This window comes from Papilio machaon, chromosome W, assembly GCF_912999745.1.
Source record: "Papilio machaon chromosome W, ilPapMach1.1, whole genome shotgun sequence".
Classification (NCBI taxonomy): Eukaryota; Metazoa; Arthropoda; class Insecta; order Lepidoptera; family Papilionidae; genus Papilio; species Papilio machaon.
In genome coordinates, this window is record NC_060015.1 from 928,950 (window position 1) to 1,073,128 (window position 144,179).

The window sequence follows — 144,179 nt, forward strand, 5'->3', positions numbered from 1 at the left end:
CTTAAGCGCAGTAAAAAAATAGCCTAAGTTCTATTGAAAGTCTCGACAAAATCGGTCCATACGATTCGGGGATTATTCATATGTCCATTTCCCGCTTGCGCCTTCTACTCGTAATATTAGGTCCTTACATATGAAATTGGCGTTTTTCGTACTGGCCACTTTAATCACGAATTTCTCCTCTTTGGTAAGGAATTCCAAATTCAAATTTGTACAGCTATAGACTCATGTATTTGTGGTTCGATGACCGTCATTCATTTGTTTTTTTTCTTCTGTTTTTTTCTGTTTGCGTCACTCATTTTACAAAATGGAAAACTTAAAATATCGCATTATTTACGAGTACGAGTTCCGCCGTGGCACTAGTGCTGCGGAAACGACTCGAAGGGTGAATGATGTGTATGGCGGTCGTGTTGCAAAAGAAAACACAGTTCGTTTTTGGTGCCAACGTTGCCACTGCAGAACAAGCCCCGTGAACGGCCTGAGACTCAAGTTGATAATGAAGAGTTGAAGGCTATTGTGGAAGCGGATCCATCGCAAACCACGTCCGAGTTAGCTGCAGGCTGCGATGTTAGTGATAAAACTGTTTTGATTCACTTGAAGCAAATTGGGAAGATTAAAAAGCTTGAAAGGTGGGTACCTCACGAATTGACTGAAGCAAACCGGCAAACGCGCGTCGACTGTTGCGTTACATTACTAAACCGGCACAATAATGAAGGTATTTTAAACCGAATCATTACCTGTGATGAAAAATGGGTTCTTTACGATAATCGGAAGCGCTCAGCGCAATGGTTGGATCCTGGCCGGCCAGCCAAATCCTTTTTTTTTTTTTTTTTTTTTTTTTTTTTATGAGGGGAAATGCAGTTGCGCACCCCTGCGCCGGGCAGTGCAATGGCGCAGGGAGTGTGGGACTCGCCTAAAGACGTTCGGCCATACCCACTAAAACCCCTCGGGCCCTCCACGTCGCCTTGTCGGGAGCGCCTAGCATCTAAAAAGGTATGCGGCGGACGATGGGGCAATGGGCCGTCCATCGCCCGGAGCTCTCCGCTAAGGAGGTAGACGGCGGGTGTGCGCCTGCCGCCTGCGTCCATCGCGACGTCGGCGAAGAGGGTCCGCGGCTGCGTCCTCCTCTCGCCGTCGTTCTGCCGCCTCCTTCAGCGCCATCACCTCCTCGCAAAAGGAGGCCACAGCGTTCCAGGAACTCTCGCTACCCACCATCGCGTTGACGACAGCGGGCAGCGAGAGGTCCCTCCCTATTTCTGCCGCGAGTGCGGCGCGCTGGTCCGACCATTTCCCACAGAACTCCAGCGTGTGCTGGGCCGTGTCCTCAGCATGGCCACACTCGTGGCACCTCGCACTGGGCTCTCGCCGCGCAATCCGGCACAGGTACGCCCCGAAACAACCGTGCCCCGAGAGTACCTGCACCATACGGAACGTGAGAACCCCGTGCTTCCGACCCATCCAGAGCTCGAGGACGGGCCGGATCGCCTCAATCGTGCGTTGGCCTGCGGACGCCGTGAGCAGCCGCTCCCGCCAGACAGCGATGAGCTGCGCCTCCGCCGCCCGCCGCCACGCACCCTCCTCGACCGCGGGAGGAGGCTCCCCCCGGGATCGGGCTTCCGCCCTCCGCCAGTAGGCGCCGGAGAGCACCTCCGCGACGAGGTCCCATGGCGGCGTCCCCGCCAGCACACAGGCCGCGTCGCACGACACTGTGCGATATCCACGGGTCACTCTAACCGCCATGACCCTTTGCGGCTTGCGCAGCAGGGCCCGAGTCCGGGCGGTCAGAGTGTCTGCCCAGATGGGCGCACCGTACAGCGCCATGGATCGCACGACGCCTGTGTACAGGCGACGACACCGCGAGCCCGGGCCGCCAAGGTTCGGCAGAAGCCGGCTAAGGCCCCCGGCCGCCCCCAGGAGCTTCGGTACCAGTCGCCGGAAGTGCTCTTCAAATTTCCATCGGCTGTCAAGGACGAGTCCAAGGTACTTCATCGTACCTCCGACGCCGATGAAAGTCCCGCCCACCATAATCGCAGACTGGGTCGGAGGTGCTCGTCGAGGCCCGTAAAAATACATGGCCTCAGACTTGTGCAATGCAACCTCCAAACCCAGACGGCGGATTCTGGCCACCATAATGGCCAAGCCAGCCGTAGCCCTGCATCGGGCCTCCCTGTGAGTGCTGCCCCGCGCCGTCACCAAGGTGTCGTCAGCGTAACACACGACTTCAACGCCACCCGGGAGGGGCAGGCGCAGCACCCAGTCGTACCCGATGTTCCATAGGAGCGGCCCGAGAACCGACCCCTGCGGAACACCACACGACGTTGCCCGCTGCGACCAGCCGACGCTGGTTGGGTACGCGACCGAGCGTTCGGAGAGGTAGGCCGCGACAATCCTCCGAAGGTACGGCGGGAAACCGTGGTATCCCAGCGCCTCCCTGATGGTTTCCCAGGGCAAGGTGTTGAAGGCGTTGGAGATGTCCAAAGACACCACCAACAGCACTTCGCCCCGGGACTCCGCATCTTCCGCAAGGTCCCTCACCCGCGCTATGGCGTCCAGGGTGGACCTGCCAGTGCGGAAGCCGAACTGGTTGGCGCTGAGATTCGGCCCCACACTCTCCAGGTGCTGGACGAGACGAGCGGCAATCACCCGCTCAAAGAGCTTGCTGATCTCGTCCAGCAGAACTATCGGTCGGTACGCCGACGGCTCGAGGGTCGGACGGCCGTCCTTTTTGAGAAGGACCAGTTTCCCTCTCTTCCACTCACTCGGGAACTGGCCCCGCTCCAAACAGGCCTGGAATAATGCCCGTATCCACGGTCCGAGCGGCTCCAGCGCTAGGACCCAGGCGCGGCCGGGCACACCGTCAGGGCCGGGAGCAGTGTTTTTGGCGCGCATGCGCAACACCGCCGCCCTCAGCTCATCCTCCGTTACCGGCGGTGCTCCTGGATCTCCTCCCTCCCCAGTGGATTCAGCCATATCAGGCGCCTTGAAACCGGCAGCTGCCGGCGGGAACAGGCCGGCGACCACCGCGTCGACGTCATGTGGCTGAAGACTCTGGGTGATGGGAGGGCCCCTAGATCGGAGCTTTCGTCGTACGGCCTTGTAGGGCCTCCCGAATGGATCACTATCCAGAGCCCTCAGCATCTCATCGTCCGCCTGGTCCTTCGCCGCGCCGATAGCCACCCGAAGGGTCTTGACCGCACTCCTGTAGAGGGAGTAGAGCCGCTCTTCCTCCGTAGCGTCCCGGCGCCTCCGCCGACGGCAGCGGGTATACCGGCGTCTCGCCGCCACGCAAGTACTGCGCAGCAGCGTGAGCTCGGCTGTCCACCAGTACACCGGCCGTCTGGAGGGGACGGATCGGACCCTGGGCATAGCCCCGTCACAAACCCGCGCCATGGCCGCACCCAATCGCGCCGCCTCTTCACCGACCTCGTCGACACGCTCCCGGGGAGCAGAAAACCACGCCTCGACGAGTGCGGCCTCGACCAAAAAGTCCCGGTCCATCCGTGACAAAGACCACCGTGGACCCTCCCCGCTCAGGGGCCGATCTGGGCCACTCAGGTTGGACGGGGACGCGGATATGCCGAACCTCACGTAACGGTGGTCCGAAAGCGTCTCCACGTCCTCGACCACGTGCCAGCCACAAACACGGCGTGCCAGGACGGCATCGGCGAAGGCGACATCAACAATGGAGCCGCCTTGACGCCGCACGCACGTGTTGACCGACCCCCGGTTGAGGACCATGAGTCCGGTCTCCGTCGCCCAATCTTCCAACTCCCGGCCCCGCGGATCCGTCGTCGGGCATCCCCAAGCCGAGGATTTGGCGTTGAGGTCCCCCGCGACGAGCACTCGGGTGGATCGACTTCTGCCTATCAGGACGCCGATCTCAGAGATAAATGCCTCGAAGTCGGCGAGACTCCGATTCGGCGAGAAGTACACCCCGACCACCAAGATGTCGCCGACGAGGGCCGCCACGTATCCCTGACCTCGGACTACGTCCGCGAAGGCCGGAGAGCCTGTGACGGACCGGGACGTTAAGGCCACCAGCCCGTCTGTGTCCCCCACCCAATCGTCCCCAGACGGGACCCGGTAGGGCTCGGCCACCACCGCCACATGTATTCTCCACTCCGCCATGCTCTGGAACAGAAGGTCCTGAGCTCTGGCGGAGTGATTGATATTGGCCTGGAGGAGGTTGAGGGCCATTATTCGACGACCATAGCTGCCTCCTCAGCCCCCGGCGCCGCTGCCTGTTGGGATGAGTCCGAAGACTGACCGGCCGTCGGGCTCGGACCTTCCTCTCCTCCCTTCTTTTTCCTCCTCCCATTGGATGGGGGGATGCACGCCTTGCTCCCGACATGGTGCTCCGCAGGGGCGCCAGCCGCGGCGCAGACGACGCAGTGAAGCGCGGCCGTGCATCCGCGGGCCTTGTGACCTGGTTGACCGCACCGGAAACAGAGCCCGGAGCGGTCTACTCCCTCTTGGCACTGGCAAGATATGTGCCCTGGAGCCAGGCACCTGAAGCACCTGATGGGGCGGGCATCTAGCAACCTGGCCTGGGCGGACACCCAACCCACCAGTAGGCGGCCGACGGTCGCAATCTTCTTTGCAGCCGCGACGGGACACTGGACCACGACTGATCCCAGTCCGTCGCGGCCGGTCGACATTGCGCCGGCCCGTAGCTGCTCGGCGGGGCACCCTCCCGCTGCAGCTATGGCGGCAACCACCTCGGCACTGGTGGTGGCGTCGTCCAAGCCTGCCACCCGTAGGGCCACGGACTTAATAGGCCGGGAGACGCGGACGACACCACCATCCAGGACCTCCCGGAGCCTTTGGGCCAGGGAGTCCGCCTTCTCGCCGCTAGAGGCGCCCGGGAACTCGAAGACACGTCCCCCATTGGCAGCCTTCCGAAGGCGAACGCCCTGGGCTCCGAACTCGGCTGGGTTTATTTTCTCCTTCGCCGAGGCAATGACGCTGGCGTAGGTGGCACCCTGCTCCGCAGCGCCCGGCTGCAGCGTAATAACAACTGCCGACGACCGAGGCACATGCAGCTTTGCAGCACCACTCTTCACCTGAGGCCGCCTTTTAGGGCCCACCTTTGTCCACTCGCCAACCGCGGGCTGCGACGGCTGCTGCCCGGGTGGTGGGTCTTTCTTCTTCTTCTTCTTCCTTTTTCTCCTCCTCTTTCTCTTCTCTTTTTCCCCGCTAGCGGGTAAGGAGGTCTGGGCAGGACCCGACGGGCGCTGGTGTGGCGCCGATGGGGCTTTCCTTTGAGTGCCGCTGGGGCCGGGTTGAGCCGCCACTTTGGGTGCCGTCTGTTGCCGCGCAAGTTTGTCGGCGTATGTGCTCCCGTCCTTCCTCGTATCGGCCGCGAGAGGCGGCCGCAGGTTCTTCTCCGGGAGAAGTCTGTCCTCTAGCGAGGCCAGGCGGGCGTTCATCATCCCCCCGACCTGAACCATCACTGCACGACAGATCTCCTCCACGGAGGGCGTCTCGCTCGGTGTTTGTGTTTGTGGGGGCCGTGATGCGGGGGCGGCCTCCATTGTCACATCAGGGTCGGAATGGCCAGCGGAACCCCGTGTCCGCAGGTCCTCCTTGATGGTAGCAAGCTCCTTACGGAGTGCGTCCATCTCGGCGCGCAGGCGGGCATTGTCTGCCTGCAGCTGCTGTGTTTCTTCCGTTTGTGTGCGAGCCCCGAGGACTTCCACAGCTTCCTTGATGGATGCCGCAGCGTCCTTCAAGGTCCGCACAAAGGTACCCTTTAGGTTGGACGACTTGGTCGCCACCTTCATTATAATCTCCAGGTCCTCCTGCACCTGCTCATGAAGCTGAGCGGCGCATCTCTCTCCCGTTACTTCCGCAGGTCGAGAAAACAGCGCAGACCTTGTCTCGCGCCGGAAACGAGCGATCTTAGCTTCCTTCTCGAGGTCTTCCTCCTTATTCTTGGCCCGAGCTCTGGCCGCAGCCCTCTTTTCTTGCTGGCGCCACCTTGCCATCGCTAGGGACACCGCCCGGTCTTCGTCCTCGGATCCCTCGCTGAGACGGGGCCGCTTCGCGCCGAACATCGCTGCGGCCGCCTCCGAAATCTGGGACCTCTCGGAAATGACGACGTGGCTGCAGTCGGAATCCGACGCTGCCCTACCATCGCACTCCATGGTGTCATCATTGGTATGACCTGGGGCCGCCTCACGGCACTCTACAGGTCTCCCGTTCCCAACACCAACCTCTTTTTCCTTCCTTAAAACCAAATCGCATGCTTCAGAATCCAAATTTCTCGCCAAGGTCGTTTTTTGGGTGACAGTAAGGCAGCCCTTGCCCCCCCCAGAATACGAGGGGCAGCCTGCAGCCGTAGCCACAGGGAGGGATTCTCCCTCAGCCGAACTGAGGGTACCCTCCTGGGGTAGTTTCTTTTTTCGAGATGCCATTACATAGTTCTCCAGTGTTATCGGACACCGGAAACCGCCTTTAGATACAGGGTGAGGTCCCTGACCACGATGCGCGGCCTAGAAGGCCACCGTCCCACGACCGAAGTCCTCTGCAGTTAAATGTGCTGCCGCACACCGACGTATTTGCCCGACAGGGTGGCCGAGTTGACCATACCTGCCGCGCCGAGGACCTTGAAGGCCCCCCATCCTACGACCCCTAAGGATCCACTGGTGTTTTCCGCGGGCCTGTCCGGTATGGGAGGCCCTGTCCGGCATAGCCCCGCGGAAAAACACCCCAACACGCCGCACGGCAGCACCTCGGTGCTCGCCGTACCCAACACCGCCCAATGAGCGTGCTTGAGCCCCATCCTTCATCCTGTGATGATCACAGGAGGTGGAGGGGCTCCTCCTCCTCCGGGGATTTTTTATAGAGGTTCCCTTCCTCGCGGCCCAACGCTCAGTGCGCAAGGCCCCCGGTCCGCTCAGTGCGGATTACGGTTTGCTTGGCGTCCACCGATCATAAAGACCAGCGGACGGCCAAGTGTGGTGTTGCCACCGGGTAATTTTTTAGAGAGGTTTTCTTCCTCGCAGCCCCACGCTCAGTGCGCAGGGCCCCCGGTTCCGCTCAGTGCGGATTACGGGTTGTCCGACGGTGGCCGAAGCCATCGCCCACCGGCCAAAGACCGGCAGGCCCGCCGCACGGGTGGTCGCCACCCGAACTGTCCCAGAACCAGAACAGTCCGAGCAACAACCCATCGGGATAGCGCATCGCTGCGCTCCACCCGTCTAGTGTTTGGTTCACGGGGCTTTCGCCCTACCCCGACAAAAATGCCGGGGCGTTCCCCTATCCACCACCCGGGGACGCGCCACGTCGGAGTTCACCTCTCCGCCCACTCGGACAACCGAGCAGGTCCGTGGAGCCAGCCAAATCCTGCCCCAAGCGAAAATTAACCCCAAAAAAGTTACTTGTTAGCGTTTGGTGGACTAGTGCCGGTATTGTTCATTACAGTTTTCTCAAATCTGGCCAGACTATTACGGCTGATGTCTATTGTCAGCAATTGCAAACCATGATGGAAAAGCTAGCGGCTAAACAACCTAGGCTGGTCAATCGCTCCACGCCACTGCTGCTTCACGACAACGCTAGACCACACACTGCGCAACAGACGGCTACTAAATTAGAAGAGCTTCAATTGGAAAGTCTAAGACATCCTCCGTACTCCCCGGACCTTGCTCCAACAGATTACCATTTTTTTCGAAATTTGGATAACTTCTTGCAAGGGAAAAAATTCAACTCCGATGGGGCAGTCCAAATCGCCTTCAAAGATTTTATTGATTCCCGTCCGACTGGTTTTTTTAGTAAAGGGATCAATGAACTACCTATGAGATGGCAAAAGTGCATAGAAAATAATGCTTCATACTTTGATTAATTAAATATATTATATTAAAAAATATTCGACTTTTTGTTCGTCCCATACAAAACGCCAATTTCATATGTAAGGACCTAATATAAACAAAAATTAACTTTAACTGTTAACTTTAACTTGCGTTAAATTTTCGTAAATTAAACGCTTTAACGATTAACGAAGTTAAATTTTTATTTAACGAATTAACGATTAACGGAGTTAACTTTTTGATTAACTGTGCCCACCTATGGTCATTCTTCTGTCTTCCAAAACCAGATTCTCAACCTTTTTGACATTTTCTTCTGTAACGGAGGTTGAAGGCCGCCCATAACGCGGGTCATCTTTACAGCTTGATCTACCTCTTTTAAATTCAGCCACCCAGTACGCAACCGTAGAATAGGGTACAGCATCACCCCCTAATGTCTGCTGGATGTCCAAAAAAAAAAATTTCCTTCGTAGACATTTTTTTCAAACTGAGATATTTTATCACCGCACGTAACTCACTTTTATCCATAATTTTGACTTTTTAGCCGACTTCAAAAAGAAGGAGGTTATCAATTCGACTGTATTTTTTTTTTTTTATGTGTGTTACCGCGAAACTCGGCCCCTGGTGGTCCGATTTTGATAAAAATTATTTTAATCGAAAGGAAGTGCTTGCAGGTGGGTCCCATTTTTTTGTTTTTTTTTAAAATAACTAGAAGACTAGTAGATTTTGAATATAGCTCCAAAATTTGTTGCGGAAATTAGGGACATTTTTGCTTTCAGCGCTTACGTAGGCTAAACTATAGGACCTACATAAAAATGATTTATGGCGAATTGTAGCTCTTTAAATGTGCTAAATAAAAGTCCGCGATAGCATATATCTATCTTTTATAGTTTTCTCACAATAACCATTTTTTTCTTTAGAAACATTAATTAAATTCATGCCCTATTTCCGACGCTATTATTCAAGTTCAGTATTAACCCTTATGTAAATAAATATGTTCATTATCAAGAGAATTAAATGTAGATTATATTTGCAATTGAAACTATATCATTCTGTCTAATAGTTTAGGAGATATCGTAAGAATAAAATTACGCGGAAACGAAAAATGCTACATCGCGTTACAATGAATAGCACAAATTTGCTTTCTGGGCTTACGTAGGTCAAACTATATGACCTACATTAAAATGATGTATCGAGTAATTATAGATCCTTAAATTTGCTAAATAAAAGTCTCAGGTGGCATATATCTATCATCTATGGATGTCTCACAAAAACCATGTTATTATGAACAAACTTCGATTAAATTGCACACGAAAAACAGCGTCGTAAGCTTACGGCGCTATTATATTATATTCGATATGAATCCTTATCCAAATAAATATGTTTGATGGCTAGAGTATTAAATGCAGATTACATTAGCCTTTAAACTATGTAATTCTGATCAATAGTTTGGAAGATATTAAATTATTAAAAACTACGCGCATTCGAAAAATGCTACTGCGACGCGCGGCTGGACAAAATTAAAGGCACGCTACGATGTATTAGTTCGTTTATTTTCAATTTGTATACCGATTTTGATAATTATTTCATTGTTTAAAGGATAAGTGGTTATCTGGTGTATTCTAAATTAGTTTTTGAATTGAAGTACACACATATTAAATAGGAAAGTCCTTTTCTTTATTTGTCTTATTTATGTCCTTATACGTATTAAGGAAATTTGTAGTTAAACTTCAAATTCACTAAAAATTGAGAAATAAAACAAACATTTTAAGAAAAAAAAATAGCCGACTTCAAAACAAACAAAACTATCTCAAACAAAATGCGCTCAAAAGTAACTTCAAAAATACAATTTCAAACAAAATGCACTCAAAAGTAACGTAAAAAAACAATTTCAAACAAAATTCACTCAAAAGTAACATAAAAAAACAATTTCAAACAAAATGCATTCAAAAGTACCATAAAAAACAATCTCAAACAAAATACACTAAAAAGAAACAAAATAATGTCATGAAAACTTCTTTCTTTCTTTCTTCTCTCTTTCAAAAACCCTCTAAACTCTAAAGAAAGTTCTCTTCTTTCTTGTAACATGTCTATATTGTATAATTATTGTTATTTTGGAGTCGGTTTCGGCCTAAGTAGGGACATAAACGTAAGTATGTCTAATACATCTCAAATATAAAATGTCACCTATTTACTTCGGCCGACACCGACTGCGAAATAACAATAATTATACAATATAGACATGTTACAAGAAAGAAGAGAACTTTCTTTAGAGTTTAGAGGGTTTTTGAAAGAGAGAAGAAAGAAAGAAAGAAGTTTTCATGACATTATTTTGTTTCTTTTTAGTGTATTTTGTTTGAGATTGTTTTTTATGGTACTTTTGAATGCATTTTGTTTGAAATTGTTTTTTTTTTTACTTTTGAGTGAATTTTGTTTGAAATTGTTTTTAGCAACTCGTTGCACAAAAAAATTTATTACATGCGAACGAACTGACAAAAACAAGTGACAGTCTGCATAAATATAGTGTGATAGACACTCTTTAATTTGAATATCGAACTTGATCCAAAAAGGTTTCATATATATGCACTTCTAAGAACTTTTTGATTCACCCTCGTACTCTGTCTTACATTTGAAATTCACGATAACAGATGCATCCTGCTCACACACAAATCCATACAGATTACGGAAGTTTTCAAGTTTCATAAAAAATTAAAATTAACCAAATTATCAGTCGAAACTTTTTTAATATATATAAATCTATGTAAATATTGTTTCTTTTCCGTATTGTATACAGTATAGGCAAGTTAGAGGCTTTGTATATACCAAACTATAATAATTAAAATTGAAAATTATCATGCAATTCTCAGCATTTGTTGAGTGCGTCTTTAAAACTGAGTTTGCACTGTCGAAACTCTTTTATAAAGACACTAGTCGCCGGCGACTCTGTCCGCGCGGAATTTAAAAAAAACTTTGTAAGTAGCGTATGTGTTCTTCCAGACTATGTTCTACAACCGTGCAAAATTTCACCATGATCTGTTGAGTCGTTCTGAAGATACCATCAAACAAACATCCATCCATCCATTTAAACATTCGCATTTATAATCGTCTCTCTGATTCGCATCGAATACACAGGAAAAATTATCTCATTTTAACGTTCCGACCAAAACTCTAATGAAGGTTCAAATATAATTTTCGTCCAAAAAATCTGGCACTCAGTTTGGTTGTAGTCGAGGAATCAAAACTGACACAATTCTATCAAATACTTGAAAGTAACAAGACATGTCCAAGAATTATAACAAATAGTAGCCGTAAAACAATTTTAGTTTTTAAAATTATTCTTTTTGTCATTACATACGACAAAAGTAAACATAACTTGTATTCACACATGTCATCTTTCACATTCTGTATGAAAAAAACAGAGACAATATGTTTCAAAACATGTGACACAGCATTTCAAACCAGATAACAAGAATCGCGTACTCATCCCATCTCACGGAACATCTGCAGATAACCAACAAAACTAAATGCAAATGCTCCAGAGATTTATCTAAATATACAATAGATCTGCCCCACATTTTTTAGATATTAATTAAGAGCGCGAACATATATTTATTTTATTAACGCAACAATGAACTGTTATAAATATACTCTATGTAAAGCGTTTTCAATGGATTCTCTATATTTGATGGTCAAAGTTGACGTTATAAAAATACTTTAACTAATGGAATGATTTAATCATTTCACAACTATTAAAATATTAGTGAATTATCATTCCACGAGTATTACAACTTGTCCGGAATAACTTTATTGTTCGCGCCTCAAACCTTTCACATATCTATTACAGGGTATTGTGCCATACAAACTTTATGACGGTTTGAAATTGAAGATATTGGCGGGAAGTTCCCTTCCACACACAGAGGGCTGAGCAGCTTTACACTGCCACAAGCATTCAGAGTGTGAATGTTTTAATTCAGATATTAAAGCACGAAAACTGATGATATCGGTATAGTCTCCACTTGTACAAGAACCTTGTCATATCTTTCTTTCAAAGAGAACGAGTGAGACGTGAATATCTTCTGTAACGGTGTCAGTGAAAATCCTCGGTTATTCTCACCGACAATTACAAGGATAACAAGATAAACCTTCTACATTTTTTGTATTATTTCATCTAAATACTCGTAGTCCAGAAGGTTTTAGAAATACCTTTATATATCTTTTATTACTTAACAGTTCAAGTCTGACAAGTCTAAGTAAAATTCTTTATTAAAAAATCAGAAATAATATTCTAAAGGTGAATATACACTAGGGCATTTCCTTAAGCATTTTTAAGTAAACGTTCTTACGAATGGTATAATACAGGTGAAAGTTTCCAAAACACGTCTGATTCGTGAAAGGGTTATTACCCTTTCACGAATCAGACGTGTTTATATATCTACTAGAATATATGATAGAGCGGCTCGTTGTTCTGTTACAAGTAAATGTTCTAGTCTATACGCACCTTTATTTCACGCATTGAGTTAGTAACTGACTTGTAAAATATATATTATCAAATATTCCTTGAGATTTTTTTTACAACTATTGTATTAAAAATTAGCTAAAATATGTTAACAATATACAATACGTAATACAATTAATTGTTAACATATACATCTGTTAAAACAGTTGGTTTCCATTGTCGAAACACTTGTTTCACAACAAAATGTTTTAATACATGTATTACGGCAGTGGAAATGGACACATATATGAAATAAAAAAATACCTAGATTGTATTAAAAATAATGAAATGGACGAGGATTATAAAACATAATTTAGACAAAATCAGTTCCGGGAATTTTCTAAACGTATTTCTATTGTTTCAAATACAAAATACATAATTATATATGATTTTAGATTTTTTTTGTGTTGACTATTTAATTTTGAATCATTGTGAAAATTGATAGAAATACATATAAGATATATATAAAACGGATTATCATAGACGCAAACTCTGCAACATAAAAACACACAAACTGACAAACATATTCTACCTCAACTCTATATATGTAAGATTTATACATTAATTATATTAACTCTGAGCACATAACAATTTATATTTTATTTATTTTTATTTTTATTTTTATTTATTTAGGGTTGCCAACAAAATATGTTACACACAGTTATACATAATCTAAAACATAAGTTTCATCTAAGCGTAATCTTAAACATATTTCAATTACAGGCAAACACAGCATTCATGTAATCAAAGAGAGTACCACAAAAACAAAACTATAAATAACATTATACTTATACACATCTAAAGAGATCCAAAACAAAGTGCAGTGACAATCAAAAAAAAAATATAATTCAGTAACATGTAATAAAATATAAGAAAACAGAATAAAATGTATATATTACTTAACCGGTTTTAAGGAAACAGTTGCATTAAGTTTTTTAAGAAAAGATGACATTGAATCAAAGAAAATGTCTATATCCGATAACTTATTAATCGTTTCATTAAATTCACGTGAAATTCTATTGATAGGTGCATTCTTGCCTACATTCGAGCGATAACGGCGAATCATCAACATATCTCTTTTTCTACTACATCTTTTAGACGCATGTCGAGGGACTAGCAACACAATCTTGCTGATTAAATCTGGAGCTATAGCCATACCATTTATAATTTTATATAATAATAATATATCTGTTACAGTCCTACGATGATTTAAAGACGTCATTTTAAAACGATCTAACCTGTTTACATAATCGAGCTCGCGCGAGCAGGTCTTATCTTTATAGACTAAATACCTCGTGAAACTTTTTTGGACTCGTTCTATTCTATCAATGTGACACTGATACATTGGATTCCAGACAGGAGAGGCGTATTCGAGCACGCTCCTTACATACGCGTTATAGAGTATTTTTAGAGGCAAAATAGTTTTGAAGTCCCTGCAGCACCTTTTAATAAATCCTAGAGTTCTGTTTGCTTTACCGACCATGTTGTCGATATGGTCTATAAATGAGAGCTTAGAATCTAAATGAACGCCCAGGTCACGTATACTGGAAACTTCGTGCATTACCACATTATTTACCGAATAGGATGTAGGAAGAGGCCGAGTTTTTTTCGTGAATTTTATATGAAAGCATTTTTTGACGTTTAAGACCATCCTGTTTGATTCGCACCATCTCTCAATAGCGTTTATGTCGTCCTGCAATAATTGAGCGTCAGCTAAACTTTGTACACATTTATAAATTTTAATGTCATCAGCAAACATTGAGCAGTTGCTATTCTTTATAACATTAACGATGTCATTTACAAAGGCTAAAAATAATATAGGACCTAAGTGTGAACCTTGAGGCACGCCAGATGCAACAACAATGGCCTCTGATTTAAACCCACCTGTGACTACATACTGTCTCCTATTACTAAGGTAAGAATGAAACCAATTTAAGATCACCCCATGCACACCATAGCTAGATAACTTCTTTGCTAAAATATTGTGGTCCACCTTGTCAAATGCGCTGCTGAAGTCAGTATAGATTGCATCTACTTGTAATTTAGAGTCTATGGACGTAGATATATCATTAACGTATGATACCAGATTGGTTATAGTCGATTTCTTTTTACTAAAGCCATGTTGTTGGTGTTTTAATACAACGTTCAAGTGCGATGAGAGAACCGGAGTTACTAAAGATTCAAAGAGTTTAGCCAATGTACAGAGTAATGACACAGGACGATAGTCTTTTATATTTTTTCGATCCCCTTTTTTAAATATAGGAACAATATTCGCACCTTTCCAAAGTTCGGGAAAGGTGCCAGAGGATAAAGATGCATTGAATATAATTTTTAACGGAAGGACAAGGTATTGAGCACATCTTACAATGAAAAAAGGCGGTATCCCATCGGGTCCGCATGCTTTATTAATGTTAAGTTTTTTCATAGCTTTTATGATGTCTGCTTCTGTTAATTCCAAGTGAGTTAGTGTGTTTTGTGGAAATACACATTCGCTTAATGAAAAATCTTGAATTGGGCTATCGGTTGATGGTGTAAAATTAGAAGAGAAATGTTGAGCAAATAATTCACAGATATCAAATCCCGAGGACGCAGTGACATTGTTCAGCTCCATTTCAGAGGGTAAGACAGATGTAGTAGACTTACATGACTTCAAATAAGACCAAAAGCACTTGGGATTAACACGGATGTTTTGTTCTAATTGTGATATATAATTTTTGTAGCACCTTTTAACGAGGGAATGTACCCTTTTACTTAATAGCCTAAATTCAGACTCATCCCGCGGGTTTTTGTACGTCTGTAGACGGCGTCTGAGTTTTTCTTTTTCTTTTATCGATCTTATAACAGATTTAGTGAACCAAGGAGGGTATTTAGTATTACGAGGAATACGAGTGGGAACTGTTGAATCTATTATTGAATTTAATGTAACATAAAACAAAGAAAGCATGAGATTTACATCTGAGCCACAAGATTTAAAAATATCTAACCAGTCAATTGCTTTAAATTTTTCAATGACTTTATCGTAATCAGCTTTAAAAAAGTTGAACTTAGAGGTACTCTTAGGCTTTAATGTAGAGTATTTAATGGATTGAAAAGCAATTTCGACAGGCGGATGATATTCATCAACTTTGGAGATAGGATCTAGACATTTTCTCACGATACAGCCACCTACATTACTGCTGCATAAGACTAAATCTAATATTTTATTATTACAGTTAGTAATGCTATTAAATTGTTTGAGACCATTTAAGGAAAAAAAAATCCATAAAGGCATAACCTAGGTTGTTTTGGTAATTATAGGGCAACAGACCATTCATCGCAGTACACGAATCATTCCTCCATTCTATAAACCCTAAATTGAAGTCACCAATGATAATTGTAGGATTGGCTGTTTCTTCCATAATACTTGAGACTTTACGTAGAAAGTTGTCTAAAGTTAACTGGAGCACGGGAGGAGGCAAGTAGACAACTCCAATATTAATATTTCTGAATTCCTTATTATGACAGAAGCTTAGACGGATCCACAAATCTTCCACCTCGCTTTCCCATTTAGTCATTCTCACTGAGTTTATGTTTGAAGATACCGCAAGAAGTACACCACCGCCCTCTTTACCTACTAGCGTAGACGTACTTCTGTCTCTCCGGTATATGCAATATTGAGAATCAAAAATTTCACTGTCACCCACTCCCGAATTGAGCCATGTCTCCGTGGCTGCTATTACATTATAGGATTTCATTGATGCTGACAAATTTATATCTCGTAACTTAGTTCGCATACCTCTAAAGTTCTGATAGTATACTGTAAGAACATCGTGCGAAGAACTATTATCGACACATTGATTTTGTGGATGCTTATCGTATTTTAATGTCATCAAAACTTCTATTAAATTAAGGTTAAAGCAGTTTCAACGAATCCAAGTTCCTAATTTGTTTTGCAGGAGCCCCTTCGTGTTTGCGCACGAGGATTTTTCCGTCACGCACCCAAACGAATTTATATCCCTTCTCTCGAGTGACTTTCCGTGACGTTATATGAAATTCTTACAAAATTGTATAACATTTTTTTATAAATTCACTAAGGTATTTAATGCACTAGAGGTTTGTTGAAACGAGGACCTTTTTTGTAGAAATTCTTCTCATTACACGTGTTTGGAAAAAAGCATTTAGATTTGAGATTAAATTCGACAATTTTATCAATAAATTTATATATTCCATTCTTTGAATAAAACTAAAACAACAATAATGTTTACTTTATTTGAAATTCTCAGTAAATTGACGAGTAAAGTAGAAAATCAAAGGAGCAAAGGTCCTCTTTTCCTTCGTCCTCTATGCTCTTATCACCCGCAAATTTGAAGTCCTTTAGTAATATAGCCGCATCATTGCGACTGTAGTCTGAGGTAGACGGTAAACAGATAAGTTCCGTTACTCTATCTTTTATAAAAGATTGACGCAAGTCGCGCGGTAACCAGCTTACGGTGAACGACGCCAGATTTCCCTTCTATATGTACAATTATCGCGTCGTACCTAATAATAAATAACAATTATCTAAACAAAGCTTTAAAAAAATCGAATCTATCATTTCGCCTGCAATCAAATGCTGACATTATCTAACTCTAACGTGATGTTTTTCACACGATAGAACAATCTAGATTGCGCAGGTCTAAAGTAGCGTCAAGATTTACTCTAGTCATTTACCAAATGTTGACGAAAAATAGAAAAATATTTACACAACCGCAATTTTCAAAGTAGACATATTGACAGAAATTCATCCACGTGTTACAAATTTATTTAACATCCATCATGATTGTCACCAGACATCATATATTTAAAGATCACTCCACTGGCCATTTTATCAAGGTGGAAATGTCGTTAGCAAATTCAGTGAGCCCAGCGAGATTGTTTGTGATAACCGCCGTCGTATCGTCATCGACAAACATATCGTAAAATTATCGCCATAAATATTATATTAATTTCGAAATAATTGACGATTACGATAAAATGGCGATTGTCAGATTCGTGCTAGGCCTACTACAGTCATTGTCGGAGTAGTAATATGCAAGATTCATCTTAATCCTCCGCATTTCTTATTTAGAGACGTTTACACAAATCGAGGTATACTAATTAATACAACAGATTTCGTTGTAAAACAATCGCCATATAGGTTCTTAGTGTGCCATAATAACAGCGCGTTGTCGCAGCGTTTGGCATTTTTGACATCAACTCTGCTGTCTAAGCGGAATTATTGTTCGTTGTGAATGTGCGTTGCGACACCACATTTGCTCGTGTGGCATCTATCTTATAAAGTTAAACAAGAACTTTATATTGGGAATAACAGAATGCGATACAATTGTTAACAAACGTTATTTTTATAATATAGGTTAAATATTTGCAGCACATTTTAAATTATTCTTCCAAGTAATTTAACAATTAGATTTTTATTTATATTTGTGCATAATTGATTGAATATATTTTTTTAGTGTGTTATTGCATTTAGGCACTATTTCAGTCTTTAAAAGTAAAGTCTTTTAAAGGCATTAAATGGGCTGTCAAAACTGGAAATCTTACATTACATTATTGCATTAAGTGACATGAAATGTATAACGGATATGCAAAAATGACAAGATAATTTACCATAACATACAAATCTAATAATTTAACTTTAGGAAAAAAATATTATTGCGCATCAATTTCGTAAATACATATATAAAAAACTACATATTATTTATTAAACATCAATAATATCTATGCGTATTTTTTCACATTCCAAGATATAAAGGACCGTTTCCGTGGTGTATTATTATTGCCAACGATGTACCGTACAAAGACAGTGACCAGTGGAAACGTGCCTTTAGACGGTTTCACTTACATAGTCGATATCTCACAAAATATACTATAAATATGTTAGTTTGCAAAGGCAATGAAGCCACGGAGAGGAAAAAAACTATCATCAAGTACGTCGTATTAAATTATTTATGAATTAATAATTCAAATTTTGATCTCCTTCAAGGAAGATAAACTAACGCAAAATCTTAATTATATGGAAAAATTTAAAAAAATAGTATAATTTATGTACGTCAGATGTCACTTTCGTAGATATATCGGATATATATATATATACAGTCAAAACCGTTTATAGCGACATCGTTTAGAACAACATACCGGTTAAATTGACCAAAATCAAAGGTCCTGGCTGAATGTTATTACATATCTTTCCTATTAATACCTGTCACCGGTTGTTACAACTATCGGTTTTTACGACTCAATATGAGTAGTCCCTTCGATGTCGTTATAACAGATTTTGACTGTATATTAAATTATTGCTATTATGTGATATTAACTTTATATATACAAACATTGTATGCAATTGCAGTCATAAACTACTTAAATCATAAGATTTTACGGCAGTGATATATTTCAAATGTCCGTAATCTATTCTATATTGCTTTATCAATAATTTTAATTTACTATCAGCAAACTACAATTTTAAGTGTATTTCCCGTTACCCAGATCAATCGGCTCAATGAGAAAATTTCCCATTGGGTCGATCGACCTACTAATAAGAAACATTCGATTTTAAAGGCAAAAAGTACCATAAAAAACAATCTCAAACAAAATGCACTCAAAAGTAACATAAAAAAACAATTTCAAACAAAATGCATTCAAAAGTACCATAAAAAACCATCTCAAACAAAATGCACTAAAAAGAAACAAAATAATGTCATGAAAACTTCTTTCTTTCTTTCTTCTCTCTTTCAAAAACCCTCTAAACTCTAAAGAAAGTTCTCTTCTTTCTTGTAACATGTCTATATTGTATAATTATTGTTATTTCGCAGTCGGTGTCGGCCAAAGTAAATATAATATTATACATTTTATATTTGAGATGTATGAGACATACTTACGTTTATGTCCCTACTTAGGCCGAAACCGACTCCAAAATAACAATAATTATACAATATAGACATGTTACAAGAAAGAAGAGAACTTTCTTTAGAGTTTAGAGGGTTTTTGAAAGAGAGAAGAAAGAAAGAAAGAAGTTTTCATGTCATTATTTTGTTTCTTTTTAGTGCATTTTGTTTGAGATGGTTTTTTATGGTACTTTTGAATGCATTTTGTTTGAAATTGTTTTTTTATGTTACTTTTGAGTGCATTTTGTTTGAGATTGTTTTTTATGGTACTTTTGAATGCATTTTGTTTGAAATTGTTTTTTTTATGTTACTTTTGAGTGCATTTTGTTTGAGATTGTTTTTTTTTAAGTCGGCTATTTTTTTTTCTTAAAATTTTTGTTTTATTTCACAATTTTTAGTGAATTTGAAGTTCAATTACAAATTTCCTTAATACGTATGAGGAAAGAAATAAAGAAAAGGACTTTCCTATTTAATATGTGTGTACTTCAATTCAAAAACTAATTTAGAATGCAGCAGATAACCACTTATCCTTTAAACAGTGAAATAATTATCAAAATCGGTATACAAATTGAAAATTAACGAACTAATACATCGTAGCGTGCCTTTAATTTAGTCCAGCCGCGCGCCGCCGTAGAATTTTTCGAATGCGCGTAGTTTTTAATAATTTAATATCTTCCAAACTATTGATCAGAATTACATAGTTTAAAGGCTAATGTAATCTGCATTTAATACTCTAACCATCAAACATATTTATTTGGATAAGGATTCATATCGAATATAATATAATAGCGCCGTAAGCTTACGACGCTGTTTTTCGTGTGCATTTTAATCAATGTTTGTTCACAATAACATGGTTTTTGTGAGACATCCATAGATGATAGATATATGCCACCGAAGACTGTTATTTAGCAAATTTAAGGATCTATAATTACTCCATACATCATTTTTATGTAAGTCATATAGTTTGACCTACGTAAGCCCAGAAAGCAAATTTGTGCTATTCATTGTAACGCGATGTAGCATTTTTCGTTTCCGCGTAATTTTATTCTTACGATATCTCCTAAACTATTAGACAGAATGATATAGTTTTAATTGCAAATATAATCTACATTAAATTCTCTTAATAATGAACATGTTTATTTACATAAGTGTTAATACTGAACTTGAATAATAGCGTCGGAAATAGGGCATGAATTTAATTAATGTTTCGTAAAGAAAAAAATGGTTATTGTGAGAAAACTATAAAAGATAGATATATGCTATCGCGGACTTTTATTTAGCACATTTAAAGAGCTACAATTCGCCACACATCATTTTGATGTAGGTCTTATAGTTTAGCCTACGTAAGCGCTGAAAGCAAAAATGTCCCTAATTTTCGCAACACATTTTGAAGCTATATTCAAAATCTACTAGTCTTCTAGTTATTTAAAAAAAAAAAACAAAAAAATGGGACCCACCTGCAAGCACTTCCTTTCGATTAAAATAATTTTTATCAAAATCGGACCACCAGGGACGGAGATTCGCGGTAACACACATAAAAAAAAAAAAAAAATCAGTCGAATTGATAACCTCCTTCTTTTTGAAGTCGGCTAAAAATAGGATATTTGTTACATTATTTATTGCTACACCGTTTCCTAAGCAATAACACTAAATTAAGACATTTCATTTTCAAATACAACAATAAAACATGCTATTTTTAGCCGATTTCAATAAGAAGGAGTTTATCAATTCGACTGTATTTTTTTTTTAAATTTTATATATGTAAAAAGCAGTAAAATTCATTTCAACCGATATTCAAATTTATAACATTTATTTTACAATTGTATGCATTCGTAAGTTCCATGTTACATGTTCGCAAGTCAATTTTCAAATACCAAAATATATTTTTTTAATATCACAAATATATTGTGATTTATAAACTCTGATATAAGTCATTTGTGTGTTATAGTCACGGGTTTCCACTACCGAAACACTTGTACAAAAACATACAGCTATCCCTCTTTTTTTATATCAAAAGGTGGCAAACGAGCAAACGGCCATTTGAATTCGCCGATAGCGAGACGACAGTTGCCTATAGACATTCGCAAATGCAGATGCGTTGCCTACCTTTAATCAACGGAGAAAGGAATGCACAGAAAGAGAATATTTCCCCTTCCTATGCGTCCACTCTTCCGCCAAATACACTTCCCCTTCCCATTCTATCCTAATATGAAAAGGGTGTGAAGGAAAAGAGGACTAAAATTAGCCTCCGGCACCACACTCATCAGACTGTACTTGGAATGACTTCCACTTACGTCTGTCTTCTGTGATGTCGTGGTATTTCACCGGGCGAGCTGAACAATTCGTGCAACTGATGTTTTTATTGCTGGCATTTACCACTTTTAAACCTCTTACTGTCTTTGAGATAATAGGGATAACTGTGTTTTTCTAAAACTGTTTCGACAGTGAAATCCTACGTTAATATGCACGTACATAGATAGTAAGAACATAAGTAACCGTGACCCATATACAAGTATATAATTATGTATATACCAAATGAACTAGTTATAATTTAAATGTAATAAATCTCATTCTAGTAATTTATGAAATTCATACAAAATTCTGGTAACAGTTACTCATAGTTAATGGTTATTTGCACTAGCGCTAACTGCACAAAATGACAACAACAAGCGCCTAGTGGCTAAGTTGAAATAGTCATTTATCTGTGACAAAGATTTTTATGTCACATTCATGTCATGTCAAATTTAACTTAATAATTTGATTTCACGAATTAATTGTGAGAAATTTTTTGTATTAAAAAATAATCAAAAATGATTATAGAAAACTGTATACAAGTTTTTTTTTATAATAATCTATTTAGTGATTTTATTTATTTATTTATTTTATTTATTTATTCTTTAGCACTTTTATAAGTACAAGGAGGACTTAATGCCTAAAGGCATTCTCTACCAGTCATCCGGTATATGAGAGGAAAGTATAATTTATTTATTTATTTATTTATTTATTTATTCTTTAGCACTTTTATAAGTACAAGGAGGACTTAATGCCTAAAGGCATTCTCTACCAGTCATCCGGTATATGAGAGGAAAGTATAATTATGTGCAGGGCAGATATGAATTGAAGATACTATTTTACTAATACAATATTATGTTATACAGTAATATATTAGAAATAAATAAGTATAAATAAAATATTGTATATAATATTGATAAAACATTGTACATGTAGAAGAAAAAGAATAAGATAAATAAAAACTCTAGATTAATAAATACAATAATAAGCGATAACGGCGAGAAGGCTACTTATGAATGGAGTCTCATAACATAATGATGCCGAATCAGACGCTTGAAAATAATTTTGGAGGAGGCTCTTTTAATGTCAGGTGAAAGATCGTTCCACAGTCTAACAGCTGTCACAGAGAAGGATTTATCCAAGAAGGACGAGTGATGAATAGGCGCGGATAGTGAGAGATTATCAGAGGACCGAAGAGAAAGCTCGTGATTTTCACACAGAAATTTGAAGAAGTCTTTTAAATAAGTGGGGTAATTTGTATCATTTAATACTGAGTAAAGAGTGCAGAGAATACGAACGTTCCTACGTTCTCTGATGGGCAGCCATTTTAGTTTTGATCGGAAATCCGACACATGATCGAACTTGCGAAGACCATAAATGTATCGTATGCAGTTATTAAGTAGTCTATCCAGCTTATTCAGTAAGTCGGTATTTAGATCAATAAAACAAACGTCGGCATAATCAATAATGGGAAGAAGAAGGGAATTTACTAAAGTAAGCTTTGTTTTGACGGGGAGGAAGTGTTTAAATCGGATGATAGAATGGAGAGATGCATAGAATTTGCGACAAATTTCTTTGACATGGGCTGACCATCGCAGCTCGGAGTCAATAATGACACCCAGATCCTTGACTGTGCTCGTAAACGGGATGACACAACCGTTGAGTGAAAGGGACGGGATGTCATCAGTAATGATTTTAGTTAACTGGCGGGAACTACCTATAATGATTGCTTGGCATTTGTGTGGGTTAATTACGATGCCGTATGCTTCAGACCACTTTTGGAGACGAGATAGATCATTATTCAGTGATAGTATAGCAGAATTTAGGTCATTGACTGATGCAGCACTATATAATTGCAGGTCATCAGCATACATGTGGTAATTACTTTTGAGATGAGGGGAAAGCAGATTTATAAAGAGTGAAAAAAGGAGAGGGGACAGTAATCCGCCCTGGGGGACGCCCGTGTCCACTTCAAGCCAGTCGGATATAGTCTGACCACATCGAACAGCTTGACTGCGACCACGCAGATATGAACTGAACCAGTCAATGGAGAAGGGAGAGAAATACAGCTGGCTTAAAAGAGCTAGAAGGAGATCGTGGTCGACAGCATTGAAGGCGTTACTGAAATCAACAAGGACAAGCACTGTTATCATTTTAAGTTCCATGTTGGAACGAATATCCTCAGTAATTTTTAATAAAGCTGTTGTAGTACTGTGACCTTTGCGGAAACCGGACTGGAAGGGATTAAACACTTTGGCATTAGTGAGGAAGTCATTGATTTGAGTGAGGGCAACTGATTCTATGATTTTGGAAAGAAAGGGCAGAATTGATATAGGTCTGTACTCGCTAGGTAGAATGGGGTTAGGTTTTTTAGGGAGTGGTATCACATGGGCTTTACGCCATAGTGCTGGAAAGGTACTAGACGTGAGGGAGAAATTTACAATATGTGTGATAATAGGTAGTACTTGGTCAATAATGTGCATCAACATGACCCGTCCAATGTCGTCGCATCCCACAGCTTTGGTTTTTAGGGAGTTAAATACTTTTCTGATACAGTCTTCACTAGCTGGCGCAAAATAGAAAGGAGTCGAAATAGAAGGGGTTTGTATAGATTTAATTTCATTGAGGGTGTCGGATTTCATTGATGGGGAAAATTTAGAAATGTTAGTGAAGTGGGAATTTAAGGTATTGCAATCAATATTAATTTTACTATCCGTAGGCAATTGCTGACCTACTCCGAGAGACCTCAAAAATTTCCACAAAGCAGCGGGAGATGAAGTTTCAATCTGCTGGTTAATGTATCGACGTTTAGCGTTACGAATAAGCTTATTGCAAAGATTACGGATAACTTTATATGAAGACCAGTTCAGTTCGTTCCTTTCGCGTTTGAATATGCGGAAAGCCCGATCTCTTTTCTTCATCACGTTACGTATGGTTTCATTAAACCATGGTGACGGTGGGTGCTTCAATTTGACAGTATGAACTGGCGCATGTTTATCATAAAGTTGAATGATTAATTTGTTAAATTCTCCGACTTTGTCATCGACAGAGGCAGCCGCTTCGACCGCGCTCCAATCAATTTTTTGGGCATCACAGTGCAACAGATCGATATTCAACCGAGCAAAGTTGCGTTTCTCTAAGACTAAGGGTTTATGTTTAGGAGATTTTAATTTAAATGAGCAAAAGATGAGGTCGTGATGTGAAAAAGCAGGTGCAGAAAACTGGCCGTAATGTGCAACTAAATCGGTATGCGAGGTTAAAAGAAGGTCGAGAAGAGTGTCTGTGGCACTAGAGTGGTGCGTGGCAGTTAGTTTTAAAATATCCAAATTAGCTGATTCAATTATATCTTTTAGTTTTGAAGAACGAATATTCTCGTTGAGAAGGCATGTATTAAAATCCCCCATAACCAAAAAGTGCGTATAAGTTCCCATGAGGGATTCAAAAATGTTTTCTAACTCTGAGAAATAATCGACATTAGGTGGGCAGTAGATAACACCTAATATAAGTTTAACATCGGAGTCGATCTCGAGAAAAAGGTATTCAGCATTTGCATGGTAGGCGGAAGCTGACTGCAGGATTATTTTATATGGATATTTACTTTTAATATAAATTGCTACTCCACCACCTCTTTTGGTTGTCCGGTCGTTCCTCACCAGAGTAAAGCCGGGGATAGAAACCGAAGTTGACGGGATAGACGGCTTGAGCCAGCTTTCAGAGACAAGGATGGCATCAATGTGGGACGATTCAAATGATTCGTGAAGGTCTGCAATGTGTGATGGAATACTTTGTGCATTGATGTGGCAGACGTTAAAGTGTCTTGGGAATAACTTAAACGTATTATTGAGATTCTCGCCTAAAGAAAATAATTTATCGTCCGAAGTACTGGAGTCGGAGTTAATCAAATCAACGGAACTTAATAAATCTTCATCACTATTACTCATTCTTTAAGTTTAAACAGTTTTGTAGACTAAAAAAAAACAGCAAGGCGGCTATTATAAATAACAAAAATAAGGGCCTATCCTAATAAACAAAATAAGAGTATATATTAAGAAAAAATAAAATAAAATAGGAACAATGGCTAAAAAATAAAAAATATATATATATATATATATATATATATATATATATATATATATATATATATATATATAAATACACTTCAAAACGATCTGCTTCAACTTCTCTTAATATGCTCTTGAGGGGACTACTCTCTGTTAGTCGGATGTAACGCTGGTAGAGAATTAACAAAAATTAAGACAAAAAAAAAAAATATATTACAGTAACAAAGCAAAACAAAACAAGCAAAAAGTAGGAAAATATACAAAAGCTGTACAATTTAGAGTTCTAGTTATTTCACCTACCGGTGATTAGATGCGTGTCAAAGTAATACATTAATTAACAAGCCAGAAAGTAAGAGTATTCGGAAACAGCAATGAAATGGCATCGAAAGCAAAAGCAAGCGATGGAGACCAAATGAAATTTCCAATACTACACTACTTAAAATATTGTGTTGATACTACAGTGATACAACAAAAAAATGGCAACGATGATAAAAGCAACCATGATGAACAGGAACAATATTAAACACTACGCTACTTAAAACAATAGATTTACACTACAGTTATAACTAAAACAAAAAAATAATACTAATAATAATACGTGTGAATTAAAAAGGAACAGAAGAAAAAAACATACCGTGTGTTTACAATATATGTTGATCTGTGTTCTTTACTCTGTGTAGAACATTGGCGTAGATGACATCGGCATCTTAAGCTGTCAATGTCATGTCAAACACTTTGAAATAGATACGTCAAAGTGGCGAATAAATTTGTAAACAAACATTATTAAAGAAGGTATTCGTAAATAGTACTCACTATATGATAAATATTTAATTAAAAACCTCAATACTGAGGATAGTAATCGCGCTATATCGACGAACACAGTACAGCCACAATCATCTACTTCTTGCCGGAGGCACCTGTGCCCGCAGCCCTCTTACTCTTCGATGCTGCACGGGACTCCCTAGTTGATGCTGGCGCCTTATTGACTGTCTCGCCAGACTTAGAAGTGGATGCCTTGTTGAGTTTTTCAAATTCACTCATGGTGTTGATGCGGTGACGCATGCCATCAATGATTACGAACACTGATCCATTGTTCGTCCAACACTTGGAAATGCCAAACTTCTGCCTAGCTGCCATGAAGGTGTCATGTCGGTGTTTGGTCAGAAACTCCGACAGGGTTATACCCGTGCCCTTGAGCGCAGATTTCATCTTCCATATGGACGTTCTGCGCTCATGGTTAGCTATCTTGAACAATATTGTACGAGGCCGGTCCGAAGTTAACTGGCCCATTCTGTGGCATTGCTTAATGTCAGCAGCAGAAAAATTCTCCAGCTTCATTTTAGTCGCAATAGTATGAACCACTACTGAGACAGTATCTTCCGATGTGGTCTCGGGCACCCCATGGAGTAACAAGATTTTGCGTCGACTCTGTGACTCCAGATTATCTGCTTGAGAGGAGAGGAGTGCCACTTGTTCTTGAAGTGACTTCAGTGCGGACATAATGAAAGTGCGGAAAGTTGTGAACTCTGCTGACAGACTTGTGATGGTAGCTGCAGGCACAGCACTTGCAGCTGCCAGCTCACCTTGATAAATATCCATGCGCTGAGTAAACATTTGTTGGAGATTGGTTAGTGATTCTTGAATGGCGTCCATTTTGAATAAGTGCTTGTCACTAGTTAAGAATGTAGTTTATAGTGAAATATGTAAAATACTGGAGAAAAATTAAGGAAAACGCTCACCGGCAGGTACAGTGCTTTACTTGTTGATTTGCTTCATTAATTATGTACAAATTATACTTTATTTAATTGTTTGCAAGTTATTAAAAATTAAGAGCTAAAAATATGTGTGTAATTATGTGCAGGGCAGATATGAATTGAAGATACTATTTTACTAATACAATATAATGTAATACAGTAATATATTAGAAATAAATAAGTATAAATAAAATATTGTATATAATATTAATAAAACATTGTACATGTAGAAGAAAAAGAATAAGATAAATAAAAACTCTAGATTAATAAGTGCAATAATAAGTGATAACAGCGAGAAGGCTACTTATGAATGGAGTCTAATAACATAATGATGCCGAATCAGGCGCTTGAAAATAATTTTGGAGGAGGCTCTTTTAATGTTGGGTGAAAGATCGTTCCACAGTCTAACAGCTGTCACAGAGAAGGATTTATCCAAGAAGGACGAGTGATGAATAGGCGCGGATAGTGAGAGATTATCAGAGGACCGAAGAGAAAGCTCGTGATTTTCACACAGAAATTTGAAGAAGTCTTTTAAATAAGTGGGGTAATTTGTATCATTTAATACTGAGTAAAGAGTGCAGAGAATACGAACGTTCCTACATTCTCTGATGGGCAGCCATTTTAGTTTTGATCGGAAATCCGACACATGATCGAACTTGCGAAGACCATAAATATATCGTATGCAGTTATTAAGTAGTCTATCCAGCTTATTCAGTAAGTCGGTATTTAGATCAATAAAACAAACGTCGGCATAATCAATAATGGGAAGAAGAAGGGAATTTACTAAAGTAAGCTTTGTTTTGACGGGGAGGAAGTGTTTAAATCGGATGATAGAATGGAGAGATGCATAGAATTTGCGACAAATTTCTTTGACATGGGCTGACCATCGCAGCTCGGAGTCAATAATGACACCCAGATCCTTGACTGTGCTCGTAAACGGGATGACACAACCGTTGAGTGAAAGGGACGGGATGTCATCAGTAATGATTTTAGTTAACTGGCGGGAACTACCTATAATGATTGCTTGGCATTTGTGTGGGTTAATTACGATACCGTATGCTTCAGACCACTTTTGGAGACGAGACAGGTCATTATTCAGTGATAATATAGCAGAATTTAGGTCATTGACTGATGCAGCACTATATAATTGCAGGTCATCAGCATACATGTGGTAATTACTTTTGAGATGAGGGGAAAGCAGATTTATAAAGAGAGAAAAAAGGAGAGGGGACAGTAGTCCGCCCTGGGGGACGCCCGTGTCCACTTCAAGCCAGTCGGATATAGTCTGACCACATCGAACAGCTTGACTGCGACCACGCAGATATGAACTGAACCAGTCAATGGAGAAGGGAGAGAAATACAGCTGGCTTAAAAGAGCTAGAAGGAGATCGTGGTCGACAGCATTGAAGGCGTTACTGAAATCAACAAGGAGAAGCACTGTTATCATTTTAAGTTCCATGTTGGAACGAATATCCTCAGTAATTTTTAATAAAGCTGTTGTAGTACTGTGACCTTTGCGGAAACCGGACTGGAAGGGATTAAACACTTTGGCATTAGTGAGGAAGTCATTGATTTGAGTGAGGGCAACTGATTCTATGATTTTGGAAAGAAAAGGCAGAATTGATATAGGTCTGTACTCGCTAGGTAGAATGGGGTTAGGTGTTTTAGGGAGTGGTATCACATGGGCTTTACGCCATAGTGCTGGAAAGGTACTAGACATGAGGGAGAAATTTACAATATGTGTGATAATAGGTAGTACTTGGTCAATAATGTGCATCAACATGACCCGTCCAATGTCGTCGCATCCCACAGCTTTGGTTTTTAGGGAGTTAAATACTTTTCTGATACAGTCTTCACTAGCTGGCGCAAAATAGAAAGGAGTCGAAATAGAAGGGGTTTGTATAGATTTAATTTCATTGAGGGTGTCGGATTTCATTGATGGGGAAATTTTAGAAATGTTAGTGAAGTAGGAATTTAAGGTATTGCAATCAATATTAATTTTACTATCCGTAGGCAATTGCTGACCTACTCCGAGACACCTCAAAAATTTCCACAAAGCAGCGGGAGATGAAGTTTCAATCTGCTGGTTAATGTATCGACGTTTAGCGTTACGAATAAGCTTATTGCAAAGATTACGGATAACTTTATACGAAGACCAGTTCAGTTCGTTCCTTTCGCGTTTGAATATGCGAAAAGCCCGATCTCTTTTCTTCATCACGTTACGTATGGTTTCATTAAACCATGGTGACGGTGGGTGCTTCAATTTGACAGTATGAACTGGCGCATGTTTATCATAAAGTTGAATGATTAATTTGTTAAATTCTCCGACTTTGTCATCGACAGAGGCAGCCGCTTCGACCGCGCTCCAATCAATTTTTTGGGCATCACAGTGCAACAGATCGATATTCAACCGAGCAAAGTTGCGTTTCTCTAAGACTAAGGGTTTATGTTTAGGAGATTTTAATTTAAATGAGCAAAAGATGAGGTCGTGATGTGAAAAAGCAGGTGCAGAAAACTGGCCGTAATGTGCAACTAAATCGGTATGCGAGGTTAAAAGAAGGTCGAGAAGAGTGTCTGTGGCACTAGAGTGGTGCGTGGCAGTTAGTTTTAAAATATCCAAATTAGCTGATTCAATTATATCTTTTAGTTTTGAAGAACGAATATTCTCGTTGAGAAGGCATGTATTAAAATCCCCCATAACCAAAAAGTGCGTATAAGTTCCCATGAGGGATTCAAAAATGTTTTCTAACTCTGAGAAATAATCGACATTAGGTGGGCAGTAGATAACACCTAATATAAGTTTAACATCGGAGTCGATCTCGAGAAAAAGGTATTCAGCATTTGCATGGTAGGCGGAAGCTGACTGCAGGATTATTTTATATGGATATTTACTTTTAATATAAATTGCTACTCCACCACCTCTTTTATTTGTCCGGTCGTTCCTCACCAGAGTAAAGCCGGGGATAGAAACCGAAGTTGACGGGATAGACGGCTTGAGCCAGCTTTCAGAGACAAGAATGGCATCAATGTGGGACGATTCAAATGATTCGTGAAGGTCAGCAATGTGTGATGGAATACTTTGTGCATTGATGTGGCAGACGTTAAAGTGTCTTAAAGGGAATAACTTAAACGTATTATTGAGATTCTCGCCTAAAGAAAATAATTTATCGTCCGAAGTACTGGAGTCGGAGTTAATCAAATCAACGGAACTTAATAAATCTTCATCACTATTACTCATTCTTTAAGTTTAAACAGTTTTGTAGACTAAAAAAACAGTAAGGCGGCTATTATAAATAACAAAAATAAGGGCCTATCCTAATAAACAAAATAAGAGTATATATTAAGAAAAAATAAAATAAAATAGGAACAATGGCTAAAAAAAAAAAAAATAATAAAAAATATATATATAAATACACTTCAAAACGATCTGCTTCAACTTCTCTTAATATGCTCTTGAGGGGACTACTCTCTGTTAGTCGGATGTAACGCTGGTAGAGAATTAACAAAAATTAAGACAAAAAAAAAAAAAAATTACAGTAACAAAGCAAAACAAAACAAACAAAAAGTAGGAAAATATACAAAAGCTGTACAATTTAGAGTTCTAGTTATTTCACCTACCGGTGATTAGATGCGTGTCAAAGCAATACATTAATTAACAAGCCAGAAAGTAAGAGTATTCGGAAACAGCAATGAAATGGCATCGAAAGCAAAAGCAAGCGATGGAGACCAAATGAAATTTCCAATACTACACTACTTAAAATATTGTGTTGATACTACAGTGGTACAACAAAAAAAAAATGGCAACGATGATAAAAGCAACCATGATGACCAGGAACAATATTAAACACTACGCTACTTAAAAACAATAGATTTACACTACAGTTATAACTAAAACAAAAAAATAATACTAATAATAATACGAGTGAATTAAAAAGGAACAGAAAAAAAAAAAACATACCGTGTGTTTACAATATATGTTGATCTGTGTTCTTTACTCTGTGTAGAACATTGGCGTAGATGACATCGACATCTTAAGCTGTCAATGTCATGTCAAACACTTTGAAATAGATACGTCAAAGTGGCGAATAAAATTTGTAAACAAACATTATTAAAGAAGGTATTCGCAAATAGTACTCACTATATGATAAATATTTAATTAAAAACCTCAAGACTGAGGATAGTAATCGCGCTATATCGACGAACACAGTACAGCCACAATCATCTACTTCTTGCCGGAGGCACCTGTGCCCGCAGCCCTCTTACTCTTCGATGCTGCACGGGACTCCCTAGTTGATGCTGGCGCCTTATTGACTGTCTCGCCAGACTTAGAAGTGGATGCCTTGTTGAGTTTTTCAAATTCACTCATGGTGTTGATGCGGTGACGCATGCCATCAATGATTACGAACACTGATCCATTGTTCGTCCAACACTTGGAAATGCCAAACTTCTGTCTAGCTGCCATGAAGGTGTCATGTCGGTGTTTGGTCAGAAACTCCGACAGGGTTATACCCGTGCCCTTGAGCGCAGATTTCATCTTCCATATGGACGTTCTGCGCTCATGGTTAGCTATCTTGAACAATATTGTGCGAGGCCGGTCCGAAGTTAACTGGCCCATTCTGTGGCATTGCTTAATGTCAGCAGCAGAAAAATTCTCCAGCTTCATTTTAGTCGCAATAGTATGAACCACTACTGAGACAGTATCTTCCGATGTGGTCTCGGGCACCCCATGGAGTAACAAGATTTTGCGTCGACTCTGTGACTCCAGATTGTCTGCTTGAGAGGAGAGGAGTGCCACTTGTTCTTGAAGTGACTTCAGTGCGGACATAATGAAAGTGCGGAAAGTTGTGAACTCTGCTGACAGACTTGTGATGGTAGCTGCAGGCACAGCACTTGCAGCTGCCAGCTCACCTTGATAAATATCCATGCGCTGAGTAAACATTTGTTGGAGATTGGTTAGTGATTCTTGAATGGCGTCCATTTTGAATAAGTGCTTGTCACTAGTTAAGAATGTAGTTTATAGTGAAATATGTAAAATACTGGAGAAAAATTAAGGGAAACGCTCACCGGCAGGTACAGTGCTTTACTTGTTGATTTGCTTCATTAATTATGTACAAATTATACTTTATTTAATTGTTTGCAAGTTATTAAAAATTAAGAGCTAAAAATATGTGTACTTCAATCTACCCTCCCTCTATTTCATAATTTAAAAAAAAGTGGAGATAAAATTCCACCCTAATATTAGTGGATAGTTTCATTGCCATACCATATTCTTATAGTTGGCGAGAAGGAAAAAAAAATGTTAGAATAATTTTAAATTAATGATTTTGAATACAAAATTAACGTCACTGTGAAATACAACAATATTCTAATAATACAATAAAAATGTTTTTAGAATAAAAAAAAGCATAAATGTGAAGATTATTGCAACACATTTGAAACTACAGTCAAAATCTGTTATAACGACATCGAAGGGACTACTCATATTGAGTCGTAAAAACCGATAGTTGTAACAACCGGTTACCGGTTAGGTATTAATAGGAAAGATATGTATATTCATGTAGGAAATTAAACCGCATTTTGTTTACTTCAATACAAACGTATAATATAAAAGAACAATACCATTTTTCCATCATTTTTGTATGCATAAAATCTGTAATTTTAGTTTGTTTGAAACACTTCTGTCGTGCATACACATTTTGTAATTCACGTTGGATTTTAATCAGCGTATCGTCACAATTTCCCTGCATGTGGAACTCATCATTAAAAAGAACAATCTTTCTTAATACACTAACAGCATTAAGACCGTCAATCAAAGTTGGCGCTGTAAATTGTTCTTCCGAGTCTTCCTGTTCATTTTCATTTTCCTCTTGAACTTCACGTACAGTATCATCCTCCGTAGCTGGTGCACAAATTGCAATAGACTGATCTACATCAATGAACTCGTGTGTTTCAGTAGTAGATAAAGCAGGTCGTAAACTTTGGGCTTATTGAGCCAAAGAAATATTGTCCTCTTCATCATCGTCAATCACATCATCTGAGGTTCTTGGTATAAGACTTGTAAGATCTTTAAAACCTGCATGCCCAAAGCAGTTAGCTATAGTTTTTTGTGAAACTTGACTATTATACTGTGCCAGATGTGGATACTGTTACCTTTTCAAATTGTTTACAATACAGCTGAGCCGGTCGTTCTACAGATATAATTCTCCGAAAACATTAACCAAATGTGGTCGCTTAATGCGGTATGTCGTAGTAAACAATGTCGTAAAAACCAATGTTTTCGATAAAGCGGTCATATAACATTCAGCCAGGACCTTTGATTTTGGTCATTTTAACCAGTATGTTGTTCTAAACGATGTCGCCATAAACGGTTTTGACTGTATTTCATTATTTCAATGATTTGAGATTTGTATAATTTCTCTGATTGTAACTTTTTTTGTGATACATTTTTGATTTTTAAATAGATTTAAAATATACTCTTATATTTTTAGATGGAACAAATAATTTTGGGAATGTACCCTTAGTGTCTCTGCCAGCTGTCACGATGTACCATCACCGATCCTGAAACAACACTTTAATTTTCACAAACTGAATGGAAATACAAAAAAAAAATTACATCTGCATAGAATAATCTTATGACTTATAAATTAATCAAAAATACACATTCCTTAAATCATTTTAAAATAATAAAAAAAAGCATAAATGCATAACCACGCTAAAAATATGTTAAACAAAATACAGGCAAGAGATCATCTGTAAGGACTATCGCTTCTCCAGATTCGATTGTATTTATTAACATAAATTTAATTGAAAAAAAAAACAAATATATTCGCTTTGTCTTACATTCGTATGTTAATATTAGATTCAAAGAAAATAATAAAATGCATTATTAAAAAAAGAAAGCTTTGCAAAAACCGTATAGTTACAGTATTGTTAAGAAAACTGCATTATCGCCTTACGCCAGCTACTAATTTTAATGCTACAAAACAAAAACAGTCTTCTATAAAACTTCTTTATTATTTTTTTACTAGTCACCTATTAGTCGAAATTCAACCATACTCAGATTTAAAGATTTTTTTATTAAAAACAGCTTTCAGATGGCCTAGAATTAAAATTTACGAGAAATTGTTAGTAACGTTATCGTAAAAATTTGCATTAATTATTACGTAATGTTCAATGTCAAATTTCTTAGAAACTTTGACACATTCTGTTAAAGACGTTAAGATAAAGTATATCGCAAATATTCGAGATAGACCCTGTTGAGAAATGGCAAGCTGGTGCCGCGACGTCACGACCGGCGGCGCGTACGAGCGGACGGCGGTCGACGTCGACGACACTCGCCATCTTGGACCCCACCGGCAACGGACGACCTTTACGAACGATCGTTTATCAAGACGGCAGTAACCAGCCTTCATACAGTCCACTCTCCTAGGTCCTCAAACAGACCCTCTGCTCTTCTCCACATTACTTTTAACTATGTCAAATTTCACGCTCATCTGTTTGTTTTGAGCAATTTAGTTATATAGGTGATACAAAGTTTTCGCTTCATATATTAATGTACATAGAAAATTTATATATATCATATATTATAATTTATATATATATATATTTTCACAGTCGGGCAATTAATTGACTTTCGCAATACAATCAACGCTGCTTGATAATCTTACTAATATTATAAATGCAAAAGTTTAGATGGATGGATGTTTGTTACAAGATATCTCCAGAACGGATGTATAGATCTCGCTGAAATTTGGCACAGATGTAGAACATAGCCTGGAAGATTACATAGGCTATTTTTTACACGAGGAGTCCTGATAAACTTTAACTAATTAGTATTTCAACAAAATTCTTAGCTTATTCTGTACTATAAATGTTAGTAAACTCTTGGAAATCAAATTCAAACTGTTTATTGTCACATTTGAATTAGGATGTTTAAACAATACACAATCGCTTCAAATAAATACAAAAAAAAAGTTACAGTAGATTACCACAGCCTAAAAAGGTAATCCTCTTATTTACTTAAAAAAAAAAAAAAACACAATATGTTTTATTACAAGTATCATGGCAGTGGAAAGGAACAGTAATGGTTTTCTTGAATCATAAAGTAAAGCTGAATTGGCAATGCCCCGGTCACATTTGTCAGGCCAGTGACGCCAGATGAGGAAGGAAAATTTTATAAAGGAAGCCATGGAAGGAGACCAGGAGTGTGTGGCATCCTCCATCCAGATGGACCAATGACAAAGTTTTCACGGCTGGTTGTCGTTGGATGCGGAAGGCGGAGGACCGCGTATGGAAGGTATTGGGAAAGACCTATGCCCAACAGTCGGCAGATAAAAGGCTGTTGATAATGGTAATATAAATTGTTTTATAACGTTTGAAATTTCTAAATTTATATGAGGAAAATTCACAATCACACTGCTCTTTTCGCATTAGCTTTTGGACTTATGATGTACTAGCTGTGCCCGCGACTTCGTCCGCGTGAAATTCTGTCTTCGGATAGATTTTTTTTTAGGCTAATTATTTTACTTAACCGACGTGCTATGATTTGATGTATGGATGTAGAAGAACATAGAGAAAGGTGTGCCAGAACCGCGCCAAATGTCTGGTCCTGGGTCTCTGCCTACCCTTCTGGGTTACTGGCATGAATTTTGTTGTTGTTGTGGTATTTTACTTAAACTTATAAAAAATTACAACAAAACATATTCAACTTACAAAATATTCACATAAAATCGTATATTCCCATACAAACTTTCATCCCCTATTTCCTTTTGTAATATTGCATCCTTGAGGGTAAAACTTTTACAAACTTCAAATGTCAATTTATTTATATCAAATTAGCAGCCTTGAAAATAAGTTTCAACCTTCTACCTGTAAAAATGACGATAATTCCATACAAACTTTCACCCCCACTTTCAACCCCTTCAAACCCCTTTTTCGCGTTAAAATGTAGCCTATGTCCATCCTCAGGCTCTAGACTATCTGTGTACAAAATTTCATTTAAATCGCTTCAGTAGTTTTTGCGTGAAAGCGAGACAGACAGACAGAGTTACTTTCGCATTTATAATATTAGTAAGGATAAGTTGACCATATAACATTAATGATTCTGTTTAAGTCTTATTGTAATACAATAACATTGATTATTAATGCAATATTATCATAATACTACAATAGATATAGAAAAATATTATTCTAATAAAATAACTACACTCCGGCAATGAAAAGTTTCTTATGAAACATTCGCTAAAAGAAAACAAATTAATTCTTCGCAAGCATATTATATATGGAGTTTAAAAGTTACCTTATTTTTGTTTAGCAGCGGAGGCGGGTTTAGCTGACTGTGGTATGATTGTAATTTCATCGTTGATCTTGAGTGGCTTGAGCAAGGAGTCATTGGTGGGTTTCGCCGGGGGAATCTTGCTTTTATCCATGACACGCTTGGCTACCACACTGTGTGCTGAATACACGTGACTCTCGAATTGCTTGTACATACCAAAGGTGGCGGTACAAACTGTACATTTGTAGGATAAATGTGCCGGCTTTAATGTCAGATTGTGATCCCGAGCAACATGGTTGAGCAACTTCCATTGGTACACCTGAAATGTTACAATATTTAATAAATAATCAGGGTCGGGTAATAACTTCAAATAAATCTGGATTTCTATGATTAAGAAGTACTGAAACAATATATCTCTCCTTGATCTAACATAATTTTGACCGAAAACTATGCTATTCTTTTTTTAATTTTAATTAGGTCTAATTACTTTAATATGGTGTGTTATCAAAATTTAACAATTATTACTAAAAAAAAGTAAACAGTGGGCAGTTAAATGTATTACAAAAAAGGCATAATTTGTTCTATGTATAACATAATGTTCAGAAAAAGCATGAAACTCACCCTTCCACACACTGGACATCTTCCGGCGTCTTTACCCTTGTTGGCGGCTTCCTGCATAGAGCTGGTGACAAGATCGTGTGAACCCAAAAGATGTCTCTCAAGACCTTGATCTGTGAAGAACCTGAAACAAGTATTATGTTGAATTAAAACTTAATAAGTAACTATTAGATCTTCAAGACTATGTTCTACATCTGTTGTAACATCCATCCATCTAAACATTCGCATTTATAATATTAGTAAGACATCTCACTGACCTGCACTGACACTTCTGACAGTTCAACGGTGGCCTGTTATATATAATCTTGGGATGTATCTTGACCTTGTGTATCCACTGCATGTGGTTGCGGAGCTGCTCCAGGTCTTTTATGTAGCCATCACAGATCTCGCAGATGACGAACGAGCCCTTGTTCTGGTGCGCCGGCTGAGGTAGGACGGGCAGCGGCTGGCGCGGCAGCGGTGTTATAGATATTGATGGTTGCTGCATACATTTACCACCCTTGTTATTCTGAAAATTTTGTTAATAACATTTTGTAGACAAATTCGGGGATTTTTTTTATTACTTCATATAGGAGATAGTAGAAAAATGGGTAATTTTTTGGATTATTATTGAGATCCTTGGGTCAATTCAATTCAAAACAGATGAACATTAAAGGAATTAAGCAAAAATCTTACATTATTTGAATTGGGTCATTCAAATTGGCAAAAATAAACACAACATTAGTTATGAATGAGTGTGCAAACTCAACATTTTAACAAAATAAAACAATATTACATTACTTTAATTATTTGCAACTAACTTCAATTTAATTCCTTATATATAAAATTGTTATAGTTATTGTATGATAAATTGAATAAAGTTAATTAAAATTGAAAATAAACTCACAGCACGACGTTAGGTGTTTTGCAGACTCGTTGACAGTTTTTAAAGCGGCCGCGACCGCTTCGTTGGTTGGCGACAAGAAAATTTGTAATAACGCCATCTCGTGGCAATTTAGGTGAACATCCCGCCCACCAAGAACTCCGTTCTTCCTGTCGCCGCCCACCGTAGTTGTTAATGTGAAGGTAAAGCAACCAGTTTCGAAACTGGCCGCTTCAGTAAGCCTGATTTGGTTCGCAGGCTTACTACTCGCACTTCCCCATCTTGACCTGGATGTGTGTCTATAATTTGTGCCATAAGCCATTTAGTAGGAGGAAGAGAAGGTTCCTTTTTAAGAACCTATCTCTAGAGCCTTTGATTTTGAGTTCCATTTATGTCGTTGTTGCAAATGATGCAAGTATTCTACGCTCCACCTTTGCCAAAAATGAGCAGTAATTTTTCTAACTAATTTCCAACGCTCCTGTGGCGTGATATTAAATGTAGGTTCTTGTTTCTGTGGTACAGCCACCAAGGGTTCCCCTATTAAAAAGTGTGATGGGGTAAGTACGGCAACATCGTTGGGATCATCGTTCAATTCGCATATGGGACGAGAGTTAAGACAGGCTTCTATCTGGGCTAGCAAGGTAATCATTTCTTCAAATGTTAGCGTTGTATTCCCTAATACTCTCAATAAATGGGTCTTAACAGATTTGATACCTGCTTCCCTGTTAATGTTAATATTAAATAGTAGTAATAGTAATAATAGTAGTTGCAAACGCGCCATACTCCGAGCCGCCAATTTAATCTGGTAGGATTATATTATTATGCGACTAATGCGGCGAAGGGGTCTGAAGTGCGAGGGAGGATGCGCCTGCACACTGTGCGGGGTGTCGGGTAGGGATGTTAACATTGAGTTAAAAATCGATTTTTCGAAAATCGATTTTTACAGTGGATGATAAAAATCGATTTGTCGATTAATCGATTTTTAAATAAAAAATAATCGATTTTAGTCGATTTTTATAAAAAAATTTAAAATACAGGGAAAATATAGAAATACAATATATTATTTCCTTGGCACTTATTGCAATAAAACATTTTATAAAATAAAATAAAAATTAAGTAAATGTAGTAAAACAAAACAACAAACTTATGATTTTAAAAACGAAAATATGAAACAAATAATTTCTTAAACATTCATTTAAACACTAAAAAAAATATTAATAATCACAAATAAGATAAACTAGCTGTGCTAATGACTTCTTCCGCGTGAAATACTTTTTTCGGGTAGCATTTTAATTATTTAGGCTAATTATTTTACTTAACATTATAAAAATTACATCAAAACATATTAAACATACAAAACATTCTCGTAAACCTTATATTTTTCCATACAAACTTTCAAGTCCTATTCCCTATTGTTATTTTGCTCCCTAAAGGGTAACTTTTACAAATTTAAAATGTCATATTTATTTATATCAAATTAACAGACTAAAAATGCATTCAAAAGTACCATAAAAAACAATCTCAAACAAAATACACTAAAAAGAAACAAAATAATGTCATGAAAACTTCTTTCTTTCTTTCTTCTCTCTTTCAAAAACCCTTTAAACTCTAAAGAAAGTTCTCTTCTTTCTTGTAACATGTCTATATTGTATAATTATTGTTATTTCGCAGTCGGTGTCGGCCGAAGTAAATAGGTGACATTTTATATTTGAGATGTATTAGACATACTTACGTTTATGTCCCTACTTAGGCCGAAACCGACTCCAAAATAACAATAATTATACAATATAGACATGTTACAAGAAAGAAGAGAACTTTCTTTAGAGTTTAGAGGGTTTTTGAAAGAGAGAAGAAAGAAAGAAAGAAGTTTTCATGACATTATTTTGTTTCTTTTTAGTGTATTTTGTTTGAGATTGTTTTTTATGGTACTTTTGAATGCATTTTGTTTGAAATTGTTTTTTTATGTTACTTTTGAGTGAATTTTGTTTGAAATTGTTTTTTACGTTACTTTTGAGTGCATTTTGTTTGAAATTGTTTTTTTTAAGTTACTTTTAAGCGCATTTTGTTTGAGATAGTTTTTTTTGTTTTGAAGTCGGCTATTTTTTTTTCTTAAAATGTTTGTTTTATTTCTCAATTTTTAGTGAATTTGAAGTTTAATTACAAATTTCCTTAATAAGGACATAAATAAGACAAATAAAGAAAAGGATTTTCCTATTTAATATGTGTGTACTTCAATTCAAAAACTAATTTAGAATACACCAGATAACCACTTATCCTTTAAACAATGAAATAATTATCAAAATCGGTATACAAATCGAAAATTAATGAACTAATACATCGTAGCGTGCCTTTAATTTTGTCCAGCCGCGCGCCGCAGTAGCATTTTTCGAATGCGCGTAGTTTTTAATAATTTAATATCTTCCAAACTATTGATCAGAATTACATAGTTTAAAGGCTAATGTAATCTGCATTTAATACTCTAGCCATCAAACATATTTATTTGGATAAGGATTCATATCGAATATAATATAATAGCGCCGTAAGCTTACGACGCTGTTTTTCGTGTGCAATTTAATCGAAGTTTGTTCATAATAACATGGTTTTTGTGAGACATCCATAGATGATAGATATATGCCACCTGAGACTTTTATTTAGCAAATTTAAGGATCTATAATTACTCGATACATCATTTTAATGTAGGTCATATAGTTTGACCTACGTAAGCCCAGAAAGCAAATTTGTGCTATTCATTGTAACGCGATGTAGCATTTTTCGTTTCCGCGTAATTTTATTCTTACGATATCTCCTAAACTATTAGACAGAATGATATAGTTTCAATTGCAAATATAATCTACATTAAATTCTCTTGATAATGAACATATTTATTTACATAAGGGTTAATACTGAACTTGAATAATAGCGTCGGAAATAGGGCATGAATTTAATTAATGTTTCTAAAGAAAAAAATGGTTATTGTGAGAAAACTATAAAAGATAGATATATGCTATCGCGGACTTTTATTTAGCACATTTAAAGAGCTACAATTCGCCATACATCATTTTTATGTAGGTCCTATAGTTTAGCCTACGTAAGCGCTGAAAGCAAAAATGTCCCTAATTTCCGCAACAAATTTTGAAGCTATATTCAAAATCTACTAGTCTTCTAGTTATTTAAAAAAAAAACAAAAAAATGGGACCCACCTGCAAGCACTTCCTTTCGATTAAAATAATTTTTATCAAAATCGGACCACCAGGGGCCGAGTTTCGCGGTAACACACATAAAAAAAAAAAAAAAAAAATACAGTCGAATTGATAACCTCCTTCTTTTTGAAGTCGGCTAAAAATAAGTTTCAAGCTTCTAACTATAAAATTGATCATACTTCCATATCCCCCTCTTTCAATCACATGAAAATCCTTTTTTTATTATTTCATTGAATTCTATTCTATTTCTATTTAATAAGTAGCCCATGTCCTTTCTTCAGGCTCTAGATCTAGACTATCTTTGTACCAAATTTAATTTAAATCGGTTCAGTAGTTTTAGCATAAAAGCGAGACAGACAGAGTTGTTTTCTTATTTAATTTAATATTAGAAGGCATAAGTATTAGAATATAAAAATATATTAAACTGACTTGTTCATTTACAACAATTTGCAATGAACTTGTTTATCGTATCATATGTCGCAGGGCGTGAAATATCTCATCGATAGCGCTTTTAGAAAAATCGAATAAATTATATAATCGATTTTTAAAAAATCGATTTTTGTAAAAAAAATAATCGTTCCATAAAAATCGTAAAAAATCTTATAATAATCGATTTTTTCATAATCGATTATTATTTTAACATCCCTAGTGTCGGGGTCACTCGCCCAAAAGTTCTTACAGCGGACGGCCGTCCGTTGTAACCGAAGAGGAAAGTTCCAGAAGTCAAGGTATTCTCATCAACATTTATGGTGACCCCGACGTGATCGACGGCAGAAAGTGACCCCTTCGTCGCAATGGACAAACAAAAGTAAATCAATTTACATCGCGAAGGGACGAAACGGTAACGACGATTCAAACAGCCAAAGGAACATCGACGACGCGAGCCATAAAGGGAAGTGGTCTTTTTTCTAAATTTTAACACGCGTTTTAACAAATGTTTTATTTGTGCAAATAATTTATTTTCTTGCTTTAGGCAAAAAATATCGTAACATCGTAGTATTGGAATATTCTAACCAGACGTAATTTTTTTCCTACCGTCGTATTAAAAAATATTTTAGAAGAAGTTTCTAGACTTTCCATTGTTACGACGCATTTTCCTACCTTCCTTTTTTTATAAATTAAAGTGCATAAATTGCCGAATCGATTAATTAATTTCCAAATTCGTAAGTTGATTTCCGAAATGTCACTTTTTCCAAAAGCAAATAACAATTAGTCCATTTAAAAGTTTATATTACTTATTTGAATACTAAATAATTCGTACTAATTGCACTTTGTATTGCTGTTTATTTCGTCGTAAAGCGTAACCAAACTATTTTTTTTGCTAGTCGATCTCTATTCCTTTAAAGTCCACAAAGGTCAACTCAATTTAAATTTTATTTGACGGACAATTCCAGGCTTCGCTGCCTGCGCACCGCCTTTTGAAATCACCGGAGTTCGGGCTGCGCTGGTGCAGCTGCTGCAGAGCTGCTGCTGGTTGCAGGTCGAGCCGCTGCGTAACATATACGCGCGGCCAGCACGGTTTGGGAATTTTATTTATTTCCGTTCTGTTCACCTTTTATCTTTTTTTTATTATTGTTTCCAAAATATTTAAATTACAATGGCAGAAGATTTAAGAACATTAATTTCAAGTCGGTCAAAAATAAGAGCAAGAATAACTATTTATCAAAATTATTTGGAACCAATGAAACTCATAGAACCAAAAAAAATTACTGCGGTTATGTGTTCGGAATTGCAATTAAGATTAGAAAGATTTAGAAATTTATTTGATTTGTTTGATGATGTTCAAAATAAAATAGAAACACTTAGCGATGATAATTTAGAAATTCAAATTAAAGAAAGAGAAAAAATAGAAAATTCCTTTTGTAGTCTAATTGCAACAACACAGCTGATTATAGATAGTACATCTAATGCTAATCGTTCATGCAGCCATGACGGCTCAGTTCAGAGTTCTTGTGTTCATAACAATTTAAATATGAAGGGGCAGGAGGGCCTTCATCAGAAATTATATTGTGCGAGTATAAAAGCGGGTATGTCGGCAGGTGGGCGTGAACAGATTACGAGTCCTTGTTGCAATCGCAGTTGTTTAATAAGGGTTAAGTAACCAAAAATACACAGTGGAATGAACACTGTAGTGTCTAACCAACGCGACATCAACTTAATTAAGCGGTAGATTTAATTTGTTAATTAGATGCTAAGCGATTCGTCGCAAGCGTGGTGCGCGGGCGCCGTCTCGAACAACACTGTTCAATGGCCGCCCTCACAACCATCGACAGTGACGCTTCGCTTGGCTGAAAAAGTCAACCAGTCATTTGACTTTGGCGGATACGCCGTCACGGCCGGACTGACATTCGACCGTCCTCGGGCGATTATCTGAAACAATGAACTGCAGTTGTACCTATTCCGTTCGGCATCCTGACGGACTACTCATTACAATCCTCATATGATACTTAAGACTTAAGGCGAGCGTCTCGTAACAATTAAGTCAGATGACACCGCCTTGTCACTAAACAGCATGTAGGTTAACTGTTCACAATCGGTACTATTGGACAGGTCAATCCTTTGGTGGATGTGACCCGGACGACAATATTCGTCTTAACACAATCTGCAAGGCATCCAGAACAAGTCAGCCAACATAAAGGGCTCTGACTCGGACGACAATATTCGTCTTACCACAATCTGCAAGGCATCCAGAACAAGTCATCCAACATAAATGGCTCTGACTCGGGCGACAATATTCGTCTTACCACAATCTGCAAGGCATCCAGAACAAGTCATCCAACATAAATGGCTCTGACTCGGACGACAATATTCGTCTTACCACAATCTGCAAGGCATCCAGGACAAGTCATCCAACATAAATGGCTCTGACTCGGACGACAATATTCGTCTTACCACAATCTGCAAGGCATCCAGAACAAGTCATCCAACATAAATGGCTCTGACTCGGATAACGTTTTCGACTATGCACCGAAGATCGTTCACTATCACTATCACTAGATGTAGACGTATCCCTATTACGATCGGCACAACGCCTCCTCTTGCGAGACTCGTTTGTTCGCAGAGGTGGACTACCTTCCGACCTGCTACGCGATCTAAACCGGTTACGCATCCCGAGCAAATTTTAATTAAAAACGCAAGAGATTTGATTAACGGCCGTTTGTTTTTTTCACCCTCTTGTAAAGTAATTTGGAAAGCAGATAGTGGGCTGAAAGGCTTATCCCACTTCTGATGAAGGGGCAGGAGGGCCTTCATCAGAAATTATATTGTGCGAGTATAAAAGCGGGTATGTCGGCAGGTGGGCGTGAACAGATTACGAGTCCTTGTTGCAATCGCAGTTGTTTAATAAGGGTTAAGTAACCAAAAATACACAGTGGAATGAACACTGTAGTGTCTAACCAACGCGACATCAACTTAATTAAGCGGTAGATTTAATTTGTTAATTAGATGCTAAGCGATTCGTCGCAAGCGTGGTGCGCGGGCGCCGTCTCGAACAACACTGTTCAATGGCCGCCCTCACAACCATCGACAGTGACGCTTCGCTTGGCTGAAAAAGTCAACCAGTCATTTGACTTTGGCGGATACGCCGTCAAATATTAAACTGCCGACTATTAATTTACCAGTGTTTGATGGAAACTATTTACAATGGTTAGAATTTAGAGACACTTTTGATTCTCTTATTAACCAAGTAGACATGATTCCCCAAATAAATAAATTCCATTACTTGCGTAATTCTCTAAAGGGAGCCGCTGCTGTTGTAATACAGTCAATTGAGTTTTCCGGAGACAATTATAAGTTAGCATGGGATCTTCTTTGTGATCGGTACAACAACCAAAGAATTTTAGTAAACAATCATTTAAAGGCCATATTTCAATTTGAACCTTTACCAAAAGAATCCTACAAAGCTATAAGATTTATGATTGATACATATTCAAAAAATTTAAAGTCGTTAAATAATTTAAAGGAGCCTACTGAGTCTTGGGACACTTTAGTAATTTATATCATGACTTCAAAATTAGATAGTGTCACAGCTCGCAAATGGGAGGAAAGTAGGGGTGAGTCAACTACTTCTCCCACGCTCAAAGATTTTTTCCAATTCTTGAGGAACCGTGCAGACTTTCTGGAAACTGTACAATTTAAGGGTGATGTCTCCAAACTTGAAAGACAAATTCCAAAGGAAAATAAATATACTAAGTCGTTTGTAAGTTCATCTTCTGGCGTTGCTTATAATAAATCATGTATTTTATGCAAACAAAGTCATCTTCTCTATGAATGTGATAAATTCAAAGGGATGACCCTAGAAGATAGATTTAAAGAAGTTACTAAGTTTAAATTATGTCTAAATTGTTTCCGTCAAGGTCATCATTATTCTCAATGTAAATTGGGGCCTTGTAGAATTTGTAAGAAAAAACATAATTCATTGTTACACAGATATAATCCAAATAATAATCCAAATAGTAAGAATACAAAAAATAATTTACCGAATATTAATAATAGTAACTTACCTTCAAATTCATCCAATGAGTATCCTAATACTTCTAGTTCTGTTTCAACTCCAGTTTCATTATCTACCAGGATATCAAATCAAGTGTTACTTTGTACCGCTGAAGTAGAAATCATTGATTCTAAAACAAATAAAACTTACCTTGGCAAGGCTCTTCTTGACAGTGGTAGTCAATCATCTTTTCTCACTGAAAGTGCCAAAAATAAAATGAATTTATCATGTTCTAATAAAAACCAAATATTAATTTCTGGTATTAATGATACTGTAAGCAAAGTTTCTGAATCGTGTAATATTACAATAAAGTCTAGATCTAGCCCATTTACTATAGATGTGTCATGTTTTATTATACCACAAATTACTAGTGTTCTTCCTAGTGTAGAAGTAGATACAACTAAAATTAACTTACCGTCCAATATTACTTTAGCTGATCCAAACTTTTTCCGTCATTCTGAAATACATATTCTGTTAGGTGCAGATGTGTTTTGGGATATCGTTGAGTCCAATTTAATTAAAACGGGGCGAAACAAACCCACTCTCCAAAGTTCAAAGTTGGGCTGGCTCGTTGCTGGTCCAACCGGCTCAACACAACTATCAGCTAATGTTAAGTGTAACTTTTCTCAAGAGATTATATAATCTCTTGCCAAATTTTGGGAAATGGAAGAAATATCCTCCCACTCTAATGTCTTATCCAAAGATGAGGAATTGTGTGAATCTCATTTTATACAAACTACTAAAAGATTACCAAATGGTAGATTCTCTGTAACAATTCCTTTATCTGCGAAACCTGAAGATGTTTTAGGTGATTCATATGCCATTGCTAAAAGGCGTTTTATAAATTTAGAAAGAAAATTAACCAAATTGTCTGATGTTAAAAAAGACTATGCTGATTTTATTCATGAGTATGAAAGGTTAGGTCATTTAACAGAAATTCAAAGTCCAAAATTCGGTTACTATTTACCACATCACGCTGTTATACGTGAACAGAGTGAAAGCACAAAATTAAGAGTGGTCTTCGATGCCTCCTGTAAAACCTCATCCGGCAAATCATTTAATGATATACAATTAGTTGGACCAGTAGTGCAAGATGATTTGCTTTCGATTCTTTTACGTTTTCGCCAAAATACTTATGTTGTTACAGGAGACATTGAAAAGATGTACCGCCAAATTCTTGTTGATGAGTCTCAGCGCCATCTTCAGCTTATTCTCTGGAGAGATGAGGAAAATCAGCCTTTAAAAACATTACAACTAAACACAGTGACCTATGGGACAGCTTCGGCACCCTTCTTAAGTACCCGATGCTTAGTGCAACTCGGTGAAGAGTGTTCTGATTTGGCAGTAGCAGAAGTTTTAAAGCATGACTTCTACGTTGATGATTTGAACACTGGGTCCGATTCAAAGGTACAATTAGAACATATTATAACAGGTGTTATCCAAACATTAAATAAGGCTTGTTTTCCTCTCCGAAAATTTCGTACAAATGCACCAGACATTTTTGATAATTTAAATATTACATATGAAACCAAAGATTTTTCTAAACAAGCAACCGTATTAGGTCTTAATTGGTCTCCGGACAAAGATATATTACAATTTTCTACAAGTAAAGATGTAAATACAAAAATAACTAAAAGAACAATCTTATCCAAATCTTGTAAAATCTTTGATCCTTTAGGTTTACTTTCAGCTTGCACTATAATTCCCAAAATTATTCTTCAAAAACTTTGGCAACTAAAATTAGACTGGGATGAAGTGATTCCAGTAGATATAAACAAGGCTTGGACTGATTTTGAGTCACATATTGGAAATATTGCTAATATTGAAATACCAAGGCATGTTTTATGTCCATCTCCAATTTCTATAGAAGTTCATTGTTTTACAGACGCATCTCAAGTTGCATATAGTGCCTGTATTTATTTAAAATCCATAGACAAATTTGGAAATTGTTCAGTAAATTTACTCTGTGCAAAGGCTAGAGTAGCTCCTTTAAAACCAGAACTAACTATTCCTCGTTTAGAATTGATGGGCGCTTTATTAGGTGCTAGATTGTACAATAAAGTCAATAATTCACTTAGAGTCAAAATAAGTAAATCAGTATTTTGGACTGATTCAACAATAGTGTTAGGGTGGATACAAACTAAACCTAAAACGTTAAAATTATTTGTTTGTAATCGAATTCAAGAAATACGTGAGTTAACGAAAAATGATTGCTCTTGGAGACACGTCCCTACTACTGAGAATCCTGCAGATTTATCATCTCGGGGAGTTAGCACTCAAGTACTCAGCAATAGTGAACTTTGGTGGAAGGGTCCCAAGTTTCTATCCAAAGATGAAGTTGATTGGCCTCCAACTAAATTTGAATTAAATTTACCTGAAACAAAGGTTGCATGTAGTGTACAGATTCAACAAAGTGTAATACCATTTCAACATTATTCCAAATTGTCTAAATTACAAAGAGTAACTGCATATGTGTTTCGTTTTATAAAAAATTGTAAAGTTATTCCTTCAGCACGTCAGACTGGTGAACTTACAACCGATGAAGTACAAAATTCGTTAATAATTTTAGCAAAATTGTCCCAAAGAGAATCTTTTCCAAATGACATTCATACTTTAAAAAATACAAATTCATTAAATCGTAAGTCAAATATAGTGTCACTTAACCCTTTTTTAGATAAGGAAGGAGTTCTCCGTGTTGGAGGACGTATTAAAAATGCATCTCATTGTCCATACAGTCAGATTCATCCAATCTTGATCAATTCCAATCATCATTTTACCAAACTTCTTTTCATGCATGAACATAACCGACTACTTCATTGTGGTCCCCAACAATTATTAACACCTTAGCTGCGGCAAGTAAAATCTTAAACCTTCGTCTGGTGCGGCGGCGGGCCAAAGTGTGCCCCCAATGATTTTTCCGCCAGTGCGTGGCAGGCCTTTCTCGACCCACCAGCATAAGGTTAGATTAAATCGCTATAACTTTGCGAAAACATAATATAGGTGTGTACTTTTTGGACTGTTAGAAAAACCTTGAACCCACCTTCTTTAGAGTTGATTCGCCCCGGGATCTGCCAAACAAGAAATGAGAAATGAACCAGGGAAAGTGGCGGGTCGATATCGACCAGCACCGCACTAGAAAGTATTTTAGTAGTGATGGAAAGACAAAAATAAGGAGATATCGAAAATAAAATAGAATTGTAGAAAAGAAATGAAAAATAGTTTATTTAATTATTTATTTATGCTTGTCTTTAAAACATTTCGCACAAAGATTTTGTGTGCACATCCTATTTTTTTTTCTTGAAGGAAAATATCTATTTTTTTCTTGAAGGAAAATATCTATTTTTTTTCTTGAAGGAAAATATTTCCTCACTGCTGTCACTATCACTTTTATCTGCCTCGCGAATTAGTTTATTTTCCAAAATTTGTATTTTTCTTTTGTTTCCTGCCATCGTGCGTCGTTAATTTTACGAAAAGAAAAAACGCGACGTACAGTTCAGTGAGATGGCTCAACACTAACTAGCGAAGCGGGGCGCTCCGTGCGGTATCGGGTCGCCAACCGCCTGTTGGGACGGCGGGCCGCGATAGACCCCTGCCGCACCGAGTTGATATTTTTCACCGTCATTGCGTGGTAGGCCGATAAAGGCCTGCCGTGATTTTTTATGAGATAATCGTTCCGCACCAGTGAGAGGGACATAGTTTTCTTCGTCCGCACCAGCTGAAATTCCGCGGCAGGTCGATCTAGGCCTGATCCGCAGTGAACGTGTTAAGTTCAGTGCGTGAACAATTTTGGCCCACAGGTGGCCGTGTATTAGCTAAAACTACTGTAAACAAATGTATAACTTGTACAAAATTAAAAGCAAAACCATTGCAACAAATAATGGGTAACTTACCTCAATTTAGAGTGACTCCTGCTGCTCCATTTGAGAATTGTGGTACTGACTTTGCAGGGCCCTTTTCAATCATAAATCGCAAAGGTCGCGGTGCTAAATCATCTAAATGTTATTTATGTTTATTCGTTTGTCTTTCAACGAAGGCAATACACCTAGAGGTCGTTAGTGATTTAACAACTAATGCTTTTATACTTTGTCTCCGTCGGTTTATTTCACGCCGTGGAAAACCCAAATTGATTTGTTGCGACAATGGCAAAAATTTTGTAGGCGCAAAAGGTGAACTGAACAGAATGACCCAAGCCTGTAACCAGTCAGTTAGCGAATTTGCGCGGGAAGAAGGTATCACCTTTAAGTTCATCCCGCCTTATGCCCCGAACTTTGGTGGTATTTGGGAGGCAGGTGTAAAGGCAGCAAAATTCCATTTACAAAGAATTGCTGGTAACACCAATTTAACATTTGAAGAATTATCTACGTTATTTTCCCAAATAGAGGCAATTTTAAATTCGCGTCCTTTGACCCCTTTGTCAGCTGATCCATCGGATCTAAATCCACTTACGCCAGGCCACTTCCTGATTGGACGATCGCTAACGTCGCTTCCCTCACCTGTGACGGAGAGGATCACTCTTAATCGCTACCAGCTTCTAGAACAATTGCGACAACATTTTTGGAAACGTTGGAGTACTGAATACTTATCTGAGCTGCAAAGAAGAGTCAAATGGCAAACTCACAACAAGCAATATAAGGTCGGTGATCTCGTCGTTATCAAGGAAGACAACATGCCACCTATGAAATGGATCGTCGGTCGCATTAAGCAACTGCATCCTGGAGCTGACGGTGTCTGCAGAGTTGTGGATGTCCAAACAACAAAGGGAATTCTACGACGGGCTATAATGAAAATATGCCCATTATTAACCCAAGAAACTATTGAAAGTTAAACTTTCAATGGGGGGAGTATGTTAATGTTAATATTAAATAGTAGTAATAGTAATAATAGTAGTTGCAAACGCGCCATCCTCCGAGCCGCCAATTTAATCTGGTAGGATTATATTATTATGCGACTAATGCGGCGAAGGGGTCTGAAGTGCGAGGGAGGATGCGCCTGCACACTGTGCGGGGTGTCGGGGTCACTCGCCCAAAAGTTCTTACAGCGGACGGCCGTCCGTTGTAACCGAAGAGGAAAGTTCCAGAAGTCAAGGTATTCTCATCAACATCCCATAAGCCTCCAAAGTTGGGTGCTCTTGGCGGTATGAAGTGCCACGTAGTTCCATCGTTGGCTATCATTTCAGCTATCTGGGGTTGTAACCCACCTGAAGTCGTCTTGAATAGAAATTCTAACTCCTTAGCCGCACCCACAAAGTTAGTGCCATTGTCACTCCATAGATGAGCACAATGACCTCGGCTGGCCACAAATCTTCTAAATGCAGCTAAAAATCCTGAAGTCGAAAGGTCACTCACAGCCTCAAGATGTATTGCCTTGGTTGTAAAACAGATAAACAGGCATATGTAGCCCTTGTAGGATTTGTGGCCACGGCCTTTAGAAGTTCTAATTTGGATAGGTCCAGCATAATCTACCCCGCTTATCTCAAATGGTCTTCCAGGATGGACACGTTGAACTGGTAAATTTCCCATAATGGGTTGTTTGGTACTGGCATTATGTCTCACACAAGTGACACACTGGTGTATACATTTCTTGACAAGAGATTTTAAACCTATAACCCAATATCTGGACCTTATGTAATTGGTGGTGAGTAGATTACCTCCATGAAGCAGTTTCAAATGTGCATCTCTTATAAGTAAGTGTGTTAAATGTGAGTTCTTGGGTAAAATTATAGATGTTTAATTTCTTGAGGTACTTTGGCACCTTGTAGACGTCCACCAACTCTCAAAAGATTTTTTTCAGTGTAGGGTGACAACTTTCTTAAGCTGCTTCTTTTCTTAACTTGTACTTTGTTTCTGATGTCACTAATTTCTTCGTTAAATTGATTTTCTTGTTCAACCTTGATGAGCTGGAATAATGTTTCTTGTAATTCTGCAGCGGACAGGTAACTGGTGAATTGTTTATTATTGTTTTTGTTTCTCTTCCAATTAATAAATCTCCTACAGTAAGTTAGTACTCGAATCATTCTATTAAATGTTGAAAATCTCTTCAGAATGTTGTCCTCTACATTGCAATTAAATACCTTAATTGTTTGTTTTCTTTGTTCTAATTCCGTCTTAAGAATGTGAGGTTTGCGTTGCTCAATTTCACTGTTACTTAGCCATTGTGGGCCAAACCACCACAATGTTTTGTTTCTTAATTCACAAGGAGGCACTCCCCTTGAAGTCAAATCTGCAGGATTATTTTCTGACTTTACTATCATTGTCTAATCTTCCTTGTATTTCTGCAACTATGTTAGCAACAAATGTTTGCCACCGAACTGGTGGTGACTGGATCCAAGCTAACACCACCATTGAATCTGTGTATGCATATACATTGTTTTTAGGTATATTCAGGACTTCTTTGGCTTCCGAAAGCATCCTTGCTACCAATACCTAATGTTTAAGTGGTGCCACCTTAGTCTTGCTTTCCAGAAGTGTTACAGTCACACCATCTTCCTTAACTACCCTGATATACAAAACCGCTGAGTAGGCAGCAGTAGATGCATCTGCGAATCCATGAAGTTGTACAAGTGAACAGTCAGGTTGTATGTGTAGCCACCGATCAATCTTGATGTCTTGCAGTTGTTGAAGCTGTTTACGGTAAGTTAACCACTCATCTATTAAATCTTGCGGCAACTGCTCATCCCAATCTGCACTACATAACCAAAGTTTCTGTATTAGTATCTTGGCAAGTATTATGGTTGGTGCTAACCATCCAAATGGATCAAAGAGACGAGCTACGTCTGATAGAATAGTGCGTTTAGTAATTTCTGATGGAATTTCTGGTGAGTTTACGGTAAACTTAAATTTGTCATCATGTCTATCCCATGATAGTCCAAGAATTTTGATGATTTGATCAAACTTGATTTCAAATCCATGGTGTTGAGATTTGCTTTCTGCTATAATGTCTAAGACTTCCTCCTGGTTACAAGACCATTTTTGTAATTCAAAACCTCCACTCTTAAGAAGTTGAGTGAGTTGTTTATAAGCTTCTAAGGCTTCAGAAGTGCTTGAACAGCCAAACATTAGGTCATCCATATAAAATGATTCCTTTACTATTTCTGCGGCCATGGGAAACTTGTGTTTTTCATCTTCAGCTAGTTGTAATAATGTGCGTACTGCCAGGTATGGAGCTGATGCGGTTCCAAAGGTGACTGTTAGTAGTTTATATGATTGGCAGTTTTCCTCCGGGTTATCTCTCCATATAATGCGTTGATATTCGGCATGCTCATCAGCAGTTGTCGATACATCTTGACTATGTCAGCGACCAATACAATTCTATGTTTTCTCCACTTCATTAGTAGAACTCTAAGGTCGCCTTGCAATGCAGGTCCTATGAGTAGAGTGTCATTTAGTGATGAACCTCCAGTGCCCTTGCATGATGCATCAAAAACTACCCTGACCTTGGTAGTGTCCTTGTCTTCTCGAATCACCGGATGATGCGGTAAATATATGGCATTGTCGCTGTCTTCGTGGGCTACAGCCATATGTCCTAGTTCTTGATATTCATTTATAACATTTTTGTATGCTTCCTTTAACCTTGTATCATATTTAAATCTTTTTTCTAACTTAAGAAATCTTGCCGTAGCAATTTCCTTTGTTTTGCCACATTTTTCTACAGGAGTTTGGATATCCTCTTTAAAAGGTAAGTTAACCTTGTATCTTCCAGACTCCATCCTGGTTGTGGTTGTTTTATAAATGTCTTCACATTGTTCTTCCTCCTTTGTCTTCTTCCTCTCTGTTGTAAAAAATTCATTTTCTATTTCCCAGAACCTTTTAAGCATGTTGTTTTCACATACACAAGAATGCATACTTATAATTCTGTTGTTTTCTATAGTTGTGTTTGTATCTCCTGAAATAATCCATCCCAGTTGTGTTTTCTGCGCTAAAGTACCAACCGGGCTCCTTAACAAACCTTCCTCCATAATCTTGCTGGTAACACTGGCCCCTAACAGCATATCAACCTTTCCTGGTATTCTGAAATTAGGATCTGCTAGAGTTATTGATTCTATCTCTGGCCAGTCCAACGAGTTGATGTGTTTTTGAGGTAAGTATGTTGTTATATGACTTATTACATTGTCACGTTATTTCTTTTTTTTTTTTTTGAGGGAAAAGAAAACAAATAAAAGTGACAAAAATTAGAAAAGAATATAAGTTATATTAGTAAATAAAATGAATAATAAAAAAAATATTGATCAATTTTATAAAGAAATTAAACTAATAAAAGAGGGTTCCGCCAAGGTCTGGCCCTGTTCCTGAGGTACCGCACGCTCCTTGCTAGTTGTAACGCGCTGAGCCTGGGTGCGAAGCGATGCCAGGAGTGAGTAGTGATCGGTGGTCGTTAGGCTATATCAAGCCAGTCGTGAGCTGAGCCTGGTTGCGAAGCGATGCCAGGAGTGAGTAGCAATCAGTGGTCGTTAGGCTTTATCAAGCCAGTCGGCCGTCGGATGTAGATGTTGTAAAATTCCAAACTTACTCCCTGTAATGGACATGGCACAAATTGAGGCACGGTTATAAATTCGTGCCCGGCAGCCGTTACTAGTTTTAACCGAAAGCGAAGCAAGGACGGTACGTAGTATAGCTGTTCCGGGCCGTTGCAGTCTTACAATTATATAGAAAAGAGCAAAATTCATATTTAAATAGGAAAGCATAGCATGGTGAAATGAAGTGAAAAAATAACAGTGAAATAATAAAATATATTTTGCACAACTTACCCAGTACGGGGAGCAATTCTTATTTCGATAAGAAGTAAGAATTTGGTATAAGATTAAATAAAGATATAAAAATTATAGGTTATACAGGGTCGATGCCCTTCGCATCGAGGTCAAGGTAAAAAGTGACAGTGACAAGTCGTAAAATCAACTGACAGCTCGCGCCACAGAGTCATCAATCCGTTCAGAAATGTCAGCTTATTGAATTTTTGTAACATACGTTACACATACCCCCCTCCTCAGGGAGGATTTTACCTCGGGAAAATCCTTTCAAGGAGTTTTACTTGACGCGCCAACACGGTCTTGCAACAACTTTAAATCTTTAACATGCCATGCCCCTAAATTGCGACCGGTCATGTCTTCTAACACATAAACCAGAGGTGACCTTTTTTTTACAATTTTGCATTTTTGGAATTTGGGCGCGAGCTTCTTACTGAAATGGGAATCTTTATCACTTAGGAAGTAACAACGCTTCCAAACAATATCACCAACGTTAAAGTCTGCGTCAATTCGCCTAAGATTGTACCGCTTAGAATTTTTAATGTGGCTTTGCCAAAGAGCGGCCTGCACTGCGTCGAACACTGGGCCCAAGTGTCCCAGATTTTCCGCGTAAATATCACGCGGTAAAAATACTAATTCGTCAGAGCTATCGTCATTATTAATGTAGTGAGAACCGCAAGTTACCAATTCTCGTCCGTGCACTAAGAAGGACGGGGTGAAACGAGTTGTTTCATTAACAGAGTTATTTATCGCGAATTGAATTTTGGGTAAATTTACATCCCAAGACCGATGATCTTCATTTACGAAGGTAGATATGGAAGTGACTATAGTTTTATTATACCTCTCTACTGTATTTATTTGCGGTGTATATTTGGGCGTAAAATGTATATTTGGTATTTTGTATTTCTTAAACAATGCACTGCACTCGCGACCAATAAACTGACAACCATTATCTAAAATAACCGTTTGTGGAATGCCGTGGACGAGAAACACATGATCTTCCAAAGACTTAACTATCCCATCCGCTGTAGCTCTTCGTAGAGGAAAAAGCAAACAATACTTGGAAAAGCAACACGTTACTACAAAAATGTAAGAATTCTGCTTTCTAGAATTAGGTAGTGGTCCCACCAAGTCTATAGAGATTACTTGGAAGGGGCGGCAGCACTCTTTTGGTCGTCCCATCCGACCCAAAGTTGTGTGTGTTGGTTGTTTATACGCTAAACATGTCTCACATGCCGTAACGAACTGTACAACGTCTTTATACATGTTAGGCCAGTAGTAACTTAACGCTAAACGTTTATGAGTTTTAAATATACCAAAATGGCCAGAAATTGGTTCAGAATGATTTTTAGTCAGTATCTCTAAACGCGACTCTTTTGGTACGACAAGTTTCCACTCGAACTCGCCATGTAAAGGGTTTCTAGATTTCATGTATCTATACAACTTTTCATCCTTTATATTATAGTTTGGGAACTTGTTTGGTGTAGCGATACAACCATTGTAAATATTTAAAAACCACTTATCGTCAGTATTTAACGAGTTATGGCTTAAATTGATATCAGCAATTTGTACCGTTCGCGATAAGGCATCTGGTATAACATGATCTTTACCACGACGGTGTTTTATAGTGAAGTTAAAGGAGGATAGACGAACACCCCATCGAGCTAAACGTCCAGTAGGGTTAGAAAGTGAAAGAAACCATTTTAAAGCCGCATGATCAGTGTAAACATTACAAGTCTGGCCGTTTTCTACATAACATCGCCAATGTTCTAACGCCGATAACACAGCCAGCGCTTCACGCTCCGTGACGCTATAATTCCTCTCCGGACCCGTCAGGCTCCTACTCATGTACGCTACTGGATGTTCTATTCCATCAACAGTTTGGGATAGCATACCGCCGATCCCGTAGTTACTAGCATCAGTATGAACATCAAAAGGTAAATTAAAGTTTGGACAAGCTAGGACTGGTGCTTCAACAAGCATGGATTTTAATTTAAGAAAAGCTGTGTCAGCCTCATTCGTCCATTGAAAGGGTGGTGAATTCTTTTTAGTAGAAGTCAATTTATTAAGAGGTCCAGCGATCGTACTAAAATTAGGAATAAAACGTCTGTACCACGATGCAGTACCTAAAAATCGTTTGAGTTCTTTCCTTGTGGATGGTGTGGGATAATCTACTATGGCCTGTACCTTTGCAGGATCTGTACGAAGACCTTCAGAATCCACCACATATCCAAGGTAATTTAACCGATCCCTAAAAAATTGGCATTTTTCTAAATTAATAGTGAGGTTAGCATCCCTTAAAGCGTCGAGTACACGTTCTAAATTTAGTACATGTTCTTCAAAAGAGTTACTTACAATAACAATATCATCAAGGTATGCAAATACTTTAAATTCAAATTCTGGTCCAAATAATTTATCGACTAATCTCTGTTGGGTTGCTGGGGCATTAGTGAGACCAAAAGGGGTCACTTTAAACCTAAACATACCTCTATTCGGCACGTAGAACGCAGTCTTATCACGGTCAGCCTCATTCAAGGGAATTTGCCAGAAAGCTTTAGATAAATCTATACTAGAGAGGAATTTAGCGTCGCGTAAATTGTCCAAGATTTCAGTCACGTATGGTAAACTATAAGCATCCTTCTTGGTGACAGAATTAAGTTTCCTACTATCGAGACAGACTCTAGAGGTCCCATCCTTCTTACTAACAACTAATAAGGGAGACGACCAAGGACTCTTACACACCTCTATAACGTCAAGGGCTAACATCTCATCGATTTGCTCAGCTACTATACGCTGTTTTTCTGGAGATAAACGATATGAACGCTGCCTTATTGGATCTGCATCCCCAGTGTCAATCTTGTGAACTATGAAGGAAGTTCTGCCTAGTCCTTTACTTTCGAAGGATATTTGCTTAAACTTCGCTATGATGTCATCAGCGATATCTCTTTCATTAGAGTTTAAGTTACCATAGCAATTAAGAAAATTTGGCTTATCGTTGCATTTATTTTTATCTACTTCTAGGACTGATATGAAATTCACTGAATTTAAATGATTTGGAAGTATTTTAAATTCTTTCCAAAAATCAATGCCTAAAATGAGACAACTTCTAACCTCAGGAATAATATGAGTCTTGAGGACTTTTATCTCGTCTTTAAAATTTATAGGTAATGACATGTAACCAAGGGACGTTAACTGTTCACCACCCGCGGTGTTAACATTAATTTTTAAGTCTGTATAGATTTTAAAATTATAATTTAGTAAATTTATATGTGAATTATTACCTAATATACTTACAACGGAACCAGAATCTAATAAACCATAGAAATTTAAATTTGTTTCATTGTTAATATTAATTTTAACATAAGGTCTAGGATCTCCACTAGGAATTTCATTGAAAACCGTGGCCAGTTGGTAAGTCGTGAAGAAATTTCTAATAGTTATTAACCAATTCTTCCAATCTGTGTTACTAAATTTAGAAGAATTAGTAGGGACACGGTTTTCAATTATTAGTTTTTTGTTTCGGTAGACTTTGGATTACAATTGGGACATTCTGGCGTACGATAACCCTTTAACCCACACTTAAAACAAAAAATAACACGCGGTGCTTGGCATTCTGACAAGGAATGCGTATTGACCCGGCAACGGTGGCAAAATTTGTTAGTAGTTAAGTTAGAAGAATTATTTATAGTATAAGTTTTAAAATGTAAATTACTGTTATTATTAAAAGATTTATTATGTACACTTGATGAATTAAAGGAATGAGATTTTGAGGGAAATTTACCAACATCAGTATTTTGCCGATAAGCGAACTCAGGTGCCAATGAATTCAAATTCAAACTAGAGGGTTCTTTAAAATTCTCACATCTTATTTTAATGTGCTCATACTTTCGGCAAAGTGACTTTAATTGATCGATGCTTTTAATCTCAGGACAAGTTAATAATACGTTAGAATAGCAGGGACGGATATTATGAATAATTATTTCTAACTTCTCGTCTTCATTTAATGGCTTGCTCAAACGTGAAAACATGCCATCCATAATAGCTAAATAGATAATAATGTTTTCTTTTTCTCCTTGTGTACGGAGCCTAATTTCCGCGAGCATTCTATAGTCGAAGTCCACCGAATCAAAGTCTGCTTTAAGCGAATGCAATAAGTCACTCCAGTTATCAACATAATTTTTAACACTGTGCAACCAATGAAGAGCGTCACCTACAAATATATCAGAAGCATAAGAAAACATTTTAGAATCAGAGATATCTCTGGATAAGCGAAATTCTTCGATACGCTCAATAAACGAACGAACGCAGCCCTTTCCGTCAAATTTTATTTTTCCCATATCAGTAATAAGACTTCGATCGCATGAAATAGACAATCTAGGGAAATTTTCTAACGAAAGGTCTTTTCCAGGTTCAGCCTTAGGTAGCTCTTCAGTAAAACAAGAAGCACTTATTTTTTTGAACTGTTTATATAAGGATTCAAATTGTTCTTTTGAATTTACAAGCAAAGAAATATTTTCAGACTTCTTAGGAGTTTCAATTCTTTGCAACCGATGATATAGATGATTAAATAAATTAAAGGTTCTGTCTAAAAGTGATTTTTGCAAGTCAGTTTTTAATAAATCTACATTAGTTTTAATTTTCAACAAAACTTCTGTAATCCCCTTATGATCATCTAAAAAGTCTAAACAAGATTCTAATATGTCTTCGGAAGGGTATTTTTGTGTAAGCCTATTTACTTGACGGCGGAGCTCTTGGACATTGTCAGCTGGATTTTCACCCCTAATTAAGACTTCATAAATTAACTCTGATTTTTGGAGCAACAAAAATTTAACCGGGAAGGACATTTTAAAATTCATTAAATGTGCAACTGGGTATGTTATGCAAAATATAAGTTAAGGCCAATGATAAAAACACAGCAAGAAAATAAAATGACAAAGCAAAAAAAAAATGCAAATAAAATTTTACAAAAAGTTATAACATAAATAAAATCTATAATAAAATCAAAACAAGCCGCAAAATAAAAAAAACAAAATCATTGCAATAAAAAAAATCAACAAATACATAAAAACAAAAAATATAGATGGTATATGGATATTGCAACACAACAAGATCAAGCAGTTCATAAATCAAAACAACAATGAGAATGATTATGTAAAATTGTCATTAAAAAAAACTAAATGAGGATATGCATATGACAAAGCAATTGTAAGTTACTATGAAGAGAAAAAAATGTATTTACAACTTACCAACGATTAAAGTATGAAAAAAAAAAACACAAAAGTAGTAAAAAAAAAAAAAAATGACATACAACCAGCACCAGAAAGCAAAAAAAAAAAACTCAAAAAAACAGTACCAGACCTCAAGGGAAATCCACGTTAGTTGGGCGCCATTTTGTCACGTTATTTCTTTTTTTTTTTTTTTGAGGGAAAAGAAAATAAATAAAAGTGACAAAAATTAGAAAAGAATATAAGTTATATTAGTAAATAAAATGAATAATAAAAAAAAAAAATATTGATCAATTTTATAAAGAAATTAAACTAATAAAAGAGGGTTCCGCCAAGGTCTGGCCCTGCCCACGGACCTGCTCGGTTGTCCGAGTGGGCGGAGAGGTGAACTCCGACGTGGCGCGTCCCCGGGTGGTGGATAGGGGAACGCCCCGGCATAGTGCTGGGGTAGGGCTTTTTTTCGCCCCGCGAACCAAACACCAAAACCCGTAAATCCGCACCCAGCGGAAACGGGGGCTCTGCGCACTGAGCGTGGGGCCGCGAGGAAGAAAACCTCTATAAAAAATTACCCTGAGGAGGAGGTGGTCGTTCCGTAGGGCTATACCGGATAGGGCCACCCATACCGGGCAGGCCTGCGGAACATCGGCGAGGGCGTGCGGCAACACGTTAAAAGGCAGTGGACTTCGGTCGGAGTATGGCGGCCTTCAAGGCCGCGCTTCATGGCTAGGGGACCTCACCCTGCATTACAAAGGCGGTTTCCGGTGTCCGACAACACCGGTCACAATGGACAATGGCAAGCTCTAAAAAGATATTACCCCAGGAGGGTACCGCTGGTTACACCAGCGGAGAATCCCTCCCAGAGGTCACTCTGACCTCTGGCCGGCCCTCGTATTCTGGGGGGGCCAAAGACTGCCAACCAATGACCTCGGCGCTAACAATGGACAATGATGCAAGTGATATGGATTCGACGGCTGGAAGAGTAGGGGATGACAGGGAGAGCGACTTGGAGCTAGTCTCAATGTCGGAAACCTCTGACTCGGACAGCACACTGGAGGGCTTCCCTGACGGAAGGAAGGCGAGCACGAGCACGGCGCGGAAGAAAAACAGCAGTTCCGCGGCCCCTAAAAATGCTCTCAAGTTCCCAATTGGGACAGAGAGCAAGGGGAAGAAGAGGGCGCTAAAAGAAGCGGAAGTAGCGGGCCCGGTCATAAAAGTGTCGACAGCGACAAGAGGCCGTACCAGACGACCGGGGGCCCAAAGCAGTTTTCTGCAAGAGGCGAAAGCCTATTTAGCGGAGGGGGAGGAGAGTGGAGCAGTTGACTCGGACCCCCCCTACCGGCCTCCATGCCTGCCCAGGGACTTGTCGGAGCCCAGGGCTGCGCAACCGGAGGCTGCCACCATAGAGGCACTGGCTGCGAAAGCCCTCCTGAATGTTTCCGCAATTCAGGGGGAGGTTAAGAAGAGCGGAAACATAAAGGGAACAGTGCGAGGCCAGATTAACAGGGCCACCCAACAGGTGATTGAAGCGGTGGAGGAGCTGCGAGCGATCACCCCCGAGGAGGAGCAACGCCGGCTCCGCGCGGAGAATGCCAGACTAGCTAGAGAGCTGGAGCTGATCCGCGCGGAGCTGCGTGCTTTCAAAGAAGCATACGCGGAGTCGCAAAAGCGGTCAGAAGCGACTCCGAGGGAGGCTCCTCAAGCCCAGGAGGGGGTGGAGACAATTCTCAGGGGCGCTCTCGAAGAGATGAGGCGCGAACTCTTAGAGTCAGTAGGCGGGATGGTGAACGCCCGCCTGCAAGACTTGGAGACGCGCCTCCCCCCTGAGCCGGTGGTCAGACCACCGCTCCAAGCGGACAATCATCATCCGCCGCCGCCGCGCCCTGTAACCAGGCCCAACCTGGCGACCAGTGCCTCAAAAATTGTGGAGACACGACCGGCCCAGGCCCCTGCGGCCAAAGCCAGACCGGTCCCCAAGAAGAAGATCGCCTCTAAAGCCAGACCGGCCGCCCCTCCCCCCCCTCCACCTGCTGGCGGAGAGGGGAGCGCAGGGAAGGCTGCAAAGGCCAAAGCCGGAACCGCCAATCCCGCCCCTCAAACACCCGGGGGCGATGAGACACCGTGGTCCCAAGTGGTCGGCCGGAAGGCCCGGAAAAAGAAGAAGAAGGCTCCGGCCGGGACCCCACCCGCTGCACCAGTTCACCCTGGTAGAGTGCAGCGGGTTCCCCCCCCTCCCAAGACTGTAAAGATCGTGGCCCCCAAAACGGCGGCCATAACCGTCACTCTCAAACCGGGGGCCACGATCACAAACGAAGCAGGACAGGTCTCTGAGGCCAAATACGTCGACGTCTTGGCCAAGGCCAAGGCAGCGATCTGCCTCAGAGACCTAGGCTTGGAGACGGTGAAAGTCAGAACTAGTATGACCGGCTCCAAGCTAATGGAGGTAGGGGGGACCACCCCAGAAGAGACGGCCGACCGCCTGGCTGCCGAATTGGTCAAAGTCATCGGCGGCTGGGCGGACATCGCGCGTCCGTCCAAACTCGCAGACCTCCGGGTCTCCGGTTTGGACGAGACGACGACGCGCGAAGAGGTGGCAGCCAAACTGGCGTCAACCGGCGGCTGCCACCCCGATATGGTCAAAGTGGGCCTAATCAGGCCCAGCTTCTGGGGTGGGGGTTCCACTCTGGTGCGGTGTCCGGCAGCGGCGGCGAAGGCCCTCGCACAGATAGGGAAGGTGGCCATTGGATGGTGCATGGCCACCGTCACCGCGGTGAGGGCCCGGCCGCTACGCTGCTTCAAATGTATGCAGCTGGGCCACACCCGGGCCCTATGCCCATCGGAGGCAGAGGATGGTCGCCTCTGCTTCCGATGCGGCCAGGAGGGCCATAAGAGGGCTGCGTGCGAGGCGCCTGTCAACTGCGCCGTGTGCAATAGGACAGGCTGCCCGCACGCACATATAATGGGGGGAGCAAAATGCACCCCCCCCACTGTGAGGGGGAAGGCCCGCATCATCGGCCCTCCCCCTGCGCCACAAGCGCAATCGCCGCCCAGGCTGCAGCCGCAGCCTGAAGAGGAACGCATGCAGGTGTCATAATGCCCAGACACCTGCATGCAGAGTTCCTACAGACGAACGCCAACCACTCCGCCCGCGCACAGGACCTGCTCATGCAGGCCCTGGCGGAGTGGAGAATTGCCGTTGCTGTCGTGGCCGAGCCCTACCACATCCCCTCCCAACCACACTGGGTCGGGGACACGGAGGGCTCGGTCGGAATGGTGGTGCCGCCAACGGGCCTGCAACACCTCTCTCTCAGGGAGAGGGGCGCGGGTTACGTAGCGGCAAACTGGGGAGAAGTAGTGCTCATCGGAGTCTACTTCTCCCCGAACAGGAGCCTCTCACAGTTCGAGAGGTTCCTGGATGGCCTGGAGCTGGTTGTGCGGAGGGCATTGCCAGCCCAGGTCATTGTGATGGGGGACCTCAATGCTAAGTGCGCGGCTTGGGGATCCCCCATCACCGACGTCAAGGGGGCGCATCTTCGGGATTGGGCTCTTACTATCGGCCTGGTCCCGGAGAACCGGGGCAGCGCCTTCACATGCGTGCGCGCGCGGGGTGGCTCGGTCGTTGACGTGACGTTCGCCACCCCCAATATCGGCGCGCACATCTCGTGTTGGCGCGTCCTGGAGGATGTGGAGACCCTGTCAGATCACTTGTACATCAGGTTTAGGGTCTCCACAGCGCCCCCTGGGCGTCAAACTCGCACGGCGGGCGGCAGAGGCGTCTTCCCTAGGTGGCAGCTGTCACGTCTCGACGGAGACCTGGCAGAGGAGGCTGCAATCGTATCCGCGTGGGCCTCCGACCCCCCTCAATCCTTGGGGGTTGGAGAAAGGGCTGCCAGGTTCCGTCGGGACTTGACGACTATTTGCGACGCAGCAATGCCTAGGGCTCGACGCCTCGTGCCCCGAGAGGGGGTATACTGGTGGTCGCGGGACCTCGCGGCCCTGCGTGCCACCAGCAACGCCGCTCGCCGTGCTCTATCCCGGTGCCGAAGACGTCGGCACCGGGAGCCGGGCGAGCTGGAGCGCCTCCAGGCCGAAATGCGTTCGGCCAAGAAGGCGCTCCAAGCCGCCATAGGGGCCGCCAAGGACGCTGCATACTCGGAGTTCTTGGCGGCCCTGGACGCGGACCCGTGGGGGCGCCCGTACCGAATGGTACGGGCCAAATTCAAAACGGCGCCCCCCACGGAGACCATGGAGCCGGCCGTCCTCAGCGCGGTGGTAGAGGGGCTATTCCCAGATAGCCCCCCATTTGAGCCACCGCGCATGACGCAGCAGAGGGCCAACGACGAGGACGACGCCGCCCCTAATCCTCCTCTGATAACAGAGGACGAAATGCTAGGGGCGGCCCGCCGGCTCCAAGGCCCGCGGAAGGCCCCGGGACCGGATGGGGTTCCGGGGAAGGTTCTCCCCATCGCGTTAAAGCACCTCGGGGACCGCCTCCGCTGCCTCTTCGACGACTGTCTGGCAGCGGGGCACTTCCCTGAGGTGTGGAAGGAGGGGCGGCTGGTCCTTATAAGGAAAGAAGGCCGCCCCGCGGACTCTCCGTCGGGATACCGCCCGCTGGTGATGCTGGATGAGGCCGGGAAGCTGTTGGAGCGAGTTATAGCTGCCCGGATCATCCAGCATCTAGCGAGGGATGGGCCGCAGCTTTCGGTGAACCAATTCGGGTTCCGGTCAGGACGATCCACCTTGGACGCCCTGGCCGCCCTGAAGAAGTTCACCGACGAAGCGGCCCAAAAGGGGCAGGGAGCCATGGCGGTGTCACTGGACATCGCCAATGCCTTCGGCTCCCTCCCCTTTGCGGTAATAGAGGAGGCGCTCCGGTATCACGGAGTGCCCCTCTACCTGCGGAGAGTCGTGGGACACTACCTGCAAGGGCGGGTAGTGTCCTACATGGGGAGAACCGGTCGAGAGGAGAGGCGGATGGCCACCGGTGTTCCACAGGGGTCCGTGCTAGGGCCCCTCCTGTGGAACATCGGATATGACTGGGCCATCCGCGGAGAGGTGCTGTCTCGGATGGCGGTCATCTGCTATGCAGATGACACGCTGGTTGCCGTCCGGGACACCACGTGGAGTAGATTGGTGAGAAGGGCTGAGGCCGGAGCCACATTATTGACCCGGAGGATCGAGGCACTAGGCCTCCGAGTGGCCCTCAGCAAAACCGAGGCCCTCTGTTTTAAAGGGCCTCGGTGGAGGGTTCCTGCGGGGGCCACCCTCCGGGTCAACGGAGAGGAAGTCGGGGTCAAGGCCCGGATAAAATATTTGGGTCTTGTCCTCGACGGGGGTTGGCGCTTCGGTGACCACTTCCGAGCGCTGACCCCCCGGCTTGTGGGCGCGGCCTCAGCCCTGGCGAGGCTCCTCCCTAACCTCAGCGGTCCGGGTGTACATGCGAGGATGCTGTACACCACGGTCGTCAAAAGTATGGCCCTGTACGGTGCACCGATATGGGCTCGCGCCCTCAATGCACCCAACAGGGCCCTCCTCCGCAGGCCGCAACGCATTGTTGCGGCGCGTGCGTGCCGGGCCTACCGAACGGTAGGCCACGCGGCGGCCTGCGTTTTGGCCGGCACCCCTCCGTGGGAAATCGAGGCGGGAGTGCTGGCTGAAGCCTACTGGGCGCGGGCCACACAAAGAGCCCGGGGCGAAGCCCCGGCCCCAGAGGAGATCTCCCGCGCCCGGGAGGCGAGGAGAATGACGACCGTGGAGCTGTGGGCGAGAGGCCTAGCGCACGCCAAATACGGCGTGCGCACTATAGAGGCCATACGCCCACTGCTCCCGGAATGGTGTGGGAGGAGCCACGGCTCCCTCACCTTCCGACTGACACAGGTGCTGTCCGGACATGGTTGTTTTGGACGGTACCTGTGTCGGATCGGAAGGGAGGAGAGGATGCGCTGCCACGGGTGCGGCGCCGACGAGGACACGGCGCAGCACACACTCGAAGTATGCTGCGCCTGGAGAGAAGAGCGCCGCACCCTAGTGGCGGCGATTGGCGGCGACCTCTCACTTCCCGGCGTTGTACGCGCCATGTTGGGAAGTGAGAGGTCTTGGAACGCGGTCTCCTCCTTCTGCGAAACAGTCATGTCGCAGAAGGAGGAGAGGGAGCGGGAGCGCGAAGGGGATCCCCTAGCGCCCCCGCTCCGGCAGAGAAGAGTGGGGAGAAGGAGGCGGCAATTCGCTGCTGCCCTTCTCCCCACGACTTAAACTTTGAGGGCCGTAGAGGCCAAACGCAGGCGGGGTCACGGAAGTAAGCTAACGCGTTCCCGTGGCCCCGCCGTAACGCGTGAGAGGGCAGTCTGGTTTTAGTGGGTATTCCGGTCGCCTTCTGCGGCCGGCGAGTCCCACACTCCCCTACGCCATTGCACAGCCCGGCGTAGGGGGTGCGTAAATGCATTTCCAGACTATAAAAAAAAAAAAAAAAAAAAAAAAAAAAAAAAAAAAAAAAAAAAAAAAAAAAAAAAAAAAAGGTCTGGCCCTGTTCCTGAGGTACCGCACGCTCCTTGCTAGTTGTAACGCGCTGAGCCTGGGTGCGAAGCGATGCCAGGAGTGAGTAGTGATCGGTGGTCGTTAGGCTATATCAAGCCAGTCGTGAGCTGAGCCTGGTTGCGAAGCGATGCCAGGAGTGAGTAGCAATCAGTGGTCGTTAGGCTTTATCAAGCCAGTCGGCCGTCGGATGTAGATGTTGTAAAATTCCAAACTTACTCCCTGTAATGGACATGGCACAAATTGAGGCACGGTTATAAATTCGTGCCCGGCAGCCGTTACTAGTTTTAACCGAAAGCGAAGCAAGGACGGTACGTAGTATAGCTGTTCCGGGCCGTTGCAGTCTTACAATTATATAGAAAAGAGCAAAATTCATATTTAAATAGGAAAGCATAGCATGGTGAAATGAAGTGAAAAAATAACAGTGAAATAATAAAATATATTTTGCACAACTTACCCAGTACGGGGAGCAATTCTTATTTCGATAAGAAGTAAGAATTTGGTATAAGATTAAATAAAGATATAAAAATTATAGGTTATACAGGGTCGATGCCCTTCGCATCGAGGTCAAGGTAAAAAGTGACAGTGACAAGTCGTAAAATCAACTGACAGCTCGCGCCACAGAGTCATCAATCCGTTCAGAAATGTCAGCTTATTGAATTTTTGTAACATACGTTACAACATATGCTTGTATCCATAAAGTATAGTTTGACCGGTATCTTGACTTCAATTCAAATTCCACTGTATATCTAGAACTTATTGTTTTACCTTCACTAAGGTGGAATTTGCAGTTATTTTTTTGTCGCCTCAAACCTGTAGTTTGAACAAAATCCTCTGTCACAAATGAACTTTGCGAGCCCCGGTCTAGTAGAGCCCTATAGGTTTGTATCTGCCCATTCCTTGCGGGAATGTCTACTAGAGCCGTTGCCAATAGTACTTGGCCAGGGTTGTATGAATGATGTGATACCGACTTGTGTTCGTCTGCTTGTTTTACTTCATGCCCTAACGTCTGTGGAGTTTCACTAAAATCTCTTTTTTCTGGGTGTAATAATGAATGATGTTTCTTCTGGCAAACCCTACACCTTGTGTTTCTCTTACATTGGAAAACTGAGTGATTTGGTATAAGACAATTATAGCAAAGTTTGTTGTTTTGAACAAATGTCTGTTTGTCCTTGTAATCCTGTTTTGCAAAATCCTTACATTGGTATATGTAGTGATTATCCTTACAAAATGAACAACTTAATATTTTCTCTACATCCACCTTTGAAGAATGAAAGGATCTTGATTTTACTGGTTTACTCTTGTATTCAATCATCTCTAATGATCTAAATCTCTTTTCTAAAAAGTTAAACAAATTCTCTAAAGTTGGAAATTCATTAAAGTCGCAGATGTTTTGTTCCCACAGCCTGTGGCTCTCAGAATCTAGCTTGGAGACAGTGAGGTACACTATGATAGCATCCCAAGATTGTGTTGGTAGCCCTAAGTTTCTTAAAGAACTGATGCATTCTGAAGTTACATCCAAAAGTTGTTTTATGCTTTGTTCTGACTCCACACTTAAGGGCCTTAAGCTAAATAGTTTCTTGAAAATACAATTAGAAATGTACCTTTTGTTGTTATACCGCTTCTTGAGTGTCTCCCATGCTAATGTGTAATTATTGTTAGTTACTGATATACTTCTTAAAAGTGTCTCTGCCTCTCCGCTAAGGCTTGTTTTTAAATAATGCAATTTTTGCACATTATCCAACTTGTTATTATTGTGAATTAAAGATTCATAAATATCATGAAATGATTGCCACTCAGTATACTTTCCAGTGAAGGTTGGTATGTTTATACTAGGAAGTTTAAGCTCAGTATGTTGTGATGAATTGCCTTGTGATGTCTGTTGAAGTGTTAATGTTGCTGCATGTTCATTTAATTTGGTTTTCAACTCACCCTTAAAGTTCAAATAAATTTCTTCACACTCATAAAAGGTCTCCTTGGTAAAATAGGCTATACTTTTTCTTTGATCTTTGTTTACGCACCTTATTATTTCGTCGTGAGTACTATTGAATGACTCCCAAATTTGTTCTAAATTTTGTAATCTTGTTTCTACGTAACAATGTGTTAATCTACTTTTGGGTGATTTGCTAAAATTTACTAGATTCTTTTGTATTTTTTCTAATTTATCTAATTGGCACAATATTAATTTGTCTAAATCCATTTTCTTTGTTGTAAAATTTTAGTAAAATTTAGGCGGTAGTTCTGGTGGGTGTCGGGAATGTTCGATAGTTCCAAGTAACATTAACTATTGAAGAAACACGTAATAAACAAAATTTTTACACTTTTATAGTTCACTAATTCACAACCGAGCCGAAGGACCACTTTTATGTATGATAAATTGAGTAAAGTTAATTAAAATTGAAAATAAACTCACAGCACGACGTTAGGTGTTTTGCAGACTCGTTGACAGTTTTTAAAGCGGCCGCGACCGCTTCGTTGGTTGGCGACAAGAAAATTTGTAATAACGCCATCTCGTGGCAATTTAGGTGAACAGTTATACTAGACAGATAATTTTACCATATTTTCTGAATAACATCTTTATGAAATACAAAATAAATATAAGGAACTATTGCAATAAGAAATACAATAAACATGGTTTGTAAAATTTTCTATTGCCAACAGAGAATATTTCACGTCATGCATTTTACATTACATAAATATTTTTTATTCTATTGTTAATTTGTATTAATGCCATTGAGTGTATTTTATTGAAAAATCAAACAATATGTACTTTGTATGAAAACCTTATTTGAAAAGGTTAAACACATTTTATTTGCATTTAAAAGATTTTTGATAAATGTTAAAAAATAATGTTAAATTTCTATACAATTTTTATATTAATTTAAAAACATTTTTTTTTTAATATTTTTATTTACATTAGAGTCAACACATAATTAATTCTAATTCAATTTAAGATAAAATATATTGTAGTACTAATGTGCATTTTTTGCATATACTGTACATCTTGCAACAGTTACCCACATTAAACTGGGCGCACTGCCCTGCCGTAATACAGTTTTATACTAGTACGGAGGGCAGCTGAATAATTTGCTATGTAACAAATTTGCCATCATCATCATTACATCATTGTTTTATTTTATGTATGTTTTGTTAATATATAAATTACATACCTACCTTAAGTTAGTACCTATAGAAATAGAAACATGTAATCCTAGTCCTAGGCTAAGTTTGTTCTTTTCATGTAATAAATAAATAAATAAATAAATTTTTACATACATATTTAAATACAGAGCATAAAGTTGATTCTAAAAGTATTGATATTGCTTTTTTTTTTTTTAAAGTCTCATTATGAATGTTGCCATGTCAATCTCCAATGCAAATTTACAAATTCGATTTAAAAAAAAAAGGGATATTCTAAATGCTGTAATTTATACAGATTATAAAAATATCTTTCTTTTGACAAAAAGAAATGCTATTTAAAATTAAAAGTATTAAATTGAGTAATAATAATGAGTAAATTCAACATCATCTTCATTAATAAACTTTAATATATAACAAATTTAACATTTTTATTAGGTCCTTACATATGAAATTGGCGTTTTGTATGGGAGGAACAAAAAGTCGAATATTTTTTAATATAATATATTTAATTAATCAAAGTATGAACCATTATTTTCTATGCACTTTTGCCATCTCATAGGTAGTTCATTGATCCCTTTACTAAAAAAATCAGTCGGACGGGAATCAATAAAATCTTTGAAGGCGATTTGGACTGCCCCATCGGAGTTGAGTTTTTTCCCTTGCAAGAAGTTATCAAAATTTCGAAAAAAATGGTAATCTGTTGGAGCAAGGTCCGTGGAGCTCTGGGCGAGTGGCCTAGCGCACGCCCAATATGCGCACCATAGAGGCCATACGCCCACAGCTCCCGGAGTGGTGTGGGAGGAGCCACGGCTCCCTTACCTTCCGACTGACACAGGTGCTGTCCGGACATGGCTGTTTCGGACGGTACCTGTGTCGGATCGGAAGGGAAGAGACGATGCGCTGCAACGGGTGCGGCGCCGATGAGGATACGGCGCAGCACACACTTGAAGTGTGCTGCGCCTGGACAGAAGAGCGCCGCACCCTGGTGGCGGCGATAGGCGGCGACCTCTCACTTCCCGGCGTCGTGCGCGCCATGTTGGGAAGTGAGAGGTCTTGGAACGCGGTCTCCTCCTTCTGCGAAACTGTCATATCGCAGAAGGAGGAGAGGGAGCGGGAGCGCGAAGGGGATCCCCTAGCGCCCCCGCTCCGGCGCAGAAGAGTGGGGAGAAGGAGGCGGCAATTTGCTGCTGCCCTTCTCCCCACGCCTCAAAATTGAGGGCCCTTAGGGCCAAACGCAGGCGGGGTCACGGAAGTAAGCTAACGCGTTTCCCGTGGCCCCGCCGTAACGCGTCAGAGGGCAGTCTGGTTTTAGTGGGTATTCCGGTCGCCTTCTGCGGCCGGCGAGTCCCACACTCCCTACGCCATCGCACAGCCCGGCGTAGGGGTGCGTAAATGCATTTCCAGACTTTAAAAAAAAAAAAAAAAAAAAAGGATTTGGCTGGCTGGCCAGGATCCAACCATTGCGCTGAGCGCTTCCGATTATCGTAAAGAACCCATTTTTCATCACAGGTAATGATTCGGTTTAAAATACCTTCATTATTGTGCCGGTTTAGTAATGTAACGCAACAGTCGACGCGCGTTTGAAATTTCCAGAACGAAAACGTTGGAACCAAAAACGAACTGTGTTTTCTTTTGCAACACGACCGCCATACACATCATTCACCCTTCGAGTCGTTTCCGCAGCACTAGTGCCACGGCGGAACTCGTACTCGTAAATAATGCGATATTTTAAGTTTTCCATTTTGTAAAATGAGTGACGCAAACAGAAAAAAACAGAAGAAAAAAAACAAATGAATGACGGTCATCGAACCACAAATACATGAGTCTATAGCTGTACAAATTTGAATTTGGAATTCCTTACCAAAGAGGAGAAATTCGTCATTAAAGTGGCCAGTACGAAAAACGCCAATTTCATATGTAAGGACCTAATATATATAACAGTTTAATTTTATGATGTGTACACACTTTTAAGTATGTATTATATAAATTTAACTCAATGTTCATCTTAGCATTGCCTAAACACTTGTTCAAAAACATAATATTACTATATCTCACATGTTCTTTGGAATAAACAAAGACAATGTTTTTGAAAAATTGTTTAGGCAGTGGAAATCTATAAAAAGCAAGTTTACAGAGTACATAGCATATAGTAGTATTAAATGGTAACACATGTTGCATGTACAAAGTTTGCAATGTCAGCATTGCAGTGATGTCCTCTGATCATGGGATGATTGTTTGCCGACTGCATTGCCCAATGAGGTGAATAGCAAACAAATCGCACATAGTACTGCTGCTATTCACCAGTTTGGGTAAATTAGGTCTGGCATAATGCAATTTCACTCAGCAGAAAGTCATGCATCTTCAATACTCTTGTTAGTAGTTGATAGTTAGATCACAGAACCTGTGTATTTACAAAATTACAGCAACATTTTTTTCTACTTTCAATATGTAATGCCTAAAAACACATGACTAAACAAAAAATAATGGATGGGTGATGATCTCTTATAATATAAGACACACCACAGCAAAGTTTGTGGGTAGTAGTGAAGGCGAGCCCTGTCGTATGATGGCGCCGCCGCGGAGCACCGGCGCGGGGAGGGCGGCACGGGGTGCGGGTAACAGGGGGCTGCGGCCGCGCGCCCTGAATGCCCCCGCCGCGCCCACCGGCGTCAGCCCGCCCGGTATCGGAGTGCGCACACCCATTCCGCCTCGATTGAATGCCGACTGGTATGTACCCATCATGTTGTTGCGCGACCGCGTTATCTGTCCATAACCAGATTTCTTTTTACTAAACATTTCATCAATAGAAAAAGTCATTTTTGTCCTACTAATTGTTTATTAAGAAATTAAATTATCAATACAAACAGACAGACACTCTAAAAATTTTAATTACTGTTTTGTTAAAATTTTCTATTTTAAAAGAGACAATTTATACTCATTCCCAATACCAACGAAACAAGTAATTACCTTTGGTATTTTAGCTGGTGGTTCCCATTCAATAGGTGGTGCCAAATTGGTTTCCGGTTTGAACTTCCTTGAGCATGGCAGAAGATGTCGGGCCAGTTTGCCCTTGCCGTTGTCCTCGAAGGGACAGTTGGCACACTGGTGATATGCGGGAGCCCTCTCTAGCTTGCCGCGCACATTGTGCTCCGCTTCCATGTGATACAGTATGTCATGGGGACTTCGTATCTCAAATGAACAATAGTTACACTTATACACACTGTTTTTCATATGCGGCGTCTCCAAGTGATGCAGCATTACTAACATTGACTCCGATTTAAAACTACAAAATTCACACTTGTTTTGTTTATGTCTATAAGGACTGTTCTTTTCTTGGCTAATCTCTAAGTTTTTCATTAGAGATGCAATAGAAGTTTCCGTAGCCCTTGTATTATGACCTGCTCTTTTCTCTCTGGAGAGCTTTCTATTTTGTTGTTTGAGCAAATCATTTTGTACAAATTCTTGGACAAGGTTTAAACCGATATCCATAAAGAACTTACCGAGGGAACAGTCAAAATAGTTATCGGACTTTCCACAAACCACCTTGTCTACAGGTAACCTTGTGACATCTTTCAGTTCATCACTTAAATCTGCCTTATCTTTGATCACCACTGTTTTTTCCTCATCATCGCTGCCTGCTTCATCATCAGATTCTGTAGAGCTTTCACCATCCCATGATGCATCATCATCATCTTCATTTCCTTTCTTCCTTTTTTCAGCTAAAATAAATTACATTTTAAACTAATTAAAAATGGCTGATTATGGTATATAGAAACATTTGGTGATAAAAAAAAAATTCTAGCATTTATTGCTTATGTTATAAAAAAATGTCAATGACGACTTTCTTACCTTTCTTTCCTCTTTGCTTTTCTTTTTCTCTTCTTTATCTTCATCTTGTTCTTTCAATTCTTCTTTGTCAGCCCCTTTCTCTGCTTCAGCAGTTACTGCTTCAGCTTCAGATTTCTCCTCATCCACCTTCTCATCTTTGTTTGCTTCAAGTTTGTCTTTATCTACAGCACTATCTTTTTCCTCCTTGGATTTCTGTTTCTCTAGTTCATTACCCAATAAATCAACAAATTCTCTAAAAGGCTTTATTGAAGGTTTCTCATACACATATGGTACAATGAAAGATGGTGCCTCAACAACAAACATATCATCTGTAAGTGAAGGCAGTATAAGAGGTTGTGCACTGCCTGAAGAACTGCTTTGTATTGATGAATTAGTTTTAGCACTGACAGGTGTAATTGAGGTGCCCCGACCTACATAGTTCATGTAATTGTGCGCACTTAAGAGATTTGCATTTTTATAGGTATTGGTTTGTTTTGTGTAATAGCATTTGTATCTAAGATAACAACTGTGGTTTCTTTCTTCTGGTGACTTGATACATTTCCTTTCATTTGTTTTACAGCCATTTGTACTAATGATTTAGGGTCACTGATCTCAATTGGACGAGACTTGCGCCTTAGATTATCTTCTATGTGTACAGCCTCATCTGATACATCATTACCATTCTCCAAATCATCATCATATCTCTTTCTTTTGATAGCTCTACTGCTCCTACGTAACTGTACTTTATTTTCTGGGACTGGAATTTTTATATTATTCTCTATGATAACTTCTGCATTCTCTAACCCATCTTCTCCATCAAGGATAAGGTAATCTTGACTCTCACCATTTTGATCATTTTTATTATCTTCATTTTCAACAAATTCTATGTCAGTATCCTCCACTTTTGTTTCATTTTCCTTAGAGGAATCTTCATCACAAATGTCATTTTGAATATCTAAATTCAAACCTACATCTTCAGATTTATCTTCTGTCGACGCTGTAGTATCTTCTTCATCTAATGACTCTTTTTCTGCTTTGTTATTATTATGTGTTTCCTAAAAAATTTACAAATATGTATAGACACCATTATCACAAGGCAAAATAATTTTTAAACCTTCTTTCCTTTGCATTCAAATTTTCATTAGACTGGTTTCATTGTAAAAGTATAAATATTTGCACTTAAACGTTACATAACTCAAATAGTTGAAAAAATATTGTACATACTGAGGGTGTTAATATTTATCACAATGAAAATCTGTTTTTGTTGAAAATCAAAAACAGAGTGCTATTGTCTTAAATTAATTATCTGACCTAGATACAGACAAAAAGATGAAATGATAAATAAAAAGTATAAGTTGTCTTAATTTCAAATATTCAACACAATTAAGCTATGAGATGTTTTTTTTTATTCATCAATTACCACATACACAAGCAGATCTTTTTTGACTTACCTTGTTATCTAAATTCACATCAGAATGTTGCTATTCCTCAGTTTCACTGTTTTCACCATCAAATTTATCGTTTTCTATATCAGCAGATCTGGTGAACTCAGTATCTGGAGCTGCAGGACTTGGCTCAGTACTAATGTTACATTGATTTTCCATGGGACTCTCACTTTGAGAATACTCCCCCTCTTCTGTATTTGGTATCTTTACATCACATAATTTATCACTATTTTCGCTATCATTTTCTGTTGAGCAAGTCAATGTATCTTCAGTTGTTAGCTCCTCAGTAATGTTCACATGATTGTGTACCTCGGCACTGGTGCTGGTTTCACTGCAGTTGTCCAGCTCATTGTCTTCAGAGGTAAGTTGCTTGCCCTTAGGGGAGGTTGGATGTGATACCTCCATTACTTCCTCCATACTGCCATTCACTCCCCCATTCATTTTGTCATCAAACTACATTCCATGTGACACCTGTCAAAACAAGAGCCACTAATTTAGGTTATGTTTTTAATCCAGTGGATTTTCAAGATTTCATACAAAGTGACTTAAACGTCACATTTTTTTATAGTTAACACGCTCCCCTCCCGCCTCCGCCTCTCCCCCCCTGGACATGGCACAACCAACCAAAATGGCGGTTCCATGGTATGACTTCGCAGAGCTACGTGTTGAAGCTTACGTTTTAAGACATCGAAAATAGTCTAGTCCTTATCAATTTCAATTAAACGGTCAAATAATTGTAATGATATGAAAAAATCAAAACAAAAATCCAAACACGCGATAAACTTTCGCACCTGATAGGTGAAAATAAAAACAAGTTATTTAAAATCATTGTTTATCAACGAAAACTAAAGAGAATACATAAATAATATAAGCACCGATTATTTATACAGAAAGTTAAAGCGTTTTCAAAAATGTTGATTTGCTTTTTGTGAAAGTAAACAATCTAAACCGGCGTATTTATAATTTAAATCAATTTAATTCGTCTGTACTCAGTGATATTAATTTGTTATAACTGTATGTTGAAATAATAATGAGATTGAGACACAACAGGCCGTCCCGCCCGTGCTGCGCTGTCGACAGCCTCGGCTGCTACCCGTTCCACGTTCACTACTAGCTAGCTTATTTCAATGGATAGCGGGTATTAAAGCCCGTAACGAATACATGCACCCAATTTCAGAAACAAAACGTCACGACAATACATATATACCCGTGGAACTAAAACAAATAACTTCACTATAAATGACGAGAACTTACGTTTATAAACTTATAAATATTTTAAAAATTGGGGACCCTGCGACATGATCCCTTGACACCGCACAAACGCAATATGGCGGCGTTGGGATAGTCACGTGACCCCACCAGTGGTGTACTCTACCGAAGTCGATAGTCACTACTTTGTTAAAATGAGAACTTATAGATTGAGTACATGAGTACAGGTGCTTTAAGCAATTTGCGTCGTGGGTTTTCATCGCCGAAGAACCTGTGCAAAAACATATCGTTATAATTTTTTTTCAAAGAGAATAAAAGAGATGACCATAAATCGATACATCACTAATATTAAAGGTTTTAATACTTAAGATCTAATTTAAAGTGGCTGAATAAAGTTCAGCTATCCACTTGGATCACAGCTAGGCCTCGGTGTTACGGACGGGGTTGTTTACACAATTTTAGAATTTACCACAACTTTTTTCTTCGGCCATTCACCGACAACTGTCAAACTTGATTCATTTATTTGTCAACCGCAGTATTTTTTATATTTTATTCCATTTGAATAAAGTTTGACCAAGTATTTTTAACATAGCATCACAAAAGCATCGAAAATCATGTTGTATCTTTAAGAGGGCGGCCGAATATGATATATACATAATGCTATTCATGCAAAGTAATTAAAATAATTTTCGGATCGATTTCAATGATCAAATATTGATTTGTTGTCGAGCTCAGATGAAGAATTATATAGATATATGACACGCGCGTTCACCCGTAAGGGACAGATAGAGAGTACTATAGACTATACCTATATATAAGTGAAAGGATAGGGGTTACCAGTTATTTGTTTTGTCCCGAAAATGAATAATTACGATATAATTTAATATATACCAATTTGTATATTCCCAATTAAATTGTAATTAATATATCTAATAAATATAAAAAATAATGCGTAATTTTTGTTTATGTGACTAAGATTAGGTAAACAGATTTTTTGGTAATACTTAGTCAATATGTATGTACTTAGTATGTTTAATATAAAATAATTGAAACAAGTTTATTCATTATGTGACCATTTATATACCAAAATGAACTTAACAAAACACACTCAACACTAAAGTTTATTCAAAATGACCTCCGTGATTTTGAATACAGGTCTTCAATCTGCTCGTCAGTCGTCTATCGCAGCACGAACGAGGTCCATGTCAATATCGGCGGCTGCCTTAATCAAGGATGTCTTGAGTGACTCCAAAAAAAGAATTTCCCGATATTTTTTTCCCGCGTACCGCTTCAACAAAGCGCGGCATCTCTTCAGTCTTAGGTCCATTAGACGAGCATTCAAACGATGTCCTATTTTTCTTCGATATGCACGAAGCCCTAAGTCTTCATAAAAAGCTACAAAAAACATACCAATATTATAGTCATATAATTTTAAATTACTCTGTATATCATTACAGTGAACACTACATGTAAAACTACTTAATATTAAACTATTTTGATTGTAATTTCTAAGAAACAAAATTTACATGGGACAAATTAAAAAGCATACTCTTTAAAATCAACGGGATAAGAAAGTATCAAATATTTAAAAACACAGCATATACCAGAATTAAAAACTCCTTTTGAAATCTGTTGAAAATAGTATAAAAAATGTGAATTGTTTCATTTATATACATTATACATACTATAATTTATTTCCCCTAAATTCAGGGTAATTTTTACAACAAGATGGTGGTATTATTTTTACGGGTAATAACCAACCAATTTGAAAAGAAGTTTAATATGGCCGCTTGTTTCCCAGATCTACAGTATATTATTTGACACAAATGACATCTGCGTTTGGGCGCATAATGTTCGAAAAATACTATTTTATTTTAGCTGTTTTTACCCGTATTTTAACATATTAGTTATTACAAAGACTGTAAAGAACAACTAGTTTGTATTTTCTTCCTTATTTTGTATGAATACATGTGAATAGGTGCGTAGTTTCAGTACTTACAAGTGAAAGGTTATGTTTTTCTCTTTTCGCTCACTACGGCTTTTACAACCGACAATACAGCAGTATACCATGTTTTATAAACTTTACCTTACTAAAACTGTAATATCAAAATATTTTTGCACAATTACAGCCACTAAGTACTCACAATTTTCGAAAAATAGCACGAATGTCAAACTTTGTTAGGGACAACCAAGTCTATGACACGGTAATAATAATACCGTGAGTGAGAGAGATACAGTTATACCCAATTCCTGTGACGTGACAAAGACAGGGATAACTATCTTCTGTCCCTTTCTGCGTACCAAGCTTTGGGGTTGTTTGGAACAAAGGTTGTCCCCTACAAACAACCTAGGTTGTCCCTAACAAAGTTTGACATTCGTGTTATTTTTCGAAAATTGTGAGTACTTAGTCGCTGTAATTGTGTAAAAATATTTTGATATTTCAGTTTTAGTTAGGTAAAGTTTATAAAACATGGTATACTGCTGTATTGTTGGATGTAAAAGCCGTAGTGAGCGAAAAGAGGAAAACATAACCTTTCACTCGTAAGTACTGTAACTACGCACCTATTCAAATGTATTCATACAAAATAAGGAAGAAAATACAAAATAGTTGTTCTTTACAGTCTTTGTAATAACTAATATGTTAAAATACGTGTAAAATCAGCTAAAATAAAATCGTATTTTTCGAACATTATGCGCCCAAACGCAGATGTCATTTGTGTCAAATAATATACTGTGGATCTGGGAAACAAGCGGCCATATTAAACTTCTTTTCAAATTGGTTGGTTATTACCCGTAAAAATAATACCACCATCTTGTTGTAAAAATTACCCTGAATTTAGGGGAAATAAAGTATAGTATTTCTAATGTATATAAATGAAACAATTCACATTTTTTATACTATTTTCAACAGATTTCAAAATGAGTAGTTTTTAATTCTGGTATATGCTGTGTTTTTTATTGATAATTTCTTATCCCGTTGATTTTAAAGAGTATATTTTTTAATTTGTCCCATGTAAATTTTATCGAAATCGGTTACTTAATTTCTTAGAAAGTACAATCAAAATAGTTAAATATTAAGTAGTTTTACATATAGTGTTCACTGTAATGATATACAGAATAATTTAAAATTATATGACTTTAATATTAGTATCTTTTTTGTAGCTTTTTAAGAAGACTTAGGGCTTCGTGCATATCGAAGAAAAACAGGACATCGTTTGAATGCTGGTCTAATGGACTTAAGACTGAAGAGATGCCGCGCTTTGTTGAAGCGGTACGCGGGAAAAAAATATCGGGAAATTCTTTTTTTGCAGTCACTCAAGACATCCTAGATTAAGGCAGCCGCCGATATTGACATGGACCTCGTTCGTGCTGCGATAGACAACTGGCCGCGCAGATTGAAGGCCTGTATTCAAAATCACGGAGGTCATTTTGAATAAACTTTAGTGTCATAAGAATCTATGTTTTGTTAAGTTCATTTTGGTATATAAATGGTCACATAATGAATAAACTTGTTTCAATTATTTTATATTAAACATGTGACAGAATTAATGACCAGACTAAGTATTACTAAAAAATCTGTTTACCTAATCTTAGTCACATAAACAAAAATTACGCATTGTTTTTTAAATTTATTACATTTATTAATTACAATATAATTGGGAAAATATAAATTGGTATATATTAAATTATATCGTAATTATTCATTTTCGGGACAAAACAAATAACTGGTAACCCCAATCCTTTTACTTATATATAGGTATAGTCTATAGTACTCTCTATCTGTCCCTTACGGGTGACCGCGCATGTCATATCTATATAATTCTTCATCTGAGGGGACAACCTAGGTTGCTTGTTGGGGACAACCTTTGTTCCAAACAAACCCCAAAGCCTGGTACGCAGAAAGGGACAGAAGATAGTTATCCCTGTCTTTGTCACGTCACAGGAATTGGGTATAACTGTATCTCTCTCACTCACGGTATTATTATTACCGTGTCATAGACTTGTTGTCGAGCGCCTGTACCATAAACAATTAGCAGATTTTAAAATTTTGTGAAGTCTTTTATATACTCTTTGTGTATTGGTGTCGTGCTCAGATTAAGAATTATATAGATATGACACGCGCGTTCACCCGTAAGGGACAGATAGAGAACCTCCGTGAAGTTGGCCCCCTCACTTTAATTTTTTTAACTTTTTTTTACGCAAATCGTTTGAGAATCGTTTGAGAGGGTTTGAGAGAAAAGAAATATCGTTTGAGAGTTCCTACTTTCTCCGTAAAAACAATTTCAAATTCTAGTGTGAAGTTGGCCCCCACACTTTACTTTTTTTTCTTTTTTTCAATGCGAATCGTTAGAGAGTCGTTTGAGAGACATTAAGAGTAAAGAAATATCGTTTGAGAGTTTTTACTTTTTCTGTAATAAATATTTTAATTCTGGGCATCGAAAGTTACAAATCGATTTTCCTTTTTTTCCGAATTAAATATGGCAATCATGTACTTGGACGTTTCAAATTTATTTTGTAGGTAGAGAATGGTAAGAGAGTGATTGAGAGAAAAGAGAAATCGTTTGAGAGTTAATACTTTTTTTGAAATAAATATTTCAATGTCGGAATCGAAAGTTACAAATCGATTTTCCTTTTATTACGAATTAAATATGGCAATCATGCACTAAGACGTTTCAAATTTATTGTGTAGGTAGAGAATGCTTAGAGAGTGATTGAGAGAAAAGATAAATCGTTTGAGAGTTAATACTTTTTCTGAAATATATATTTCAATGTCGGAATCGAAAATTACTAATCGATTTTCCTATTTTTCCGAAATAATTATGGCAATCATGCACTTAGACGTTTCAAATTTTTTGTATAGGTAGAGAATGATTAGGCAGTGATTGAGAGAAAAGAGAAATCGTTTGAGAGTAGATACTTTTCCTGAAATAAATATTTCAATTTCGGAATCGTAAGTAACAAATCGATTTTCAAAAACTTACAAATCTCAAAAATTGAAATATTTATTTCAGAAAAAGTATTATCTCTCAAACGATTTATCTTTTCTTTAAATCAATCTATAACCATTCTCTACCTACACAATAAATTTGAATCGTTTATCCTCATGATTCCCATATTTAATTCGAAAAAAAGGAAAATCGATTTGTAGCTTTCGATTCCGACAGTGAAATATTTTTTTCAGAAAAAGTATTAACTCTCAAACGATTTCTGTTTTTTTTTAATTACTCTTTAAGCATTCTCTACCTACAAAATAAAATTGAATCCTCTAAGTGGATGATTGCCATATTTAATTCGGAAAAAAGGACAATCGATTTGTTAATTTCGATTCCGAAATTGAAACATTTATTTCAGAAAAAGTATTAACTCTCAAACGATTTCTCTTTTCTCTCAATTACTCTCTAAGCATTCTCTACCTACACAATAAATTTGAAACGTCTTAGTGCAGGATTGCCATATTTAATTCGGAAAAAAGGAAAATCGATTTGTTACTTACGATTCCGACATTGAAATATATATTTCAGAAAAAGTATTAACTCTCAAACGATTTCTCTTTTCTCTCAATCACTCTCTAATCATTTTCTACCTACACAATAAATTTGAAACGTCTAAGTGCATGATTGCCATAATTATTTCGAAAAAAAAGGAAAATCGATTAGTAACTTTCGATTCCGACATTGAAATATATTTTTCAGAAAAAGTATTAACTCTCAAACGATTTCTCTTTTCTCTCAATCACTCTATTACCATTCCCTACCTACACCATAAATTTGAATCGTCTAAGTGGATGATTGCTATATTTAATTCGGAAAAAAGGAAAATCGATTTGTTACTTTATATTCCGACATTGAAATATATTTTTCAGAAAAAGTATTAACTCTCAAACGATTTCTCTTTTCTCTCAATCACTCTCTTACCATTCTCTACCTACACAATAAATTTGAAACGTCCAAATGCATGATTGCCATATTTAATTCGGAAAAAAAGGAAAATCGATTTGTAACTTTCGATGCCCAGAATTAAAATATTTATTACAGAAAAAGTAAAAACTCTCAAACGATATTTCTTTTCTCTTAATGTCTCTCAAACGACTCTCTAACGATTCGCATTGAAAAAAAGAAAAAAAAGTAAAGTGAGGGGGCCAACTTCACACTAGAATTTGAAATTGTTTTTACGGAGAAAGTAGGAACTCTCAAACGATATTTCTTTTCTCTCAAACCCTCTCAAACGATTCTCAAACGATTTGCGTAAAAAAAAGTTAAAAAAATTAAAGTGAGGGGGCCAACTTCACGGAGGTGTTTGGAACAAAGGTTGTCCCAACAAAAAACCTAGGTTATCCCAAACAAAGTTTGACACTCGTGCTATTTTTCGAAAATTATGAGTATTTAGTTGCTGTAATTGTGCAAAAATATTTTGATATTACAGTTTTAGTAAGATCAAGTGTATAAAACATGGTATACTGCTGTATTGTTGGTTGTAAAAGCCGTAGTGAGCGAAAAGAGAAAAACATAACCTTTCACTCGTAAGTACTGAAACTACGCACCTATTTACATATATTCATACAAAATAAGGAAGAAAATACAAACTAGTTGTTCTTTACAGTCTTTGTAATAACTAATATGTTACGGGTAAAATCAGCTAAAATAAAATAGTATTTTTCGAACATTATGCGCCCAAACGCATATGTCATTTGTGTCAAATATAATAGGGAGGCAATAATGTACAGCCACGATAATGCACGACCTGTTGACACAAACAAACCATTGTTTGTACATGAATTATTGGGCCGTACATTATCAGGTCGTACATTATTGGGGCGAGCATTATCGGCACGGGCCGATATTGTACAGCCAAATAATGTACGACCCGATAATTCGTGTCCCATAGAAAGTAGGTGTACACGAATTATCGGGCCGTACATTATTTGGCCGTACAATATCTTGCACGGACTGATAATGCACGGCCCAATAATGTACGGCCTGATAATTGGAAGCCAACATGGCGGCCACTCAGCTGTCAGAATCCTACTAGCCAATAGCCGCGTACCCACCTAGCGCACAGCAGCGTTCGGAACCGTACGATAATTATCGTACACATACGATAATTTTGTGCCTACATACGATGTACGATAGCATATTATTATCGTACGCAGATTGTACGATAATTTCTATCATGATGCAAAATTTGAGAATTTATATTATTTCACTCATGCGTTGATAGTCTAAACCGCAGTAGCATGATTTTATTTTGTCCAATAAAATCTTGAGAAAATACCGGGAAATACAAGTTCTTTATTCCTATTGGTCCTTACGATCCGCTCTACTAAGTTTCACCACTGCCAATACTGTAACTTTATCCAGCGCCTGCTGTACACGCTTTCTTATTGGTTAGTATAGCATCTACCAATGCGAACAAGAGAATATAAGTTCGATATTTCGATATTTCGATTATGTTCACACTTCATATGTATCGTATATTTTGTGTAGAAAAGTTGGCAGTTATTTCGTTATATTATTATGATTATATGTCCGTATTCGCTCTGACAAACGGAATTATTCAAATTAAGTGAAGAAAGAAGTAATTTTCTAGAGCAGCAAAATTTTGATCATACACTCGGAGTGATTGTACGATAATTTCGATCCATGTACGATAATTTTACGCCCCTGGTACGATAGTCAGTCCACTTCAAGTTGCTAACGCTGGCGCACAGGCTCACGCGGCAGCCTCGGTGTCCGGATCGCGAGCGATGGCTCCTGCGGCAGCCTCAGTAGTTTTGTTCCGCGTGGCCGTGGCCGCCTCGCGAGGCAGGCTGAGCCATCATAAGTCCGCGAGTATTCGTAATGGACAGTCGTGTATTTTCAGCTACAGCTATTTTCCTAGCTGCTTATTGTTTAAAGAAACGAAAACAGTCACGTATCAAAAAAACCTACTGGACTCCTCCTGACTGCCCATGATATCAAAATTACAGAAGACAAACACGGCAAGAGACAAAACTTGAACTAGCTTCGCGCGCGAGCCAAAACATAGCCGTCCCCACCTAACGCACAGCGCTCACTGAGGCACCTTTGAGCGCGTCAAGTTTACCGACAACAGATGGATCGGGGCCGAGCCGTGCTCGGTCGAGGAAACGCGCGCCCGAGGCAGGCCGAGGCACGTCCACACCAGCCGAGGCATTGGCTCACGAGGTTGCCGCGTGAGCCTGTGCGCTAGGTGGGTACGCGGCTATTCAGGAGCGTTTAATTCTCTATGATTATGCTTCGTTTAGACTACTTTACTAGTTTAGTTGATGTTTTTGTATTGTGAAAAATTTCAAATCTCGCGCCCTTTTCGACGGTGAAAATTTAAAATAAATTAAGTTAATTTAGTACATCATCCATAGGTTTTAAAAATTACTGGACAATAAATGTCCACATGATATTTGCATACTATTTTATTTTATTTAGTATTATTAATTTAGCAGCAATAACGGTGTATTTTTGAATGAATGAATTTTACAGTATGACATCCATAGTACTTCCTATTTTCTAAATTGATGATATGATTATGTCTTTTGTATTCCCTTTTCTTTTTAATATGTTTCTAAAATAATATGTTTCTTGAAGTAGAGTTCTCACTTTGGATACGCTCGAGTTTTTATGATTTTATTCAGCGATAATATGGGATTTTAATAGTGAGAGAAATTTCAAATTAGTCCAGTAGTTTTGTAGTCCTTATAAAGCAACCAAACAATTAATCAAATTTTTCTTATTTATAATATTGGTTACCAGTTAATTTTATAATACTTTATTTTATTCTATATTTTGTAATATAGCGATTTTACATAACATTCAACTTATTAAAATGTTTTGATAAAGCAATTCAAAAAAAGATAAGATTTAGATGATGATATTAATTTATTTTAGTTTCTATTGAGTGTATATTTATATTACAACTCCAGGAAAATCAATTACAATCAAAACAATACAATTTATTTCGTTTTCCCTAAATTGCAGGCGGCCGACGGTAAAAAGTTTCAGTCAAAATTTTAAGTAGAGAGAGGCCCGAAGAGGAGTTTTTTTTTATTTTGTTTGCGATGTTAATTTACCAAAATCATTTATATAAACAAACTTAAGTTGCTATTTGTAAGCTCAATTGTTGTTACAAGCTTACAATAATTTTCCTGACGTTTGGCGCCATAATTGTGAATAATTTTACCTGTTTTTCATAACTATATTTCTTGGTTATATAGAGGGGTGGGTTATATTTCCTTGGGGACATTTTGGTAGAAACATAATTCAACACATCTACAGTTAATTCAAAAATTGACTGTCAACAAATTCCAGTTCAATTTCTAATTTTTGTTGGATGCACACTTCCTATGAGAGCCCATTAAGATGAGTCATATAAAAAGGTGTTAAAATGGGCTAACTCTACTCAGCTAAGCTTTTTGTAACATCAATAACTTTAGCCTCCAAAAAAATTAACCAGTTTATATTCATACAATGGGTAAGGATTAATTTTAACATTTGTAAACGCGTGAGCATTCGTGGTAGGACGCGTTACGTTCAATTTGCCTTAATTTTTGGAAAAAATAATTTGAAATGCGTTTTCAGATATGTACTAACATTTTTTCAAGCCCCCATACCCATTATAGCAAATAACTTGTCTCTAGCCTAAGTTGGCTCTAGCCATCGCATAAAATGATATGATGGGAGGACTTTGTAACAGGATGGCCAAGAGTAACAGCTTTCTGTGAAACAGTTATTTTGTCGTTACTAAGCTTTCTAAAGGCAGGCTTTTCTCAGGCAGGGGCATGTGGGGATCGACCTACTAAAACCCCCTCGGTGGCCAGACTCGAGTGCAAAACAAGAAGGTTCCGGGATGTCCAAGAAACGCACCGGAACGTTGTAAGACTTGTAATGAGTAATAAAAAGAGAGGTTATTTTCAATCTTTTATTGCTTTATTCAATAAATAACATTTTACAGAACGGGATTCCATATGTAGATCCTGGGAAACAAAATTAAAGTTTAACACATACTTTAAATTTTTTAATAAAGTATTGTGATTTATACAATACAACCTAATAGAGAAAACTTTACAAATCAAAGGTTAATATATAAAACATATGTATGATAACAAAAAACTATATCAAAGAAACATTTACATAGTGATAATGAAAACAATTATCTCCTTACTACATTAACAGTTTAATCATATGCAGTTATAGAATATGATTTTATTTTTTTTTTGAATATTTTTTATTTGGAAAGTTGTTAGTTATCGGTACTTGTACTAACTTTGACGTCAAAAACTAATTACATGTTTTCCAATTTTTTAATTTTTTTTTTATGAGGGGAATGTTTTAAACATACTATGTGCCTCGGGGGAAACAGTTATGTGGGAGTCTCTCCCGGAAGGGAAGCATACCCACTAAACCACCTCTAGTTCCTCCTACGCATGGTAGTGGATACCCTGATGTATCACCACTATGAAGCTGGATCAACTACCTTAGGAAAGGCACATCGGAACTATAGTGCACCTTCATCCCGGCCCTTAGTGGGAGCTGGCGGGTCCCCCCGTACCCGCCACCTCAAGGCTATTGTAACTATCCTTTTTAAAATATATACAAACTCTCGGTTTATATAAAATTTTGAAGTAGACTAGGACATCAAAATTTGTATATCTTTCCAAAGGTAGAATTTGTTATTTGTGCCAAAGATATTTTATATATGTGATCGTCTAATTTAGGACTTTGTTCTACGTTGTGTTTTTATAGTAACTGATTCTTTTAGGTTATATTAGGAGTAATGACTATTCACTTTCATTCTCGAATCCGAGTTTAGTATCTCTTAATAATTAATTTAAATTAAATGAAAATAAAATTTATCTCTAATATACTTGTAAAAGGTTTACAAGCTATATTTACAATACCCATTACAAGTATCTAGTCGCTCCCCTCATTTCTTAAAAAAATTCGATTCGAAAATTGAACATTAGAGCGACAGACTGGGCAAATTACATAATTTAATTCAAACAAACGGTCCAGACAAGTTTGGCATTGCGTGTGATCGCATGGGATCAACACCACTTCGAGTGGGTTAGTCGCACAGATGTTGCTACGAAGGGGTTGAGGTTCGCGATCAAAATCGTGGCGGGGGGGAGACGCGGACAGGACATCGGCGGGTTCCAGAATAGGAGCCTGGACCACCTCCGGTGCTACCTGCTCAATGTTGTCTGCAATGACAACTTCTTGAGCGAATTCTGGGACGTTATCTACAACAGCCTCAACGCCTACGTCCAACAATCTGCTCGTTTGCACTCTCTAATCTGTTATAATTTGTTGTGGTCTTGGATTGCCAGCTGCTTGCCAAATTCTAAGGAAAACTGCCTCATACAGAGGACGGCGGCGGTTCTGCATCAGGACTACAACAGGATGAAAATTGTGTCCAGCAATTATACTGTGTACCATTAAAATTTGGCAAATTGACAATCCAGCTGGGACAGTCAGGAACGTTCCATCGATGACTAGCACTTCACTGTCAGCGATGCAACGTTCGAAACCGCGCATGACTAAGATGACAGCTTTTCCTTCCGCCACCGACACAGTGGCGAAAAGAACAGTAGGTCTACTCTAATTCGACGAAACGAAACTTCGTTAACGAACGAATTTGAAACGAAATTTCGCAATGGACCTTACTCTATAACATTTTCGTAAACGCACACGAAGTTCGGATCCAGAGATAATTTTCGTGAACGATCTTCGTGAACGACATTGTGATGGTCTTTTTATGTGTCATTTGCGGCAAATTCCGTTTTCGCGGTTTTCGTATTATCTTAAAATAATAAAATTAATTGGCTTTATTTTCAATTTATACATTTATCTTGTAGTTTACAATGCATTTTTTTAAATTTTCATGTACAAAATGTAAACATTTACGTACTAAATTTATTTTCGATTAAATCTACAGAGAGACTCTAAAGAACCTTATCATTGACGATGTTAACCGACCTATTTTAAGAGCCCGATTTCAGCTTAACATTGGTAACAATGTACGACAACTAAAATTGTACATATATTCACGATGTCAAACGTCATTTAGGATTTTTTGTACCAAATATTTGAAAAAGTTTTGTAAAGTTTGTTCTTCAAGTGTTTCGTTAATCATGTTTTAAAGTGCTTTTCACATACTTCGCTGTCGCGATAAATATTATATGCCTCAGGAAAACATACAGCATTGCTTATGAAGACGCATTGTATACTTAGCTTAAATTTCGCGGTCTTTCGCCGTTGACAGTTGGTATCAGCTACGGTTGGTACTACCTGTTCTGTTGCTATTTCACTCGCCAGCCAGGACGAGGCAGCCGATGTCATTTGCGGAGCTCATAGCGTTGTGTACTTTCGTACAAGGCGGTCGTCACCGTACTCAGTAATAACAAATGTTTAATAGCTAAACATTTACTAGTGTCGAAGTTCATAATTCGAATAAAGCATTCTAAAAGCTCTTTCTATTGCTTAAGAGAGTTTAAAATTTCGAAATAGTCCAAAAAGGTAGTAATGGAGCCGTAGAAGAAACCACCGCCGAGATGTCGGGTAAATATTTTACGCCCGCATACAGCATAAGAAGATTCTTCGTGGCAGAGCAGCTCATCTAACAGCGATATAAAAGAAGAGGGGGGCCGACACACAAAACGCAACCAATCGGACCACCCTCACATCGATGTATCTAAACCCAGGTTAGTGGGTAGTCTTTATATGAATATAATGCTCTAATAATTTGCACGTAACAAGGGCGCAAATAGCACTAACGTTTTTTAATAAACACAGCCTCAGTCCTAAAAGAACTCTTAGATATTTTGGATTAAATTAAGCGTGAATCGGCAGACGAGGAACGCTTCGATAGATTTAAATTTATTGAAATTTAATTTGTTTACCTAGTAGGTAACTAGTACGTCACTTCTTCCTTAGTACAACGTAATTACCAATAAATTACCTAATTAATGAATATGTTAACTGTCCGGGACCTTTTTGTACCTAAAAAGTAAAAGAGTAATACTATTTTGTTCCTTTCATCCTTATGTTTTGGCAGAACTTATGTTCATATCGCTCGGACAACAATGACAAAGAAACAAGACGCACATGTAGGTCGTTACATTAGAATTTACATTACTAACTAATTAAAAATGGCTTTACTCAGTTAGGATTATTTACATTTACATTGAATTCGTCAATAGCAAATCCAAAATGGTTAAACAATACCTCAAATAAATCTAAGTACCTACGAAAACTTAAAAAAATAGCGGACCGTGGGCCGTGAGTCACTGCTGTATATGTTGGATGAACTATTTTAACAATTTGTTTTCAATTAAATTCAAGCGAACCTTGACCAAGGTGCAAAACACTAAATTCCGTAACATGCTTGGTCGCGGAGACCTAGCGTGAGTAGGTATGTCGTGCTAGTCTACCTAGACGACTTCTTTCCGGCCTGTAACGTAGGTGCATCACACCAGCTTTGCGGAGTATTAACTACTAATCGCCGAATTGGCGCAGCCGGGTTGGCGCCAGCGCCTGATCTGTTCTTTCCTGTAACACGCTTTTTCGCGGAGACCTAGCGTGAGTAGGAATGTCGTGCTAGTCTACCTAGACGACTTCTTTCCGGCCTATCTGTTCTTTTCCGTAACATGCTTGGTCGCGGAGACCTTGCATGAGGAGGTATATCGTGCTAGTCTAACTAGACGACTACCTTCTGGTCTATAACGACCCATACAAGTTATGTCTCAGACCGCGGAGGTTGTGTGGCACTTGTATCACCTCAACTGACGCAGCAACCATCAAATCGGTAACTAACATCGACAAAACACTTATCAAGAAGCAAGAGACAAAGATAAACTATCGCTGCTAATGAACAGTAACCTAGAAGAGATGCAGATATGTTTTACCTGCTTAATTGTTACCTGAGGTCAATTAAACCTTAATAGAGAAGATTATTTTACGAGAAAAAGACATAGATAAGTCAAATGGCTGTTAGCAATAGTTGCAAAATTATTTTGGAGCCTATCTACTACAAAAGCGTTGGATATTTCATGCTATTTTGTGAGCACTCCTTTGGAACACTCAGCACCTCTTTTTCGCAGTCTTCTAACAACATACACATCGTAACAAGTTCAAATTCTCAATACATAACCTGTAATTGCCCAACAACGGATATTTATGATTATTGAAAAAGTTATTCATGACTTAAAGCAATCTTTCCGTCAGTCAAAATAATAATAATAAATGAGTCATCATTACATACTAACCAGACTTGGTTAATTTTTAAGCCGCAAAATCGTCTGTATTCCTTTGACATTGTATACCGTCCAAGCATTATTAACGTTATTGTTTTTCTAAGAAAGAAAGCTATAACTATGATAATCATCGAATCTTTTCTTTTAATACCTATGGTACATTGCATATTGCACATTTTATTATATACTAGCTTTTACCCGCGACTCCGTTCGCGCGGAATAAAAAATAGAAAACGGGGTAAAAATTATCCTATGTCCTTTTCCTGGTTCTAAGCTACCTGCCCACCAATTTTCAGTCAAATCGATTCAGCCGTTCTCGAGTTATAAATGGTGTAACTAACACGACTTTCTTTTATATATAAGATAGATAGATATTAGATATAGATTAAAGTTTAAAGTGACATAATATATTGAATCCAATTATACAAAACCTAATTACACTTAATTTAAATAAAATATGAAAACTAAAATATGTCATTAAAAGGTGTCCCTTCAGGCAAGGTTCCAAAGATACTGGCATACATATATATTACATTGGACATAGCTTTTAAGGTATAAAGTTATTGGATTATAGAAGTAGTTGTCATTTCTTGAGAACTAATATCACATAATACATCATAATTCAATGATAATATTTTATAATTAACCAAAAGAGGCTTTGGTCATTATGGAAGATATTGAACATAGCAGTTATGAAAAGTATGAATTGAAGTGAAAATAAAATAGATGATAGAGGATGATAAAGGAAGCAAATGACTAGAACATGCTAACCAACATTGATTTCTCAATTTATTATAAAAAGAGTTCAGAAAACAGATTGCCGTTAAATGCACTCAGTAGCGTACCAATTCAAGCTTAAGATTTTTTTTATATGAGAAGATTCCACAAATAAGGTATACCTTATAGTGATGAAGGAGCATCTTGCTACATATAACCATTCTTAATGAAAAATAAATGTTTTCCATAAAAATCCTTATAGTGCCTTAACTCAAAAGATTACAATTGAGATATATACTGCTACACTATAGTAAACATGGAGGATATGTAAAAATGTATGAAGAAGAAAGATATGTAGTGAAGAGAGATAAGAAATACAACAATATGTATGAACAAAGAGAATAATAAAGTTAAAAAAAAGGAAGTTTTGTTTTGGAAAGCTTTAATCAATTCAGATATAAATCAAGTATGGAATAAATGAAGTTGACGTGCAATCTTGTTTATAAGTTGTATATATATTTACAATACTTTACAGCAGCAGCAACAGCAGGGGCCCGAACCCTAACGCACCGAAACCCATTTCAGTGACTGGATTCATTTGACTCCAACGGTATTTTCTTATTTACAACATACTATCACCTTCTTGCCACGTCCAGGAAGGTATAAGGAGGCCTCAACTAACGAATATATTCAACCATGTGCTGCGACTGTCATAAACAGACAATGACAATACCAATACCTTGGAGAATACAGCGTTTCACCTGCTTCGGGAGATGAGTTCAGTTTAACACTAACAAAAACATTTTGTTACTTATTGATATTCGATGTTCTGCTGACAACGGAGAGAACATTTAGCTGTTATAAACTATCAGCCTTCGAATTAAACACTGATATTGACGTCAACAGCAAGCTGTATGAAATCTTTCTTTACACTGTGCTAAAAGTATATTATGTCACTCCATGTCAAATTCTGATAGGGCTATAATGAATCATTCAAACAAGTTTTTAAAGCCATTCTAGTTAGATTAGTCTATTTATTTGAATTTGGATCCAATGTAATAATTTGAATCGCATTCTTGCACTGACCATCTATCTAGATTCGAATCTAGAATTTAGAACTGATACTTGGTTCTGACCACTATAAGACATTGTTCAAGGTTTGTTGTATGATTATCTTATTTTTTTTCTTGTGTGTTTCTGAATGAATTTTTTACCACCGTGCAACACGAATAAAGACGCATCACATAGTCAATCAATGGGTCTTCAGAAACATCATTTCAAACGACAGTTTAACAATTGAAATTCTATCTAGGACTTCCTCAGTCACAATAGTCGTTAAAGAGAAATTCATCAGGAAAATAGTAACTTAACAAGACCCGACCTTAATGGTTAGGTTCTAAACGATTATAACAATATAGACTTAAGCTATCTTACCCGGTAGTCATAAGTAAAACTGGAATGGGATGGCTCACTAGCTCCCTTACTTTGTACCATTTCCTGTATCTGTGTGGTGGCTCGATGTAGGTTCTACATATATTAGTTTCCAATCAAGACTTTAAGTTATGTAGGTGGTATTTTTTATGTATAAATTAATTTTAACTCCTACTCAGATGTGTAACTTTTTTTTTCAGTTGTAACGTGTTCATTAAGCTGTTTTTTTTAGAAAAACAACCATGCAATTAATCATCATAGCGTTGTGTTTTACATGTATTTCACCAGCAGATAACAAACACATCGTCTTCATAAGCAATGCTGTATGTTTTCCTGAGGCATATAATATGACGGTTTTACATTACAATAAAACCGATATTATGTGCCGAGAAAACATACAGCATTGCCAGAAGTTCTTCCTGGTGAAGACGACTATGAGCTCCGCAAATGACATCGGCTGCCTCGTCCTGGCTGGCGAGTGAAATAGCAACAGAACAGGTAGTACCAACCGTAGCTGATACCAACTGTCAACGGCGAAAGACCGCGAAATTTAAGCTAAGTATACAATGCGTCTTCATAAGCAATGCTGTATGTTTTCTCGGCACATAATATCGGTTTTATTGTAATGTAAAACCGTCATATTTTGTGAGAAGGTTCCAAGCTCACTTTGAGTCTGCACTTTGTTCTCGACGTTTGTTTTGGATAATAAACTTCGTAAGTAAACCTCATATTATATTTAATAGTTTGTTTACTATAATTACACTGGTCAACAAAATTTTTTTTTTTTTGCGCATGGGTTTTACTTATTTAATAATTATTATATAACCACATATATAAACAAAAATGAGATTACAAATCGAAAATATTTGCTTTTTAAGAAATTAGAGCGATTTAACCATTTTTGATTTTCGTGCCCAATGAATACCGGTCTTTGCGCTCTATCGGTGTAAAAAGATAGTTTAGAAGAAGTGTAGTAGTGTTTCTTTCGCTGCTTGTTGCGTACGACAGTATATGTGTTTGGCTGTTACTGAAAAATAACGCGTTTCATTTTTTTTTCGCTGTATCAACCTGTACAAAATGGCTACTAGACGTTGTAAACGAGACGCTGACTCGTTTTGCTATATTTGCGGTTCATTTATTAAAGTGAGAGAGAAAAAGTATGATTAAGTACAAATTTAAAGATTTGCGAGGCATATCAAGCTTACTTCAATCTACCTGTTAAAAATCAAGACAAAAAATGGGCTCCACATGTGTCATGTAACTCTTGTAGCTACAATCTGGACGGTGAGTTTATTTCCTCTTTTTTGTTAATTTTATTAACTATTTGTTAATGTTAATATTAAATAGTAGCAGAGCTGGGCATTAACTCGTTAATCCGTTAATCGTTAATTAACGAAGTTAACATTTTGCTTAACGGATTAACTTTTAAGTTAACTTCAAAAAGTGTTAACGCTTTTGTTAACTTCCGTTAATAAAAGTCCGTTAATCGTTAAATTAGAAACTTTGAGACGTGCTGTCATTTTGTTTAAATTAGTACAGCTATGTTGGGCGACTGTCAGCGACTCGAATGGTGAACGAACGATTTGATAATTGATATAATATATATGAAGTTCGCGTGCAAGTGTGATGCATCAGAGCGTCCGGGAAAGACGTGACCAACAGGACAAAATCAAAAGAAGGTTCGAAGTAGTATATTTCATTACGAGTATATAAAAGCATGAGTATGTAATAGCCCACATTCCGAACGCTCATCGTTCTTGCAATACGCCACTTTTTGAGCAACTGTATTAAAACACTTTTTACTCGTGCTTTTTCTTTAGCTTTTCTAAACTTGTCTTTCCCAACTGTCAAAATAATGTCTGTTTAAAAGAATAATCAACCACGAAGTTTTTACAAAAAAAAATCATTGAAGTTTTTATGATTCATGCAAATATTTCTAAAAAGAAGCTTCTAATTTGTTAGAATATCAGATTTAATGATTTGATTCAATGAATTAGGTTAGTTTTCATTTTATTTCATCTCATAAAATTTCATTTTTATTTCATATCAATAAAAATAATCTACTGAAGACTTGGTTGTTTGGGCATAGTTCCCTTTGCCTACCCAGAATGGGTGAAGAAAACAAAAAAAATCTCTGTTTGTATTCTTTTACGGTTGGCGCCATTTTCCAAACATTTTAGTTAGTTGAGTTTATTGTGTTTTTATTATTCTATTAAATTGCTTCATTTTTTCGCAACTGTATCAAAAATAGTTGTTTAGTACACGTGCGAAACTGTCATTACAACTTGTTCCAACTGTCAACCCTCACCTTCAGCTGCGCCTCGGCTTGGGTAGACATTTGTTGGAACTCTTTGCAATGTCAGGCTTTCCGCACTCGTAATGAAATATACTATAATGCATTCATATTTGTCTCTAATACTAATGTGTACATTCTATAAATGTATAGTCAAATTACTATTTTAAACAAGTGTCGCCACATAAGTGTGAAATTAGTATGTATAATTTTGGTATGGTTAACTGTTAACGATTAACTTTAACTTGCGTTAAATTTTCGAGAATTTAACGCTTTAACGATTAACGAAGTTAATTTTTTAATTAACGAATTAACGATTAACGAAGTTAACTTTTCAATTAACTGTGCCCACCTGTGAATAGTAGTAATAGTAATAATAGTAGTTGCAAACGCGCCATACTCCGAGCCGCCAATTTAATCTGGTAGGATTATATTATTATGCGACTAATGCGGCGAAGGGGTCTGAAGTGCGAGGGAGGATGCGCCTGCACACTGTGCGGGGTGTCGGGGTCACTCGCCCAAAAGTTCTAACAGCGGACGGCCGTCCGTTGTAACCGAAGAGGAAAGTTCCAGAAGTCAAGGTATTCTCATCAACATTTATGGTGACCCCGACGTGATCGACGGCAGAAAGTGACCCCTTCGTCGCAATGGACAAACAAAAGTAAATCAATTTACATCGCGAAGGGACGAAACGGTAACGACGATTCAAACAGCCAAAGGAACATCGACGACGCGAGCCATAAAGGGAAGTGGTCTTTTTTCTTAATTTTAACACGCGTTTTAACAAATGTTTTATTTGTGCAAATAATTTATTTTCTTGCTTTAGGCAAAAAATATCGTAACATCGTAGTATTGGAATATTCAAACCAGACGTAATTTTTTTCCTACCGTCGTATTAAAAAATATTTTAGAAGAAGTTTCTAGACTTTCCATTGTTACGACGCATTTTCCTACCTTCCTTTTTTTATAAATTAAAGTGCATAAATTGCCGAATCGATTAATTAATTTCCAAATTCGTAAGTTGATTTCCGAAATGTCACTTTTTCCAAAAGCAAATAACAATTAGTCCATTTAAAAGTTTATATTACTTGATTTGAATACTAAATAATTCGTACGAATTGCACTTTGTACTGCTGTTTATTTCGTCGTAAAGCGTAACCAAACTATTTTTTTTGCTAGTCGATCTCTATTCCTTTAAAGTCCACAAAGGTCAACTCAATTTAAATTTTATTTGACGGACAATTGCAGGCTTCGCTGCCTGCGCACCGCCTTTTGAAATCACCGGAGTTCGGGCTGCGCTGGTGCAGCTGCTGCAGAGCTGCTGCAGGTTGCAGGTCGAGCCGCTGCGTAACATATACGCGCGGCCAGCACGGTTTGGGAATTCACACGTTCTGTTCACCTTTTATCTTTTTTTTTTATTATTGTTTCCAAAATATTTAAATTACAATGGCAGAAGATTTAAGAACGTTAATTTCAAGTCGGTCAAAAATAAGAGCAAGAATAACTATTTATCAAAATTATTTGGAACCAATGAAACTCATAGAACCAAAAAAAATTACTGCGGTTATGTGTTCGGAATTGCAATTAAGATTAGAAAGATTTAGAAATTTATTTGATTTGTTTGATGATGTTCAAAATAAAATAGAAACACTTAGCGATGATAATTTAGAAATTCAAATTAAAGAAAGAGAAAAAATAGAAAATTCCTTTTGTAGTCCAATTGCAACAACACAGCTGATTATAGATAGTACATCTAATGCTAATCGTTCATGCAGCCATGAAGGCTCAGTTCAGAGTTCTTGTGTTCATAACAATTTAAATATTAAACTGCCGACTATTAACTTACCAGTGTTTGATGGAAACTATTTACAATGGTTAGAATTTAGAGACACTTTTGATTCTCTTATTAACCAAGTAGACATGATTCCCCAAATAAATAAATTCCATTACTTGCGTAATTCTCTAAAGGGAGCCGCTGCTGTTGTAATACAATCAATTGAGTTTTCCGGAGACAATTATAAGTTAGCATGGGATCTTCTTTGTGATCGGTACAACAACCAAAGAATTTTAGTAAACAATCATTTAAAGGCCTTATTTCAATTTGAACCTTTACCAAAAGAATCCTACTAAGCTATAAGATTTATGATTGATACATATTCAAAAAATTTAAAGTCGTTAAATAATTTAAAGGAGCCTACTGAGTCTTGGGACACTTAAGTAATTTTTATTATGACTTCAAAATTAGATAGTGTCACAGCTCGCAAATGGGAGGAAAGTAGGGGTGAGTCAACTACTTCTCCCACGCTCAAAGATTTTTTCCAATTCTTGAGGAACCGTGCAGACTTTCTGGAAACTGTACAATTTAAGGGTGATGTCTCCAAACTTGAAAGACAAATTCCAAAGGAAAATAAATATACTAAGTCGTTTGTAAGTTCATCTTCTGGCGTTGCTTATAATAAATCATGTATTTTATGCAAACAAAGTCATCTTCTCTATGAATGTGATAAATTCAAAGGGATGACCCTAGAAGATAGATTTAAAGAAGTTACTAAGTTTAGATTATGTCTAAATTGTTTCCGTCAAGGCCATCATCATTCTCAATGTAAATTGGGGCCTTGTAGAATTTGTAAGAAAAAACATAATTCATTGTTACATAGATATAATCCAAATAATAATCCAAATAGTAAGAATACAAAAAATAATTTACCGAATATTAATAATAGTAACTTACCTTCAAATTCATCCAATGAGTATCCTAATACTTCTAGTTCTGTTTCAACTCCAGTTTCATTATCTACCAGGATATCAAATCAAGTGTTACTTTGTACCGCTGAAGTAGAAATCATTGATTCTAAAACAAATAAAACTTACCTTGGCAAGGCTCTTCTTGACAGTGGTAGTCAATCATCTTTTCTCACTGAAAGTGCCAAAAATAAAATGAATTTATCATGTTCTAATAAAAACCAAATATTAATTTCTGGTATTAATGATACTGTAAGCAAAGTTTCTGAATCATGTAATATTACAATAAAGTCTAGATCTAGCCCATTTACTATAGATGTTTTTTTTTTTTTATTTATTAATCAACAAAATTTACAGATTTTTTGCTCAATTGTGTGTGACTTAGTGCCATTAAACATGGAATGTTTATCCCAGCACTGCGCAGTTCACCATATGTTTACATATCTAATATAAATAACAACTTAAAGTGTATCAATTATACAATATAAAATCTTATCATAGAACTAACTAAATTAACAAATCATTTCGAGGGTAGGTGTTGTTGGTATTCTTTTACAATGTTAGGTTGCGAACACACTGGCGTATTAATTATATTTTTAGTTTTAGATATAATTAGTTTACCTATTAGTTAGATTTTTTTGTGTATTTTCTTTAATTGTTACATTTTATTATGTATTTTATATATATGATAAAATAATATATTTTTTATTATTATAAAATATATATTTTTTTTACTTGCGTTTTAATAAGTGTTTTCAGTTATTTTTGTATTATTATTGTAAAAAGTGTTCTTTAAGTTTGCTTTTAATGTTTCTATTATTAAGTAGTTTTCGTGTTTCTAAGGGTATGTCGTTAAGTGTTTTGGTTAAAATATATTTACTCATCCTACTCCCGTAGTAGTTATTTACTTTAGGTGATCGATATTTTTCCTGTGTCTTGTATCTAGTATTATATGTATAATGTTCTTGCAACGGTTCTAATTCTGAGAAACGCTGCGATAATAGCAAGAGTTTGACTTTTTCGTGTACCGGAATAACGTTGCAGATTTTGAAAAGTTTTGAGTAATCTTCTTTGTATTTTTCTTTAAGGTGACGAGGAACAATACATTTTAAGAGTCTAATTTGTAGGTTATATATCCTATCCAGATATGTGCAAAATGTCCTGCCATAGCTGGTTAACCCATATGAGATGATCGACTCCCCTAGAGCATGGTATAGGCTTAGACGTACTTTGTAAGGTATTTTATGCCTGATTATATTTATTTTAGCTAACGAGGCTCTTAACTTGTCACATACGTTATCAACATGGGTTTTCCAGTTCATACTTTCATCTATAGTTAGACCAAGGTATTTGTGACTTTTAACTACAGATATGGGATCGCATGTACACTTGTTTTGCTGATGTAGACACGCGTGGCTGTGGGCTAGTATCTGTATAGGCTTTTCGTACTTAATATGACTGGAATGTATATGTATTATTTTTGTTTTTTTGGCGTTAATGACTAGTCCGAGATCGTGAGCCCACATTTGTATGTTTCTAAAGTCTTCGTTTAAATGATTAACGGCATCTTCAATATCCCGTTCTGCGGAGATAAGACACGTATCATCAGCGTATTGGTATAGATCACATTTGCCGACTATTTTATCGAGCTCGTTTACATAGGTCAAATAATGGAGTGGACCCATTACTGAACCCTGTGCTGTTCCAGTTGTTACTTTTGTTTTTTTGCTCAGTGATTGTTGAACTTTGACCTGGAAGAATCTGTTACTGATATAATCTGTACACCATTTAAGGGTGGGCCCTCTAAATCCGGTATTTTCGAGTTTTTGTAATAGAAATTTGTGATTTAAGGTGTCAAAAGCCTTGCTGAAGTCTATAAATACGACCAGAACATGTTTTTTTTCGTTTAGATGCCTATTTACTTCGTCGGTGAATTTTGATAGGAGTTGTGTGGTTGATTTTTTAGGCTGAAATCCGTACTGATATTGTGATATAACATTGTTTTTTTGCAAAAATGTATGGAATTGATCACATGCGAATTTTTCCATGACTTTATTGATACATGGGAGAATTGTGATGGGTCTATAATTTGAGTATTCATCGTGGCGCCCGCTTTTGTAGATTGGTCGTATTAGGCCTATTTTAAGTTCTGTCGGATAGGTATCAGTATCGAAACTGGTATTTATTAGTTTTACAATAACTTTGGTAATTTTATCTGAGATAGCTTTAAGGTCGACCGGGCGTATGCCGTCGACCCCTGGTGCCTTTTTATTGTTTAAATTATTTATTAATTTTTAAACTTGTTTATTGTTAGCTTTTTGCATCCTAAAAGTCACATTTTGATTCTTTGAATACGATTTGTATGACAATAGGTTAGTGCTACATTTCGGTATTATGTTTTGTACACCTTTGTCAAATTCGTTCGCAAAATTATTAGCTATGGAATCCGTATTTACGTGTCTAAAGCAGAATGCTTTGTCTAGCGTTTCATCTAAACTTTCACAAATTTTACCACATAATTTATTTATTATACTCCATGTAATTCTTGGATTGGACATGCTTTCTTTAATTTTCTGATGGTAATAGTTATTCCTAGTCTTATTAATGAATTTATTAGTTTTATTCCTATATTTTTTGTATTCCTGACTAAGAATTGTATTATTGACGTCTTTTTTCCACTTAATATATAGCTTATCCCTCTTTTTACACATATTTATTACGTCTTTATTAATCCACTCTTTATTATCGCGTTTACTGATGTTCTGTTTTGTTTTTATTAATTTAGATTTCTCATAGCATTCGTTAAATTTCATTTTGATAAAGGAATATATTTTGTTAGGACATTTCATTTTATCTACTGGAGACCAATTTATCTCATTTAGCATATTATTAAGTTTTTTCCTATCATAATAAATCGAGTTCAAAATTTCACCTGGTGTGTTCGCCGCCTTATCTACGCAGGTGAGCACGGTTAGGCAGTGATCGGCTAGTACCGTACCAACCGAGGCGGAGTACTGTGTGTCATGTTTTATTATACCACAAATTACTAGTGTTCTTCCTAGTGTAGAAGTAGATACAACTAAAATTAACTTACCGTCCAATATTACTTTAGCTGATCCAAACTTTTTCCGTCCTTCTGAAATACATATTCTGTTAGGTGCAGATGTGTTTTGGGATATCGTTGAGTCCAATTTAATTAAAACGGGGCGAAACAAACCCACTCTCCAAAGTTCAAAGTTGGGCTGGCTCGTTGCTGGTCCAACCGGCTCAACACAACTATCAGCTAATGTTAAGTGTAACTTTTCTCAAGAGATTAGACAATCTCTTGCCAAATTTTGGGAAATGGAAGAAATATCCTCCCACTCTAATGTTTTATCCAAAGATGAGGAATTATGTGAATCTCATTTTATACAAACTACTAAAAGATTACCAAATGGTAGATTCTCTGTAACAATTCCTTTATCTGAAAAACCTGAAGATGCTTTAGGTGATTCATATGCCATTGCTAAAAGGCGTTTTATAAATTTAGAAAGAAAATTGACCAAATTGTCTGATGTTAAAAAAGACTATGCTGATTTTATTCATGAGTATGAAAGGTTAGGTCATTCAACAGAAATTCAAAGTCCAAAATTCGGTTACTATTTACCACATCACGCTGTTATACGTGAACAGAGTGAAAGCACAAAATTAAGAGTGGTCTTCGATGCCTCCTGTAAAACCTCATCCGGCAAATCATTTAATGATATACAATTAGTTGGACCAGTAGTGCAAGATGATTTGCTTTCGATTCTTTTACGTTTTCGCCAAAATACTTATGTTGTTACAGGAGACATTGAAAAGATGTACCGCCAAATTCTTGTTGATGAGTCTCAGCGCCATCTTCAGCTTATTCTCTGGAGAGATGAGGAAAATCAGTCTTTAAAAACATTACAACTAAACACAGTGACCTATGGGACAGCTTCGGCACCCTTCTTAAGTACCCGATGCTTAGTGCAACTCGGTGAAGAGTGTTCTGATTTGGCAGTAGCAGAAGTTTTAAAGCATGACTTCTATGTTGATGATTTGAACACTGGGTCAGATTCAAAGGTACAATTAGAACATATTATAACAGGTGTTATCCAAACATTAAATAAGGCTTGCTTTCCTCTCCGAAAATTTCGTACAAATGCACCAGACATTTTTGATAATTTAAATATTACATATGAAACCAAAGATTTTTCTAAACAAGCAACCGTATTAGGTCTTAATTGGTCTCCGGACAAAGATATATTACAATTTTCTACAAGTAAAGATGTAAATACAAAAATAACTAAAAGAACAATCTTATCCAAATCTTGTAAAATCTTTGATCCTTTAGGTTTACTTTCAGCTTGCACTATAATTCCTAAAATTATTCTTCAAAAACTTTGGCAACTAAAATTAGACTGGGATGAAGTGATTCCAGTAGATATAAACAAAGCTTGGACGGATTTTGAGTTACATATTGGAAATATTGCTAATATTGAAATACCAAGACATGTTTTATGTCCATCTCCAATTTCTATAGAAGTTCATTGCTTTACAGATGCATCTCAAGTTGCATATAGCGCTTGTATTTATTTAAAATCCATAGACAAATTCGGAAATTGTTCAGTAAACTTACTCTGTGCAAAGGCTAGAGTAGCTCCTTTAAAACCAGAACTAACTATTCCTCGTGTTGTATCCTCGAATTGATGGGCGCTTTATTAGGAGCTAGATTGTACAATAAAGTCAATAATTCACTTAGAGTCAAAATTAATAAATCAGTATTTTGGACTGATTCAACAATAGTGTTAGGGTGGATACAAACTAAACCTAAAACGTTAAAATTATTTGTTTGTAATCGAATTCAAGAAATACGCGATTTAACAAAAAATGATTGCTCTTGGAGACACGTCCCTACTACTGAGAACCCTGCAGATTTATCATCTCGGGGAGTTAGCACTCAAGTACTCAGCAATAGTGAGCTTTGGTGGAAGGGTCCCAAGTTTCTATCTAAAGATGAAGTTGATTGGCCTCCAACTAAATTTGAATTAAATTTACCTGAAACAAAGGTTGCATGTAGTGTACAAATTCAACAAAGTGTAATACCATTTCAACATTATTCCAAATTGTCTAAATTACAAAGAGTAACTGCATATGTGTTTCGTTTTATAAAAAATTGTAAAGTTATTCCTTCAGCACGTCAGATTGGTAAACTTACAACTGATGAAGTACAAAATTCGTTAATAATTTTAGCAAAATTGTCCCAAAGAGAATCTTTTCCAAATGACATTCATACTTTAAAAAATACAAATTCATTAAATCGTAAGTCAAATATAGTGTCACTTAACCCTTTTTTAGATAGGGAAGGAATTCTCCGTGTTGGAGGACGTCTCATTGTCCATACAGTCAGATTCATCCAATCTTGATCAATTCCAATCATCATTTTACCAAACTTCTTTTCATGCATGAACATAACCGACTACTTCATTGTGGTCCCCAACAATTATTAAGTTCAGTGCGTGAACAATTTTGGCCCACAGGTGGCCGTGTATTAGGTAAAACTACTGTAAACAAATGTATAACTTGTACAAAATTAAAAGCAAAACCATTGCAACAAATAATGGGTAACTTACCTCAATTTAGAGTGACTCCTGCTGCTCCATTTGAGAACTGTGGTGCTGACTTTGCAGGGCCCTTTTCAATCATAAATCGCAAAGGTCGCGGTGCTAAATCATCTAAATGTTATTTATGTTTATTCGTTTGTCTTTCAACGAAGGCAATACACCTAGAGGTCGTTAGTGACTTAACAACCAATGCTTTTATACTTTGTCTCCGTCGGTTTATTTCACGCCGTGGAAAACCCAAATTGATTTGTTGCGACAATGGCAAAAATTTTGTAGGCGCAAAAGGTGAACTGAACAGAATGACCCAAGCCTGTAACCAGTCAGTTAGCGAATTTGCGCGGGAAGAAGGTATCACCTTTAAGTTCATCCCGCCTTATGCCCCGAACTTTGGTGGTATTTGGGAGGCAGGTGTATAGGCAGCAAAATTCCATTTACAAAGAATTGCTGGTAATACCAATTTAACATTTGAAGAATTATCTACGTTATTTTCCCAAATAGAGGCAATTTTAAACTCGCGTCCTTTGACCCCTTTGTCAGCTGATCCATCGGATCTAAATCCACTTACGCCAGGCCACTTCCTGATTGGACGATCGCTAACGTCGCTTCCCTCACCTGTGACGGAGAGGATTACTCTTAATCGCTACCAGCTTCTAGAACAATTGCGACAACATTTTTGGAAACGTTGGAGTACTGAATATTTATCTGAGCTGCAAAGAAGAGTCAAGTGGCAAACTCACAACAAGCAATATAAGGTCGGTGATCTCGTCGTTATCAAGGAAGACAACATGCCACCTATGAAATGGATCGTCGGTCGCATTAAGCAACTGCATCCTGGAGTTGACGGTGTCTGCAGAGTTGTGGATGTCCAAACAACAAAAGGAATTCTACGACGGGCTATAATGAAAATATGCCCATTATTAACCCAAGAAACTATTGAAAGTTAAACTTTCAATGGGGGGGAGTATGTTAATGTTAATATTAAATAGTAGTAATAGTAATAATAGTAGTTGCAAACGCGCCATACTCCGAGCCGCCAATTTAATCTGGTAGGATTATATTATTATGCGACTAATGCGGCGAAGGGGTCTGAAGTGCGAGGGAGGATGCGCCTGCACACTGTGCGGGGTGTCGGGGTCACTCGCCCAAAAGTTCTTACAGCGGACGGCCGTCCGTTGTAACCGAAGAGGAAAGTTCCAGAAGTCAAGGTATTCTCATCAACACTATTTTATACTCGTACTAACATTAATTAGATTACATATATTATATTACGTCTTTTTTAGGTTGGTACCGAGGTGAGAAAACAGCAATAAAGTTTGCAGTGCCGAGAACTTGGAGGGAACCCAGTGATCACACCGACTGTTGTTTTTTCATTGTAAACCCACTCAGAGGTAAACATTCAAAGAAAACATTTTATCCTGATCTACCATCGACATCCGCTCCAATACCACATACAGAAGAAAATCCTGTACCTGCTCCTCGTTAGTTGGGAAATCAACTACTTTCTCAAGGCAGCCATCAATCTCGGAGTTAATCTGTATCCGTACAATCTGAATTCGTTTTTGAAACTGAATCAAAAATACCACACCTCATCAACTCTGAAGATCTCAATGACTTAATAAGAGACTTAAATGTATCAAAAAGTAAACCAGAGTTAATTTGAGAGACGTTACCAAGACCAGTAATACGGAAAGCATGATGAGAGATTATATTTGGGGTTTAATAAGAGAAACTTGTACTGAACATGATAGGAAAAATAAAACTGTTCAGTTTTAAACATTGTAACACTCTTTAAAACTTCTATTGTAAAAAAAAATCTTAAATTGACGTTCGGTGTCTTTAATAAATCACCTCTATGTCAGTTTTTTATGTATTTTCATTAGTTTTTAATTTTCCCATTTTTTACTCATAAAAGCAAATTCAGAACTATTTTTTGTTCTTATTCTTATTTCTACATATAAAAGCAATAAAAATAAGTTACATTTAACCCGTGCGCAAAAATGCTGTAGACCGGTGTTATCGCCTCTTATTCATAATAAGAATCTAGAAGTACATATTTTCAGTTTAACAAATGGCTCCACGGGTACAGCTACTCCAGAGCAAATTGACGTACTTCTCAATTTCTTGGACGAGCATAGGGATCTTGCTCGTGGAAGATTGAGGGGTGCCGATGGCAATGTCCAAGCTAAGAGTCTGTGGGAAGAATTGTGCAATTCACTCAATTCTATGGGTGGTTGTACAAAAACAATCCAGCAGTGGCAAAAAGTACCTTTATTTTTAATTAATTGTCAAAAAAAATCACTGTGTACCAAATAAACAGTTACATAAAATATCTCATGCTTTTCATGCATTCAAGTATCATAGACTTTCATCTGTCAATGTATAATAATTGGAAATTTGTTTTGCAGCCTCACAACCTGCACAATCTAGAAGGAGACAATCGGCTACTGGCTCAGATGTCAGGAGGAGATTGTTTCAATTGGAAGAAGAGCGTGCAGGTCGAGAGACAGCTCTAAACACTGAGCTTGCAGGCATCAGGGTTGCCCTGGAAGAGCTGTGTGGAGCGATGAGAAAATTTTTAGAAAAATAAAAGTGTATTATAATTTGGCAAATAGTTTTATTCACTATTATTTATTTATTTATAATACAATGTTAACCTAAAATACAACAACATATGTCCCACAAAATTATTTAAAATAATTTGTCTGTAGGATCAAAAATTTTAATTTAAATTTAAATTAATATAAAATAAAAGAAGAAAATTAATATAAAATAAAATAAAAGAAGTTATGGTAATGAATGTAATAAATATTTTTTGAGCTATTTTTATATTTTATACAATATTTCACCTATTCCTCTCCAACATTTGCATTATTACAGCCCTTGTAAGTTTCGGACGAAACTTCGTTTTTCGTTGAATTAGAGTAGACCCCCAGGACTTAACAAGCGGTGGCCTGATAAGGCCACCGCATATTCCTCCAAGGTGCGTGGCTGAGCCGGCTGTGAGTTTCTCCTCCATTTCCGCATCGACGGCAGCACACTCTCGTAGAGCAGGTGAGATGCAGCGTCTGGATATCTGTAAAAAACATTCCAAAATATTTATTTCAAACTATATTACAAAACATATCATCTCGCTAATTTTTTTTTGCATTGAATAAACTACTGAACTGTTTGAATATTCTTTGACTTAATAATAATAATAAAAAATGTTTATATAGGTTACACACACATGTAGATACATAAAATAAACAAGGTACAAATTAGTTGGCAGGTATTGGGCTCGGCGAATAGCTTGCCCGGAACGACAACGCCGATTTTCAGCCCTCGCCTTATGGAGAATAAACCAAAAACGAAAAATGAAGTTATTAAGTGTTGGTAATTTTTTTTTTTTTTTTTATAAGAGAAGGGGGCAAACGAGCAGCGGGAACACCAAGGTGTTCATCGACGCCCATGGACAACTGCAATACCAGAGGAATCGCAGATGCATTGCTGGCCTTTAGTAATTTGATTAATCCATGAATATGCATATAGGGATAATACAACTATAAATAATACTATCTACTTACATTTAAAACATAATTTACTAAAATATAAAATAAAAATATAAAATATATATCTATTTACAGTTTAAAAAGCAATAAAAACTAATTCTAGGGCAAAAGGGCTATATAAAATAAATACTTAAGAACTACGAATGTGAGTCAATTATATTTTTATGTCTTAAACCTATTTATGGCTTGGAGGGCCGACGCTTTGCAATATTGTAAAAATCTTTCTCTTGTTTTTCTATTTTGTGTTAATGTACTTATTGTTTCCAAATTTATCTTACTATCCATCTCTATTTCAGCGCCGGCCCTCATCGCACCAGATACCGGGCACTCAGTGAGAAGATACAGCACGGACTCTTCGGTACCCGGATCGCAAATGCACGAGGGGCTCTCCTTGCAGCGGAACCTGCACAAGTACGAGGAGAACCCCCCGTGCCCAGTGAAAACTTGGGTAAGTACCTGATCCGGGTCTCTTTTTCTGAGCACAGGGAACGCGCGTACGACGTCTGGGAAGAAGACCTTGGTTGTTGAGGCAGTTTCCCCGTCCCTGTAGCGCCCGTTCCATACCTCAAGCGATTCCAATCGGAGTTGCCGCTTGACGTATGAAACGGGACACGTCGTAGTTCGGTTTGGTCTTCATTCCGACCGCAGCTTGCTTTGCAAGTACGTCCGCCCTTTCGTTTCCCTCCACCCCGGCATGCGCTTTCACCCAATATAATCTGACATCCTTCCCTTGCTCTCTGCTCTTTCGTACATTCTCTCTCGCTTTCACTGCTAGGGGATGGAGGGAATCGCCTTTTGCTACCGTTTCGAGGGCGGACCTTTTTTTTTTTTTTTTTTAACGTCAGGAAATGCATTTACGCACCCCTACGCCGGGCTGTGCAATGGCGTAGGGAGTGTGGGACTCGCCGGCCGCAGAAGGCGACCGGAATACCCACTAAAACCTGACTGCCCTCCGACGCATTATGGCGGGGCCACGGGAACGCGTGAGCTTACTTCCGTGACCCCGCCTGCGTTGTCGCCCACGGGGGGGGGGCTCCTCTCACATATTTGTGGGGTGAAGGGCGGCGGCGAATTGCCGCCTCCTTCGCCCCACTCTACGGCGTCGGAGCGGGGGCGCCAGAGGGTCTCTATCGCGCTCCCGCTCCTGTGCCTCCTTCTGCGAAATCACTTCTTCGCAGAAGGAGGCACCGGCGTCCCAGGACCTCTCACTTCCTAACATGGCGCGTATAACGCCAGGAAGTGAGAGGTCCCCACCTATCGTCGCCACCAGGGTGCGGCGCTCTTCTGTCCAGGCGCAGCACACTTCCAGTGTGTGCTGCGCCGTATCCTCGTCGTCGCCGCACCCATGGCACGACGCCGTCTCCTCCCTTCCGATGTGGGACCCGTGGCCCCTTCCGCACCACTCCGGGAGCTGTGGGCGGATGGCCTCTACTGTGCGGACGCCATATTCGACGTCCGCTAGGCCTTCCACCCAGAGCTCCATGGTCCTCCGCTTTCTCCTCTCCCGGGCGTGGGCGAGCTCCTCCGGGGCGAGAGATTCTCCCCGGGTTCTTCGCTCAACCCGCGCCCGGTATGCCTCAGCCAGCACTCCCGCTTCTATCTCCCATGGGGGAGTACCGGCCAGGACGCAGGCCGCCGCGTGGCCTACCGTGCGGTAGGCCCTGCAGGCACGTCCTGTAATGACGCGCTGCGGCCTGCGGAGGAGGGCCCTGTTCGACGCGTTTAGGGCCTCTGCCCATATCGGCGCGCCGTACAGGGCCATGCTGCGGACGACCATGGTGTACAGCTGCCTTGCTTGTACACCCGGACCCCTCAGGTTCGGAAGGAGCCTCGAGAGGGCTGCTGCCGCGCCTACGAGCCGGGGGGTTAGCGACCGGAAATGCTCCCCAAAACGCCACCCCCCGTCGAGGACAAGGCCCAGATACTTTATACTGGCCTTGACCCCGACCTCGTCCCCGTTGACCCGGAGTGTTGCCCCCGACGGCACCCTCCACCTCGGCCCTTTAAAACATAGGGCCTCAGTCTTGGAGAGCGCCACCCGGAGGCCCAGCGCTTCGATTCTCCGGGTCACCAGGGAGGCTCCGGCCTCAGCCCTCCGCCTCAATCTCCTCCAGGTGGTGTCCCGGACGGCGATCATCGTATCGTCTGCATAGCAGATAACCGCCATCCAGGGCAGCACCTCTCCGCGGATGGCCCAGTCAAAACCGATGTTCCATAGCAGGGGTCCTAGAACAGACCCCTGGGGAACACCGGAGGCCATCCGCCTTTCCTCCCTTCCTCGCCTTGTTATTGTAATATATGGTGTAAATTAAACGGCGGTTTGCTGGGGACTGATTTATTTTACGAACCCAGAAGGGTAGGTTAATATAACCTACCCACATTTACAATAATACATTACAACATCCCTCTCCAGATAAAATATAATGCAAAGCAATAACAATAGAACAAACTTAAGTAACTGGTCAACAAAAGAAAAACTTAATTAATATAAACGTAAATTGGTTGCCAAAACAGTGTAAAAGTAACAAAGTTATTATCATACACACCGTTCTTAAAATGTTGTCCGTTTTAATTAGTGAAACAAATTATGTAGAATTTGGAATAATTGCAAAAAAAAAAACTTACATTTAATCGTTGACGTTAACATCTACACACCAATCTTGTTATAGAAAAAAAAAAATTTAATGCTAACAGTTAACACATATAAATGTTTATTTTATATTTATGAATTATAATGTAGTAGGAAACGTAAATAAAAATAAATAAACAATACAGTTCAGACAAGAGAAATAACATTAATGTAATAAAGGTAATGGGAATACTTGTACACAGTACTGTGTGCATTTTATTTAAAGTCTTATTATTTTATTTTTCGTGGCCTTAAATTATAACGCTTTTGCTCTGGTGTTGGAGTGGGAATTGAAAGCTCCGGCGAGAGATTAGTTTCGAACGAAGATGTACACGGAATTTCATGTGTTCTCGCGGCGATATTCGGATTATCGATTTCGCGCGCCCCTGGTACTCCCGTTTCAGCAATGTCGTCCACCTGTACGTGCGAACGCTCACTATCTTCATTCGTTTCATTTTGAATAGGAACATGCCAAGAGTGACGCGAATTTTTCTTAGGAATTATTTGATCAATATGGCGGGTATTTATCTTATCACCTGTATTAACCGCATAGGTAACCTTGCCCGTGCGTTCTGTCACTATGCCCTCCATCCATTTATCTCCTCTCCCGTAATTCCTAACGAGTACGGCGTCGCCGACAGCGAGGACGCGCGCGCTTCCCCCCGCGTGCTGCCGCTGCTTGCTTTGCGCGCGCGCCACGGCCTCGCCGGTGGCGGCAGCAGGACGCAGCAGATCCAGACGCGTGCGCAGCCTCCGTCCGATCATGGCCACAGCAGGTTCGCGTTGCGTGCTGCAGTGTGTACTGTTGCGATACTGCATTAAAAATTTGCTTAACGCGCGATCGATATTTTCGCCCTCTAATTGAGCTTTCTTGATGACCTTTTTCACGGTCTTCACTGCATTTTCTGCCGCCCCATTGCTTGACGGATGGTACGGTGCCGTCACGATATGGTCTACACAATTTTTCTTCAAAAACTCCTCAAATTCACGAGAAGTGAAAGGTGGCCCTCCATCCGTAACCATTTGTCTAGGAAGACCAAATCTAGCGAATAATTCTCTGAATTTATTTTCCACCGAAGACGCAGATGTCCCGCCACTCATATGGAATATCTCGATCCACTTAGAATGAGCGTCGATGACGAGTAAGTAATGTCGACCACCATGTTGTAGGAAGTCCGCGTGTAAACGGGTCCACGGTTCCGAGGGCCATGCATAGGGCACGGGCGTGGCGCATGGCGGCGCGTCCCTCTGATCGCGGCACACGGCGCACGTGCGTGCGCGTTCCTCCAGCTCCGCGTCGAGTCGCGGCCACCACACGTAGCCGCGAGCAATTTGCTTCATTCTCACCATGCCCACGTGGCCTGCGTGGACCTCCTCCACTATTTGTTTGCGCAAAGTACCCGGTATGACCACCCGGTACCCCCACACAATGCATCCATGATCGACGTGTAACTCCTCTTTACGATGAAAATATGGCTTCTCGCCTTCGATTTCGGTCTGGTGTGGCCAACCGCTCACGATATATCCATATATCTTTCTTAATATGACATCTTTCGCCGTATCCTTTGCCACGTCCCTGTGGCTAAGAGGGAAACTGTCTTCTACGAAATGTAAGTAAGTCGCGGCGTCGTCCTCCTCCCTCGACTTACTGGACGCTGGCTGAGGTAGACGGGACAAGCCATCGGCATTGCCATTTTTATCTGTCGATACAAAGACGATGTCGAAGTCGTATGCCGCCAGACGAACAGCATACCTCTGCAGTCGACTAGCCGCCGTTTGTGGTATGCCGTGTTTCGGTCCGAAGATGTATGCGAGTGCCTTGTGATCGCTCCGAAGAGTAAATTTACGTCCGAACAAATATTGATGGTGTCTGCTTACCCCGTAAACTATCGCCAATGCTTCTTTGTCGATCTGGCTGTAGCGCCGCTCCGCATCAGTGAGTGTGCGCGAAGCGCAGCTAACGATTCGCTCGCTGCCGTCGGGCATGCGATGCGCCAGCACGGCGCCCAGACCGTATGCGCTGCTGTCTACGGCGAGTACCAGCGGTAACGTAGGCGAGTAGTGCGCGAGCGCGGGCCCGCTAACCAGCTTCTCTTTAACCGCTTCAAATGCCCGCTCGCAATCCCTATTCCAACACCATTTGCTACCTTTCGCCAATAACTTATACAATGGATTTAACAATGTGCTCATGTTCGGAATGAAGCGCGAATAATAATTAATTAAGCCTAAAGCTGCTCGAAGTTGTGATACATTTTTCGGCACAGGTAAATTTACAATGGCGGATACTTTATTTTTATCTGTATGTACTCCATTTTTATCAATTCTATATCCTAAATATGAAATTTCATCCATAAAAAACTCACATTTTTCAAATTTAATACGTAAACCCGCTTCCTCTAACCGAGACAATACCTCTTTAACATTTTGTAAATGATGCTCTCTGTTGCGCCCGGTGATACATATATCGTCAATAAATGCTACAACACAATCTAATCCGCTTAGAGTTTCCTCAATTAATTTTTGGAACATCTCCGGCAAACATTTTAAACCAAACGGGGCCCTTCGATACACAAAAACACCCATATGTGTTGTTATAGCCGTTAGTGGTTGCGAAGCTTCATCTAACACTACTTGCAGATACGCATTCTTTAAATCCAATTTAGTAAACTGTTCGCCACCACTTAACGCTGCAAACAACTCTTCTGTGCGCGGTAAAGGATAGTGAAAATCTTTTAATAAAGGATTTACTGTAACTTTATAATCTCCACAAATCCTAATTGTTCCATCGCGCTTAATTATAGGTACAATGGGCGTTCCGTAGTCGGAGCTATCCACTTTATAAATAATTCCCTCCGCTTGTAAGCGTTCTAACTCGCGCTCGACGGGTGAGCGCAATGCTAACGGCAGTGGACGGGCCTTGCAAAATATCGGCGTTGTATCTTTCAAATGTAATTTAATTTTTGTTTTGAATGTGCCTACCCCGTTACCGAATACGTCAGGAAATTCATTTCGTAAATTTATAAGTAGCGAATCGGCCGGCAGACCTATTTTATTTATATTAATGGCATCTAAATTAAGTTTTCGTAGCCACACACGGCCTAACAGCGGCGGACCGCCGCGCGCGATAACAAACAAAGGTAACTCAGTCGTCCCGCTCCCACTCGTTACTCGCACTGTGACGTAACCGAGCGGAACGATCGCCTCGCCCGTGTACGACTGCAATTTAATATTATGTTTTTTAATAGGTAAATTATAAAAATATTTGTCATAAAAATCTTTTGACACCGCCGAGATTCTGCTGCCCGTATCTATTTCGAAAACCATGTTTATATTTTCTACACGCAATGTACAATGGTAAGGTCCATCCGTAACATTATTACTAACGGATATAATATGATGTAAACAATCACTCGCATCGCTCGCCGAGTCACAACTATCAATATAATTATGAAGTTTCGATCTTCCGCCGTCAGCCCTATAAGCATTTTTTTTACACATTTTGGCCAAGTGACCTATATTGTAACACTTATGACATTTATACGACTTATAGCTACACTTATCTGCCGTGTGGTCGTCCTTGCCGCAGCGCCAGCAAGCGGGGCGCCGCGACGGTGTGGCCCCCGTGGCCACGCGATGCAGGCCGCCTGCCTGCTCGAGTCCCGAAGCTCCCGGCGCCGACGCCTGGCCGTCGCCGCCGGCCGCTTCCGCATGCTTCTCAGCTGCTTCCAGCGCAAGCGCCAACTCCACCGCCTTTTTGTAATCCAATGTGGATTCCGCGAACAGACGAGACCGCATCACTTCATTTCGAAGTCCAGAGACGAATTGATCTCTAACATTTTCTTCAAGCGTAGCTCCAAAATTGCAATGCTTCGCTAAGTGCTTTAAATTTTGCAGAAACACGCTTATCGGTTCATTCTCGGTCTGTCGCCTTTGTCTAAACAGGTGCCTTTCGGCTATCTCCGATCTTTTTGGTTCGAGATGATTTCCGACAAGTTCGACCAGAGCTTGGAAAGACTTGGTCTCCGGATGCATGGGCGCACACAGGTCACACATCAGCTCGTACGTGGCCGCTCCGACATGCGTGAGTAGTGTTGCGACGTGTAGATCTTCTCTGATGTCGTTAAGTAAAATGAATTGCTTAACGAGACGAACGTACGCACTCCAGTTGTTACGATCGTTAATATCGTATTCGTGCAACTTTCCGAAAGGCATATTTAACACTATAAACCCGAAATACAAACAAAAAAAAAAAACTCGTCGCCAGTTGTAATATATGGTGTAAATTAAACGGCGGTTTGCTGGGGACTGATTTATTTTACGAACCCAGAAGGGTAGGTTAATATAACCTACCCACATTTACAATAATACATTACAGTTATGTAGGACACTACCCGCCCCTGCAGGTAGTGTCCTACAACCCTCCGGAGATAGAGGGGCACTCCATGGAATCGGAGTGCCTCCTCTATCACTGCGAAGGGGAGGGAGCCGAAGGCGTTGGCAATATCCAGAGATATCGCCATAGCCCCCTGCCCCCTCTGGGCCGCGTCCTCCGTGAACCTCTTCAGGGCGGTCAGGGCGTCTAAGGTCGATCGCCCCGACCGGAACCCGAATTGGTTCTCGGAGATTTGCGGCCCGATCCTCTCCAGATGCTGGATGATGCGGGAAGCCACCACTCTTTCAAGCAGCTTCCCGACCTCATCCAGCATCACGAGTGGCCGGTGCCCGGAAGGAGAGTGTGCGGGTCGACCCTCCTTCCTTATGAGCACCAGTCGTCCCTCCTTCCACACCCCAGGGAAGCGCCCCGCTGCCAGACAATCACTGAACAGGCAGCGGAGGCGGGCCCCGAGGTGTTTGAGGGCGATGGGGAGCACCTTGCCGGGCACCCCATCCGGTCCCGGAGCCTTCTGGCCCCTGAGCCGGCCAACCGCCCTATCCATTTCCTCCTCTGTTACCAAAGGAGCGTCAAGGGCGGTGTCCTCCTCCTCCGCATCTGGCGGTGCCATGCGCGGTGGTTCGAATGGGGGGCTGTCAGGGAACAGCCCCTCAACCACCGCGCTGAGGACGGCCGGCTCCATATCCTCCGTGGGGGGCGCCCTCTTCAGTTTTAATAATAATAATAATAATAAAGCCTTTATTGCTGAAGATTTTTTACAATTTTTAACATTGTTTAATAACAAAAAATAAATTTAAACCGGCGACTGTTAACCTTAATCTACAGCTTGTCCTTGGACAAAGGCCTCCTCTAAAGATTTCCACTTCTGTCTGTCCCTGGCTTCTCTCGTCCACAAACGACCTGCAACTTTTTTGAGGTCGTCTTCCCATCTCTTTATCTGCCTTCCTTTGTTTCTCTTTCCCTGACGTGGGTACCATTCTGTGACCAATCTAGACCATTTTTCCTTCTTTTCTCTCATCATGTGTCCTGACCAACGCCATTTTAGTTTTCTTACAGTATTAGTTATGTTGTTAAATTGTGTTTTTTCTTTATTATGTTTCAATGTTGTTTTATCCTTAAGCCTTATTCCGAGTACACTTCTTTCTATAGAATTTTGACAAACCTTTAACTTATTGAGTTGTTTATTTGTTAATGCCCACGTCTGACACGCATATGATAAACAAGGCAAAATGCAGATATTAAATACTTTCCTTTTATGTTTCATTGTTATATTTTTATTTTTCATAACTTCCTTTAAGGACCAATACCTCTTCCAGGTATTGGTTACTCTTCTTTGAATTTCTTTACCAGTGCAGTCTGTTGTAGCAATAAGATGTCCTAAATATATATATTCATCTACGTATTCGATAATTTTGTCGTTGACTGTGACTTTGTATTTCGTGGAATTTGTGAGAATTTTTGTTTTGTTGGTGTTCATGGTAAGACCAACTTTGCCACTTTCAAAAGCTAATTCTTGTATCATTTTCTCGAGTAATAGAGGACATTCTGAGAAAACAACAATGTCATCTGCAAACCTCAAATGACTAAGCTTGACACCGTCAATATTTAAACCTCTGTGGCTCCACTCTAGGTTTCTAAACACCATTTCAAGGACAGCGGAGAAGAGCTTGGGTGATATTGGGTCTCCCTGTCTCACGCCTCTCTTTATTGGAAACTCTGGGCCAGTGCTTTCAATTTTAATCACAGATTTGCAATTGGAATATAGTTTTTGTAAGATTCTTATATATTTGTTATCTACGCCTTGTAATTTTAATGCGGTCCATATAGCTTCGTGTTCTAAGGAATCGAATGCTTTATTATAGTCTATGAATCCGATGTAATAGTTCATATTGTATTCATTATATTTTTGGATAATTTGCTTTACTACGTGTATGTGGTCTATTGTTGAGAAGTTACTCCTAAAGCCTGCCTGTTCTTTAGGCTGATGTGCATCTAGGGTGGTGGTTATTCTTTTTAATAGTACTTTTGAGAATATTTTATAAATGTTGGACATTAGGCTGATAGGTCTATAGTTGCCTATGTCTGTTTTACTTCCTTTTTTGTATATTAAAGTGATGGTAGATGTGGTCCAATCTCTAGGTATGATTTCTGTTGTTAGTATATTGTTGAAAATTTTTGTTAAAATTGGTGCAATAGATTTAATCCCTATCTTTAGTATTTTATTAGATATATTGTCAGGTCCTGTTGCTATGCCATTTTTTTGTGTTTCTATTGCATTTTCGACTTCAGAAGTAATTATCGCGGGGATTGTCTCATCAGTAGAGTATTTATGTTCTGACGTCATACCGTGAGTTCTTATATCGGAACTATATAGGCTTCTGTAGAAATCTGTAGCTGTTTCCAAAATGTCTTTTCTCTTTCCTGAACTGTGCCCATCTCTTTTGTTTAATTTTGTCATCCAATCTACTTTATTTTCAAGACTTTTAAAAGCTTTATTTACTCCTCCGGTTTTTTCTATATATGTTGATATTGTCCGATCTCTATTTGCTTTGATATCTTGTCGTATTCGTATATTTATAGTTTTACTTATATTCCTAATTTCTAGTTGATTTTCTTTCCTATTCGAGAGCATTCGTTTTCTTTTTTCGATTAAATCTTGCGTTTCTGGTGATAAAGTTATTCTTTTTCTCCCATACGTCTTTTTTGTAAGATCTTTGATAGTTTTTATAAATTTATCGTATTGTTCTTCTACACTATCTATACCACTTATGATTTCCTCAGATTTTCTAACTGTTCTGTGTATGTCTTCTTCGCTAATATTAATGATAGTTTTTGGACATGGTTCTTTGTTAAAGTGTTTTCTTGATTGTTTATTTAACGTCAGTTTCAAGGCCATTCTTACCATTCTGTGGTCTGTGTTAAAGTTTAGGTTGTTGATAATGTTTATGTTTTTTACGATTTTAATATTATTGCATAGAATGTAATCTATTTCATTTTTGTTTTTTCCATCCGGTGAAACCCATGTCCATTTTTTCCGGGGTTTTATATTAAAGAAGCTATTTGTTATACTTAATTTATTCTCCCATGCAAAATTAATCAACTTCTTTCCATTCGAGCTCCTTCTTCCAATACCAAACTTGCCAATTATGTTTTCTTCTCCTATTGTAGCCTTTCCGACCCTTGCGTTGAAGTCGCCCATTAATATCAAATTTTTATGACATGTTTGTACAACTGAATGTAGATTCTCGTAAAACATTTCTGATCTTTTTATGTCTTCTGGTTTGTTTGAGTCGGTGGGTGCATAGACTTGAACGATAGACCAGATCTCTTTTTTATTTTTAATCGGAAGTTTAATATTTAGTATAGCGATCCTATCGGATACTCCAACGAATTCTTGTATATGTGGTCGTAAGTGTTTTTTTATCAGAAAGCCAACTCCAAACATACCACATCTTTCTCCTTTATAACAAAATATATAATTTTCATGCTCTTCTATACCTTCTCCTAATCTTCTAACTTCACTTAATCCTAATATGTCGTATTTTATGTTGTTTAATGCCAATTCTAATTCTAATAATTTACCTGGAGATTTTAGGGACCTAACATTTAATGTAGCTATATATATTAAGTTTTCAGGTTCGCTCTTTAGAGGGTTTTGGTCTTCTTCTCCCACGGCGACCACCCGGCTTGGGAGAGTGTTCGTCATATGTTTCGCTAATTGTGTTTCTTGCATACGATTACGGTTTGTCCAGTTGCCGGTTCTTGATTGCTAATTAATATTTTGTAACGATTGTGGAAAGGAATTAGATCTTGCCCTAAGCATATCAAAGGCGTTTAGTTTTGAGAGTTTCCGAAGATTTGCATGCTCATTGTCTGCAGTGGTATTTGATTTTGGAGTTGAGGGCTTACGCTTTCGTTTTTCGGTATTTTTGTTATTCTTTAATACAACCAGCTTGTCGTATTTTATGAAACAAAAGTTGCCTTTATTTTTCTCTTCTTCAAGCTGAGGCTGCAAAGCGCGCCTCTTTTCAAGTACTGCCTTGGGAAAATCTTCGGTTATATAAATTTCGGATTTAATTTTCTTTTTATTCTTAAGTATTTCTTGTTTCTTCCATGCATTGACTAATGATACAATTATCGGCCTAGGTTTCCCTTTTGCTTTGTCTTTAACTCCAATCCTATGAATTTTGTTTATCCATTGCTTATTTATCTCAATATCCATTTTCTGTATTTCGTTTAAAACATTCTGTATTAATTCTTCATTACATGTTTCGTTCTCCGGCACTCCAAAAACTATAATGTTATTTTTCTTCTTTTCTGTTTCCAAATAATCGATTTTTCCTTTTAATAAAACCAATTCTTCTTTTAACTTTTTGTTTTCGTCGATTAAGGGTTGTAGTTTTTCTTCCATCTGTCGTGAGAAGCTTTCGTTTATTTCTTTTGTTTGCTCTTTTATTTGGGTTGCCATTTCATATTTAATTGACTGAAGTAATTTTTCTAAGTTCATTTCCATCTTATACGATATGGTGAAACGGAACGCTTTTTTGTAATCTATATTTTCGGCGGATTATTATCTGCTCCTGGCAACTCAGATGATGTGATTGACATATGTCAACGTCGAATTCGATGTTTGTTTATGTTATTTAATGTCACTTGTCAACACTCAATAACAAATGATTCATAATTACCCTCCAGCGAATAATAGTTAGCAAATACGATATTTAGATTCTTAGTTTTCATCGATATCCTTGTCTTGATTGCAGTGATTTTTAGTTTATTAAGAATGCCAGTAGAAGACTTACAAAATGATGTACACTTTACTTTGTTTCAACCACTATAACTTTATAATTTCAACAACTTTGTGAGAGGATCACAAAACACAGCTTGATCGTTTGACAACCGGACGTACAACTCGTCTCTTCAGTTTAGCTCGTACCATATGGTACGGGCGCCCCCACGGGTCCGCGTCAAGGGTCGCCAAGAACTCCGCATAAGCAGCGTCCTTGGCGGCGGTGAGCACCTTCTTGGCTGCCCGCACTTCAGCCTGAAGGTGCTCCAGTTCGCCATCAACCCGATGCCGACGTCTTCGGCACCGGGTGAAGGCGCGCCGTGCGGCGTTACTGGCAGCGCGCAGGACCGCAAGGTCCTGCGTCCACCAGTATACGCCTTCCCTGGGCGCGAAGCGTCGCGCCCGGGGAATGAAGACCAAACGAGCGTCGGTTGCTCTTCATTACAAACAGGGTTGCCTCGTGCAGGGCCAACAGTTCCGCCTGGTATACGGTGCAGAAGTTTCCCAGTTTTAATTTCCGGCAGAGAGTCTCCGCGGCGCCATCCCAGATAGATAACGCCGCGCCGACCTTGCCTTCAATTTTGCTACCGTCGGTGTAAATATTATATTTACATCGACGACAGCTCGCTGGGCCACTTCGTCACCGTCCGCCATGCAGTCGAACTGCATCCCCTCCAGGTGCACCGGGTGCTGCGTCTGGGCGTACGGGACTGGTAATTCCAAATCAAGGTCCCCTAGCACTTGCTGGGAGTGACCCTTCTTTACCTCATAAAGGAGGGCCGCTTCTTGGACCCGAAGGTCCAGAGGAAGCAACCCAGCAAGTGCTAGTACCGAGTTTAGGGACGCAGTCCTGTACGCCCTCACAATCGCTCACCATATATTAGAAACTGTCGTCTAAAGAAGTGTCGAATCCTTGTGTGTTTGGTTCGTCTGTGGAATCGTGACGTAGGTCATTGGGAGGATGTTTTACCAGCAGTTCCATCAGATCATTATTATGCACCATTATTAATGCTATTCCGCATGAAAGATTCTTTAAACATCCTCATAGAACAGTAGACGGAGCACTCTTCTCGGGAAAATTCAGAACCTGAAGAATGCAGGAGGTAATGAAGTTGTGTGAAACGATGAAGCTACTTCTCTTCGGCGATCCTAAAGGTGGTGATGTGGTGTTATTTCAGCCTTTGCATTTTTCATAATTTTTATATTTAGAAATTGTTACGTTGACATTGTCACTGTAATTTTTAATGAAATAAAATCAATATATTTGGTGCGCCGTTTATTTATTACATCGATATGTCTGTTAAAAGATTGGTATTCTTGCTTTAGAAATTTAGTGCAGTCTTAAATTGAGTTTGAGTGTTGTGAATGGGATCTTCTTGAGGATCGAAAGAGGTTGTTGCACTATTAGGTTGATTCTATAAGGAAGATATATTTAAAACAGTAGAGAAAATATGTGCACGAGATAGAATTTTAATTTTATTATTTTACGTTGTTGTTCAATCAATATATTAGTTTAATAATAAACATTATTTAAGTAATTTACAGTGTGTAATTCCTAACCAAATTCTATCAAACTGCGTTAAATCAAATTTATTATTTTTTAAGTATTTGTTATAATTCCGGAACCGGATTCCGGTTCCGGTTGTCAAATTGTAAACATCACAGTGATATCGTCCGAAATAAAATATTGTTCTAAAAATAGTTAGAAATAACAACCCGCCAGTACCACTGATTAAAAACTAAGTGAAAGTGTCCAGAAACATTCAAAACAAATTAATCTTCATATTCTTCAAGATAAACCCAACAAATCAAATCTGCAAATTGAACAACTACGATTGAGGTTTGAACATTACTCATTTTTGAATTAATGTCAATCCGATATTCGCACAACAGCCATCGGCCAGACAAATGACAATCTGACATTTGACAGTTCAGGGTTACCATTACAAGAAAAATAGTACCAACCAAAAATACGTTCCGTTTTAACAGAAATTTGGAAAAACAAACGATGGATCATCAATTTAAAATGTTACTCGACCAAATGAAGCTAGAAATGCAAAAACAAACTATTGAATTAAAAGAATCCATTACTAAAAACATAATGGATAAAATAGATGAAAAATTAACTCCTTTAATCACAGAAAATAATAAACTAAAAAAGAAAGTCGAAAACCTTGAAAAAGAAATTGAACATTTAAAAAGAGGTAACAAAAGTAATAACATCATTATTTACGGATTGGACGAAAGCGAAAAATCAACATCTGACCTATTCCAAAAAATTACAAATATTCTTAAAAACGAGTTAAACCTAAATCTACAAGAAAGTGAAGTTAACAGAGTACACCGCTTAGGTAAACAGACGGTCAGTAGTAAGCCTGTGCTATGCGAACTCATAAACAGATGGAAAAAAGACGAAATTATGAAAAGAAGAAAAAATTTCAAAACGATTTACATTTCGGAAGATTTCACAAAGGAGGTTTTAGAGAAGAGGAAGGCTCTAATCCCAAGACTGCAGGAAGAAAAGAGGAAAGGAAATGTAGCCTTTATAAAGCACGACCAATTGATAGTTAAAGAAACAAACACAAACTTCGACAAAAGAAAACGAGAACTGTCTATGTCACCAAAGTCACCTTCAAATACACAGACAAAAAAGTTGCAGACAATCAGTTCTATCAAATCTAACCGTACAAACGCTTTTGATATCATGAGAACACGTTCCAACTCTCTGACGAGCATCCCACAAAACAATAACCTTTTTTTTTTTTTTTTTTCCAAGAAGGAATGCTTAATGCATACTCCGTGCCTCGGGGAACACACGCGAGTTATGTGAGATTCTCTCCCCGAATGGGAGCATACCCACTAAACCTCCTTGTTCCCTCATGGCCATAATGTGGGGCGCCACGGGATCGCTTGAGCTTGCCACCGCGATGCCCCACTGACCGCCCCGGGAGGGGCCCTCTCTGCGCCCCCAAAGGGGCGCTGCACCCTTAGGCGCTCCTTGAAGACGACACCGTGCAATGCAGGTTCGGAATCCCCGCCTCCCCCGCTGGTGCCGCCTAGGGTTTATAGAGACCCTGTCTCTTGGCCCCCGTCTTGATCAAGACAGGGGCCCGCGGTCCCGGTGATGGCCACCGGGATTACGCGATGGGACGCAGGATCACACGCCATCGCATAACAGCTCTGCAAGCAGAGTGCTACCGAGGTCGTGCTCCCACGTCCCGACCGACGGCCACGACCCTAGTGGGCCGCGCCACCCACCACGCTCAAGGCTTACCCTCATCTTTCGCTGCCCTGAAAAGGGCAGTTACTCAGCTCGGGTTCGCCGCCCTCTCATGTACGGACGCACAAGTGGGCCCGCACCCTAACCTACCTTTTTTTTTTTTTTCCAAGGAGGAATGCTTAATGCATACTCCGTGCCTCGGGGAAGACACGCGAGTTATGTGAGATTCTCTCCCCGAATGGGAGCATACCCACTAAACCTCCTTGTTCCCTCATGGCCATAGTGTGGGGCGCCACGGGATCGCGTGAGCTTGCCACCGCGACGCCCCACTGACCCTAACCTTTTTTTTTTTTTTTTTTTTTTTACGTTGGGAAAATGCATTTCCGCATCCCCCCCATTTTCGGGAGGGTATGTGGGACTCGCCGGCCAAGAAGTGGCCGGAATACCCACTAAAAACCCAACGACGTTCCGCCACGCGCCTGGTGACCGGGTCACGGGAACACTTGCGCAATCTTCCGCGACCCGGTCAGCACCGTCCGACAAAGCAGACCCTCCTTTGTGGGGACCTGGGGTCCCTGAACTTCATGTAAGGCGCACCGGGAACATTACAGTGCGCCTTCCACCACGAGATCAATTGTGACGCTCGGCGGGCGATGGCTGACTCAGGTCCACCGCCCGGAGCTCTGCGACTATGGGGGCATGCGGCGGTCTTGGGCACGCTGCCTGCGCCCGGCCCTGCGGCGGCGGAGAGGATTACCGACTGCATCGTCCTCCCGCCGCCGCTCAGCCGCCTCCTTTTGCGTCATCACCTCCTCGCAAAAGGAGGCGACGGCTCGCCACGAACTGTCGCTGCTCGCCATGGCATTAGCGACGGCGGGCAGCGAGAGGTCTGTTCCTATTGCCGCCACTAGTGCGGCCCGCTGGGTCGACCAATGAGTGCATGACTCCAGCGTATGTTGCGCTGTGTCTTCCACGTGGCCGCACTCGTGGCACTCCTCGGTGGGCTCTCGTCTCGCCACCCTGCACAGATACCTGCCGAAGCAACCGTGCCCCGACAGGATCTGCACCAGGTGGAAAGAGAGAGCTCCGTGCTTCCGGCCCGTCCATAGCTCAAGGACGGGCCGGACCGCCTCAATTGTGCGGTGGCCGGCAGACGGCGTTAAAAGCCGCTCCTGCCACTGAACGACAAGTTCGGCCTCTGCCGCCTGCCGCCACGTACGTTCCTGCACTGGGGGAGGGGGTTCTCCCCGGAGACGGGCATCCGCTCGCCGCCAGTAAACACCGGCGAGCACTTCGGCGTCCAAATCCCAGGGCGGCGTCCCCGCCAACACACAGGCCGCCTCACATGATATGGTGCGATATCCTCGGATCACTCTGACCGCCATGATTCTCTGGGGCCCACGTAAAAGGGCCCTAGTACGGGCGGTCAGAGCGTCCGACCAAATAGGCGCTCCGTAGAGCGCCATGGATCGCACCACACCTGTGTAAAGGCGGCGACACCGCGAGCTCGGTCCGCCCAAGTTCGGCAGAAGCCTACTGAGGGCTCTAGCCGCTCCCACGAGCTTTGGGACGAGACGCCGAAAGTGCTCCTCGAAGTTCCATCGGCTGTCGAGAACAAGACCTAAGTATTTCATTGTGCTCCCGACGCCGATGGAAACTCCGCCAACCACGACTCCGGACTGGGCTGGAGGCGCTCTTCGAGGCCCATGAAAGTATAGGGCCTCAGATTTGTGTAAGGCTACCTCCAATCCCAGTCCTCGGATTCTGGCCACTATTTGGGCCACGCCGGCTGTTGCTCTGCTTCGAGCCTCCCTGTCCGTGCTGCCACAGGCCGTCACGAGGGTGTCGTCGGCGTAGCATACGACGTTAACACCCCTCGGGACGGCCCCGCGCAGGACCCAGTCGTACCCGATGTTCCACAGGAGGGGCCCAAGAACCGACCCCTGTGGAACACCGCACGACATCTCCCTCTCTGACCAGCCACCGCTGGTAGGGTACCCGACCGATCGCTCGGAGAGGTAGGCCGCCACGATCCTCCGAAGGTACCGGGGGACCGTGTGGTACCTCAGCGCCTCCTTGATGCAGCTCCAGGGCAAGGTGTTGAAGGCGTTCGAGATGTCAATAGATATCGCCACCAATACCTCCCCCCGGGATACCGCACTGTCCGCAAGGGCCTTCACCCGCGCTATTGCGTCGATGGTGGATTTGCCCCTGCGGAAGCCATACTGATTGGCGCTGAGGTGCGGCCCCACCGTCTCCAAGTGGTGGACGAGGCGGGCAGCGATCACACGCTCAAAAAGTTTACTCACCTCGTCCAGCAACACGATCGGTCGGTACGCCGACGGCTCGTTTGCCGGGCGTCCATCCTTCCTGAGCAGGACCAGCTTTCCCTTCTTCCATTCTCCCGGAAACTGACCCTGCTCGAGACAGGCGCAGAACAAAGCCCGAACCCATTGTTCGAGCGGCCCTAGTGCCAGCGCCCAGGCGCGACCGGGGATGCCATCAGGGCCTGGGGCGGTATTTTTCGCGCGCATGCGCATCACCGCCGCCCCGAGCTCGGCCTCCGTGACCGGTGGCGCGCCTAGGCTCTCTTCTCCCTCTACAGTTGGAGGCGCCATGCAGGGCGCCTCGTGTTCGGCTCTTTGCGGAAACAGCGCCGCGACCACCGACTCCACGACGAGAGGCTGAAGACTCCGGGTAATGGGAGGACCCCTGGACCGAAGCTTATTCCGAACCATCTTATAGGGCCTCCCGAACGGATCTCTATCCAGAGTCCCCAGCATCTCGTCGTTGGCCCTGTCTTTGGCCACACCGATGGCCGTCCGCAGAGCCTTTACCGCCTCCCTGTAGAGGGAGTAGAGTCGCTCTTCTTCGGCCAGGTTGTGCCTTCTTCGACGACGGCAGCGGGTGTATTGTCGCCGCGCCGCCACACATGAGCGGCGCAGTGAGGCGACCTCCGCACACCACCAATACGCCGCTTGCCTCGAGGGGGCGGAACGCACTCTCGGCATGGCGCCGTCGCAAATGCGCGTCATGGCAGCACCGAGGCGCTCCGCCTCCTGTACGGCGTCGGTGACGTTGTCCTCACGCGGTGCGGAGAACCACGCCTCAACAAGGGCAACCTCAACAAGGAAGTCGCGGTCCATGCGTGGGAGCGACCAGCGGGGACCATCCCCCCGCAAGGGTCGGCTTGGGCCTGTGGGGTTGGCCGGAGTCGTGGAGACAACGAACCTTATGTAAAGATGGTCCGACAGTGTCTCCACGTTCTCCAGCACCTCCCAGCCACGAATACGTCGTGCCAGAGCGGCACCGGCAAAAGTGACGTCTACTATTGAGCCGCCCTGGCGCCGAACGCACGTATTAACCGACCCCTGGTTCAGGACCGTGAGTCCGGTCGCCGTCGCCCACTCCTCCAGCTCTTGTCCGCGCGGATCCGTCGCCGGGCACCCCCAAGCCGTTGACTTGGCGTTGAGGTCTCCGGCGACGAGCACGCGGGCGGAGTGACTTCTGCCTATGAGAACGCCGACTTCTTCTATAAACTCTTCAAAGTCGGCGAGGCTCCGGTTCGGCGAGAAGTACACCCCGACCACCATGATGTCGCCGACAAGAGCGGAGACGTATCCCCGGCCTCGGACAACGTTGGCGAAGGCCGGAGATCCCACCATGGACCGGGACGTCAAAGCCACGACACCATCTATGTCCCCCACCCAATCATCCCCTGACGGGACGCGGTAGGGCTCGGCTACCACTGCGATGTGGATCCCTCACTCCGCCATACTCTGGAACAATAAGTCTTGAGCTCTGGCGGAGTGGTTGATATTAGCCTGGAGGAGATTCAGGTCCATTCTTAACCCTCGACCATTGGAACCTCCTCAGCCACTGGCGCTACCGCCTGGGGCGAGGAAGAAGACTGTCCGGCTACCTGGCTCGAACTGCCTGTTCCTCCCTTCTTTTTCCCCTTGGGTGGGGAGACGCAGGCTCTGCTGCCCGCGCGGTGGCCTGCCGGCCTGCCAGCGGCAGTGCAAACCGCGCAGCACAGTGCCGCGGAGCACTCGCGGGCCTTGTGGCCCGGTTGACCGCAACGGTAACACAAAGCGCTGCGATCAACTTCTTCGCTGCATTGGCCCACCGTGTGCCCACGTTCGTGACACTTAAAGCACATAAGGGGCCGGGCGTCCAGGAGCTGAATCTGCGCGGACACCCAGCCCACGAGCAGCCTTCCGCCCTCTACAATTTTTTTCGCAGCTGCGACGGGAAAGGTAACAATGATTGACCCTAGTCCGTCGCGGCCGGCGTTTATTCCTCCAGCCCGCACTTGTTCCGCTGGACATACTCCTGCCGCCGCAACAGCGGCGGCCACCTCGGCACTGGTAACGGAGTCGTCCAGACCCGTAACCCGTAGGCTAGCCATTTTCATGGGCCTGGAGACCCAGACGACTTCGCTACCTAAGACCTCCCGCAGCTTTTGAGCCAGGGAGTCCGCCTTTTCACCACTGGAGGCCCCTGGGAATTCGAAAAGGCGGCCTCCATTGGCTGCCTTTCGAAGTCGGACCCCCTGGCCACCGAATTCCGCCACGTCAATCTTTTCTTTTGCCGCGGCAATCACCTTCGCATAGGTCGCGCCCTTCTCTTCCGCCCCCGGTTGCAACGTCAGGACGACTGCTGACGACTGGGGTGCTTGGAGCTTACGGGCGCGACTCTTTGCGTCGGGCCGCTTTTTAGGCCCCACCTTAATCCACGGGAACTCAATAAGCTGAGGCGGCTGCGGCGGCTGCTGATGCCCCTGTGGAGGACTACTTTTTGTCTTCTTCTTCTTCTTCTTTTTCTTTTTTCTCTTCTCCCCCTCCGAAAGCGGGGTAGAAGAAGTGCCTCCTTTTGTAGCCCTCGCTTGGGCTTGGGACGGACGAATTTGTGCGGACGCCGCAGGGCGCTGTGTGGACACACCGGGCGCCTGCCGCGGAAGCCCGCTGGCGCCAGGTTTGGCTGGCGGCGCTGGGGGCGCCTTGCCCTGTACTCGTGGAGCTGGCACCGGTGCTGATACCGGTGCTGGCCCCGAGAGCGCCGCCGCGTAAGAGCGTCCGCTATTTCTCTTGTCGGCTGCCAGCGGCGGCCGCAATCTTCTCTCCGGGAGGAGCCTGTCTTCAAACGAGGCCAGGCGGGCATTTAACATCCCGCCCACCTGGACCATCACCGTCCGACAGATCTCCTCTAGTTGGGAGGGCCCTGTAGGGGCGGCCTCCGCGGTCATGTCCGTGGCTGTGGGGGCGGGACCTTGTGTCCGCCCTCTCTGCATTTCCTCCCGTAGCTCTGCCAGCTCCTTGCGGAGGCTGGCCATCTCGGCTCTTAGGCGGGCGTTGTCCGCCTGCAAATGCCGCGTCTCTTCCGTGATTGTGCGGGCCCCGAGGACTTCCACGGCTTCCTTAATAGATGCCGCGGCGTCCTTAAGGGTCCGCACGAATGTACCCTTCAGGTTGGAGGACTTGGTGGCTACCTTGGTGATGACCTCCAAGTCCTCCTTTACTTGTTCCTGCAGCTGGGCTGCCCCCCTCTCTTCCATCCTCTGCTTGGGCTCCGGGAACAACTTAGCCCGGGTCTCCCGCCGAAAGCGGGCGATATTTGCCTCCCTGGCGAGGTCTTCCTCAGCCCGCTGCCTAGCTGCTTTCGCCTGGGCCCTCTTTTCTGTACGAGGCCCTATGCAAACTGATGCCTCCGACCTTTCCTCATCAGACCAGCCTGCCATATCTACTTCACTGGGGCGCTTTTGCCCGCGACCCTCACTCCAGAACCTACCGAGATCGTCCCGGTTCAATACCTCTAGGGACCCAACACGACTAGCAGCGGACGCCATGCTCGCCGCCGCGTCCGAGTCGGACTCCGAAACCCTCCTGTCGACCTGAGGCCCTACCGGTATCGGGGTGCGCGTAAGCACAACCCTCAACTCCTTCGTCAACTCCTTCATCACGTTCCCCTCCTCATTACTTTTGTTTTCTTTTATATCCATACTTGTTCCCACGATTATGGGACGATATACACTCCACCACCGGGTGACGCCCGTTCCGGATAATGGGGCTTCTTACTACAGAGGTCGCCAGGTATCTGTAGGTTTTAACGACTTTACTGTCGGGTTTTTATAGAGTTTTCCTTTCTCGCGCGCCGGCCGGCTAAGGCAAGCGCTCCGCTCCTAGTGGCCCCGCATACTCATAGCGCCGCTTCTACGAGGTCGTTGCGGTATTCCCCTTAACAAACAAAAAATAACCAAAAAATATAAAAGACCAAAACGAAAAAATGCAAGAAAAAACAAACAAAAAAGAAAAAAGCCCCCCCAAAGCCACTAGGTCTACGGAAATCTAGGGAGGTCGGCGTACCCTCCCTAGTTGCGGACGGATGCCCCCCCCACCCCTCCCCGACGGCAGGTTAGTGCACGCCGGGGCCGCCCTCCCCAATTTTCCGCGGGCCTGCCCGGTATGGGTGGCCCTATCCGGTGTAGCCCCGCGGAAAAACCCCCCCCACCCTACCTAAACCCCACCCCCCCTGAGGGTAATTTTTTATAGAGGTTTTCTTCCTCGCGGCCCCACGATAAGCGCAGGGCCCCCGTTTCCGCTCAGTGCGGACTTACGGGTTTGTTGGCGTTTGGTTCGCGGGGCCGAAGCCCTACCCCGGCAGAAGGCCGGGGCGTTCCCCTATCCACCACCCGGGGACGCGCCACGTCGGAGTTCACCTCTCCGCCCACTCGGACAACCGAGCAGGTCCGTGGCACTGACCCTAACCTACCTTAACTAACTTAACCTAGCCTACTCTAAACTAACCTATAGGTTCGCCCTCACCTTTCCCTGTGGTACTCAGCTCGGGGTCACCTCCCTCTCTTTTGCGAGCCCACAAGTGGGCACGCAGCCTAACCTAACTTACATAACTAACTAACCTAATAGACGCTCGCCCATCTGCGAGCGCCGCCCTCTCTTTTGCGAGCCCACAAGTGGGCCAGCAGCCTAACCTAACTTACACAACTAACTAGCCTAATAGACGCTCGCCTTGCGGCGAGCGCCGCCCTCTCTTTTGCGGGCCCACAAGAGGCCCGCAACCTAATCTAACTAACCTACTTAACCTACTTAACCTAACTAACCTTGCTAACCTACCAGTGTTTGGTTCGCGGGGCCGAAGCCCTACCCCGGCAGAAGGCCGGGGCGTTCCCCTATCCACCACCCGGGGACGCGCCACGTCGGAGTTCACCTCTCCGCCCACTCGGACAACCGAGCAGGTCCGTGGTACAAAACAATAACCAGTAGCAACTACTGACAACCGATAAACCGAATACCCAACAAAAATATAAAAACGTACAAACAGACAAAATACTAACTCCCCCAAGCCGACTGGTCCTCGTGGGGGATGGAGACCACAACCCTCCAAAAATAAAAAACCAATCTCCAAGATCAAATAAAATTTATATCGCAGCCCTAAATGTACTCACACTGAAGAATGAGGAAAACTATATAGAACTAATGTATGCACTAAAAAGAATTAACTGGGACATTGTCGGTCTCAGTGAAGTGAGACGAGAAGGAGAAAAGATTATTTGCTACGAAGATTCCCTGTTGTACTACATAGGAACAACCCCAGGCCAGTACGGAGTTGGCTTTGTTATCAAAAAACACCTTACAGAGTACATAGAAGGTTTTATAGGGATCTCCGAGCGGATAGCAATTATGAATTTGAAGCTACCAGGATACGATAAACCGTGGTCTATAATACAAATATATTCACCCACTGAACAATCAGACTTAGAAACAATAGAAACATTCTACCTTAATCTTAACGACGCAATTAGGCAACATGCTCACAAAAACTTAATTGTAATGGGCGACTACAACGGCAAAATCGGAGAACGACGTACAGGCGAATGCACAGTAGTAGGACCATATACATACAGTAATAAATCAAGAAGTAGAAATGGAGAAAAAATCATAAATTTTGCACTTGAAAATAATTTAACTATACTCAATACTATGTACAAAAAAAAGAAAAAGAAAATGGACATGGTTGTCGCCAGATACCAAAACAAAAAATGAAATTGACTTCGTAATGACCAATAAAAACAGGTGTTTTATTAATTTTAATGTTATCAACAATTTAAACTTCAACACCAACCACAGAATGGTTCGAGCAGAACTAAAGACAACTCAACCAAGAAAACCAAGACCCAAGCAAGAAATAGCAGCCATAAAGATCGGAAAGCATCAAGGAGAACAACTAGTTACCATTCTAAGACAAGTTTAAAGAATTTCAAAATATAGCAACGAGTCTGAGAACGCAAGAAAAGTACAATCGGATAGAAAAAAAATTTAAAACTCAAATTCAACTTAGTAAAATAAATAATGGAAGCGAACCGAGAAAATGGCTATCAACTAATACTATAAAATTATTAGAACAAAGAAAACACCTGATAAGTAAAAAACATATAAAAGATAGAAGAAAACAGCTTGCAGAGATCAGTAAAAAAATCAAAGAAAGTATAAGAAGAGATAGGAAACAGAGCAGAATGGAAATCATAGAAAACAACATTGTCAAAACAGGGGGTGCCAAAAAAGCATATAGAGAATTGACAAACTCGAAGGACTGGGTGCTGAAAATGAAAAGCATTAAAGGAAATTGGAATCATAATAGAAGAGAAATATTAGAAATTGCCACAAACTATTACAAAAAACTATATGAATGCCAATCTATGGAAAGCAAAGTGATTTTGATGGACAATTCAAATATCCCTTGCATCGTTCATGCCGAAGTTGAGGAAGCTATAGACACACAAAAAAAAGACAAAGCACCAGGACCCGATGGTATAAGTAACGAAATACTGAAACTAGCCAAAGAAGTAATAACACCTATTTTAACAGAAATGTTCAATGACATCATACGCACCGAGATTATACCACAGCAATGGACAGAGTCTAATATTATTCTTATATACAAGAAAGGAGATAAACATGAAATTGGAAACTACCGCCCCATCAGTCTCATGTCCAACATACATATATAAATTATTTGCTAAGATAATATTAAAACGCATAGAGCGAACATTAGATGAACATCAACCCATTGAACAGGCAGGTTTTCGCAAAGATTACTCGGTGATCGATCATATCCATTCAGTACGGCAAGTGGTAGAAAAATACAACGAATACCAACGCACATACTACATCGCATTTATTGACTACATTAAAGCATTCGACTCTTTACTTCACGAAAAGATTTGGGAGGCGTTAAGAGACCAAGGAATTGAACACAAATATATCCGCTTAGTTAAAAATATATACAGTCACAGTACCGCTAGGATTCAATTAGAAAAGAAAGGAAAACAATTCCGAGTGGAAAAAGGAGTCCGACAAGGGGACCCCTTATCTCCAAAATTGTTCTCAGCTGTGCTAGAATCGGTGTTTAGATGCCTCAAGTGGAGAAATCTTGGAATAAATGTGAACGGTGTTCCTCTCACGCACCTACGGTTTGCAGATGACATAGTTTTGTTTGCTGAAACATCAGAAGACATTGAAAAAATGATAAGAGAGCTAGCAACTGAAAGTGAGAAAGTAGGCCTGAAACTAAATCCGGAAAAGACTAGAGTAATGACCAATGGAAGGAAAAACACAATTAACATAGAAAATCTAAATTTACCTTTAAAAAAAGATATAAAAACCTTCTAATTGATAATCAAAAAACCTAGATATTGCTGTGTCAAATTGTTTCGGCATCTCGGAGTTGCCTGTATATTAGTAGTTTTTATACCTTTGTTTGATTTGTGTTGTTTTTTTTCTTTTATTACTATTTTTTTATTATTTTATATAACGATCATAATTGTTGATTTTTTTTTTTGTTCTCTTTTATGTCTGTACGTTACATTTGTTAGTTGTAATTTTTGTCATAAGTTTAAGTCTCACGGTTGACTGAGCATTTATTCTAAATATTTATTTATAGTTTTTCTTTTATATTGTTTACTGTACTCATTTTTTAGGGTTCATTGAAAATCGGCGCTGCGGTACCCGCCGCAGCACATGTCGAATGAACACCTTTTCTTCTGAATAAATGTATTTCTTTCTTTCTAAAATAGTGAAATTGAATATACAGATGAATACATTTACCTAGGTCAGCTAATGGCACCAAACGATTCTACACGTAAAGAAGTCGAGCGGAGAATAAGCAACGGTTGGAGTAGATATTGGGGCATGAGAGAGATCATGAAAGATAAGAAGTTACATATAAATATTAAAAACAAACTATACAACACCTGCATTCTACCTGTCCTCATGTACGGCTGCCAAACATGGGCTCTAACTCAAAACATAACTAATAGATTAGCTACATGTCAGCATGCAATGGAAAGAAGTACAGTGGACCCCCGGTAATCCGGTAAACATTATGCAGGGCAGTCTCGGACTATCGAATTTGTCGGATTATAGAGCACTGCCTAAGACCCCTATAGTCCAGATTTTTTTTACGAAAGAGTACCTTGTAATCCGACAAATTACATATCTAATGACAAGAATCTATATACATATTATACGTACATATGTATGTACTTTGAAGTACAAATCAGACTTAATTTATGTAAGTCGAATTTAGTAAATTAAATAACAATTGAGAGCTTACGTTTTATTATAAAATTAAGCATAAATGCACATACATATCTAATGACAAGAATCTATATATTACTAGCTTTTACCCGCGACTCCGTCCGCGCGGAATAAAAAATAGAAAAGGGGGTAAAAATTATCCTATGTCCTTTTCCTGGTTCTAAGCTACCTGCCCACCAATTTTCAGTCAAATCGATTCAGCCGTTCTTGAGTTATAAATAGTGTAACTAACACGACTTTCTTTTATATATATAGATACGTACATATGTATGTACTTTGAAGTACAAATCAGACTTAATTTATGTAATTCTAAGTCATGTCGGATTACAGGGGGCGCCGGATTAGACAGGGTCCGGATTATCGGGAGTCCACTGTATGTTGCTAATAAAAAAGTCAGACAGAGTCAACAACCGTACCATCAGAAGCAAGACAAGAGTTACAGACATAGCATCCAAAATCAGAAGGCTCAAATGGCGATGGGCGGGACACACAATAAGAGGACCAGACAAATGGAGCAAAACTGACTCAGTGGTACCCCAGAGACGGAAAAAGGAAAAGAGGCAGACCGCTGAAAAGATGGGACGACGACATTAGGAGTGTAGCAGGAGTGACCTGGAGTAGAGTAGCACGAGAAAGGAATGAGTGGAAAAGGTTGGAGGAGGCCTTTGCCGATTGGCAAACAGATCTGCAGAAAATAGGCAAAAGAACATACTAGAAGAGTAACATCTAACGTGTAACTAACTTTATTCAACTTCTAACTTTCAATCTGTTAACCTTTACACTAGCATATTATATTAGTTATTTTTATTGTAACTTGTAAGCAGAACTGAATAAAAGGCTATTTTATTTTATTTATTTATTTGTTATAATTTTTGTTACATTTTTTGTTATACTGGCAAAAAAAATTCTTTTCTTCATCCCAATCTAAACGAGGCTCAAACCATAAATGACAGAATAATCTGTTGACCAATAAGAGACCAGGTGAGCTGACCAATCAGGGAAGTGGTCATGAATTATCGGGCCATGCAATATCACCCCCGTACCGTTAATGTACAGCCAAATAATTCGTGTACAAGTAATGCACGGCCTAATATTCCGTGACCAGTGGTCGCCAATTATCAGGTCGTGCATTATCGTGGCTGTACAATATCGGTACGGTCTGGATAATGTACAGCCACGATAATGCACGACCTGATAATGTACGGCCTGATAATTCATGTACAAACAAACCTTTGTTTGTACATGAATTGAATGAATTTGTGCATTATCGGGTCGTACAATATACGGACTCAAATAATATACTGTAGATCTGGGAAACAAGCGGCCATATTAAACTTCTTTTCAAATTGGTTGGTTATTACCATAGGTGGGCACAGTTAATCAAAAAGTTAACTTCGTTAATCGTTAATTCGTTAAATAAAAATTTAACTTCGTTAATCGTTAAAGCGTTTAATTTACGAAAATTTAACGCAAGTTAAAGTTAACAGTTAAAGTTAATTTTTGTTTATATTACGAGTATAAGGCGCAAACGGGAAATGGCCATATGAATAATCTCCGAATCGTATGGACCGATTTTGTCGAGACTTTCAATAGAACTTAGGCTATTTTTTTACTGCCCTTACAAAATCTCGGGCGATCGCTAATCCTATCTATAATTTAGTTATATAATATACTAAAATATAATTTAGACAATAGGAGCGATGTACTAATGCCTGTACCATAATAATGACATAGCATGCACTAGTTACACACACTTACTACACTGACAATGATGGACAATTGACTTTTTCAGTCAATTTTTTTATCGACAATCCGACGTCACGGAATTAGAGAGCTAACTAAATTTAGACAACACAAATTTTCTATTAAACAGTAAGATATGTGATTATATTCAAAAGAAAACAATCAAAACTTTTGTGCAGTATTTACATTTATCTGTTACTATTTGCACCCGGATATTCATTTGCTCATACTCCAACAACTGAACATTTATTTTTATGTATAATTTGGTAATATCTTTTTATTTTATTTTAGCTAAGGACCCACGAACAGACTTATCATTTTTTACGTACTTTTTATTTATTAATATAGATTTATTAACAAAACTTCTAACATCAGAGGAAACTTATTATAACATTGATAAATAAACTATATAACCAATCCAGTGATACATCTCAACGCATCAAACCATACAACTGAGATGCCTTCGATAACTTCTATCATCTAGTGATCTATCGTTCGATCTATTGTTATATGTTAAATCAAGTTAAATTACTCTCAGTGTATAGAGCATAAGTTACACGACATAACGAAAACAACCGATCGCGGGTGATGTCTTCTCTCTTTCTTATCACCTATAAAATCGTTATAGTTAATTAGAAGAATGTGGTTTTGAATTATATTCAACGACATTCGATTAGTTTTAAAATAAACTTTCGATATATCTATATATATAAAAGAAAGTCGTATTAGTTACACTATTTATAACTCAAGATCGATCGAACTGATTAAGCTGAAAATTGGTGGGCAGGTAGCTTAGAACCAGGAAACGGACATAGGATAATTTTTACCCCGTTTTCTATTTTTTTATTCCGCGCGGACGGAGTCGCGGGTAAAAGCTAGTACGTAATAAAATCGATGTCTTTTTGTAAAGGTCACTTGTGGGAACATTTCATATATTAAATTTAGTATAACACAGTTTAACATTATTTCACTAACATAATTATTTTATCTTTTCCTCATTCTTTCTCGTTTTGTCGTATACTTTTTTTTTGTAAACAAACAAATTATCTTCGCTATTGTCTTTGTGCAGCGCACGTGCATCCCCGACCATTAGAAGGGTTGGGGCCATAAATCCATCGAGTTTGTTATCGCATTCTCTGTGCGGCTGTCCATTTGATCCTTTGTTCATATTTTTGTTGTTTTTAAAATTATTTTTCGTTGACTATGAAGAAGCCCCAAAAAAACAAACGACGGTAATAAACACCTAAATCCCTTTTGTTTTTGAGGAACGTTTATTGCGTGCACATTTCGTCTTTCGAATTTTTAAATTTATTTTTCATTGTTTGTTTCTTATCTACGCAATGACGAAAAAAATCCTATTTGTACGCTTTTTCAAATGAACCATAAACTATTTTTTTTTATATTTTTTGTTGTCTTTAAACTCCAACATTAAAATAAACATTTTTGTCTGCAACAAAGTTTAGTTGTATTTTAGGTACGACGTTGAAAAGTAATCTCGATTATTTTGATTGCAATTCAACGCAGAGTTTATCTCTTTTAATAGATTTTGCGTCTCACGTATAACAATTATTGTATTAAGAGTAAAGTGTTTTCGAACCTTATGTTGATTTTATAACAATGTCTTTTTCTAAAAAAAGTGATTTTAAATAAATGAAAACCAGTTTTAATGTAAATAAAATGTAATAAAATGTAAGAGATATTTGTGTAAATGTGAAATAAATATTAAATTTTGAAGGTGTCTAGCGCCTAAACTTCGCATATTTGAAAGAGGTAAGTTTGGTTATATCGTCACTATTTTCTAACAAGGATTCTGCGGTACTCTTTTGATCACGTCTATCCCGGCCGCTCGGTGTATTGTATAACATGCATCACACTCGCTCGTTCTCGTTCTCTCTCGTTCTCGTTCACCATTCGACTCGCCGACGGTCGCCGAACATAGCCGAACTTACGAATGTAGCCTGATGCATAATTTAAATAAAATGACAACACGTCAATAAGTGTCTATTGTAATAATTAACGGACTAAATTAACGGAAGTAGAATTTAACGGAAGTTAACAAGAGCGTTAACACTTTTTGAATTTAACTTAAAAGTTAATCCGTTAAGGAAAATTTTAACTTCGTTAATTAACGATTAACGGATTAACGAGTTAATGCCCACCTTTGGTTATTACCCGTAAAAATAATACCACCATCTTGTTGTAAAAATTACCCTGAATTTAGGGGAAATAAATTATAGTATGTATAATGTATATAAATGAAACAATTCACATTTTTATACTCTTTTCAACAGATTTCAAAAGGAGTTTTTAATTCTAGTAATAATCCTTACTAATATCCTTACTAATATTATAAATGCGAAAGTAACTCTGTCTGTCTGTCTGTCTGTCTGTCTGTCTGTCTCGCTTTCACGCCAAAACTACTGAACCGATTTAAATGAAATTTGGTACACAGATAGTCTAGAGCCTGAGGATGGACATCCTTACTAATATTATAAATGCGAAAGTAACTCTGTCTGTCTGTCTGTCTGTCTGTCTGTCTGTCTCGCTTTCACGCCAAAACTACTGAACCGATTTAAATGAAATTTGGTACACAGATAGTCTAGAGCCTGAGGATGGACATAGGCTATATTTTAACGCGAAAAAGGGGTTGTAAGGGGTTGAAAGTGGGGGTGAAAGTTTGTATGGAAGTGTCGCCTACTATTGTTTACTGAACCGATTTAAATGAAATTTGGTACACAGATATTCTAGAGCCTCAGAAAGAACATAGGCTACTTTTTAACGCGAAAACAGGGTTGTAAGGGGTTGAAAGTGGGGGTGGTAATTTGTATGGAAGTATCGTCATTTTTACAGTTAGAAGCATGAAACTTCTGTCTAAGGCTGCTAATTTGATATAAATAAATATGAAATTCAATTTCTGTAAAAATTTTCCCCTGAAGGGTGCTAAATAACAATAGGGGATGAAAATTTGTTTGGGAATATGTGAGGCTTAGGTGAATGTTTTATTTGATATGTTTTGCTGTTACCCTTACTGATATTTAGTTTAGGGCCCGAGAAAGAACAAAGACTACTTTTTAACGCGAAAAAAGGGTTGTAAGGGGTTGAATGTGGGGGTGGTAATTTGTATGGAAGTATCGTAATTTTTACAGTAAGAAGCTTGAAATTTCTTTCTAATGCTGCTAATCCTTACTAATATTATAAATGCGAAAGTAACTCTGTCTGTCTGTCTGTCTGTCTCGCTTTCACGCCAAAACTACTGAACCGATTTAAATGAAATTTGGTATACAGATAGTCTAGAGCCTGAGGATGGACATAGGCTATATTTTAACGCGAAAAAGGGAATGTAAGGGGTTGAAAATGGGGGTGAAAATTTGTATGGAAGTGTCGCCTACTATTGTTTACTGAACCGATTTAAATGAAATTTGGTACACAGATATTCTAGAGCCTCAGAAAGAACATAGGCTACTTTTTAACGCGAAAACAGGGTTGTAAGGGGTTGAAAGTGGGGGTGGTAATTTGTATGGAAGTATTGTCATTTTAACAGTTAGAAGCTTGAAATTTCTTTCTAAGGCTGCTAATTTGATAGAAATAAATATGAAATTAAATTTTTGTATCAATGTTACCCTCAAGGGTGCTAAATAACTATAGGGGATGAAATTTTGTTTGGGAATATTTTAGACTTCGGTGAATGTTTTGTTTAGTATGTTTTGCTGTTACACTTACCAATATTTAGTCTAGGGCCTCAGAAAGAACATGGTCTGTTTTAAACGCGAAAAAAGGGTTGTAAGGGGTTGAAAGTAGGGGTGGTGATTTGTATGGAAGTTTCGTCATTTTTACAGTTAGAAGCATGAAACTTCTGTCTAAGGCTGCTAATTTGATATAAATAAATATGAAATTCAATTTCTGTAAAAATTTTACTCTGAAGGGTGCTAAATAACAATAGGGGATGAAAATTTGTTTGGGAATATGTGAGGTTTAGGTGAATGTTTTATTTAATATGTTTTGCTGTTACCCTTACTGATATTTAGTCTAGAGCTCGAGAAAGAACAAAGACTACTTTTTAACGCGAAAAAAGGGTTGTAAGGGGTTGAATGTGGGGGTGGTAATTTGTATGGAAGTATCGTCATTTTTACAGTAAGAAGCTTGAAACTTCTTTCTAATGCTGCTAATTTGATATAAATAAGTAAGAATTTCGATTTTTGTAAAAATTTTACCCGTAAGGGTGCTAAATAACAATAGGGGATGAAAATTTGTTTCGCAATATGTGAGGTTTTAATGAATGTTTTGTTTAATATGTTTTACTATTATACTTACTGATATTTAGCTTAGAGCCTGAGAAAGGACAAAGATTAATTTTTATCGTGAAAGAGGGTGTATAAGGGGGTAAAAGTAGGGGTGGAAATTTGTATGGACGTATCGTCATTTTTACAGTTAGAAGCTTATAACTTTTTTTAGGCTACTAATTTGATATTAATAAATAGGTCATTTAAAGTTTGTAAAAGTTTTACCCTTAATGTTGCAATATAATAAGGGAATAGGGGATGAAAATTTGCATAAGAGTAAATGAATATTTTGTAAGTTCCATTTGTTTTGTTGTAATTTTTTATAAGTTTAAATAAAATACCTCAACAACAACAACTAAATTCACGCCCATAACCCAGAGGGATAGGTAGAGACCAAACACCTACATTTGGTGTGGTCGTGGCACACCTATCTCTATGTCTACATCCATACATCAACGCATAGCACGTCGGTCAAGTAAAATAATAATCCTTAAAAGAAATGCTTAACGAAAACAGTATTTCACGCGGACGAAGTCGCGGGCACAGCTAGTTATATATAAATAATATGCTGTGTTTTTTAAATATTTGATACTTTCTTATCCCGTTGATTTTAAAGACTATGCTTTTTAATTTGTCCCATGTAAATTTTATTTCTTAGAAATTACAATCAAAATAGTTAAATATTAAGTAGTTTTACATGTAGTCTTCACTGTAATGATATACAGAGTAATTTAAAATTATATGACTATAATAATGGTATGTTTTTTGTAGCTTTTAATGAAGACTTAGGGCTTCGTGCATATCGAAGAAAAACAGGACATCGTTTGAATGCTCGTCTAATGGACCTAAGACTGAAGAGATGCCGCGCTTTGTTGAAGCGGTACGCGGGAAAAAAATATCGGGATATTCTTTTTTTGGAGTCACTCAAGACATCCTTGATTAAGGCAGCCGCCGATATTGACATGGACCTCGTTCGTGCTGCGATAGACGACTGGCCGAGCAGATTGAAGGCCTGTATTCAAAATCACGGAGGTCATTTTGAATTAACTTTAGTGTCATAAGAATCTATGTTTTGTTAAGTTCATTTTGGTATATAAATGGTCACATAATGAATAAACTTGTTTCAATTATTTTATATTAAACATACTAAGTACATACATATTGACTAAGTATTACCAAAAAATCTGTTTACCTAACCTTAGTCACATAAACAAAAATTACGCATTGTTTTTTATATTTATTACATTTATTAATTACAATTTAATTGGGAATATATAAATTGGTATATATTAAATTATATCGTAATTATTCATTTTCGGGACAAAACAAATAACTGGTAACCCCAATCCTTTTACTTATATATAGGTATAGTCTATAGTACTCTCTATCTGTCCCTTACGGGTGAACGCGCGTGCCAAATCTATATAATTCTTAATCTGAGGTCGGATCGCTCGGATCGTTACTATTGGCAGGTTTAGCTGAAAAGTTTGCACCGATGATTATGGCCATAGAGCATTCAGGAATCAAAATTACGACAGACAGTATAAAGTCTAAATTGATTGATATGGATGTTTCTAGAAATGACACGGACGCCAGTGGCGCTGCATTCGCTGCTAACAAAAAGAATAAAATTAAATATGGCGCGACACCACAAACAAAGCAAATGTCAAATTCAAAAGTGTCAATGTCAAACGAAAAAAATGTGACTTGTTATAAATGTAAACAAGTAGGACATTTTCGAAATCAATACTTAAAAAAAACATGCAGTCTAATGCTTTTAGTGTTGCTTTTTTGAGTGGAGAATATAGTATAAACGAATGGTACGTGGACAGCGGCGCGAGCGCACACATGACAGCAAACAGTACATGGGTGCAAAATGTAAATTATACACCAGTTTTATCAGAGATAACTACTGCAAATAACACAAAAATGCCAGTGTTATGTTCCGGTGACGTACATGTGTCTACAAATTGTAATTATGATGCTATTATCAAGAATGTACTGTGTGTTCCGAGGTTAACAACAAACCTCTTATCAGTCAGTGAATTGATTAAAAATGGAAATGACGTGATTTTTAAAGAAAATAAATGTTACATCAAAAACATGCAAGATCAATTGGTAGCTATTGCAAGTTTGCAGAATGGTGTTTACAAAGTTAACCAAGAAACTAAAAAATGTTTATTGACATCCAGTAGCATATCAAATGGGGAGATATGGCATAAGCGGCTTGGACATATTAATAGCTCTGATATGAATAAGATGAAGCGTGGCGGAATGGGTTGATGGAATGGAATATCCAGATACATTTGCAACAAGCAAATTAAATTGCAAGGTATGTTGTGAAGGGAAACAATCAAGATTACCATTTTCTGCAAGTTCACGATCATCAGATGTACTTGAAATCATTCATTCAGATATATGTGGCCTCATGGAAAGTAAGTCAATAGGAGGTGCAAAATACTTTCTGTTACTCATTGATGACTATAGCAGATACACACACATTTACTTCTTGAAAAACAAGAGTGAGGTTTTGAAAAACTTCAAGGAATATAAAGCAATGGTGGAGAATTCACAGAATAAAAAAATAAAAATACTAAGAACTGACAATGGTTGGGAATACTGTAGCCATGACTTTGAAAATTATTTAAAGCAAGTAGGTATAATTCATCAAAAAACTAATCCGTACACACCAGAACAGAATGGACTTAGTGAAAGATCAAACAGGACTATTGTGGAGAGAGCACGATGCTTGCTTTTCGAAGCTGATTTAGATAAGAAGTTTTGGGCGGAGGCTGCCAATACAGCAGTCTATTTAAAAAACAGATCAGCAGCTTCAGGTATTGATAAGACTCCATATGAAGTTTGGACCGGTAAAAAACCAAATTTACAGCACATTCGTATATTTGGAAGTCCAGTGATGGTGCATGTACCAAAAGAAAAGAGATTAAAATGGGACAAAAAGGCAACAATGCATATCCTTGTAGGATTCTCAGATACAGTAAAAGGATATAGAGTATATGATAAGGAGAAAAATATTATAACTGTGAAAAGGGATGTTATAGTAATGGAAGAAAAAGACAAGGTGACAGAGAAAGAGAATGAAAGTGGTAAAAAAGAAACAGTTGACTGGATTCAAGAAGATATTGAGAATGAAACATTTGATCAGCAAGAAAACAAAGATGGCAGAGATTCAGTGGGGGAGTATTCGCTAAATGAATCTCTCCATGATCAATCGGAGAACAACTCAAATAGTGAGATACAACCAATATCAGATCATATCAACTTAGGCAAGAGAATAAGGAAACAATCAGAAAGGTTGGGTTATATAAGTATGGCAAGCTCTAATCTTGAAGCTGAGCAAATAGATTTCTCAGAAGCTTTGAACGGACCAGAAGGTAACCAATGGAGACAAGCTATGCGAGATGAGCTTCAATCCTTTGAGGTCAATGACGCATGGGAAGTAGTTGATGCACCAAGTGACCAAACTATAGTGAAGTGCAAATGGGTGTTAAATAAAAAACTTGATGTCAGTGACAAAGTGCGGTATCGTGCTAGACTTGTAGCCAAAGGTTTTAGTCAAAAACCTGGAATTGATTATGATGACACTTTTTCACCAGTAGTGAGACACTGTACTTTAAGAATGTTGTTAGCTTTAAGTGTTCAGTTTGATATGGACATTACTCATTCGGATGTAACTACTGCATTCTTAAATGGTTACTTAACAAACAATATTTACATGGAGATTCCATATGGTTTTGTAAACACAGAGTAGGGTAAAGTGTTAAAACTTAAAAGGGCAATTTATGGTTTAAAACAATCATCTTTAATGTGGTATAAAAGAGTTAAAGAATGCTTATCTGATCGTGGGTTTAAAATTAGTAAGTGTGAACCATGTCTTTTTACAAAATCATTTGGAAATATTAAACTAATTGTGGTTGTTTTTGTTGATGATTTTTTGATTTTTTCTAATTGTAATAATGAAACTGAAAAATTAAAATCTGTTCTTAGTTCTCAATTTAAGTTAAAAGATTTAGGTAATGTGAGACGCTACCTAGGTATGAGAATAAATGTGAACAAAGAATGTAAAACCATAACAGTTGACCAACAAGATTATATAGAGCAGTTGTTATTAAAATTTAATATGTCTGATTTTAGTACTATTGATACACCTATTGAAAGTAAATTAAATTTAGAAAAGTCTGAATGTTGTACTGCAAATATTCCTTATCAAAGATTGATAGGAAGTCTAATGTATTAAGCTGTCCTTACTAGACCTGATTTGTCATATTGTCTTAGCTATCTCAGTCAGTTTAATAATTGTTATAATGAAACTCATTTTAACTATGCTAAACGAATATTGAAGTATTTACAGAAAACAAAACATTATTGTTTAACTTTTAGTAAGACAGATATAGGCCTGACAGGTTTTGTTGATGCAGATTGGGCTAGTGATAGTCTGGATAGGAAGTCTTATACTGGGTTCTGTTTCGTCATGAATGGGTGTGTAATATCATGGCAAAGTAGAAAACAAAAGACAGTTTCTTTATCTAGCACTGAGGCTGAATATGTTGCTCTTTCAGAGGCAGCCAGGGAGGCTGTTTATTTAAGAAATGTAATGTTTGACATTACTGGTAAAACATATGCTATTAAATTGTTATGTGATAATCAAAGTGCATTGAAACTTGCAACAAGTCATCAGGCACATACTAGGTCAAAACATATAGATGTTCGTTTCCATTATGTTAGAGACGCAGTGGAAAACAAGTTAATTAATATTGAATATATTTCAACTCAGGAAATGCCTGCTGACTTGTTAACTAAGGTCTTTTATCGGCTAAGCATTATATGTTGAAAAGCATGCGGAACTTCCGCACTCGCGGAAACGGAAACAGACATCCGTTGCATCACTAATTTTCATCGACGTTTTATCACAATAACGTGGTTATTGTGAGACTTCCATAGATGATAGATATATACCACGAAACACTTTTATTTAGCAAATGTGAGGATCTATAATTACTCCATACATCATTTATTGTAGGTCATATAATTTGACCTACGAAAGCCCAGAAAGCAAAATTGTGCTTTTCATTGTAACGCGATGTAGCATTTTTCGTTTCCGCTTAATTTTATTCTTTCGATATCTCCTAAACTATTAGACAGAATGATATAGTTTCGCGGGCAAATATAATGTACATGAAATTCTCTTGATAATGAACATATTTATTTACATAAGGGTTAATACTGAACTCGAATAATAGCGTCGGAAATAGGGCATGAATTTAATTGATGTTTCTAAAGAATACAATGGTTATACTCGTAGTGAGAAAACTATAAAAGATAGATATATGCTATCGCGGACTTTTATTTAGCATATTTAAAGAGCTACAATTCTTCACTACATCATTTTTATGTACGTCCTATAGTTTAGCTTATGTAGCGCTGAAAGCAAAAAAGTTCAGTGTTAAAATTTAATGGTAATAGTTTTACGAAACGACAAAGGTATATTACAATACGTAACAATTTACTCCAGGAAGAGACATGATCTCCTAAACTAAGTATAGGACTCCTTTCAGTGGGTGTAGCGACTAGAAGGGTGTGTTTCCTTTCTTCGGGCGTCTCGGGCACAGAGGACGGGTTAAAAGGAACGATAGGCCACTGTGAGACGTCTAAGCGCGCCCAAGGAGGGCCGCTAAACCAAAGCGGATGATTTATCAAGTGGGACGGAGTGAGTCCACTTGACAGACAGTCGGCGGGATTGTCTGTACTCGAAATATAATATAAATTATGCGGCGCTAAATTATTTTGTATTTTTGAAATTGTTGGCTACAAAGGTATTCCATCGGTGCGGCGAGGAATGTACCCAGCAGAGAGCGACAGTTGAGTCCGAAAATGCGAATATGTTACGAAAATCCACGCGACTTTGACAAGCGTCTACCACCTTTTTAATAAGTTGAGTTAATAAAAGAATAGCACAGAGTTCAAGACGAGCGAGTGAGACAACACTTTTTGGAGAAACC

At 39.7% G+C, this 144,179-nt stretch overlaps 3 protein-coding genes, 1 long non-coding RNA gene and 1 pseudogene across 4 annotated transcripts; 1 reads left to right on the plus strand and 4 right to left on the minus strand.

Annotated features, from left to right (window-relative positions):
- Positions 1-4,193: 4,193 nt before the first annotated feature.
- Positions 4,194-6,413, minus strand: LOC123723333. Its single transcript, XM_045685913.1, has one exon. The coding sequence runs from the start codon at positions 6,411-6,413 to the stop codon at positions 4,194-4,196; it is 2,220 nt and encodes a 739-aa protein (XP_045541869.1).
- Positions 6,414-25,776: 19,363 nt separating this feature from the next.
- LOC123723296 lies at positions 25,777-27,377 on the minus strand. The gene has a single exon (XM_045685878.1). It carries the CDS (start codon positions 27,200-27,202, stop codon positions 26,447-26,449), a length of 756 nt encoding a protein of 251 aa, XP_045541834.1. The 5' UTR covers positions 27,203-27,377; the 3' UTR covers positions 25,777-26,446.
- A 6,413-nt stretch (positions 27,378-33,790) lies between these two features.
- Positions 33,791-74,370, minus strand: LOC123723334 (annotated as a pseudogene).
- On the minus strand, positions 74,198-75,190 carry LOC123723204 (myb-like protein V). The gene is made up of 2 exons (XM_045685768.1): positions 74,666-75,190; positions 74,198-74,269 (listed from the first exon to the last, which is right to left on the minus strand). Exon 1 carries the CDS (start codon positions 75,098-75,100, stop codon positions 74,696-74,698), a length of 405 nt encoding a protein of 134 aa, XP_045541724.1. The 5' UTR covers positions 75,101-75,190; the 3' UTR covers positions 74,198-74,269; positions 74,666-74,695.
- A 29,841-nt stretch (positions 75,191-105,031) lies between these two features.
- LOC123723191 lies at positions 105,032-105,497 on the plus strand. Its single transcript, XR_006756667.1, has 3 exons — positions 105,032-105,203; positions 105,347-105,436; positions 105,470-105,497. It is a non-coding gene; the product is annotated as an uncharacterized LOC123723191 (long non-coding RNA).
- The last annotated feature ends 38,682 nt before the right edge of the window (positions 105,498-144,179 follow it).

Excerpts from the sequence above, each read along its gene's own strand:
- LOC123723333 (XM_045685913.1), bottom strand. The coding sequence starts at position 6,413 with ATGGCATCTCGAAAAAAGAAACTACCCCAGGAGGGTACCCTCAGTTCG.
- LOC123723296 (XM_045685878.1), bottom strand. The coding sequence starts at position 27,202 with ATGGACGCCATTCAAGAATCACTAACCAATCTCCAACAAATGTTTACT.
- LOC123723204 (XM_045685768.1), bottom strand. The coding sequence starts at position 75,100 with ATGAATGGGGGAGTGAATGGCAGTATGGAGGAAGTAATGGAGGTATCA.